This window comes from Aulonocara stuartgranti (genome assembly GCF_965226115.1).
Source record: "Aulonocara stuartgranti genome assembly, chromosome: 20".
Taxonomy (NCBI): Eukaryota; Metazoa; Chordata; class Actinopteri; order Cichliformes; family Cichlidae; genus Aulonocara; species Aulonocara stuartgranti.
In genome coordinates this window covers 20,329,720-20,473,898 of record NC_138956.1, presented here as the reverse complement: position 1 = coordinate 20,473,898, position 144,179 = coordinate 20,329,720, and the positions used below count along the sequence as shown (strand labels likewise).

At 39.5% G+C, this 144,179-nt stretch overlaps 6 protein-coding genes across 10 annotated transcripts; 1 reads left to right on the top strand and 5 right to left on the bottom strand.

Moving 5' to 3' along the window:
- Positions 1 to 5,482: 5,482 nt before the first annotated feature.
- Positions 5,483 to 10,026, bottom strand: xkr7a (XK related 7a). Its single transcript, XM_082518863.1, has 3 exons — positions 9,375 to 10,026; positions 7,050 to 7,249; positions 5,483 to 6,781 (listed from the first exon to the last, which is right to left on the bottom strand). Exons 1-3 carry the CDS (start codon positions 9,899 to 9,901, stop codon positions 5,820 to 5,822), a joined length of 1,689 nt encoding a protein of 562 aa, XP_082374989.1. The 5' UTR covers positions 9,902 to 10,026; the 3' UTR covers positions 5,483 to 5,819.
- Positions 10,027 to 13,654: 3,628 nt separating this feature from the next.
- rap1aa (RAP1A, member of RAS oncogene family a) lies at positions 13,655 to 32,630 on the bottom strand. Of its 2 annotated transcripts, none has more exons than XM_082518451.1 (9): positions 32,566 to 32,630; positions 29,556 to 29,685; positions 27,182 to 27,269; positions 24,799 to 24,867; positions 24,624 to 24,680; positions 24,400 to 24,540; positions 21,235 to 21,378; positions 17,241 to 17,359; positions 13,655 to 14,397 (listed from the first exon to the last, which is right to left on the bottom strand). In XM_082518451.1, the coding sequence occupies exons 3-8, from the start codon at positions 27,236 to 27,238 to the stop codon at positions 17,270 to 17,272; spliced, it is 558 nt and encodes a 185-aa protein (XP_082374577.1). In that variant the 5' UTR covers positions 27,239 to 27,269; positions 29,556 to 29,685; positions 32,566 to 32,630; the 3' UTR covers positions 13,655 to 14,397; positions 17,241 to 17,269. The 2 variants fall into 2 exon arrangements, with proteins under 2 accessions (XP_082374577.1, XP_082374578.1); XM_082518452.1 differs by lacking the exon at positions 32,566 to 32,630 and adding an exon at positions 32,520 to 32,542.
- Positions 32,631 to 44,574: 11,944 nt separating this feature from the next.
- On the bottom strand, positions 44,575 to 68,585 carry kdm5bb (lysine demethylase 5Bb). 2 transcript variants are annotated; one of them, XM_082518449.1, is made up of 28 exons: positions 68,192 to 68,585; positions 66,872 to 66,949; positions 66,414 to 66,536; positions 65,925 to 66,095; positions 63,787 to 63,843; positions 62,419 to 62,568; positions 62,208 to 62,301; positions 61,764 to 61,885; positions 61,159 to 61,317; positions 58,841 to 58,960; positions 58,594 to 58,752; positions 58,286 to 58,467; positions 57,999 to 58,161; positions 57,749 to 57,868; positions 56,307 to 56,501; positions 55,851 to 56,032; positions 55,621 to 55,745; positions 52,535 to 52,685; positions 52,309 to 52,423; positions 51,400 to 51,755; positions 50,420 to 50,558; positions 49,329 to 49,508; positions 48,673 to 48,834; positions 47,799 to 48,284; positions 47,204 to 47,288; positions 46,901 to 47,109; positions 46,565 to 46,819; positions 44,575 to 45,492 (listed from the first exon to the last, which is right to left on the bottom strand). In XM_082518449.1, the coding sequence occupies exons 1-28, from the start codon at positions 68,342 to 68,344 to the stop codon at positions 45,355 to 45,357; spliced, it is 4,629 nt and encodes a 1,542-aa protein (XP_082374575.1). In that variant the 5' UTR covers positions 68,345 to 68,585; the 3' UTR covers positions 44,575 to 45,354. The 2 variants fall into 2 exon arrangements, with proteins under 2 accessions (XP_082374575.1, XP_082374576.1); XM_082518450.1 differs by lacking the exon at positions 63,787 to 63,843.
- A 6,893-nt stretch (positions 68,586 to 75,478) lies between these two features.
- On the bottom strand, positions 75,479 to 88,815 carry tuba5 (tubulin alpha 5). Its single transcript, XM_082517452.1, has 5 exons — positions 88,596 to 88,815; positions 86,679 to 86,904; positions 84,610 to 84,758; positions 78,114 to 78,794; positions 75,479 to 75,921 (listed from the first exon to the last, which is right to left on the bottom strand). The coding sequence occupies exons 1-5, from the start codon at positions 88,596 to 88,598 to the stop codon at positions 75,631 to 75,633; spliced, it is 1,350 nt and encodes a 449-aa protein (XP_082373578.1). The 5' UTR covers positions 88,599 to 88,815; the 3' UTR covers positions 75,479 to 75,630.
- A 7,546-nt stretch (positions 88,816 to 96,361) lies between these two features.
- klhl12 (kelch-like family member 12) lies at positions 96,362 to 112,070 on the bottom strand. Of its 3 annotated transcripts, XM_082519401.1 has the most exons (13): positions 111,762 to 112,070; positions 111,555 to 111,667; positions 109,407 to 109,633; positions 109,077 to 109,230; positions 107,712 to 107,929; positions 105,166 to 105,315; positions 104,936 to 105,050; positions 104,744 to 104,850; positions 103,241 to 103,436; positions 102,961 to 103,119; positions 100,705 to 100,803; positions 99,256 to 99,442; positions 96,362 to 97,335 (listed from the first exon to the last, which is right to left on the bottom strand). In XM_082519401.1, the coding sequence occupies exons 2-13, from the start codon at positions 111,610 to 111,612 to the stop codon at positions 97,209 to 97,211; spliced, it is 1,797 nt and encodes a 598-aa protein (XP_082375527.1). In that variant the 5' UTR covers positions 111,613 to 111,667; positions 111,762 to 112,070; the 3' UTR covers positions 96,362 to 97,208. The 3 variants fall into 3 exon arrangements, with proteins under 3 accessions (XP_082375527.1, XP_082375529.1, XP_082375528.1); XM_082519403.1 differs by lacking the exon at positions 111,555 to 111,667 and having other exon boundaries at positions 111,762 to 112,069; XM_082519402.1 differs by lacking the exons at positions 111,555 to 111,667; positions 111,762 to 112,070 and adding an exon at positions 110,840 to 110,861.
- A 69-nt stretch (positions 112,071 to 112,139) lies between these two features.
- ptpn1 (protein tyrosine phosphatase non-receptor type 1) lies at positions 112,140 to 131,875 on the top strand. The gene is made up of 9 exons (XM_082519405.1): positions 112,140 to 112,611; positions 114,786 to 114,876; positions 119,118 to 119,218; positions 122,563 to 122,661; positions 122,776 to 122,913; positions 123,776 to 123,985; positions 125,255 to 125,416; positions 127,964 to 128,118; positions 129,404 to 131,875. Exons 1-9 carry the CDS (start codon positions 112,555 to 112,557, stop codon positions 129,663 to 129,665), a joined length of 1,275 nt encoding a protein of 424 aa, XP_082375531.1. The 5' UTR covers positions 112,140 to 112,554; the 3' UTR covers positions 129,666 to 131,875.
- Positions 131,876 to 144,179: the final 12,304 nt, after the last annotated feature.

Sequence of the window (144,179 nt, the reverse complement as noted above, 5' to 3'; positions counted from 1 at the left end):
ATGAATGATGACCCAAGTAACTGTAGCTGGGAGCTGTCTGCTAGGACTCACTTTTTAACTGGATATCTCCTTTGTGTTTGAATTATTTAACAAACATTATGACTTCCTGTGTGGGCCGGACCATCTAAGAAGTTTGTGTTTCACTTCTGTTGAATAAAATCCAAGTATTTCATTATTCTTTTACTTAATTATTGTGTCTGCATTAGAGCGTGACCCAATACAGGAATTTTAAAGACTGATACTGATACCAGTGCCGATATTTTCTGATTTAACATATCATATATCTGTCGATATTTTTCCATCTAGATTCACAAAAATAAACAGATTTTTCTAACACATGTTACGTGTAATTATTTATGAGTCCTTGCTAACCTAACCATTTTTTCATGCTTATCTAATTCAGGGTTGCAGGGGTGTCTATCCTAGCTGGATGACCCCTGGACAAGTTGACTGTCTGTTGCAGAGTTAATACAGAAAGACAATTCACCTAACCCCACTAACTGCAAGTTTTTTGGAGAAGGCTGGAGTACCCAGAGACAATGGGTGACATGGGGAAAACATGCAAAAGTCACAAAGAAAAGCCCCAGCCCGATAAGCCCCTTTTCCATTAGTACCTACTTGGATGGACTCGGCACAGATCGGTCATGTATCGCCACGGATCGCCACGACTCAACTCGGATCGACTGGTTTTTCATTACAATCCAGTACCACCTAGTGTGTGTGGTTGTCGTCATAGTAATGCTGCAGAGCATCCTGTGCCATAATTATTACGCGACATGAATGCTAGAACAAAGGTGGACGTTGATGCAAGAATATGCCTGCTGCTCGAGCTGTGGTTTTCGTTAGACTTGGGGGACCATGGCTTTGTTTTTTGTAGCCATTTCCCTTGTTCCCTCAAAAATGGCGGTTTTGATTTTTTTTGAGATCCTCTCAAGACTCATCGCTACTGACCAGCAAATCGGTGGTATGGAGTCTGATGATGTCACATTTTAGTACCTGCTCAGTATGCTTGGAACCCCAGCCAAGCAGGTACTAAACAGGCACCTGGTACCAGGTACTATGACTTAATTGAAAACTCCGAAAACTGTGGTGAACTGTGTCGAGTTGACCCAGGTACTAATAAAAAGGGGGCTATAGTGGAGACAAACCCCGTTGCTGTGGGGAAATTGTTCATTTTAACACTTCATTTAAAACTGGTAACCATGTAATAATTTTGTTTTATTGTCACAAGTCGTGGATTACTCAGTTACACTCTGCCCAGATCAGCTGTTTCTTGTGTTTGTGGTGTTCTAAACATATGGCACCAAGTTGCACAGTGCCCTCTGGTGGACAAACTATTGAACATTAAAGCTTGTAACATGGTTGAAGGGTGTTTCTGCCATTTCTTCTTTACTTTTTAAATTTTAATTTATGATAGATCAGATATCAGTTGATCTTGTCATCGCTTTAGCGCTCCTCCTCCTCATTTTGTTCACACCCCAGATAGCTTTCCTCAGGATGTCGTTGACAGCTGTAAAAAAAAATTCCTCGTCTTTGTATGGTTGCCTGTGATTTTACAGTTGTGACTCATTAGGAGAAATAAATGTTGAAGTGATATTTTCACACCATTGTTTGGCTTTTGAGAAAATTACAGCAGCACCTATTTAGCATTTGTGAACAAGTCAGTGGGAGCGTGAGACTGTAATTGTGAGATCAAAGACAGCTCGGCTGCTTGTTATCTCATTGTACTGCAGCAAGCACAGTTAATGGGACGGTTAGCACAATATTTGCATTTTGGTTCCACACTTATAGTCTCGTAGTGAGTGTTTCTCCGAGACAGAAACTGAAGTGTGAAAGCTTTTCCATCTCCTGAGTGGGAGCAATCAATAGGTCCTTTCCTTCCTTCACCATTTAAGGGAATTACACTGCAAGCAGCGTGCCAAAGAGGGGGCAGATTGTGTTGTGCTGATGTTTGGAGATGTGGGTAGTACTGACAACTTTAGTACTGATAATCCACTGATCCCCTGCAGAGATGGGATTAAGACTCAATCTAATCAGAACAATCTGTCGATCTGCCTCTGAAGTATCTATCTACAGCTGTGCTCAGAAGTTTGCATACACTTATCATGGGCATGAATTTTGTGGTAATTTGGGGCTTTTGCTGATTTCTTTAAAGTGATTTTTCTTCAGAGTGGAATGGTTGTACAGCTTACATCTATAAGGACTTAAAAAAACAAGAATTGGGTGCACAGGTTTTCTCTAATCCAAACAGGCTTAAAAGTAAACATACAGGTTCAATTTATGCACTCACCTCCACTAACATTTGATCAAATATCTCTTAGAAAGTTGCAAATCGATCAATACTTTTTGTAACCTGCTTCTGCCATAAGTCTGGCTGAATAATTGACCTTTTTTCTTAGTAGAGTTCATTCAAACTACCGTGACATTGATGCCCGTGACAAGTGTATGTAAACTTCTCACCACCAACTGTAAGACTGAAGTATTAAATCAATGTAAAAAAAAAAGAAAAAAAAAAGTCTTGAGTCTTGATAATATCAACCTCTATCAACATGCTGCAGGTTGAAACATGCACATGGATAGAATTTTATCTGTCATCATGTTTTGGTTGACTAAAATCAATGTTTGTTTGCCTACATCTAGCCTGTTGTTCCGACTCATTACAGTCATTCACCCTCTATCTATGCAAAAAGATAGTAACAGATAGTCAGGTAAACACACTGCTCTTTATTTTAGCAACAACAACATCATGAAATCATCTCCACCTTCTTGTTCCATCTTTTTTTTCTTGCTCTGAACAGCAACAGTCTGGCATGACCAGCTTAAGGCTTTTAGATTCTAGCTTTTGTGTTTGAGGTACAGCCCCACCCAACTCCTGCCACAACAAACTCATTTTATGGTACATTGTGTGGTTGTTATTGATGGATTGAGTTAGCACCATAATCAAAGCCTCTCTGGCTTTTTTTTTCTTTGACTGCAGCAGGCGTGGTAAAGGTGCTCTGTGGTCTTTTTTTTTTCTCTTTTGTTTCTGCCATCTGGGAAAAAACCAGCTTAAAGGACGGTGTTTACAACAAAACTGTCATAGACACAGCTTCAAATTATTTAAATGGACACGGCAGGACTCTCCCACATACACCCATACACATGCTGGTATGTGAGCGCGCACACACACACACACACACACACTAGCAAACACACACACACACACTAGCACACACACACACACACACACTAGCACACACACACACACACACACACACACTAGCACACACAAAAGTCAGAAAATCTCTCCTGTGTGACTATTCTATAGAAAAACAACCCTGATAAAAGAAAGGAAGGTAAAACTTTATTTTATAAGTCCATTAATTAAAAATAATTTCCTCAAAAGATTCATGTAAAATGACTTTAATTCAGTGTAATTTGTCACTAATTATAGTTAAAAATGGACTGTGCTGAACAGTCCATTTTTAACAATTATTTCAATTTGGGTGGTGCTACTTTCAGCAGCTCCCTAATTCACGGGGTCGTGACTCGTGACAGGAGGTAGTGCTGCATGTTTAATTTGGCAGATTTTATATGCTGGATGCCCCGCAACCACAAGGGTCCGAACTGGAAAGCTTTAATTTGTTAGGTGAATTTGTAAACTGCTATTACACTGGGGTAAATTGTAATAAAAAAGGGCTCACTCATATCTGATATCTGGGCCAAGAGTTCCAGTTACATGCACTGATCACTGTTTTACGCAGGTGACTTTAAAATAAAAGCTTCTAAAAAGCTAAATCCTCTTCAGGTGATAGTTGACTGCAAACCCAGTCCTTCTTTCGGTCTCCACATGCACAGTTTACAAGAATGCATCCAAAACCTTCAGGAGGTCAACAAAACGTGTAAAGCTGTTGGCAATTTGTCTACAAATACAAAAACACTGTTTACAATAATTAGCGTAGAATGAATGAATTATATATACTAAAAAAAACTGTAAACTGTAACGGGTGGACTGGAATTCACGTGGATGTAACTTTGAGCTTTACTCAAAAGAATAAAGTCCCTTTTTCAAATATCTGCCCCTTACAGACAAAAGAAGAACGACTCTGGATTTAAGTAATAAGTACAATATTTCCACAATTTACAAGGGTCCTGTGATTTTGCTTAGTTTTCTCCAAGCGCTCTCTTTCTTTCCTCTTTATATAAAAGTGAAGCTGAAGATTCTCAGCTGCCCACGAATGGCACCAAAAAGCTTTGTCATCACTTTCTGATTGTCGTCAGCAGAATTAATTCTTTGGGAGACTCTCGGCCAATAGGCTTTCACAACACAGCGCAAAAGGAGTCTGTTTTGTGAACAGAGACAACAGTCTGTTTGCCTCTGTTCACATCTCTGCTACTGTAGCAGTGATTTCCTCAAACCAGACTATGTACCATGCACCAAACATGGCCTTTCTCATTTTCAAGGAACACAATAAACAGCCCTAGGAGGAGCGCCAGCATCCAAATTTCCCAGATCCTAATAGGATTGTGCTCTAGAGTGATGTGTCAACACACACCCAATTAACAGGGGGTATGCCCCACACCCTATAAGACCCAAAAGATCTGCGAAGAGGAGTTAGACAAGTGATTTTAATGCTGTGCTTTAATATGTTCACTAAAATTTCTCTGGATGTTATTGATCTGCTTGTGCCAAACTACAAAACTAGTCCTAAAAAGCTTTTGAGGAAATTATTAGGAAATCACAGACTGGCAAAATAAAGGGCTACCAAAAGTACTACATGCCTGTACCATCAGTAATATCAAAGCTATTCTGTTAGGAGTCTGCAGCTATTTTTTAAAACACTGTTCAGACAACAAAATATGAATACAGTACAAATACAGACAGTGCTGTCCCTCTGCAACAACTTCTTCATTTTACAGTATTTTACATGTAAAGTATCATCTGTCCTGTTTTGTTTTTGTTGTGGAAGATGGATGCAGTATGAAAATACAGCTGTTGAGTCCTGTAAAATGCAGTGTTCAGTACATACACATTCTGGAGGAAGGTGCATCTTGTTATAATAGTGATGGCATGTCCCCAAAATAACAGATTGCTTGTAAACACGCACATAGCTTACCTTAAAAACAAAAAACAAATATAGTGTCACAGGAATGATGACAATCCCACTAACAGCATGAAAATGCTCAAAGCCTTGTCACAAATAATCACATTTTCAACTGTTTTTACATTCAACTCAAATGTTGCTTTTGATGTGCCCTTTGGATTAGAAACAGCATTTTCAGAGACTCCTTCAACATGAGTGAATAGCTATGGAAAATTGTGATTCGGGAGACCACTAACCGTGCTGCGTCTACATAAGATGGTGTTTAAAAATGCAGTGCGAGTCTACCTACTCACTCGGTGATGTTTGAGTTTTAGCTGCCATAAATAATCATGCATGTTGAAGGCTTGTCTCTGTTGTCGACCACCTGACGAGGATTTGCTGAAGCACCTTCACCGAGGAGGACTTTCTGCCTCTGACTGATAACAGGTCCTCTTCTCTGCCTGCCTGTGATCCTCTCTACCTTCCATATCTTTCTGTAACACATCCTGACCTGAGAAATGATACAGAAACCAAAATATGCACCGTCACCAGACAATATCGCAGAATCTTGCCCCATGTAGAAAGTAAACACGCAACACTCCATCCCCTGATGTGGCTGTTTGTGGCCAGAACAGAGAGCCGTTAAGTAAGTGTGGAGTTAAACCTGACCACTCAGTGAGAGTCATCCTCCTGCCATTTTTATTTAAGGCAGGATGTCCACACAGGAACAAGCTGAGTCACAGCACCATCGGCGCATTACACGGTGGTTTCGTACTCCATCACTTCTTTGGGAGTGCTCAGGCAGCGGTACTGAATCCTCGGTGTAACGGGGGCAGCACTCTCGAGCACCAGGATGGTTTTACGCAGCCGACGGTCGATGAAGTGAGCGTCCCAGGCGGGGTACTTCTTCCTGGGCAGGTCTATCCGGATGACGGGGCCCTCTGTCCTGGGTGTGAGATGAGGCACTGGGGTCTGAGCTCCCCGAGGTGGCCGCACCTTAAACACATCCCCATCTATCCCCGGCTCTCTGTCTGACCCTTTAGTTCTCTGAAGGGTCCTGGGAGGGCTGCTTACCAGGTCAGGAGGGAGGCTGGAGGCTGGCGAGGCCAGAGCCTCCACAGGCACCTCCTTCTCCACTATGTAACTCCACCCTGAAACTGCACCGTCAGGGTGCAGCAGGCAGTAATACACAAACATGAAGAAGGTGCCCAGAGCATAGCTGCTGGCCACCACGCACACCATCATGACAGCGTAAAAGTCTAAGGTACTCTGGCGCTCGCCAGTGCTGCGGTACAGGTACCAGAAGGTGGTGAGCGCCACATTCTCAACAAACACAGTGAGACTGTAGATGAGCATCCTGCAGCAGGTGCGCCCCTCTCTGACGCTGAACCAGCAGAAGATATAGACAATACCCACCATCATGTTATAGATGATTTCCTCCCATTTGGACATGCAGAAGTCCGTTTCGCCTTGAATGATCCAAAACGTCATGATGCACCAGTGGGCCACGATGAAGATGCCAAAGTAAAGCTGGAACACGGAGGCAAAGAGGGCAAACGCCAGTGTGCGAGCTCCGATGGTAAATAAGTGCCACAGAATCTGAACTATCACTGCATTGTAGGTCATGGGTAGCTTATCGTCTCGGGAGTCCCTCAGGACTTTCTGGTAGGAGGAGATCATCCAGGCGAGGGATATCAGTGAGGCAGAAGCTGAAAGCCCTGGGGAGAGAGCGGAGAAGAGGGAGGAAGAGAGACAGAGATTTGGCAAGAGGAGTAAGATGGGATAGAAATGGCTGTGAGTTAACTGTCTCACCATGTAGCACAGAAAGAAAATGCACTTCCCTCATCTCAGTGGGAGCCTGATTGAGGCGAGCTCAAGTGACTCATCGCTCACAGCGTGCGTACAGTGTGGGCTGCAGACTCATGACTGACTGATGTGATCATGTGCATGATGGCTGTGGTGATTGGTCGTTTTGGGGGCACTTACCCTGAAGGGGCAGCACTTGATTGGCCCGGATCATGATGGTGAGCTGCAGCACGAGCTGAGGGGCGCTCTTCAGAAAGGACTCCAGAAGACGAAGCATGCTGATATCAGCGCTCTCAAACATCATGCGCCAATAGTAGTGACGCCGCTCTGGGTCTCCGTGCCAGCGGCTCTGCACGCCCAAATACAAGGCGTGGACATACCTGAGTATCAGAGGCAGATATATTTCAGAAACTTTCAGCGGTGCATTAGTTTTTGTGAGATGGAAAAGGCAGATTAGGCTTTAATGCTGTGCTTCAAAAACTTTTGGACATCAAACACAGACTCTCAGAAGTCATAACTCATTATTCCAAACTCTGGGAGCCGTCAGTACTTCTTGCCAGAAAGCTGGTTACTTGCCCCACTGGGATTTAGATTAAACTGAAACTGAACTAAGCAGCTCTGTGGTTATAATTTTAGTACAGACATCAGAGGGGGGAATGTGTGAAGCTTGTCTCCAGTCTCTCTTCAAATAAAATAAGTCCAAGGAGTTCAGAAAAAGTAAAATACGAGGAGCTGCGGAGAGAAAACCTTCAAGGCTGAAGGTTAGAAGGGAGAAAAGAGCTCGCTGCAAATCCTTTGTTGAATTCTTGAGCTTTTGCTGACATGTAGTCCCACCTCCATTCGTTCTGCAGTGACCTTGTATAGGTACCAAACAGGATGCTGCAGAAAAGCACACATATTTCTGCACAAATGTGTTTGCACTATGCAAATATACAGAGTGTAAACGATTATCGCTACAGAGCATCTACATGTTGGAAAATCACCGGTGGTTGTCACGGAGGACTGATGCTATAATCGCCTCAGTAATTGCCTCGGGGAGAAGGGTCAGAGAAGCCCTATGTCAACAAGCCCACTGAACCACAGGGGAGATTGTGTAACCCTTTTTTTGTTCTGGTCCCTGCTACACAAAGCGTGCCTTGGGATGGAACAGACTGGGAAAATAGAGCATATGTGCAATAACGAGGGTCAAAGACTCAGCCACACAAGAGGACGCACACACACACACAAACAGTGTCATCGCACGCCCTGTGTGTGACACGAGCCCGTATCACATCTCAAGCGCACTGACATTCAATTCTGGTAGCCGGCCCAAATTGATCCCGGTTCACCTGACTAATTGTGTATCAGTGACGGCTCATTCCTGAGTTAACAGCTGAGGGTAAAACACACAGCGGTAATCCTCTTAATGTGCAGACACGCTGCTCTGAGAGCAGCAGCAGCAGAACGGCAATGAACGGGGCACGCACCACAGCTTTAATGGCATTACCGGTAATTCTGTGCCGCCACAATGTTTTAATGTGATCCAGGACACGCTCTCTCACACTAGTCTCCAGGAGGAAATAAGGAATCAATATATGTTATTACCCATAGGGCTGTCTAAAGAGGCAGGAAGAGCGAGAGCGAGAGAGGACAGAGATTATGCAGGCCTACGGATAAATCAAACAACTGATTTGCATCTTTCTTTCTACAACAGCCCGACATGTCTGCAAAACACAACTTGTCTTTGAATGTAATTTTGTCTAACCGTCCACCTACTACAGTTTGGATGAATGGCTCCTCCTGGCTGGCAGCAGTTCAAACCTGTCAAAGCCTATCAGGGCACTCCAAGCTTGAGCACCGACTCACCATCACTGCTTGAGTAGCTGACCTACAGACCTACTGCCATCTATTTGAGAACAATGCCAAAGTGTACACCGGTTTGTTTTTAGCGCCCAGTAATTAAACATGTTTGGGTATGAACATGGCTCGAAGGGAAAAAACTGTTGGGAGGTTTGAGAATATGGATTTTGCAAACATAAGAGCCAGAGCCTCAAGGTAGGAACCAAAAATACACCAAACAGTGATAGAGAGGCAAGTATCACTGTAAATGTGAAGCAACTCTCCTGACATTTATGACTATTATCCTTCTTCTTGAGCAGTCAGGCTCCTTCCTCCTACTGAACAGACAAGAGGATTTTTCTTCCTTCTTGTTTTCCTCCCATTTTACTTCATTTGAAGGGGATTGGTGTGGATGAGTTGGTGATTTTCAGACAGATGATTGACCTAGAAGCCAGCCAGGGGGTTGGGGGAGTGGAAGGGTGGAGTCTAAATCTGCCTTTCCATGCTCGTGAAAGACGTCAAACAATACAAAAAGATATTCTGGCATTTTGGGCGCAGTCCTCCCTGAATGATTAGGTTTCATAACTACAGGGAGTGATGCTGTGCTTTGAAAGACCCCCCCACACACACAGCCACAATGTGTAGTCCCCCCTTGGCTCAGATCACGCTTTGAGTGTTCTGACTTACCTCCAGACCTGTGCCAGCTGAAAGATGTGAATGAGAGCCTGGAAGAGCCAGACGAAGACTCTGCAGCATCCCCGGGCTCCTCCCCCGGTGCCCGGCCCTGGCAGCACCCCGGCCGCGGCAGAGCGGCCAGCGCCCCGCTCGCCGCTGTCCTTGGTGCTGATGTCGCGCTCCGACGCTGCCACCACGGCGGCCGCGGCAGTGCCGCTTTCCACGGTTTCCGAGAAATCGTAGGCGAACCATCGGAAGCTCAACACTTGCACGACCACGGACGGGACTATCACAAAGACCAGAGTCAGTACAAACTGCGGGTAGTACTTCCTTAGGTAGTAGTCCGCGGCCAGCCACAGGTCTGAGGCCCCGTCCGCGAAGAACACCAGAAGGGCGCACAGCGTCCAGCAGCAGTCCGAGAGGGTATAGCGCTGCTCGTCGGGACGGCGCTGGGGAGGCCGCGGGTCCGACCTGGAGGGGCACTCGGGTGGGATTGCGTTTCGGAGAGAGACGGGTGCACCGTCAGATTTCGCGGCCATATTTGTTGTAGGGAAGCGAGTAAGGGATGGGAAAATGATGGAAGGGGGGGAGGGGGGTCGCCCAGCCTGTCGGTCTGTAGACTATGAATGCGTGTGGGAGGGAGGGAGGGGAAAGGAGGCATGGAGGAGGGCCAGAGTAGGAGAGAGAGAGGGACAGGGGGGGGATCATTGCCGCTCCTCAATCATCGGAGATCATATAGGAAAATGAGATTTTAAGCGGTCTGAGCGGAGATTTCTCTCCATCAAAGGGAGCTGAGCTGTTCGGTTACAGCGGGTAGCCTACTTTGGGTTTGTCCGTCCACAAATCTAGGAATTTATTAAAAGACAGAAGTGGGAGAACTACAGAAATAGTTTACTCGACACAAAGTAAAAATAATAAAGCTGAAGAATAAATATTACAAATAAAAGTTTCACATTTTAAAACTGTAAAACTGTAATCTGTAACATTATAAATTACTAACACATCATAGTAGCTTAATGTTTCCTAACCAGGGTCCCCTAGAAGCTCAAAGAGGTCTCATAGCATTCACAAAAAGAATACAGAGTCTGCCTTAATTTTTTTAAACATTGCTTATATGTGTGTGTAAAGTGCATTAACTGTATACAAATGATGGTCCTGGGTCTAAGAAGCTAAGGGAGTGCAGAAGTGCCTTTAACCTGCATTCCTTTAAATGGCCAGCAGGGGGCTTCTGCTTCCAAAAACAGTCCAGTTAAATAGAAGTCTGTGAGTTTTCTGTTGAGTTTATGTTCTCAATCGCTGCTTTCAAGTCATATTTAATGCAAAGTGAGGTTTATTTTGCAAACTATGGTTATTTTTAGAGTCAAAAATGGTGATAAAGCAGAGAAGCTGGCAGAGTATCTTGTGCGGTGTCCCTGGGGTTCTTAGATCCACTCTCAACAGGTCTACTTTCAGAACACCTAAATGGTGAGGAGATAAACACTTCACTGAAGGCTACATTCACCCTTTTATAAACAGTCTGAACTAAAAATGAATGGCTCAAACTTACCCAGTGTAAATGGTGCGGGAAATAATTATTTGATCCCTTACTGAATTTGTACAGTAGTGGCCAAAGGTTTTGAGAATGACACAAATATTGGTTTTCAAAAAGTTTGCTGCTTGAGTGTTTTTATATCTTTGTGTCAGTTGTTTCTGCAATGTTTTGAAGTAGAATTACAAGCACTATATAAGTTTTAAAGGCTTTCATCGATATGTTTATGCAAAGAGTCAATATTTATAGTGTTGGCCCTTCTTTTCCAAGACCTCTGCAGTTTGCCCTGGCATGCTTTCAATCAACTTCTGAGCCAAATCCTGACCGATGGCAACCCATTCTTTCATAATCAATGCTTTGAGTTTGCCAGAATGTTTTGTTCCCCGAGCCACTTAATTATCACTTTGGTCTTATGGCACGGTGCTCCATTATGCTGGATAAGGCATTGTTCTTCACCAAACTGCTTTTGGATGGTTAGATGTTGCTGTTAGAGGATGTTTTGGTTCCATTCTTTATTCAGGGCTGTGTTCTTTGGCCAATTGTGAGTGAGCTAACTCCCTTGGACGAGAAGCAGCCCCACACATGAATGGTCTCTGGATGCTTTACTGTTGGCATGAGACAGGACTGATGGTGGTGCTCACCTTTTCCTCTCCAGATAATCCTTTTTCCAGATGCCCCAAACAATCAGAAAGGGGCTTCATCAGATAAAATGACTTTACGCCAGTCCTCAGCAGTCCACTTCCTGCACTTTTTGCAGAATATCAATCTGTCCTGACATTTTATTTGCGAGGAGTGGCTTCTTTGCGGCCCTTCTTGACACCAGGCCATCTTCCTAAAGTCTTTGTCTCACTGTGCATGCAGATGCACTCACACCTGCCTGCTACGTTTCCTGAGCAAGGTCGGCACTGGTGGCACTCACGCAGCCCAATCATCTTTAGGAGACCGTCCTGGTGCTTGTTGGACTTCAATTTCAACTGAACTTCAATTTCGGTGCAGTCTTAGTAGCAAAACCATCCTTGCCCGTGAAGCCTTTTTTATGCAATTCAATGATGGCTGTGTTTCTTTGCAGGTAACCAAGGTTAACAGGAAGAACAATGATTTCAAACATCAGCCTCCTTTCATCACCTCCAGTCTGGTATTCTAAACCAGTCAGCATGACATAATGATCTCCACCTGAGTTAACGACAAGATTATTGAAATGATCTCAGCCAGTTGTTTGGGGATTTAGTTCACTGTCAAGGCAAAGACGGACTTCGCAATTCATCTGATCACTCTTTATAACACTCTGGAGTATTTGCAAATTGCTATCATGAAATTGGAAGCAGCAAACTTTGTGAAAACAAATATTTGTGTCATTCTTAAAACTTTTGGCAACAACTGTAAGTTTGCTCGCATACCAAGAAATGAACAGTCTCTAATTTTTATGGAGAGAAACAGAAAATCAACCGAAACTCCAGAAAAACACATGACACAAAAGTTATAAATGAATTTGCATGTCATTGAGTGAAATAAGCATGTGATCCCCTACAGCCCAGCCACAATTCTGGCTCCCACAGGTTGGCTGTATGCCCACACAGATTAATATCAATCAATTACAGATATTCCTGATCTTATCTTTTTATGTGTATAAAGCACACCTGTCCACAGAATACATTTCTTCCATTTCAACCTCTCCACCACCTCCAAGGCCAAAGAGCAAGTCTGTAGACCTACACGGGGCTGAAGTGGACTACAAGACTATCAGCAAGAACCTTGGTAAGACAGTAAGAGTTGTTGGAGCAATTAGGAGCTTGTTTATGATCTGGAGGCAGTTGGGACCATAGTCACCAAGCACATCACTGGCAACTCTGTAATGGATTGAAATCTTGCAGTGCCCACACGGTCTCCCTGCACAAGAAACCATGTGTACAGTGTGTAAGTTTGCCATTGAACATGTAAACGATTCAGAGGCTTGACCTCTAGGATTTTCTCCTGGAGAACTGCTGCTCACTGGATATTGTTTTTCAGACCATCTCTTTAAACACTGGAGATGTTTGTGTGGGAAAGTACTGGATCAGCAGTTTTTGAAATACTCGGCCCAGCGCATCTGGCACCAACAACCATGCCGCATTCATTTAGACATGTGGATGTGCTCACGTCTACATGCCTAAGTGGATTGGGTTGCTGATTGGCTGATTAGATATTTGTTAACGAGCTGCTGCAAAGGGTACGTAAGAACTGGCCTGTGAATGCATCATGGTGGTCATGTACTGTTTTTGTTACTTAATTATTAAAGCCACCACCCCAAGGTGGAGCAGCTGAGTTCTGTCTGCTCATCTTAATCAGTCTCGATTCTGCTTTTTGCTGCCTTCAATTCATACCCTGTCTTTCTGTACGAGTTCCTCTTTCTCTGCAGCTTCCTCTCAGCTCAGACCTCCTCTGGTGACTCAGTCTGAGGCCGTCATTTCTGCTGACAGGAAACACTCAAGTTACTCTTTTAGCTCTCTGGGAGATATCGATCTTCACACTGCTCTATTCGTGACCCAGAAAATCAGAACTTAACGAAACGCACTGTCAACTCATGCTGCTGTGGATAAAACATATTTGTTCATATAATGTGACTTTGATCAAATCAATTATTTTAAAAAGCGATTTCATAATCAATTTTCCACAGCTCATTTGGGTCCAGAGGGCAGCAGTATACGCAGATGTGTCCAAACTTCACTCCCAATCTTTTTGTTAAACACCAAAAACATGCTAAAAGGACAAAAACCAAGACCAAAACTAATGAAAATGTACTAAAATTTAATCATTCATAAAAGCTGGAAAATCATCTGTGACAGGGTAACACAAGAAGCGATATTAGAGTTGGTTTAGTACAATATATTTTCAGCCTCAAGACACAAATCAGAACGCACCATTTCCCCCATCAGTCTATAAAATACTAATTTCCTTAGCTTTATTATGCAAAAATGGAAGTAGAATATATTATGGGAAATATGGAAGGCTTGCAGCTCTCGATATAAAACAAAGTCACTTAGGAAAGATGTTATTTCATCAATACACATCCTTGTAAGTAGGAGCGAGTAATTTATGGACAATGATGCATCTTCATTGACACTGTTAGTGCAGAAATGTACAAGAAGACCAACATTTCACATGGATACTTTTGCGAACGCATTGTCACAATGTGTCAAATATCTGATGTTACTTTTAATAAAACATTTTAGTTCCCATAGATGGATATAAATCCAAGGTCTCCTCTTTTATATTGATATTTCCAAAAAGAAAGACAACTTGGAGAAGAGGACAAAAACAAAACAGTTGTCATCAGGCTGACAGTAAAAAAAGAAGAGGTGGATATCTTTGCCATTAAAGAGCAGAAAGAAAGAGTTTCTTGAGAGTATGTGCCGTCTCCTGCCATTTTGCGAGTGGTGAAATTTCTCTGTCAGCCTTTTTCAAAATGCTTCGGAGAGGACTTGGAATGCTGGCACGATCCACTGGGAAACAGTTAATCATTACAAGTTTCTGAAAGCAAGAAAAAGAAAGAATAAAGTCAGAAGATTCAATGTAAACGATGTGGACAACTTGTTCCTGAAACATTTTAAAAAGTCAAGACTGTGTCTCGACACTGCAGGACATTTGCCCACCTTTAGTAGTCCCCTGTGGCTTTGAAAAACCTGTATGATTATCAAGATGGAAATGAACAACCAGGGTTATTTTTTAAGACTTGAATTCTTATAAGTTGTGAAGCTAGCCCAGCTACAAGGTGGGCTGCAAGCCTTTATTCCTTGTGCCAGTTTGAGACCTGGATAAATGGGGAGGGCTGCACTGATGTGAAATAAATACTGAATCAAATATGCAGATCAAAATAATTCCACACCAAATTGGTCAAGCCCTGGATGGAGGCTGATGACCCACTGTGGTGACTACTAACAGCTAGGAGGATTGTTACAAGGGATTCTTTTTCATTTTAAACTGTAAAAACATGCAGTTTATAAACTGAATGTTAATTTTGTCAACACATTATCCTCTTAATTCTGCTGAACCTCAACTGTGGCAGTTAACATGGATGTAAACACCTAAATATCTACTACATATAGACACACACACACGTACATACATATATATAAGTGTGTTTCCTTTGCTTTTCTAAAATATAAACTATAAAATGAAAACCATCAGCGAATCCACAAGGGCACAAGATGTTCACTTGCTTAATTTTTGGCTGTTGCAGGATAGACACCTCACATGGAGCCAACTGGATAGGCTGTTCAGTTTTTCCCCTTCTACCTTTTCAGAATCCAAAAACCGATGGGAAAATTAGGCAAGACTTTTCACCAAAGCGCTCTCACTGCTGCAGCTGTTCATGTTTCATTTGAACTGTAGCACGTTTCCTGTAGAAGGCCATCCCATTTGCACTCATGTCAGCAATTCAAACTTTGGGAGCATCAGTTCTTTGGTACTCTGCCCGTTTTTTGACACCTGACATTGGCTGAGTGTAGTGCTGTCTCCCCCCTCCTCTTTTGTACTTGTCATTTTACTTAATTCTCTAACTCCTTGTGTATTTAACTCATGAAATCACTTTCCTATAAAAGCATAATTCAGCTGTCCAATAGTCACTGGCACTTGGAGTCAGTCCGTATAAGGGATGTTCTTGTTGCAGTGAAAACTTTTACTTTTCAGCTGCTCTGAATCAGTGAAGTGAAGCAGCTATATTGAAACCATACAAAATATTGACTTTCTTCGGCTGAGGCGAGACGCTTTGAAACAACTCATAAATGTTCAGCCTCCACCTCTCTAGAAACCATCTGTCCTCTTGGTGAACCTTTGTTTCCAGTTTACAAAGAGATTTACTGTGGCACCAAAATGTCAGAGTGCTGCTTATCCCAGTTTATGTTTTTGTTGCAGCTTCCCAAAAATGTCACATGAAACATAAAAATGTCAACTTCGTTATGCTTCCTATTTGCTGCTTTGTAAGACAAAACAATCACAGTATAAACTGTTTTTCTGCATTCACAAAGATCCATCAGGCAGGGAGGATTATGACATCATTTCCCTAGTTCATGAGTTTGTGAGCCACACTTCAGAGACTGTCTTTTGGGATTTTAGCCCAGTGAGGAAGCTGGGAATTAACAGCATGTAGTGGCTAAAGCATGCCTTGATTTGACTCAGAGTGTCGCATGCTCAACTCACAAACATTTCCTGAACGGCAAGTACAAGTGTGGACAAGTCATAACTGCCTCAGAAGCAAATCATAGTAGTAGGGGAAAAGAAAGACTCAAACTTTTGAGTCACTATCTGAAACACTTCCAGTGTGATAAGGAGAAAATCTACAGTCCTATTGTGCAATAAACATCATTCCCAATGTGTCTGTGAGGCCTTAGCTGCCTGAGTTGCGCCAGCTTGAGCATGTGTGACGTATGTCTATGATAAGATGATTGCTGTCAGGAAACTAGGAGGTAAACAGCAATGGTGCTGCGAAAGATGCACAAAAACCTTAAAGAGGAAGAAAAACATTTGAAACGTTGAAGTGTTGCACCAAAAGGACAGTTTGGGTTCAGTTTGGGAGGAGTGCTTTTGGTGAATATCATCAGCACACTGTAGAAGCTGTTGCAAGATGGGAGAGAAAGTAGCAGAACTGGTGAGACTTCCAGGAGTCCAGTTTGCTCCCATTTCATTACAGTGGAAATGCCTTGTTTTGCTTGATGACCAGTGTTTGCAACACAGCAGGCATCATTTAAGAAGCTAGAGCAAAACAATGTCCACAGCATTGTTCTTTGACAATGACAATAAATAAATACTTGACTTGACAGCATCTCAATCAAACCTCAAATCTCCAGAGGCGGATTTTTTTATATCAAAGCAAGGAGACTGCAAACCAAAGATTTATATTGAAAAACAAACATCAGACAATAACACAGTGGTGTAATTAAGGAAAAAAACAGCTGGTAATTTCTGTGAATTTGTTGTAGGAACAAAAAGGCCAGAGAAGCTCCAACAGTGCTCTCTATAATTAGATTTCATTACAGTTGCGCTGCTGCAGCAGCAGGTGGAGCCACCACATTTGCCAAAATTCATATAAGCACACTGTAAACCCTCTTTGATCCAATTAAAATGGAGGATGGTGTAACAAAAGACATAAAAAGAGGACTTGAGAGGCCTCTGGTTAATTAAAGTCCACATGAAACATTCACTATTAAACCTACAGAGATCTTGTTATTTGCAACACACCAATCCTCCCCCTCAAAAAAAATCATCATAATAATTATTGCTGTAGGTTTCTAAATGTTCTGTGATAACCCAGAGCTCAGAACACAGCTGGAGCCTTGCAAATGTCTGGAATAAATTTTGTTTTTACACCCACTCACCTGGCCTGGAGCTATCGTGGGATGGCAATTTAGAGCAGTGTGCAACTTGACTTCTTTTTTGTCTTCTTCTTTTCCATCGGCGTTTTTCTGTTGATCTGTCGCACCAGATCATAGAAAATCTACAACAGAGAAGATTTGATGTGTTTCAGCACTTTGCTTCAGTATATTATGGGATGTACGGAGAGAGCTACAGCTCAGGAATGATGTTATCAGTACAAATTCCTGTTGACGCACAACACTAAAACGCATGAAATGGTAGACAGCAAACACAGTTTCTCTTGTTTCATTTGCTGGTCTAGCGGTCGAGCAGCTTCTGTCTTTAAAATGAAAATCATACAATTAGAAATCTATTTTTAAAAGATAACTAGAAACACAAAGTCACTAAGTTAATACTGAATGCTTTTAAGAATATCATAAGGTTGTGTGCATTTATGGGAAACTCTCAGGTGTGTTAGTATAAATCTGCAGCTGATCAACTAAAACTCAATATTTACATTTTTTAAGCCCAGTTTTACTCTATTGTTACAGCGAGGAGTGCAACTAGTCAACCAGACATTTAAACACAGATTCCCTCTCATGCTTCCAAAGAAATAAGTCTGGTAAACATATTATTCATGTTTTATTCATGTAGAACTGCAGGTAAGTGTTGGGTTTAGGATGTGAAGACACCACTTGCCACTACACCCACAGCAGATTTGAGCCCCCCACTGAGCTGACTGACACACTTAATGGCTGACTAAAGTAAGACGAGGATGACTATTACTCTGACTTGCTGAGTTTGTTGTGGGAAGTGAGAGAAGCAGCTGCAACAGCAGAAAACAGTCACGCAGACAGGTGCAGGTTATGCTGGTATTGCACTGGTGAGCAAAGGACTGAAGACTGGTGAACTGTCAATTTTAATTTCTGATTTGTTTTCCACTCTTCCTGCAGTTAGTTTGCTCCTTTAGTTAACTGTTTAAAGCTAGCTACTCCACTAACCTGTGCCTCATCTGTCAGGTGTGTGTACCCTTTTTGGCTGGCCTGGCTGAGTCACTGAGGTCTGGTGCTCCATTTTAACTTCTCTATAATTTGTCTCAGTATATCATTTATAATGCTGGTGTAGTCGAGTATATTCCCCCATTTGCATACTTAAATAAAATGAACTGTAAAGTCTTTCAGGATATTTTAATGTTGTGTTGTTAAGTTTTGGTAATAGTATTTACATTTATTGCAGTGTTTCCAAGACAGACTTTACTAGTGATGTCAAGAGTGGCCATCTGACTATGCAATCTGTCCCCACCAAGTTGCAACTGTTCAGCTGGCTCGCATATGTAATTATTTTATTGTAATACAGATATAAAACAGCTTGAAAAGCATGAAGATTTTTACCTTCAGTTGGTAAATGTCTGCTTATTTTTCCCGTTTAAGGACTAAACCTTCCTTGCTGCCTTTGCAGGTGAACAACAGAAATACTAGCCTGCTGAACCAACTATTCATATTTTATCAATGTTCAACATCGGGTAGCTTAAAATACCCCCTATCAATCTCCCTATTTATGATGGGAAGTTGTAAACGAGCAAAGCAGAAAGTAAAGATAGATGACAACCGTGTGAACCAGCACAGTTCTGCAGTGCTATGACTATGCCCGAGAAACCTGCATGTAATCGCTTGACTGGAGCGATGTATCACCACATTCTGTCGACGTTAACCTGTGAGGAAGGAAAGCTGCTGGTGATGGCAATGTTAATGTTTACCTACTCGGCAAGGCAATTTGAGCTGTGCACAACACTAGTCGACTAGTCACCGATTATTTTTGCGATTAGTCGACTAATCAGATCATGCATCCACTGGACGTAAAACCTACAGCTTATTGCACTAGCATGCATCTGCTCTTATATAACTATCATTAGCTTACAGCTTTAAGTGTTTAAGGTATGTGCTAACTAAAAATAAAGACAAGATGATAGTTTATTAAATTTTAATGAAATTTGCAGATTGTTTCAGTGAAGTTTAATAAACTCCTTGCTATCTAAAATATAACAGGACACCGGAGTATATTCTCCAGCATCTCACATTCTGATAATCAGTTGTCTGCCTGACATTTATTCAGCTGTGTAAAAACTATAACTTTAATCTCAGCCAAACCGATTTACTCAAGAACAAATAAAAAATTGAAAAAAGCCAAACAATTACATTTTTAAGTTATCTAAGTGACTCCTATATCATGTTTAACCTGAGTAGCGAAAGACAGCGGTGGGTTTGAAAACGATTTGCCGGGAGTCCGGTGTTCTCACGGCTCTAGCGAGCCTTGCCCCCGGCTAGCTATCGAGCTGGTGGGTAACAGACGTCTCCGAAAACATCGGAGCGCTTTTGAAAATATGTGGTGTCTTGATAAACTGAGCAGATATTTGAGGTTTACACAGCTACATTCTCGCCTGAAAATATGTTAAACGTTTATTTTGTGACCCAGAAAGAATAATAAGAGTAATTTTAAAACTAACTAGCTGCTGCCATTGTTGGAACCTGAGCAGGGCCGGGGAAATGAAGGGTGCATTTGTCGGAGTCTTCGAATTTGGACAGTCTTCGTCGTGTCGCTGTAACGTAATCGGCCTACAAATGCGGGCAGGAGGAGGATGTGGTTCCTGAATTTGGACACAGCTACGATACCGGACACTGCTTCTTCTTCTTCGGGGTTTAATGGCAGCTGGCATCCTTGTACATGCAGTGCTGCCATCTTCTGTTTCAGTCCGTTATTACACTCTTAAATCCTACTACTTATTCCTGCGCCTTTTGGGAACAACGCGTCGACTATTAAATTAGTTGTCGACAATTTTGACAGTCGACGTAATCGTGACAGCAACACAATGTCAAAGTGCCTTGAATTTCAAAGTCATATAAGATAAAATATGATTTAATGACTGAAGGCGGTCAACCAGTTTTGGACAGCTGTGGCTCAGGATACTAAATGCCAGATTTCCTCGTTCATCCACCTGACTGTGAGAGTGATAGATAAAAGGCATTTAATAGAAGTTTAATTTGTGACAGTTCATTCACTGTTAGCCAGCTAGCTCCAGTACTGTTTTTATTTTTTTAACTGTTTCTTAATGGCAGGGTGATGAGGGTGCTGCTGTCCTGAATCCCTCATCTAGTGGCTGGACATTCTTCAAATCCATATCTTGGAATCCAAACTGAAACTTGTCAGTTGTCATCCTTCTGCGCTGAAGATCTGCAAACTGCAAACTAAAGGGGTTGTTCTAAGCAGGAAGAAGAGAACAGGTGCTGCTACTCTAGACATAAAGAGGCATCCACACAGGAAGCAACTAGCAGCAACGTGGCAAACACTTAAAGAGCACTTAAAATCAGGGTGAAATAACCACTGAGTGATGACACTGAGTGAGCGGTCACGGAGCTCAACTTTATTAACTTAAAGGCACACAACTGATGCAACTACAAATTAGAGTGAAGGATACTTTTGACTGACAAATGAGAAGGCAAGACATACATCTGAGGGTTACCTAGGCAACCTGAGACTTGAATGTCCACAGTGACTGACTGTCAGCAACAAAGCGGTACGTAACAAGCAAATCACTTCCTGTGGACACTCCTTTATAGAATGTTGTAGGGAAAAGTTCAAGATGGTGGAGCTCAAGTCCAGGACGAGAAACTTACTGGGAAGGCAGCTGATTACTGCTCAGTTATTTATTGTCAGAAAGTTTATATGTTATTATTTATGAATTCATTCAGTGAACCACCTCCTGCCTCTATACTGTCATTTTGTACTTATCATTTATTTTGGCCATGATAATTATGTAGGGAATTTTTTTTTTTTTTACAGTATTATAATCTCATGGTGAATTTTAAGATATGACATTTCATAAACGTCAAAGGTCATCGCTACAGTCCTATCAGACAGTTGTGACATTTTGACATAATTGGCGTATGAAGGCATGCAGTCACTGGTGCAGAAGCATAATGAAGAGAGACCATACGTGCAGCGTGTGGTATTAGCACTTACCTCATTAACGTTGATCTTTGATTTAGCTGAAGTCTCTAAAAAGGCACAGTTGTTCCACTGACGGGCCAGGTTCTGACCCTGCTCCTTCCCGACCACACGCTCATCCTCCAGGTCACACTTGTTTCCCACCAGGATCATGGGAACCTGATGGATTAGTAGACATGCGACATGTTCAAAAAACAAAATAATGAGGAACTTTAGTTTTATTTTTTTGCAGATGTAAAATGACACAAAAGCAATGAAAGAAACAAATACATAAAAATGCCTTCTTCTTCATGTTTATCACAAGTTTCAGGAATCTGATCAGAGGGTGGATTTTAATTAAAACTATCCACATGATCATTATCATCATTATTAATTACAATGGTGGCTCCAAATGATTATGGAAAACAAGACAACAAATATAGGAATATATTAGAAATGCTCAAAAATGTTGACCAAATTCATGTTTGAAAGATTTCATCACAAGACTAAACAGTGGTTAGAAAGCTTATGTGCATACTGAGGAGCAGAAGGTTGCAGCAAAAAGAGACCTTAACCAAGACACACAGACCAGCTGAGCAACCTGCTATGAATAAATAAAGAGCGCACACACTCAGCATGCTCCATCTCTCTTGATTTAGAGAGAGGAGAAGGCAGCAGATCGCAACCAACAGCAGCTCTGACATTTCCACCCCGTCACAAAGTTCCTGCCTCCCTGCGCTCTGCCCTCTTCTCCCACGGTGCTGACTTTAATGAAGGAGAGGTGACAAGGGCAGATTACACAGTGAGACGCTGCCAGTTTTCCCTCTGCAGACTGAGGAGGAGCCTCAGAATTACAGCATTCAGATGTTTATTATACTCTGCCAACATATCATCTCTGGTCGGTGAAAACAGACATCAGGTGTTCCTTCCAAAAAAACCAACCAACCAAACTTTAAAAAAAAGAAAGAAAAAAAAAAGGATCTTTTACACTTGTTTCTATTTTTTGGTGAGACTTGTATTCATGTCCTAGATAGACACACATATGGATTTATTTTTGCTCTCTCTGCAGATGTGCACCAATGATGTCTGTAGAAAGGGCTGGTCAATGATCTATCCAGTGCTTGCTACTCATTTGTTTGTTCAAGACAGACATAATAAAGATTTATAATATAATAAATATAAATAAATAAACATGATAAAGTTGTTTAAAAAGGAGTCAGTCTGTAGGTCAAAGAAATGCACCAGCATTTTAAGCCAAATAAACTATTTCAAACCCCAAAGGATGCTACTGCTTGTTTTCAAAGCAGCATTTTTATGCGAATAATAGAAAAGGAATCAAGAGTAAATTTAGCTCCAATTACTTTTGTTAAAGCATTATGACATTTTGGGCTAACAGTAATATCTGCAACAGTCTGGCTCATGGTCAGTGGTTATATTTTTTGTTTACTCAGTATTTAACTTCCGTTTTCCACTTTAAAAAACTTGATAAATATATACATATATACATGTATATGACACAAACTTTAACTTCGTATCACTTTAGTGTTGAACATTTTACAGTATTCATTCATATCCCTAAATTTAATTACGCAATAGAATATTTCAAAGACATCTGAATGTGACATTTAGCTATCTATTGTGGGGGAGTTTAACAGAGCAAACACACTCCTGCAATAGTGCATGCTGTATCTGCAAAAGCTATAAGAGCTTCTTAATGTATGCCTAGTTACAACTCTTGCTGCTGTAGACTTCAGACACACTGCTGCCAGTGTGAGGAAAGAAAGAGAAAGTGAGGGCATTAATTACTGTAATTAGTGAACAGAGGTAAGTGGGCAGATATCAGGCGAGCAACTGACAGTAAAAAGTGTTAACATTTCATAGGCTGGATTTTTTTTATTAACCTGGCATCTTGTGCCGAAGGGTTGAAAACACCAGTGTATGATCATGTCACTTTTTACCACCATTTTAATGCTATACCAGTACAGAAGCTCAGAGATTCACATGTTATACAGAGGAAAATGTCGCAACAGTTTGGAAAAACAGGACTTTTCAGTTTTCACTTCTCCTTCTCCTACATCAGGACTGATGTGGAGGTACGGTCTGAGTGGCAATCCTTCAGGAGAATACTACAGCGGGCCTTAATGGTGGGCATTAATGGATGCAGCTATGCAATGATGTCAGCAGTGGCACATATACTGGGTCCCCACTACAGAGTGACAGCCATTCACACTTGCATATATAAATGCCAATTAACCATTAACAAGCACAAAAGAGGAAACCAGAGTATCCAAAGAGAGCTCACACGGGCACAGGGAGCAGTAAAAAACGTACGCTAAGCAAATTGATTGGACAGGTGTACTGATGGTGTTTCTACTAGCCAATTCAAATGTGTGAAACTCATTAACTCATTTCCAACACTGTGCTACTAGGCTGCACAGTGTTGGAGTGGTTAGTGCTGTCACTTCACAGTAAGAAAGTTCTTGGTTGAAATGAGGGTTAGAGTAAACAGCTGATAGTTGTGGTAACCGGTGCTGTTCTGCAGTACTGTGACATAAAAAGAGGTAAGTGGTTGCATGTCGGCTGTTTCTGAATAAACTGGAATATAACCAAACAACCAAAATACAGGTGTAATCACATTCTGCATCGGTATGTGGACGCCAGCATAGAAGAGAACGTAGCTCTGGCCGACCAAACTCTGCAAACCACAGTTTGTATATCTGCCATGTTATATGCAGCATAAAGCTAATCAACATTCAGCAACATTTGAAGCATGATTTGACTAATGAACTCCAAAAATTCATGCTCAATATTTGTTTGGACAGTATTTACGTTTATCAGTAATTATTTTTTTGCCTTGTCAGCTATAAGCAAGTTTGGCCAATTAATTGGTAGATCCCTTTCTTTTTCTGTTAATTAATCATTCGTGTCATTGCTGAAGTAGACATTAAAGGTTTGTTGCTTTTCTTGGCCTTCTATAAAAAAAAACTTATTGGAAAGAAGAGATGCTTGGGTTCTAGAAAGTTATGAACCCTTAAAGTTAAAAACCTTTTTGCTTGTGATGTATCAAATAATTAAAGAAAAAAATTAGGAGGTTTTGTTTTGCAATTTTCATTGAACAATGAGGACAAACATTTTTAATGGGGACCTCTTACATGAGAGTGCTTTATAATCAAAACAAGTGTGAAAGTGTGTTAAACTCACATCCTCTGTGTCCTTTACTCGCAGGATCTGCTCCCGGAGGTCCTGCAGGTCGTTAAATGTTGACTGCGCTGTAATGGAGTACACCAAAGCAAAGCCCTGGCCATTCTTCATGTACAGGTCCCTCATGGCCGTGAACTGTTCCTAAAGAACGATAACAGACGGCATCAGCAGCCGGTCCACAATTTCCTCGAAACACCCCTGCATCCTGCTCATGTTTGACTTACAGTTCCAGCTGTGTCCAGGATTTCAAGCATACATTGCTGCCCATCGACCTCGACTTGCTGTTAAAAAAAAAACAACAACAACAAAAAAAAGGTGCATTTTTACAAGACTTGTTTTATTTGAAAATGTTTACAAAGTCATGCGAAGCAACGAATGTGTGTGCAGGTTAGGTCATACCTTTCTGTAGGAGTCTTCTATTGTGGGGTCATACTTCTCCACAAAAATGCCTTGCACAAATTGGACTGTCTGTAATGAAGAAAAGAAAAGGGAAATAACACAGGACATCATTACCAATCCGAAACTACTACACTCCTCTTTTTTTCCTTCTTCTCACCCCCTCCCTTATTTTCTAGGTGTGTTGGGTGGAGTGTTGATGAATTCTTCTGCTCTTGTTTAAAGGAAGCTGGCCCAGAACAAGCCAGTCTTCAGCATTCCAAGATCCTTGCTTTAATTTGTCAGGGTTTACTTTATTTTTATTACTTTAGGGATGATGGTACAAGATCCTCCCCCTCTTTTAGCCAGTACTTCAGGCCTTTATTTCATTTCTTGTTTAAATAAAAGAACTTAGTCTAATAAATCTCAGGCGTGGCACTCTCTTTGTATGCTTAGCCACAGATGAGCCTTAATGTTTTATGGATGTGGCCATAACAAGCTTATTACAAAGACAATCTGACAAAAACATTTAATCCAACTTCAAGTCCTTAAATAATAAGACATAATTGTAGCTCACGTTTTTTATATTCTTAAAGTTTGAATTGATCTACAGTCCTATGTAGATATTTTCATTGAAAGCAGGATGCCAATTTGTTAAGAGGTGAGAGATTTTCTTGCACAGATGGACGTTTGATCGCTACCGAAAGCAGTTTTAGGGAGCACCAAACGTAAAATTAACACCCTGCTTTCAATTAATAACTCCTTTTATAACCATTTTCATAAAGGTATAACATACATTTTCAGGGTCTCTTGTGGCTTGAAATAAGCCTGTGTGAATGACACACCACTGGTCTGTTACCTTACTGAGATATCTTCGCATTTCCCTGTTATTTCTGGTCATCTGGCATGTCTGAGTAAATTAAATCCTGCTTTAAAATCTGTTTAAAAACTGTTTAAAGATTTCTGCTAAGTGATGTAACAGACCGACTGCTGTTCCCATGTCAGACTTTCAATCTAACAACAGATGTACAGTAAATCCTACCTTATAAAGCTCTTAATGTTCAGGGTTTTTTTCTGCTTTACAGGATTTTATCTCAGGATGATTTTGAGTTTTTACAGGTGACCGGTTGCGCTTAATCCTTGGACTCTACAAAAAAAGCTTTACAGGACTTCCAGTTCAAAGCAATTCTTATTTATATTTCCTCTGCCTCGGTGCGCAGAGCCTTGTCATTTTAGCTCCTCTGGCTTTACAGTTATTGGCTGCCCCTCGTAAGACGGAAAGTCAGAACAGCAGGTGGCTGAAACTTCTGTGCTTTCATTCTTACGGATTCAAGAGTGGGAGGAAAAAGAGCTTTTGGATCACAGGGATTACGTCTACGCACACACACCTCACTACTTGAAACTTTGGATATGCTTAAAGCGATCATCCGCTCCTGTAACAGTCTATGATAAAACACTGAGGAAAAAAACAGTAAGACCCGTTCAAGGAATTAGTTTCGCATTTAAGGATATATGCATGCTTGCTTTCTTTATAAGTTCTGTTGCTGGTGAATTTAAGGGGTAGTTAAATATGTAAAGTATCCTCATAATTATAAAATATGAAAAACACCTCTTGTTATTGAGATAAATAGCTCAACAGCTCTGTAAACCTCACTGAGAAAAGAAAACATTAATTTCAGCTATGTGGAAATAAAAACTTTACAACTGTGTGTGTTGTAATATTATATATACACACACACATTTTTTCTTTGTTTGTTTTAATTAACAGCAAAATCATAATTATTTAGCAGTACTAGAGTTTGAAAATATAGTGGATTTTTAAAGTCTGTAAAAGAAGAACGAATGCCCTTTAACCTTAATTATAACTCAGCTCTATGCTTTATAACTACTATACAACCCAACTATAATAAACTGTATAAATAAATATGAACCTTCCTCTGTCTAATGGGAAGTAATTTAGGACTTTAAGGGGCCCATTTTACACTTGTCGTTCTTGCCCTTGAACACCAAAAAGTGATGTCACTGCCACTGAATCGAGCCACGCTTTGGTGTCATTTTGGCTGTCTCTCAATTTTTCTAATCAAACATGGGTCCCGTGGCAAATGATGTGTACGATTGTACACTCCCAGAGTATTGCAGCAATTACTCGTGGAGCTGTGGCGACATCACTATTTGCACTCAACATGACCAATGTGACGAATATAATGGACCCATTACTCAGTGTCAAAAGTAAAGGAAAAGGATGTGCTGAAAGGGAAACTGAGCACATAATAAATATTTTAGCGATTATTGATTAATGGACGCTAAAACTGTGATTAAAATTAGGATTGGATTCATTTACAGTCTTGTATAAACTCATTAAAAAAATACCCTCGGCTTTCAAGCTTTAGTAGCAGCCATCGCTCACCAGTGCAGACTTTCCCACGCCTCCCGACCCCAGCACCACAAGCTTGTACTCGCGCATGGTGGGCAACTTCACTGGACAGCGCAAGAATCTGTGAAAATACAGAAGACAGATGCTAAATATCAGACAGACAATCAATGTGTTACTTTCACTGAACTGTGTGAGATTATTCTGAATAAGCAAAACATTTTCTGGCACTAGTTTTCTTTATGTTCTCATCTCCCCTGAAAGAAGCCTTTAAATAATTAAATGACAGCCAAACGGGTAAGGTTTTTAAAAGACTACAAGTAATAAGTAATGACCCTAACACTGGTGCTGGGAGCCAAACAACCTACTGTGGCAGAGCATTGGATCTAAACCAGAACCTGCTGTCATGAAAAGTGTCTGATGAAACAACAGATGCCAAAATGTGCTATCAGCAGTGCCTCTGCCTGACATACAAGCAAAAGAAGTCCTGACAACTGAGATTGACTGGAGTCTTCATTTTTAGTGTGCCTGGAGGGCAATAAGCTCTTAGGATAAGCACTGATGCATTTTGAATAGTGAATCTACTGACTAGACACTGATGTCAGTGTGAACACCCCCGTCAGTATCCACAACAATGAGAAGTCACTGTTGACCACAGAGGATTGAAACCTAATCATTCGTCTGCCAAAAAATTTTGCTCGACTTCCCACCCACTATCAAGAGACTTCATGATGATACGGGCGTCACCTCTTTACACAAAAAAAGAATTAGAAAAAAGTTTGAAAAAAGATGGGCTTACTCTCTCCAGGAATTCAAACCAGTATTTTTCCTGGAGGTAAAACTCAAGAAAGAACTACATCTGCAATACAAACATGTAAACTTTAATCTGAAGCACACTGTGAGGCAGATTCTGACAGTGACACTGCAGTCAGCAGGTAAGCCACAAATAACTTCATCTCATTATAATACAGAGGAGAAAGGCCACAGAGAATGACCCGTCATTAAACTCCATCAGCCTGACACATTTCTGTAAGCGTGACCTAGAAAATATTGGCAGAGGAGACAGGAGATGTCAAAGGAATGAAAATGTTTAGGATGAAGACAGGCATTTTAACTGAAATCTGCCCGTTATTCTCCAGAAACCCCTCACTGAATGTAAAGTGAGATTATACCAAGTTAAATTACTGCCTCTCATTTTATCATCACACTCGTCAATGCTGTGGGTTTTCATCTACTGCCTGTTTGATTATTTAAGAGGAAACTTCAGTAGATCTGACTAACTTCCTGTGTGCTTTCAGTGTTGACTGATTGAAGAATTTTCATTTTAACTTGAAAGTGCAGAAATAACAACCAGTAACAACAATGACAAAGTTTCAAAGTAGTATTAAAAAAGAGGCGTATTTTAAATGTTATTCTGAAATGCAAATGTAATGTTCATTTGATGTATAAATGTCAAAGAGGGGGTGATGCAGGCTAAAATCTCATTTGAGAGCCTCTTTGAATCTACTAATTATGCTAGGTCTGTGGGACCTTTGTCAAATGTTGAGCCAAACAATACAAAAACCACTCTGTCACACTCGAACAGCATTTGCAATTCTAATGACGACGTATGAAGCATCACCAGAAACCCACAGTGTGAGGCAGGCACACGAGGCCCTCTACAAAGCGCCATTGTAATGACCCTCATCTACTCGAGTACGCCAAACAGAAAACGGAGATCAGAGCGAGCATGACCACTGCACTGAAATCATTATTGTGGCGAGGGTAGGTGTGCACGTTGAGACGCCAGCGTGTGCCTGATGCATTGGTTGATGCATAAAAATGAAGGCTGCGGAAAATGAAACCGTGTTTAAAATGTAAATTTATGTAGGTGTCGCAAAACTTGCTTCAAAGCCTTGGTATCAGATAAGAAAACTAAGCCTTCCGGTGATTAGATATGAGCCTGGATTCAAACAGTGGCCCTATCGAGCATGCGAGCTGTGGCCACCTTCGCTAATCCCACTCATTAATTTTTGCTGGCTTTGGTAATGAGAGTACGTGCCTGTGAATGCTAGCAGCACTGACAACTAAATATTCAACTCCATTTACAAATGAACAAAGACCCTTAAAATCCATTTTTAAAAATGACACATTAGCCATTTCCAGGTCCAAAGGCAAACACACAGCGAGGCACTGAGAGTTAAAAAGGTCTAAATTATTCTTCAATAAAATGCTCAGTGTGGCTGTTTTCCCAGATGTTGTAAAAAAGGTTAGTGTCCAGGCATAAATGAAAGAGAATTTCCAAAACTGAGCAAGCAGAAGCTAACTACTTACAAGATGATATACCATGTTCAGACTTCAGTAGACACTAGAACATGGACATATTTTCATTCTGTGAATAAAACACAACAAACAAAACTGCTCAACTCACTGTGTACACGGCTGCTGAAGATTACAACTCCCTCTACATCTGGGGAGGAGGGGCTGGCAGATCCTCAGGTACAGGGATGTCAACAGGAAGGGTCCAAGGGTCGCTCAGGTGCCAGCAAGGCCACGCCAAACTGTTCAGACAGGAAAAAAGTTCTAAATTGAACAATTATCATCCAGCAGGAATGACAATTACAATTTGACATAACTGCACATCAACTTTGGGAGCAACTTTTGTTTTCTTTCAAACAAATTTTCTTGAATGCCAACTACAGATATAGAAGAAAACTAACCAAACGTTGTCAAAAATGACACTAATGGAAAGAGTGGTGCTGAATTATGGTTGTATTGCTTAGTGTTTCTTGCACTGAAAGAAATTCAGCTTGAGAACTGCCAGCACAGGCGTCAACTCGTAAAATGCTCTCGCGCAACCTTGTTGTAAAGTCCTATATAAGAGTTACTAACAGGCAGCTAGCTTGACTTTTAACAAATGCCGATACGCAATAATAACCTATTACACCAGCAAAGATACAACCCACCAATGTGAGGAATCTCCTCCCATTAAGCACTGAAGCAGCGCATCTGTTAAGTTTGTGCTGAGGGACAATGATTTCAGGCACTGACAATGAACAAGTTGCACTTTACAACTTGTTCTCCAATTTGTCTTTCTCTTATTTTTGTATATTTCTCCTGTTTGCTGTTTATTCCTGCTGTTATTCCTATTTACATTTTAATTTGACACAGTTAGTGTGGAGCACCCACAATTTCGTTGTACAAGTGCAATGACAATAAAGAGCTATTCTATTCTAGGTGACTGGCAATAGCTACCCACTCAAGGCAATTTTTATCCAGTTTCCTCATTGATGCATTATATAAATAATTTCATTACTCCGAGATTAACTAATTCAATCTGTCACAGTTTCTAAGTGTGGATGGGCGCAGCACAAGCTCACGCCTGGACTTCCACATGCTTTGAAGTTAATGTGCGCATATGGCTGCTATACTGATGGACCATAATCATCATCAAATGAGAGAAAAAAGGAGGAGGATACTTCCAACAGGTCTGGAGCCAATTACAGTTGGCTAAATCATTCAGCGTATATCATAGCTTGTATATCAACCTGCAAAGATTTGACATGTTGAAACCAAGAAGTTATGGAAACTCAAACAGGCCAAATTCTACCGGCCAGCTGTTCTGCTACTACAAAACAACTTTTTTGGGGCGGGACAGTCATAAGTCAAAATTTAACTCACTAAACTCAAACATCCGAGACGTTAATTCAAAATTTCAACTTAACTCTGTCAGTCAGGAAGCTCCCCCCCCTTTCCAGTGGTGGACACAAGTTTCAATAAGAAATGCACTCCTGGAGCGTTATTCCCTTTCATCTGTGCATTCTATGCCACACATTGTACATTATGGAGGGTAGATGGGCTCTTCTGTCACCTGGCAGCTAATCTATCAGTCATTATAAATGAAATGCTGCTTCATTTGTTTTACGCTGCAGAAACTTCAGCTAATAGAACTGAAAAATGATTGTTCCTATTAGAGCTCTTTAAAAATAACTAAAAAAATAAATAAATAAATCACAGGGAACATTAAATGAGTAGAAACCTTTCACTCAATTACGGTTAAAACAAACAAGCAAAAAAATAACTTACCGGTAAATATGATTTATTACAAACTCTTAACACCTGATAGGGAAAAAAGCCATTTCATTCCGAGCAAACATTACACCAGTCACACAAAAGAAGGTGATCAGAAGCACTGTAAAACTCTACTGTGGTGCGTTTGTGCAGTCACATGGAGAGCTTGATGGACGACTCTTTATGGCTATTTAAATAAGCTAAGCTCAGCTGTCATGTTACATAACAAACGCAAAGTTACTCACTGTTTACAGGACCTGTTGCTGATCAACAAACAGACAGTAAAATATGCTGTTCTGAACTATTTAATCACACAGAGTAATATTTTTTAGACCCCTGTTTCCAACCCTGAGAGATACTAGTATCATGTGTCAGAGCCAGAGGGAGGGGGGATTTCAACTTAAAAGCACAAAAAAATACTTAAGTTAACTTCCCTAAATAAATAAAACATGTTTTTGAAGAAGTCTTTAAAGTAAAACTTTATACATTAAAACAGAAGGCTTCCATTCGACAATTAAATGACAACTTGTTTTCGGGATAACTTTTGTAACGTAGTTAGTTTCGAAAGGAAGGGTGTGGCTTTTAGTTTCTCAGCGCAGCAGACCTTCCCTGTCAAGCGTATTAAAACAACCAGTCACAGAGAGAAGTATCACCAGTTAAACACGAAACAAATGTGAGCCGAATGCCAAGTCTGGGAGTCTAAGATGCCCCAAAAGTAGTCACACTTCGACAACTCAAATGTTAGCATTCTGCTAGCACATTCCGGTGAAAGCTAGCTAACGTCCTAGCCCGGAAAAGACATGGCGAAGCTGTGCGGGACAAACGCCGCGTTAAGTAATGTCGGTTCCGCGGAAGAAATTCCATCGAGTTCACGGTTTAATATTAGTTCCAGTTTGACAAACTCTATTTTAAGTTGCGCTACGGGTAAAAGAACTGTTTAGCAAACACCGGGGCTAATAAGTTAGCTAGACCGTTAGCACAAGAGTGAACTCTTAAAAATAGCTTTTTCTGTTTCATCTGATGCTAACGACTCTGGTTACGCACAAGTTAGCAAACAGACATGCCACTAAACATGTTAGGATAAATGTTTAAAAATATAATCGGATGTTAAAGGACTTGAACCGCAAACCACATTTGCACCGATAACTCATTAGTTACTTGTTAGCACCTCAATCTAAGTTAGCTTCGAAGCTAAGCTATTTTACCACCACTATTATTTAATTACGGCGGAACTAGAAGTAACTCTGGTGTCTCATCAGAGACAAACAAATGCTTAGAGACTAATGATCAAAACAATGAGGACACGGCCCTAACAATTACTCACTAAAATAGCAGTTTTACTTTGAGATAGAGCTGCAGAGGGCACTCACCGTGTTCCGCTATGTGTGCGCTAACTGAAGCTGTGGATGTACGGAAGGGGAGGGGGAGGGGGGGCAGAGAGACCGTCGTGTTTTGATTGGACCAGGATCAGCCAATCACTGCAATCCAGGTTACGGTTCAATTACAACCTCTTCACTTTGAAAACAAGCTCCAGTTACATACTAGAAGTGGGATAAAGCTTAAGGTAAATAACATTACACAATTTGGCATTTATCATATAATCTTGTGTACAGACTTAAACTCTTCTGCTTCGGACTCGATGAAAACAACACTTTAAGTTGTTTTCCTCTTCATTTAACTCTAACAAACTATTCATATTCCATATGGCTTCACTTATGGTTTAGATCACATTTGACCAGGGCCAATTAATTCTTACATTACATGTCTGCAACAAAATTTGAACTACAGATCAATTTTGAATATATAAAAGCTTATCTGACATTAATAAATGGACGATTAATTCTTTTTTAATGATTCACAGAGCAGGGAGAGTGTATTTTTATGGGTTTGACAAGAATCGTTTTTTAGAGAAAAACAAATCTCCCATTTTACCAAAGAAATGAAAACAAAGCACTTATAAAGATATTTTATTGAAAGTTGGCAAGAACCTTTGGCGCTAATGGGATTTATTATATAACCACGTATAAACACTAAAACTGGTAAACACCGTCCTCCCTTCTTTGTCATAAAACAATACTAATAACTACCCTTTATAATTATCAATATTAGTTAAACATTAATTAACACTTAATTACTGCTTATTGCAAATTTCTCTGTATACATTTAAAGCAGTGGTAGGAAACGAGTGTGTGGGACTTCAGGTGTCATTATAATCCCCACTTTTGAGCTCTGTTTTAGTCACACTTCAGAGTAAATGGATTTGTTTGCTTTTGCATTATGTCTTACATTGTGGGTCCTTGTGCTCGCAAGTGTAAAGGACTCACAGTTTACTTTTTTCGTCTTACTGATCATTCAAAGCACTTTTAACTACATCGCTTTATTCTATACACTTCGAGCATTTTATCTACCTCACATCCCTGACCAATTTAGAATTACCAGGTAACATAACGTATTGTGAAGTGGCTCTCATGTCTGTTCCAAGGCACCACCTCTTAAGGCACCCTCTGACCTCTGTACGACCCATGTTCTGTGTGTGCACCATATATGATCACTCCTATGCCTTTTTACTGTTACAATCTCCAATTTCCTGTTTTCTGTGTCTATTCAACACATTATGTTGTGATAAAAATATATACATCTCTACATATCATTTTTGTGTTTTTCATGGCTGGACCCTCAGGCTTACCAGGGTCCCTGCCCGGGATGCACTCTTAGTGCAATAACTGTAAATTTGCCACCTTGTCACCATGTACATTCATTCAGCTGCACTTTATACTCAGGCACTGTTGAATATATGCAGACTGTAATTAATTTACCATTTCATTTGCTTCCTACCTTCCCTGTACATTAAGAGCAATATGTCTGCTTTACTTATTTGACATAAATCTGTGCATTTTTCTTTTATTTCTGGCTAAAGGTTATGTTAGGTCACAGGAAATGCCTGTAATTGTAGAGTTAATCCTAAACAACGAAAGTGTTTTCACCATTTTGGCTCTGGCGGGGAAACCCCCTGATAATATAATATAAATAGCACTCACCGTGGCAGCTGTTCTGCTTTAAGTGCCTTCAATATATTTACACTATTATTAGCAGTAGTTTTACTTCTAATACATGATAATAACACTGCACTACATATTTACGTCCATTCAGCATAACTAACTTTATGCTCATGCTGCTGGGAAACTGTAACAGACATATGAAAACTATATTTACAGTAACCAATAAGGAAATACATTTAATATTAAAAGATGATTAATTTAACGTATGATGACATCTTTGTTTTTTAAGAGTCTCTGTATGTATAGAAATGGCTGATAAGCATTTCTCATGCTTTCTAGAGCATACAAATAAACAGCAGAGGATGAACATCCACCGTTCTCTCCTTAAAGCATCAGATTTTCACGGTTAAGGCTGCAGACAGTGGTCTCTTATCTGTTTATATTCGCAGATCTTGAGCAGCTCATAAGTTCTCAGAATATAGATTTGGCTCCCTGAAAGAGAAGAGAAAGCACAGCAGAGGGAAAGACTCCAGATTATAAAAAGTAGCACAGCTGCACTGAGGACGGATGTCTGGCAGGTGATTTTTGAAGTGACGTTTGAAGCTGAATCCAATAACGTGTTCTTTGATGTATATAATGCACAGTGATGTGATATAAAAAGCCATTCATGTTGCTGTGCTTCCTCATTTTGGAGTGCCAGATTTAAAGTGACAGGGACGGCATGTTTTCTGACAGCTATACAGTTTTTTTGTCAGATAAACGTTATTTAAAGTGTCACATTGGTTCTGTTCCGGTTTTTGTACTTTTGGCAGCCAATCACATGCTGTTATTTGCCTGTTGCCTGAGGGATTCGACTATATAAAGTGGCTGTGTATATAACATGTTTAATGTGACCTTTTAGTGCAGACTCTCTCCTCAGCTAATATACATGTACTTGCAGTATGAACAGGCATCAGATAAGGCAGTGCATATTTAACTTTCGATCACAGCCTCTGATATGATTTTATTTTCTCCAGGAGAGCTGAGCTGGCGCCCACCATGCCTTTCTGTTTGCTTACCTGAGAGGTTTGGGTGCAAACAGTGCAGCCATTTTAGCAGGGCTGAGGCCAAAGTCACCACAGACTGAAGTCTGGCCACCTAAGTGGCTAACCAGTGGTGCAGGTGAGGGTGAGGGGGCACAAAAAACTGCAGTTACATCCAGGAAGCACAAGTATTTTTTCTAGCTGAACTTTTTTTATTGGCTGTTGTTCCCATATATAAAAAATGCAGCATTTTCAACAATTCCATTTTTTATTGAAATTGGCTTTTATTAGATTTTTTTCCCAGTCAGACCTCATTAACTTGTATATGACTTCCTCATCGCAGCCTGCATAGACAAACAACCGAAAAACTGATTTTGGGTATACAGCTATAGAGTGCTGCAGGAATGAATCCAAAACCCCGGAAATGAGTTAGCACTTCTTCTACTTCTAGTTCCCTGTGGTAGGCCTGTGGTTTATACAGGCTTAAGACGTTTTCACATATTGTTCCACTGCAGCTATTCCTCAATTCAGACTGTTTAAAATGTGAAAATCTTCTGCAGCTCACACGGACCTTCAGTCACAGCTTCTGCTTTTGTGTGCTTTGGGTGCTCAGTTAGAGAAGAAAGCAATGTGTATGTATCTGTCCATTTACTACTGTCACAGATAGAAAATTAAATATTTCCTTAATGGTTTCACTGATTTATTTTAATCTTTTGATCATTTATTTGGTGAACTTGATACTCCATCAACAGCTTTAAGTCCTTTCTTAAGTTTAGCAATGACGATACATCTGAGTGAGACATTTTTAAACACCATTTCTTTGTTTCATTTGTTCTGTTTCTTTTTATAATGTAAAGATTTCATGAAAACAAACATATTTTATTTTGAAGCAAAGGTCTCATCACCAACTTGCAAACCACGGGTGTCAAATGTAAGATTTTCGAAGTTGTTTTTTTTTTATAGCTTTTTTTTTTAAAGCACCAAAGTATCTAAGTAATAGATAAACAAAGAAATGATGGTAAAGTTCCTCTTTTTTCACTATCTGCAATAGATTTGTTTTTTATTATATGAAGATATTTGAGGAATTCAATGGTTAAACTTCTTTATACTGACAGAAAGAGGAGTTTCACTGGTCTGACCCACTTAAGGTCAAAGTGAGTTGCATGTGGCTAACAATGTAAAATTAGTTTTACATCCCTGTTATAAACCTTTCAGTTCACTCTCCATTTGATTGACCCTAGTAGTGCATTCTATCCTGTCAGTTTATCCTATAAGATTTTAAAAGTTCAAAAGATGTGACTTTTAAATTGGTGTCACTCAAAACACCGAAGATCTAAGACAAACCCAACCTCAGGGAGTCAGAAGCCTGGATAAAGTGCAGGGTTGTGCCGGGAAGGGCGTGCAGGCTAAAATCTGTGACAATTTCCACATGCTGTGGGGACATCTCAGGGAAAAAAGAAGTAGCAAGAATTTCACTCAACTAAAAAAAACAAAAAACAGTAAATTATAGTAATTGGCCTCTTACGGTCCACCAGGGGGCTGTGGACCATACATTGGGAATCACTGCTCTGCAACATAAGCATGTAAAATACTCCAGCTGTGAATTCTGATGCTAGAGGGTGTTTATCAAAAAGTGGCTAGACCTCAGGAGCTGTCGGGGACCTTTAGTGCTGATGATGTTAAAGTCATTTCACCCCTGTGTATTTCATTTACAGCCTGACATTAGCATTTTGGTTCTTGCCATTGATTTACATTTCAATTTGGCGTCGGTTTGTGAAGATAACGTGTAAGCATCACAAACTCTTTGTTTTCTGCAATAATCCAGAAGTCTGTGGAAAAACCGGTTGCTTGTCGAGGAAATCAGGGTGATGTTAGCTTCCATGTTGGACTCCTGCAGGATCCACCCAGGAAAACAAAAATTAGAAACATCAGTTTTTCTGCCACCCTGGTGCTCACACCCTGGCCACACCTGCAAAATATTGTCTTGTCTTGCCACTTCATTTTAGAGCCTTATATCACTTAGGAAGTACCAACAGTTTGAATGTGTATTTTTAAACATTTCAAGCAGTTTATTAATGTATCTGCAGTATTTTTAGAATTTTAAGGGCTCCAAAAGTGATCTGAGTGACTGATCAGTTAGTCTAGACTCAAACAAACAGTTGGTATGACGAAGTTATTCGAGCAATCACGGTCCCCAGAGGATGGAGCCTATCTATTTTTCTGAGCCCTGCCCTCTCCTCTCTCAGCTTCCCAAACATTTCGGACTTCTCCCACTTGAGACAAAGAGACTGGATGTACAAAGAGATGAACAAATGAAAACAATTACCAAGACAAACCAGGAAGACAAAGGCACAAACACGGAGACAAGTTAGCGGGAGCTAGAACAATAATAAAAAAAAGCCAAACAATATCACAAAACTGAAGCTCATCAATAGAATAACCAAAAAAAATTAAAAGCTGGAACCAAAAATCTAATAAAATGATAAAACCTTGGTGGCACAGACACCTGATGTGTTTGTCAGTCTGTTTGTCCTTCACTCGAGAGGTTAGATGCTGCCTTTGTTTGTCACACACACGTAATTACTCTGGGTGTGTCGCATTATTGGGAGTACATATCTAGATATTTCCTTTGTTTGATCATCGACAGCTATATTTGGACATGTCCTTGGTCGCTCGATGTGTTTCTCCCTATATGACAAAGAACCACATGAAAAAGCCAGAAGACGCCCGGCTGGTCACGATCCAGGGCCCGAATGGATCAGATGAGTTGCTCTTACTGCATATCTTCCTCATTACGCTGGCTAAATATGGATTTCATGACAGGCTCATCATCGGATGACTTATGGCTGCAAATATCATTTGATGGGCTGAATGCCGAGAACAGCGTTTCCATGTTGCTCAAGCAGAATGTGCCTTTATTCAAACAAACAAATTAAGGAGTTATTACCACGCTCACAGTCATAAACTGGAGTCATGGAAGTTATAAAGGACAGGCCTAAAATTAGATTGTGACTAAAGTAAACAGAATTACCTTTAAACAACAGCCCCTGGGAGCACTGGCATATTGTCGTTTGAACTCATTAAACACAGACTTAACTGGGAATTACATGTATAATCAGCTTTGCTGCTTTGAGGTTGTACTTTTATGGACTTTGTTGATCACTGTACTCTGACTGATGCGGTGGCCCTGAGGTCCAAAACGACAGCAACAGTAAAAACGTTTCAATTTAAGGACAAGGTAGAGGCAACATTTCTTGTTTTTGGGTGGAGGCAACGTGGCGGCAGGTCAATTTCACTTCCTGCCTAGAAGGCGCAAGAGAGCAAGTATGTCACGAGTCTCCGCCTTCACTCTCTGAGGTGTCAAAAGAGAAGCGCAGGGGACTCCCTGATGCAGAAATATTATGCGGAGACTATAAATAAGCTGATGACTATCAGCTCATCTCTTATTAACACACAGAACAAATGCTTCTGTTTATTGCAGAGAAACGCGTTCTAGAGAAGATGAATAAACTTTTAGATAAATGAAGTATGAAAAAGTTGAAAGTTTAAATAAGTGTCAGGATTCAGGAGAAAGAAAGAGGCCTGTTACACAACAAAAAGCCAGTCTCTGATTGGCTCATTTAAAAAAAACACAAACATCTAAAACAGAAAGTGTGGGCCATACTGGAACATTTCTACATGTATTTATATAAAGAGAAATTCACTTTCTAATAAAGTTTGAAAGAGATTTATGATTAAATATTAAGAAAGCAGAAGTCTTAAAACAAAAGCACACTCTTGGGTTACATGTTATTCTTATTATATTTGACCTTATGTGCAGTTTATATGCTGTCGCTGACAGGAAAATGGGTAAAATGGAGTAATGGCCTTCAGCTGGCAAAAAGAAAGCTTTAAGAAAAAAAGTAGAAGTGGAACAGAAAACTCAAAAATGAACACAATGAAATCAGTGAAAACAAAAAGGAGGAAATGCTGAGTCGTGATCAGCATTTATGTGGCCCACATAAACTCTGACTTTCATTTCAAACTGTCTTTGGGAATATCTGATCCAAAGAAAACCGAATCCACTAAAGTTAAAGGGACCTTTATTGTCATTCAGGACGTACAACCCGGAGGCAGTCATTCTAGCTCATTGTGCAGTAAAGACAAAGGACAGACAATATGCAAATATTTAGCTAACATTAAAAAAGAAAAAGAATAAAAGTTATATAATAATCTAATCCGTAACCCTGAACTCCAGATTACTTACCTGTTCCTCTCTGCTTTGCAGAAAAACTGTCATTTCCCTGGTGGGAGAGAGAGAGAGGTCGAAGAGAGATTGGAGCTCATCGATAGACTTTTTTTTCTCCAAAGGACCTTGTAAATAGAGATTGGAGATTTGTGGCTTCATCCGCATTTTGTAAATAGTTAACTTCCAGGAGCACTGTAAATAAACTGACTGAATCTGAGTACCACGTTTTGAATCCAGTCTGCTTCATTGGTTATGAGAGATGCTTTGAAAAAGGCAAAGATATGACCACACACACACTTGACTCCAGAATGAGAGGTGGGGAGAAAAAAAAAAGAGTGCCTTCTTCATGTGGCCTCAGCTCAAAAACAGTGCATAGGGAGCTTCCTGGAACAGGTTTTCATGCCGAGCAGCTGCATCCAAGCCTTGCATGACTAAACGCAATGCAAAGCTCGCCGCTGCTGGACTATAGAGCTGTGGAGACATCTCTGCTTCTCTGTCTGTCAATCCAGTGGGCGAGTCTGGGTTTGGTGGTTGCCATGAGAACGGTACTTGTTCGACTCCATTGTCCCAAGTGTAAAGTTTGGTGGAGGGGGGGATTATGGTGTGAAAGGAACACCTCAACATGATATGACACCTTTGGGATGAATTTGAGAACACACTCCTAAACTTTGTCTGTGAAGGTTCTCAGTCATCCAGGTCATCGTTGTGGAAAGCCTTCACAGGAGATTTGAAGCTGTAATAGCTGCAAAGGGTGGGCCAACATCATATTAAACTCTATGGATTAAGAATGGGATGTTACTTTCACCTCCTGCATCCTTCAGCAGATTTCCAGATGACAACGAGGCACAAAGTAGAGAAATGAAAAGTGAAAAAGAATGAGACACAGGTGGGAACAATCAGAGAAACAGATGGTAGACACAGACAACGAGGCCAAAACACTGAAAGCAAAACACCAAATAACAGAAAGACATCGCAGAGAGAGGAAGGGAAAAAAAAGAATATAGAAACACGAGAATGGATATCAAAACAGGAACCGAAACTACAACATAAAAAAATAAATTAAAAAAAAATCCCAGGACGTGACAACGAGAGAAAGCTTCTAAGATCTGTGTACAACACAGTGTGAAAAAGGAAGTGAAAATGGTACATTCTAGACTTGTGTTAATTCTTGTGGCTTGTGGGATGTGCTTGGCAGACACTTCAGACTGTTGTGATAAGCAGGTTACAGTTTCCCACAACTGAGCAACAGCAAGAATAAGCTATTGGTACTTGCAGACAAGTATGTAGCTTAAATGTTACGCAGATTTCTAGACACAAAACAGTAAAGCCCAGTAAGTGATAATGTGAAAATTAGTCAAAAATGATCTCAGATCTGTGCAAATCTAAATCAACATTTCACTTTGAGCAACAAAAATAAAATCAAGCATATCAAAATAAAAAATAAATATAAGCCAAACATGTAGTTTATATCACAGCTTTATAACTTTTAACCCATTTGTTTCCGATCTACTTTAGTATCTAAAAATAGTTAAACAAAGGTAAAAACTATTGTGGGTGGTGCCAGAGGGTAGAAGAGTTACAGGAGACGTGCACAGGATCCAGGAAAAAGACTTTCCAAACAGGCAAGTAGAATAACACAGAAACTACAGATAAGTAGGCAAGGACTTCCTAAACAGATTCTAGGCAATGTGGTCTGATTGTCACCATATCGATGGGGACAGTCTCACAGAGAACTGTGGCACCACTTGTCCTTGATATACTCACAGCCTGAGTCTGTGGCAAACAGGTGTGTGAAGGATGACTCACATTGAAGAACTCCGCCCCAGGTTGGAGATTACACAAAGTGCCAGCCCAGCAACTCCGCCTCAGAAATAATTATTAGGGAAGGATAGAAAAGGGGAGAGAGAAAAGACAAACCAAACCAAACCAATCCTGCTGAACCACATCCATCCATCCATAGATCTGTCTGTCTATCTATCTTCCAACCAACCATTCATCAATATATCCAACCAAACCTCCAATCAACCAATCATCCAACCATCCATCCATTCACATTTCCCTTCCTGAGTAGAAGCTTAGAGGCTAGACTAGACACAACCTCACTAATAACCACCCTTTCTTTGCTCTACTAATGACATGTTTCTATCTTTCAGCTCAATTCTTCTGACAGTTTTGTTGCTTTGGATCCGCCTGATGATGCTTTTTGGATAAATTTGATCTTGGTCCCTCGGAGTGCTGTCTCATTAGAAACTTTCAGTCTGTTTTCCACTATCACAGTGCTGCTTAATAAGCATTGTCCTGCTGGAAGAAGGCTCAGCCAGATCTATAGCTGCTAAACAATGGCTGCAAGCTGATTCAACTGAACAAACCTCTGATGGGCAGATCAAATATCTGAATCCCACTTCACTGGAAGGATACAACTCAGGGAAACCTGACCCCTTAAACAAAGGAGCTAATGTAGTTAGCACTACTAATCTGCTTCAGTTTGACAGTTGGTCTATAAATAGTGCACATCCTTCAATATTCATTCCTTATTTTACATGTCAGGATGTTACTAAATAACTTCCTCAGACTTTATGGTTACTTCCTTTTTGTGCATTTTCAGATCTCTGAATCTCAATGTGTATTTTCTCTCCTCTTATCAATTTTTTAAAAAAAATCTTTGTTAACACTTTCATTTGTGTCTTTTTTTGCGTGTGCATTTTGTCGCATTATTATTTAGCCTCGTCATTTTTGTAAGACTACTTTGTTTCTCTTAGCTGGTTTTTGGCTCCCCCTTCAGGATAAACCAGTAAAGAGCTTAGGTCACTCTGCGAAAGACACTGATCAGGTGTACCTATTGTGTTTCCCTGTGGCTAAAGCTGCTGTCTTTGTCCCAGCTGCTTCCTGTTAATGAATTCAATTTATCTTCACATAAGGAGCTGCTTCTATCACCAAGCTTCTCCCCCTGCTGTGAGAGGAGGAAATGTCCCCCAAACACAAAGACTTCAGACAGGCGTCGATAGGAAATGCGTGCACAATTATAAAGCAGGGCTTAGGCACATTTCACGTATTTGTTAGTAAGTAGTCTGATAAAATACCTAAAAATAATCATGTCACTGTGCAGGTCCACATGTTTGCTTTGTGCTAGGTCTGGACAAGTATTTATCAGATTTAGAAAGATTACACATAATCTGAAGTATGGACTTTGGAGTATAAAAACAAGTATAAACAGATAGATACTTTTATCAAGGGAATTAATCAGGCTCAAGGACTCTGAAATGATCACATTCATGCCAGTAGTTGGAAAGCTGCTGCCACAATGGTGGCATCTTATAGGGTTTTATAAGTCCTTGCAGCTTTTTCAGCAGTACGTAATTCTGCAAAGATATTTATTTATGTGGAATCTTTAAATTTATTAATTATTGCTAATTTTAGCAAATGACAATAATAATAGATTTAGATATGCTGTTCCTGTATCAGACAATTGGCTGAATGGTAAACACATTCTGAATTTCATTCTGAGTTTAATGGCAGCATCACATTTCAAAAAAGTTAGAACATGGCCATGTTTACCACTGTGTGGCATCCAGTCTTCTTTTAACAACACTCTGTAAACATCTGGGAACTGAGCTGCTGGACTTTTAAGGGGAAAATAGTCTCAGTCTTGTCTGATAGAGGATTCTAGCAGCTCATTCTACTCTTATACTAAAAAAACAAGCTGTTGTAATAACTAAAATATGAAATATGCAAGGCCTTCCCTGAAAAAGATGTCATCTGGATGTATGTTGCTCTGAAACCTTTCCAGATGTGCAAGCTGCTAATTGCATGGGAACTAATGCACCTCCATACCATCAGAGATGCAGGCTTTTGAACTGAGCGCTGATATCAAGCTGGATGGTCCCTCTCCTCTTTAAGGACGTCAGATTTCAAGTTGTCTAACCCCAGAACAGATTTCCACGTTGCTCATTTTAAATGAGCTTTGGCCCAGAGAGAGTTTCTGGATCATATTCACATATGGCTCCTTCTTTGCATCATAGAGCTTTAACCTGCACTGGATGAACCATGTTCACAGACAATGACTTTTGGAAGTGTTCCTGAGCCCATCCAATAATTAAATAACAGAATCATGTCTGTTTTTAATGCAGGGCATGGCTTTTGTCCCTCGCAGACAGAGATTTCTTCGGATTCTCTGAATATTTTGATCATATTTTCATCTATAAATGATGAGCTATTCAAAGTCTTCACAGTTTTACATCGACCAACATTATCCTGAAATTGTTCCACAGTTTTTTTAATTTACATTTTACACAGTTATCCTGATGTTTCTGAAAGTGAGGGTGTAATTTAAAGATTAGCATCCTATTAAATTATTAAACACTGAAAATAACTGAAATTTTATTCTGCGTTACACAGAATGAAAAATTGGGTTCTCAAACTTGTTTTGACAGGCCCGACTTCAGAAGATAAAAATGTTGATCAATTATTGATAATTAAAAGGTTTCAAAATTGAATTTCTGTAAAAATAAAACATAAATATAAGCTCTGTAGATTCAGATTTTATGTTTTCCTCCTGGTTGTCCACACCCCACCATCTGTGTCACCTACCAGTGAGATCGCAGAACCACCGAATGTTATCATTACTGTCAGACAGAAAACTGAAGCAATCTCGCCTGTTTCCGCACTGCGATCATTCAGAACAATATTTTTTTTTTGGTAGAGGATTCAGACCCTTTGATAAACAATAAATACTAATAAATAAACAGTAAAAATACTCTAATTTACACTGTTTCTTAAGTAGTGTAACCACAATCCGGAAAATGATATTAAATTATTGACGTCAGCATCTGGTTAGACTCCGTGTTTACGGATCATTCAGGTCTTTATTGTCTGGCTTCAAAGATGAATATAACTGGGGATCATAAATGTTTATTGTAAAATTTGTTTCATGATGAAGCAATAAAAATCAGCATTATCAGGGTTTAATGATTATTACATTTTAAAAATCTGGTTTTTAGAATAGTTAGTCACTGTGATCTCTGATGGGTAAACTTGTATGACCACTGTCTGAACAGCGTATTTAAATCCTGTTTTGGAGGACAGGCAGTGTTTTTTTGTTTTTACTACATTGAAGTGAAAGGACAAGGCATATCCATAGAACAAAAGGGCTTTATTCCACAATATAAACTTGTAACATCTTCAGCTACTCCAGGTCCTTCCTGCTGTTTCCCGTGATGGGTTACAAGGTGAGGATCTGCCCAGCCAGCAGCCTCTTTTTCCTTTGGCGTGCCGCAGTGTTTCTCCGTAACCCAGACACGTAACCCAGTAGCTTTCTGTACATCACACCATCATCGCTAAAACACAACTCAGCCGAGATCAAAGCCATTTAAGTCGATTCAGACAAAAATTATTGCTCAGATAAATAAAACTATTCTACAAAACAAAAAATGGGAATAATTATATTAAGATGCATGTACTAAACACTGGATTTCAAAGAAAAAAAAAGTCATTTTTTGGGGGGTGAAAACCTCGACTTCTGTCCCCTTAGCTCTGGTTTAACATGCAAGAAAGTTTTAAAGAAGATAATATTAACCCTTGATTAATTCTCTTTACCGGGGGGAGGGGGGTTCATGGTGTAAGACTCCTTTGCGTCGATGTAACGGGATGCCATGCAGCAGACTTCACATCCTGTGTTTTTCTTTTTTTCATTTAGACAACCACAAACAATTCATAAGAAGGAGGAAATATATATAATATATATATGTAAAAATACAAAAAAATAACTAAACATTATAGTTCTGGACAACATGTCAAAGAGGAGATAGCACCGTTGTTACAAAAGGGTTAGACAGACGGGACGAGGGGGTGAAGAGGGGTACGGGGTCAGTGACCCTCCAGACTGAAGACACGCCTCCCTTCAGAATGACATCTTTACTTTCTTACGCGCCCGTCGTTCAGTGTACACGTGACGCAAATGTAGTCCTCCTTCTCGGCCATTTCTGCCGTAACGCCGACGCACACTTGGTGAAACCACTGATTGCAGCTGCCGTCACACTGGACCCAATTCACCTGCAGAAACACACAAGTCAGTCAACATCACAGCTAAACAACAGGTCTACACTTCCAAAAGCTATATGCTCCACAATGTTCACCAACACCACCTGTGTTTTCATGGAGAGCAGCAAAACAATTTACAAGCTCGACCAAACAAGGTACCACCTATGCCATCAATGGAAAAAATCTAATAAAGATTTAGAGTTAGTCTGCAGTCGGATATTCATTGAAAAATTCAGTTAATCCGGAGGAAAGTTTTAGTTTGCGTTTATCCTGAAAAAATTCCCCTCCGTCCTGTTTATGATAGACCTGTCATACATATTCAATCAAGGGATCAACAGGAGAATCTAACATATATTTAAAGTTAAATGTGTCCTCCAAGAGATGATGGCTATGTTCTACTTCATGATGTTGTTGTTATTTAGTTTGTTTGTCTTACAAAATTGGAAATCCTTCAAACTCAAAGTCACGGGAACAGCATAGCTGGAGGGGGAGGATAGTTTCCACCATCATTACACCACCTCCCTGTGTTTTTTAAAACTCATCCACCTGGAAACTGGAGTTTGAGGTTTGGCCAGTTTGACTGACAGATGTCCCGACACAGCTTTAGCTGATCAACCCTCCTCGGGCTCGACTCTGCTAATTTGAATGCCTGACTTGAATATCTCCGCTGTGGGGGGGTGCCTTTTTTTGTTGATCTGACTAATATTAATTCCTGCTGTGAGGTACAGACCCCCTCAGAAGTCTGTGACGTTGTTAAGGGGTCACTTTTGGCTCCAAAAATCTCACCCATAACCCGCCAACACATTTATGTGAAGGCTTTATGTTAATAAAATGAAATATTAAAATGTCATTCACCAGAAACCTACAGCACAGAGTTTTTGCACAGGTTTGTCTGGGAGCGCTGGTGTTTGCTGTTCACGATCAATTCTTTAGATAAAAATAAAGATTACAGCTCGTCTTGTTTTTGAAGCAGCAGTTTCCTGACCGGAGATGAGGTCCTCATATGGAAGACAGTAAAGTAACCTTAGCCTGTCCTCTGCAGACTAAATCCATTTATGTGGCTCCTGTCAGAGGTCTTTCTCACCTCATCTCCCTCTGGCAGCTGACACCTCTCTGCTGGACACACAGCCATTTCCTCATCAGAGTCGTCAGACTGGGAGAAGTTGGAGCGCGGGGAGGACGAGGTCGAGGTTTGCCTGCGCTGTGGATTCTTTTTATTCATCTTTTGTCTCTTGTGAGAGTGCTTTTTGTCCTTCGCTCTGCGCTCTCCATCTGAGCTGTCTCTCTCCAGATGCCGCTTCACCTTCTTTTCTGAGCTGCTTGCACCTTTGGCACCATCCTGAAAATAAAATCAGCACGATGAAACTGGCGCTGCAGTGTTCAGGATGTGAAATGGTTCCTTTATTGGTTTGGCTTGTACCTGGTTCAGTGGCAGATTTGTTCCCTGAGAGTTAAACTGCATGTGTTTCTCACAGTCTGTGGGCTCCTCCTGTGGTGGTGACATGCATGGGTTTGTTTGCTGGCTGCTGGCTCTGTCCAATAAGACAAGGTAGAGGCTCTGCACCTCTGGCAAAGACACCTGCAGAAGGAGCCCCTCCACCATCAGCTCTTCCAGGTCCCGACTCAAACCTGCAACATAAACACGCAAAATCTAAAATGTGACAATCTGAAACGACAGAAAAACTGCGAGTCATGTCTTCATGATGTGGCTCAGGACACTGACCGTGCAGCGGTATGCATCTCTGCTCGGTGTAGAAGACGGTCTGAGCATGGCTTGTCCTATTCCACTCTGGAGTCAAACAAGGAGCCTGTATCAAAACCATCAAACTCCGATGTTAACACACGCAGGTAGGTGATAATAAAAACAACTCTTTAAGCTTTAAAGAGGGCTGGAACTGAGCTCTACATATGAATCAGATTTGTGTCATTTCTGCAGCTTCTAAGACACCTATCATCTTTTTATTACATCTCACAGCACCCTTTAATGGTGCATTTCTCCTCCTTCATTATTTTATTTTATTTTTTTACACCTGCCAGATGATTTATACTAATATACTAATATATCTCCTTCTGTTAGCTCCTTCTGTTTTGTACGAAATGCTTGGAAAAGCTGTAAAAACCTGATCCTGAACCAAAATCTTAAAATGGTTTTGTAAGGGAACTGGTTTATTGTGTCATGTGGAGAAAATCTAACTCTCTGTTGCAGACGTACATTTTCATTTAGCAGAGTTGGGGAGAGAATTGTTCCCCATCATTACCAATTAACATTTGCAAAAAATTAACTGCTTAAAAAGTGGCACAAAGAGATGAGGAGTGACCTGAGTGTTGCTCTGAGGGTTGTCACTGCCTGAAACCCAGCGGGTGAGAGTGGGAGGAGTTCCTGGCCTCTCTTCGAGTTCTGGTAGGTTACATGCCTGTGAAACCTCCTGCGCTCGCTGCTGCCAGTTTACTGTCCTCTCCATCAGATAGTGCAGTGCATCACCCTCCGGAAGGCGCACCCCGATGTGCCGCAGTGATGCCAGCAGAGAGAGGACTTTGCTGAAGGGGGGCTTTTCTGACCGCTGGCACTGCGGACAAAGCCATGGCTGTGTTTTGCAGGGATCTGACGGGTCTCTGACGCACACGCTGTGGAAGGCATCCCTGCAGAGTTCGCACTGTAGCATCGCACCCATGGGCGCCCTCTGACAGAAACACACCCTCAGGTCCATGCAGTCTGCCGTGGGAAGGAGCTTTGACTCATTTGCTGCCCTGAGATTAGAGAAAGCCTCCATCTCCCTCACCCACAGCTCCTCAAGAGTTGCCATCTGTTGAATAAAACATACTCAGTATTTTTCCTGATGAATTTCAGCAGTCAGATCTCTACCGCAGTGATTAAGCAAATAATTACTGTGTTATCATAATATTACAGCGAATGTTTGAATAAAAGTTAGTTTTTTTCTTAAATTGACTGTTATCACCCTGTTCAGCATTGTGCCCCTTATCAAGTTTGACTGCTCAACACACATCCCAAGCACCCTTCTATATGCAGTTAAGCTTTTCCTGCAACAACCTGAAAAGACAAGACTTTCCTTCCGCTCAAAACTACTTCTCGTCATCAGGATCTGACCACCAAAACGTCAAAATCAGGTAACTCAGCAAACTTTATTCTTTTGAAGCACACGTGTCTCAGGGAATAGCTCTTTGAATACTTACTGCAGAGGTAGAATCCGTGGTCTCTGAAAGCGCTTTTTCCACATCGCTGAGCGTATTGAACCTCGAAGTTTTCTTTTTGTTACTTTTAGGTGATTCCTTTCCTTTCTTTGCCTTCCTCTTTGGAGAACCGACGTTTCCAACTTCACATCGGGGACAAAGAACCTGCAGAGAACAAAAGCCTTGTGAGTCTCCTGGACTAACAGGACCTAAAACTAACAACCTCTGCCTTTGACACAGGGATTTTATCTGCACCGAGCCTTAAAATAAAGGAAATTGTGCTCCTGTTTACACTTAACCCTGCATGTTATTATTGTGCCAGACACTACAACGAAGCCTGAATTTGATGGAAATAAATGATTTTCACGTAGAAGTTTGGCAATAGTTTTGGTGACTAACTGTTTTGTCTAATACAGTTTATTGGGTAAGATCCCATAAAAAACATCTTCAAATGTTTTCTTTGTTTCCAGAGAATCCAATACAGTATACATATACAGTATTCAAATTCATTAAACACAAGCTCAACTCTCTCCACACAAAGAGAAGTAGAAACAGGAAGGATCGGACAAGTCAAACATTTTCTGCCTGCCAGGTTTTAACCTCAGCAGATAATATTTCAAAATGTCCTAAAAATCCTTTTAAATCTAATTTAATTTTACCTCCAGCAAGGTGAGGCTTGAGTCTTTCTGAAGGAAAGTTGCTGCTGCTGATTCTTTCCATTCCTGCACTTGTGCCATGAGAGACTCCAGCCTGTCTAAAGGCTCCAGGTGGACTTGAATGGCTTGTCCTCGTAGCACCATGTCAGAGAGGGTGTCCACCATCGGGATGCAGCCGCTGACCTGAATCAAGAAGATTATTTTAGTGTAACACGCTTTTTTTGCCCCACTGATACCCTGAACCAGCTGACCAGTTATGTTGGCCTCGTTTACATTTTACTGGTCCTTAAAAAAACAACTAATAATTTTCATTAAGTTATATACTACTGAATAGCTTAATAGTTATAATAACACAAAGAATTAATTATTCTAAAAAAATATTCTGAAGAATAATTAAAAACTAAAGCCTTCAAATAAAGGAAGTTGTGCTCCTGTTTACACTCAACCCTGCATGTTATTATTGTGCCAGACACTGAAAGGCACGGCAAAACATACAATACGTAAGCCAGCACTTTTTTTCAGTATGCTATATAGTTGCTGTATAAAATAAATCAGCAGAGGATGGGATCAGGCAAAAAGATACAATACATGAGTCGTTTTGGACTCAGAGATTTCGATTGTAGTTACAGTAATTGTTGACTTTCTTTTCCCCCTGTTTTCACTGCACCGCCTCTTTCCTCTCACTGCGTGTGTGGGTCAGAGTGGAGAGGCTCCAGCCTCAAAATAACTACGACAGCGTCACCTTCACTGCTGCTGTGAAACACGGAGGCTGAATCTAAAAATAGTTTTTACTCACACACCCCTTCACACTTTTTACACCCCAGACGCCTCTATTTTTGGTCACAAATGTGAGTGACACAGTTTCACTGCCTTCCTGCTGTCTTTTATACGCCTCTAAGAACAGCCTCTTTGTTGCAGTAACCTCACGCACTTCCTTTAAACTGGCAATAAGTTACTAACAAGTTTTCATGACAGGAGAACTCTCAATCGTTATAAACACCATCACAATTGTTTTTAAGTCACACCCTATCAAAATAACATATAATAATATCATATTTCCTAATAGTCCAACCATTCTTAAAATTTCTGCTAACCTGAAACTCCTCAGCTTCTTGCAGCCACTCTTGGGCTTTTCTGATGGTGTCTTTCAGGAGAAGGCAGTTTGGGAGGTAGGCAGGGATGCTAGATGCCTTCTCAGCAGCAGCACTAAGGGTCTCTATGGAGTGTGGTGGTCTGGTGGGTAGAAAAACACAAATGACGCACCATAGGTTGTAAACATTGGCACAATATTTGCATCAGGTCCATGTTATCTATATTATCCATACCAAGAAATGCCATGACACTTCGTTCACAAGCTTTCTAAATATTTATTTTACCACAAACACTTTCAAAAATGTTCTGTACATACAGGTTTTATTGCATAAAATTGCATAAAACATAAAGCTTATGTTATTTTGAAAACCAAACTTATTTACATTAAATAATATTTTAATTGTCAAACATCTGAAATCTTTTTCAAACACTATCTCAAATTCTGTGAAAACCCCAAATTCAAAGCTGCAGTGGACTAAGCATGATGAGGAAACACAAAACTTTTTTTAAAAATACTGATATTTAAGTCCTGATTAGAGATTAGTTTGCCTGATAATGGTGAGAGTAAATGCGCATTCCTGACAGCCATGCCATTAAAAGCTTCTGAAAAGCACTAATGACAGTTAATACTGGACAGCACTGAGTACCAATGGAATGAGGGCAGAACTAAACATGATGCTCACTTTTTGTTGGTCTTGTTGAATATTCTAGCAGCAGCATTTTGCACTAGCTGTAATTAAAATGAAGCAAAATCAGGAGCACTGACGTAATATTACATTATTCAGTTACAATCAGTGCAAATACCTGGACACAGAGTTAAAGCTAAGAAGCAGAATAACATCTTAGAAATCATCTGGTTTTCTTTTGGATTAAACTCAGAGCATGACAAGCTACCATAATATGTCCTTGTTGCTGTTTTGGAAGCTCCTATCCTGTGGCTATGATGCAAACTTTATCATGGACTAATCGGTGCTGCCCTCACCTGGCTTTAAGAAGACTGCTCGCCTTGTCCTCCCAGTGCTCAGACATAGTGAGCTGCTCCTGAAGTCGTGCCATGGCTTTCTCCACTGACGGATGAGGTGCTAATCCGACTCCCTGGTCGATGAGCCTCCTCATGGTCTCCAGAGTCAGGGTAGCAGGCTGAGCGCTGGCCTGTTGCACCCCCTCCAGCCATCGTGCTTGCTCCAGCCTCACTCTCAGGCGCGGCAGCTCAGGCAGGTCCACGTCGAAGTCGAAGCTGACGTCCAAAAGGCTCTGGATCTCAGCAACACTGGGAAGTTCATCTGCCAGGACCTTCTCGCTGTGCTGCTGGAAGTCTTCAATGCGATTTAAGAGTTCCTGAAGATGGAAAATACAAGAAGTTGAAAAATGTCTTCAAATCAGATCAAGTAGTGCATTTTTATTTATTTAACAGGGAAAGTGCATGTTAGTGGACATTGACGTAAAAAATAAGACGTAAACGTGTAAGATTGTAAGAAAACCACTAATTTACATCTGTAGTCCTCAAGCAGGTCACATCAAACTATGCAATACAGAAAAGACATGTAACGCAAAACACATAAAAACACACAAATAAAAACAATACATCACATAAAGTTCAGAAAAAACTGATCACAGATCTAACGTGTTACGCAGAGGTCTACTTTATTGTCATTAATAAGCTATTCCAACATTTACCTCCCTTCACTGACACCACACTTTGTGGTTCACCTGTGAGGCATAAAACTGTCTCATTTAGCAGTGGCCTTAGTGCCAATCACACTGCCATATTTTTAAATACAAGCAACGCAGGACAGAAACTGCACAAATAACAAAAGCTGCACAATGTGACTTAAAATTAAAGAAATGAAATTTTACTTTGGTAAAAGCAAATTTCTTCTCCTCAGTTTACCTTCAACAGGGGCGCCTGAGGGAGACTGCAGGAGAGGTTATACAGCTGCCGCACAAATGAACTCAGCTCCTCCACAGTCAGCTGGCTCCGTGACTTCCCACTTCCACACCGATACCTGTGTCCATGAGTGAAGAAATCACCCTCATTAAGGCGCCATTACTATTCAACAAGAAGAATGTGTGAGAAGTAATGCATAAGCCTGGGTGACATCGCATATTAATGTTACCTGGTCTGCTTCTTGCCATTCAACAGCTGCTGTGCCACAGACGCGCACTTCTCAGCATCTTGTGTGACCAAACGAAGCCGACGCAGCAGGTCGTTGTCAGGGAACAGCTTGGAGTCTGACTCAGCAAGGAGGGTGCGAAAGACTGGCAGGCCTGAGGAGACAAGAGCAGCTTAATCATAGTCTAACACATTTGCAGCTTAAATAACCCAACATGTTGCTGAGCAACTGATGACTTACTGCAGCAACCTCTTTTTTATTGTTTTTGCTGAACATGGCACTGGCGCTGCAAAGAGTAATAAATACTTTTATCTTATAACTTACACCACTATTGACTTAACTGAGTCTTAGGTTAATTGCTTCCAGGAGCTCTTTGAGGAATTACTTTGCTGACAGTGACAATGGAGCGGAGTCATTGGTAGAAGGATTTTAGGATTTCATTTCTTTATTGACTTTATATAGAATCACTTAGTCCAACAGCTCATTATGATTATTGAGTGTGATTCTAATATCTTCTAATCTAATATCAAAAACAGGAACAAAACTCGGGGTACTTCTTTTTGTGTGTTATGTTATACTGGCCCGGGTCTGGACTGCGATGAGGCACTCACGATATAACAGTGATATGTGCTTTGTGTAGCATGAATGACTGGTTAAAAGGTTGGGGCAAGATAGAACAGGAACTCAGCAAAGAGGAAGAAAGGTGAACAAAAGCACCATGAAAGGCAAAAACAAAGGTGGCAGTGAAGCATTTTCATTGTTTTTAGCATATTGACTCACTTCATCATATACAAGTTCTTTGCCTGTTGTGACTTTTGTGTTCTCTGTCCCAAGGGTTTAACTAAAGGACTTATAGCAGCGCAAACAAGCTGCCCCAGAATGAAAGTAAATACCTCTAACACCTGATCCTAGGTCTGCAAACCACTGTATGCACAGGGGACGCCACTAAAGCTCACCTGGTTGAGCTGTAACACATGTCTTGTGTCTTTACTGTGTTGGGTTGTTTTCAGTGTGTCAGCCCCCCCTCACTGTCTTCCCACTACTGTGTACTCTATACTGGACCATCCAATAAAGGCCAAAAACATTCTGAATGCACAGACACTCACACAGGAAATGCTGACCTTGACTCTGAGCTCGAAACACATTATTTCTAATCGCAGTGCAGCTGCAGAGCAACTTAATATTAGAGCAATATATGCAGTGATGACTCCCCACTTGGCCAATAGAAAGGGGGCTGTCAATGTCCAACATCATTCATTCAAGATGTCTCGCCCAGTGTGTGTTTTAACAGTGTGTGCAAACACAGCTTTGTTAGTCAAAATGCAAACGCAGTGGCACACGTTTGTTTTGAGCTTTCTGAAACCAGAAGTGAGCATATTTGGATGAGCAACTGTACGACTGCAATGCACAAACTCAGATATCTTCCAATTGGTACTAAGTAACAGACTAATAAAGTAGTTGGATAAATTTCTATTTACCTGATTAAAATGCTTCAAAAGACACAAACGGCAGTTTTGTTCAGTGACTCCATTTAGCACAGGTGGACTCTAGCAGACTTCAGTTGGCTACAGCTGCCTGGTACACCTACTCAAAACTTCATCTACCAACAGTTTTTAATCACTGGAGAATCCCAAACAGACAATCCTAAACAATTTCCAAACAATTATTTTTTTAAAAAGCTGTAAACATTTATTTTAATTTTTAAGTCTTTTCATTGGTCCTTTTAATGTGGGAGTTTTGGGGGATTGGGGGCAGTTTTGGCTCTTATGCACTGGCTTCTTTTTTCAGCCCTGCAGGTTACCACTTTGATTTGCTACATGTTTCTCCTATTAAAGCGTCTTAATTAAGATAACGAGAAAAAGCCGTAGAGCTCTCATTTGCAAGTTTTGTAAACTATTTTTGCTCTGCTGTCTATAGCTCCCAAGAACAGTGTGACAGCCTCTTCAGTAAACGAAATTTAATTAAACTAGTGGCACTTTTAAAAATAAACGTCAAACAGTTAACACCATGCTGAGGAGTCTAAACAGGAGGTCGATTACACTTCCTACAGAGTGACACTTTTCCCAGTTTGAGCCTAAAATACATGGAGAGGAGGGATGCTGAGGCAGGCAGATGAAGAGGGGATCCTGCTGCTGTGCCATAATAAACAAGAACACCAAACTCACAGTACGCAGACTGCAGCTGGTGGTGGACGCGTCACACATGACAAACTGTGCAGTTTGTCAAGTGTACAACAGCTGTATTAATTTGATGAGTAGGAAATTTTACGATCTGAAACTGAGGTAGTTAATAAGGTTTGGATACATGTTTGAGTAAAATGAATGGATTTCTCACATCTACTCAGGAAAGCTGACAATCTTCTACTAACAAGGTTTTCATCAGTGCTCTACTTTCTGAGATAAAAGACGAGCAAAATTATATTACTGACTATTTACAGATTGGCAGGCAAAGCAATCCTTTTTAATACGAGTCTTAAACATACATCCATCAACTTTTTTACAATCTTTGCTGGCTTGTTTTCAGCTCAGCACCTGCCCTGTTTTGGTGTAGATGTGTATTTTTCTACTTTTGCAAAACATAGTAGCTACAGAATAAATGAAACCGTCTGCATTTACATGGGCTGTCCATAAACTTCACTTTAACTGTGCCATCGTCTCTTCCAGCAGGTATGAAATCTCCTTGCCAAATGATGACTTGTTTGCTAAACTGAACATAGTGCTTTTGTTTTGGGCTGTAATGATCCATAGCTGTGGCCAGATAACTGAAACGGTTGATGCTAGAATAACCACATTAAATGTGGAAATGGAAAAAGAAAAAGGAGGAGGATGGTAGAGGTGGCTAAAAAGATGATAGAAAGCGAGATTCAGATGCTATTATTACTGCTTACTCAGTCGAGTATAAGCTAATGTTTTAAAATGGAAAGTAGTGCAGTCTTTATTACAGCACCATGGAAGGAGGTTGTCTACTGCAACTTCAAAACATTGGTTTTAAATTTGAATATAGTTTCATTTTCTGAAATTAGGTGCAAGGAAACACTGGTTATTTTACTTAAACACGTGAAACCATCTGTTTGGTCCTTTGCTGCTTACCTTTCTTTTTTTCGAGTTTGGCCTCTAGAGTCTCTGTTACACGGGAGGCCCATTCATCATACAGCTCAGATCGCTGTTTCACAGAATTCATCATCAAAACCAGGTCGTCCAGTGTGTATCTGTAACTGTAGCAGCAAAGCAAAATGATAGATTTTTTTAATAAGATGCACAAATCAGAAGAACCACAGTTTTCTGTAGTTTAATACTAAAAAATAATCAGTGGGACTTACTTCACTGTGTAGTTGGTGACGGGGCAGGAGCAGAGGTTGTTGATGTGGTACAGACAGACCAATACTCCGGGGGTACAGGGACAGGTGATGGCAGACAGGTAGCAGGTAGTCTTGCACTTGAAACATTGCCGCTCGTCATCCTGGAGGTGATCGTACTTTGCCTCCTGGTGGTGCATCGCTCCCTGAAGGTGTGAGATACCAACAAATGCATTAGGTGATGCAGTGTGTGTTTAAACACAACACCTCTTTGCACTTTTTTTAAACATGTATGCTACTTTCACAGCTGGCCAATAAAGCTTAGTGGCACATTTTTACACATTTCTGCGAGGCCAAAACAAAAAAGCAATTTTAAACTAGTGATATGAAAAATAAACCTGTATTTATTTATTAAAAAATAGTCTACACACTATGCAACTCTGTCATTATGTCTACACGAGTTGTTGAAAGATGCTGTACCATTTTCTTCACTTTCTCTCTCAGCTCCTCCTCTTCTCGGATCATGGCGACCATGTCCTTGTGCACGGCTGAGGCCAGAACCACACTGAGTGTATCTGCTTTTGTGGCCATGTTGCACACCATCTCATCATGCGAAAACACGTTGTACCGATGCAGCATGCGGTAGTGGTCAACACACTGTCTGCCAAGAGGCATCTGGTAGAAGAGAAAGGAGCAAAAGAAAGTTATGTGTGTAATTGGTGATGGAGCAATAGCAGAAGAGAAATTAGTCAGCAGTAGTTTTGAGTAAGTGTGTAAAGAAGAACAAAAAAATGTCAGCCTAATGTAAATATTTTCAGCTTTTCTTACTCTCCTGTGATACTAAAATGAATTTATTTCAACTTGTGGCTACTTTACAAAAGAAAACTAATTTTAAAAAAGCAACATGATCTTTTTTGGGTGAACAGATATAATATAATTTACTTTTAATATAAACTGCCGCTCCACATTTCTCTCCAGTTCATAGTAACAGCCTTTGCATAACACTATGAAAATACTGGAGGTAATCTAAATACTGATGCATGACCCGATAAAGCAGCTTAAGCTTTATTTATAGTCCTGCACTGAATCCCAAAGAGCCTGTGGCATAGGCTGTTGTTGGTATTTGTGTCTGCTTTTCTCTGCCCTCAGCATGATTTTTTTTCCTACCTGCTTCATGGGAAAATTTCTCACAGAGACTTGAACTAAAGCTACTAAAAGTCTTCTCTGCACATTGCGCTGGTGTTCATGGACTCTACAGCCATCACTGGTGCTTCATTCTCTCTTGCGATTGTCTTTCTTTCTCCTGCATGCTATCATGCCACACAGCCTTCTAGATAGTTTACATATTCTCTAATTCTGTGAGAACTCACTTTACTGAGAGGAAATCCCACAATATGTGATCCTTCTGCACCTATTGCTAACAGGTGCCATTGAATACCATCATGAAGGATTCTACTGTGTTTGTTTGAATTTAGAAACACACCAGTGCTCCTAGTACCATTTTACAGTTTCACCATCGGTGTTTTAACCTGTTAAAGGGATGGGCAGCTTTCAGATTTCACACATTCAGTTAACATGACCTCTGTTTTTATAAGACTTAAAGCAGTTGTTATAACAGTGGTTAAAAATGTGTGTTGCTGTGATGCGTAAATACTTTTCTGGGAAGCTGCAGATCAGGTAAAGTGTAGATTTTATACAGAACTACAAATCAAGCTGTAAAGCAGTACTACTAAAATAAGCTGGCATTTTTTTTGTACTCAATCAATGAAAATCTTTCATACTAAAAATAAAAAAAATGACCTTGTTATTCATTCACATCTTCTACTTTCACATAAAATTATATTAGAAAAAGTGTTTTAAATACTTTTTCCAAACAAAAAAGAGATGCTGTTTAGAACAGCGAAAATAAAGGGATTAAATACCCAGTCCACTGTGCAGAAGTTGACCGCCTCAGCGAAGTTGAAGCCCTGATTGAAGCCACTGTGATAAGCTCTAGGAAATGTGATGACAAACTCACCAGCACACTGGTTTGTTCTGTAAATCTGAAGCAAAGTGGAGAGCAGAGAAAATCCTGTGAGAAATATTCAAGTTTTATCTGTATATCCACTTCATAACAGACACTGACTACATATACAGATGTAGACTACACAGGATGTGAAAAAGACTACGAACTGGGACTCCATAGTCCATCAGGGTGTTGGGGTTCATGATAGTGACCAGCTGGTGGAGCAGGTCAGGTTGAGACTCAAAAAGCTCTGGGGCCAGTTTCTTCATAACGTCCTCCAGCTGCTCGGCAGCAAAACCAGGAGCACCATACCAGGTTTTGGGTTCCCCCCTTGAAATGAATAAAATAGAAAAGACTTCACTCCTGCTGGCCAAAAGTGAGGTGCAAATAAAATGTATTTGATTTTAGGAGCTCAAGCAATAATAAACCTATACAAGAAACTTTTTTTGTATACCAGTGCAGGTAATTGATGGAGTAGCTCCAGTGATCCTCGATGTGCCAGCAGAAAGAGGAGAAGCACATGCCAACATAAAGCCACGGCAGCGTCATCCCACAGATGTCAGCTGTTACATGAGTCAGTACAGACGGGTTCATCATCGCCAGGTTGTTGAGGTTCCAGCCACATTTGAGGTATTTCTGCGTGGGGAACGGCATACCCAGGTCAATAGCAGGAATTACAGTGCAATGCTTGTACTTCTTAGTTTACAAAACATGATTCAACAGATGTATGCAAGGTTTTATATTGCTTATTTAGACATTTACCTCATCTGCTGGAGAAACCTTAAATTTTCCATTTGGAATAGGGAATCCACTCCCAAACTCCTTCGAGGCGATATCTGCTCCATACTCTACAGTAACGTCCTCATCAATGGCTCCAACCAAACGCCAAAACTCTTTCTCTACCAGCTCTGTGGGCACCATCTGTAACAAAGAAGTGAGAGGTAATTGAATTTAAAATACTCAGACTGACATAGAGCAGTATGTTTATGTTTGGACCATATCTACTTACATGAACTGGCATGTTGAAGTAATCAGATTTAAAGGCATCTGCCATTTGGCCAAATGCACGCAGGGAATAGTCTCTGTATGCCTGTTCAAACCCGAACGCCTCATGAGGCTTGTTGCATTCCTGTGGGCAAATTTAAAAAAGCCTTTCAAAGATATTGACACGGTTAGCTTTTGTGTGTGTGGTTTTTAATTTATACACAATTATTTATGGAATTATGATGCCAAAAACCTATTCTATAACTACATAATTAAAAACATATAGGTAAAAATCTGAGAATTCTGAAATTGAATCTGTGGGAGAATGAATGAACTTCCAGGAGGTAAAAAAACGATCTTGGAGAAAAAGTGAGCAAACCTTTTAAAGCATTTTTTTTTAAAGCAGTTCTCTTTCAAACCTCACTCGGTATCTCACTATTGAAAGTGGCCTCTGGCATGACCAATCAAGCAAGCTCCACTATTACCATGTCTGTCCAAAAACGACTAATTACGTCAACAACACAGGGTCCCCGAAACCCTTAGATCAATAGTGTTGGAGCCTGAACATAGAAGCCTGTCTCCTAGAGTCTGCAGTCTAGAGAGCCAAATTGGCAGCTTCAAAGACTCAGAACTTTCAGCAACAGTAGAGGAAAGTGAAAGCTGCAGATGAGCAATGGGGCACAGGTGGAAGCATCCCCACTTGGTTTCAGATTTGATATTTCACTCAGTGGTAAAGGGATTCAAGGGTGGCACTCAGGTTGCAGACTGTTATAATGCCAACACCTGAGGAGATCGATCTCCAACCTTCAGCACATACACATCTTAAAAGCCATTTCCAACTTGATTGGGTGTTTTATTATTTTAATTTTCCTCTTGCTCTGACATTTTGACAAACTTCACACTACACTTACAACTTACACCTGGAGAGATGATGCGACCATGAACAGTCTAGGCCAGATTTAAACAGCCATTAACTTCAAAGGCAACAAAACATTGGAGTAACTGCAATTTAGAGGTACTGTCACCTGTACGTTATCACTGAAACTCACTTACTATGTACACTGCTGCAGCTGTTATATATCTAAAACTCAAACTAAACACCATTTTATATCAGTGAAGCAGCAGGTTATATGAGTCAGCCCCCAGCAGAGCATCCTGCCTGAGGTCTCCTCTGAGTATCAGATGCTTAATGGTGTAAGCAGTGTTTCAAAATTAGATAACAAAGAATTAAAAATATTTTTTATATTTCTTTGGCACCCCTCTGGTGGCCTGTGGTAAAAGCCAGCCCTGCCTCCTAAAGGTGTGACGTTCACACATGATTTCTTTTTCTGATTTCCACCCAGAAGACTGTTCAGTTCCACTATATTTTGGCTCTGATTTGGCATTAAAAATACATGGGTGTATTTAGAAGGTCCATACTAAAGTAAAGAGTGGCAAAGAGAAGTGAAATCAAATTATTCTGAGCTTTGCAGGTAGCAAAAGTCTGCCAGACATTAGAGCTGGCTCCCGGAAGGAGAACCTTTAAAACCGACCCTGGGAATACACTGGCTGCACCGGAGTCGTGTTTTTTTTGCGATTTGGCTATGGGAGCTGTTTGAGCCCACTCACTCCTTACATTGCTTAAACTAAGAGAAGTTATACAACTTTTTTGAGCTGTTAATTCTGCTATACAAGCCAGTAAAAGCCCAAAACAAAATACAGATGTAGAACTACGCATTTTAGTTCCCTTTTAATGTTAGCGTTAAGCTATACAGACTTTGAGTAACAGTTTAAGATAACCATACCTAAGAAACTTTCAATTGTAGTTACAGTATTAGTGTAGTTTTGTAACACATTTTCATTAGTGATGAGAGATTCTTGTATTTAGTGCAGTTACACTTGTTGCAGAACAAGTGACACTGATCTTACTTCTTATTTGTTGTACTGTAACCCAACCCAGTACTGTTTTTCTAAGCCAAACAAACAGATAGCAAAAGTGAAAGTAAACTACAGGATCACAGTCTTTACGTCACTGATAACATACCTGCTTATATGTTCTTTTAAAAACAAACACTATAAAACCTGGCAACAGCTTAAAAAACAAATACATTTACAATAAACAAAAGTAAACAATAATGTTTATAGATGGACTACACAGTATTTATGCACTACTTAGAAGCTTTATAAACATCCATTCCACCTTATAGATGTTATAGATGGTTTACAAAGAATTATTAAGTAATAATTAATATTATTTAGTATTTTTTCAATATTTGCTAACAGTGAAAAACTATTTAGCTCATTTTTCTATGTATTAACGATAGTAATTATAAAGTGTTACCAGACTGTGCTGTTTAATCTCACCTGAGCCAGACACTTGGGGCACCTCCAGTCTCCTCTGGGAACGTCGTGCAGAGGAGGGATCAAACAGAAGGTGTGGTAGCTGTCGTCACAGCCATCACACAGCAACAGGCGGTCTTCATCTCCCCCACTGCCACACACCAGACAAACAACCAGATCCACCTGGGCAATAACAACAGGAGCAGTTTGTAGTGAGACGAAAATAAACAGATAGAAATGAAAAACATTTTTTACATAGACTGAAATCTACCAGAACTCAGTATATTTATTACAAAAATGAAGAATTTTAACATGCATGTTAAAAATATACTTTGAAATGCTGTCAGTTTTAAAGGATCAGTTATGGTGCATGATATTTTAAACCTCATTTTTTCTCTTCTTACATTACTTCTGCCTTCTTTTCTTGTGCTATTGTATCTTTTAGTTTATGTAATTACATTCAGCATTAAAATGTCACATTTTTTTTGTTATGTGTTATTTGTGCTCTTCAAAAAATGATACATATTTAATGGACAAAGGAAGCAACTTAGTCAAATGACAAAAACTTAGGGTGGATTTCTCATCATGTTGCATTAAACTAAACACACACTCTTTTGGTGTCTACTTACTGGACTTGGAGGAACTGGAGGCATGACTTTCTTATACCGTGACTTGGGAACTTTGTCAGCTTCAAATATTAGTTCCTTGGTTTCAACTGGTTCCTGTTTCACCAGAATTGGAATCTCTTTCTCTGCAAGGCCACAAGAAACGTTACTATGACCAAGAAGAGGATTATCCTTTACAGGAAATGTTTAAAAATACATGGACTCCATATTTGGTATTTTTAAGTTACTATAGAAATATTATTTTCTTGGCTAAAGGAGGATTTGTAACTACTGAATATATGTTTAATTACCATTCATTTCTGCTTATCGCTACTTAACACTCTTCTTACAACATTCATACATGTTTATTAATGCTTAATGATTCCAAACAAAGTGTGTTGAAGTGTTTGCATTAATGTTGTGAATATCAACAGAATAACTGTTTTCGCTCTGGGGTGTGGGTCTAACCTGGTTCTGTCTTGACAACAAAAGACCCCATCCTCCGCCTCAGGTTTGGCTTGCTATCACCGGGCTCACCTGGTTCAGTCTTCACACAGACAGCCTACAGACAAAGTGAGAACTGAAACGTCAAACTACGAGATTCTTCAAATAACTGTTGAATAGTGAAGCTTGTACTGATGGTTTCAGGGCAGTTTTAGTCAGGCTTTGTGGCTCCCACCTCACACTTCATGCGCTTGGCTCTGCGAGCACTTGGACAAGCATCAGGTATCTGGACAGGTGTCCTCTGAGCCTGGTCCTGCAGCTTCTGCTCCTTGATGTCTGTGCCCTCCTCTGCACTGTCGACCGGCTGGACAGGCTTCTGAACACACTGAAAGAGCCAGCGAGGGAGAACTATATCACAAAGGCTATTAGAAAGAACCTATGCGACTAACTGGAAATACCTGTATAATCAGATGCAGTAATCAGGAAGATATAAACTGACTGCCAGGTAGTACAGTACAGTTAACTACAACTAAAACTAAAAGTAAGAGTAGAAGAAATATTTTATTTAAATATTTAAATAAATAAACTGAAATTTAAAAAAGATTATAGACTAAAGGAAAAAATGGAAACTGCCTGAAACAAAATTAACTAAAAAAAAAAAAAAAAAAAATACATATAAGAATATAAAAAATATCATTTAGTCTTTCTCACTCTGATGAAGTTTGTTAACCACTGTCAGGCACTGGTGTAAAAGTTTAATAAGATAACTGGCGGAAAAAAGGTACATTTACTCTAGCATTTTTGTATTTTTTTTATTAATCTTTATCTTGTTTAATTTTTGTATTCTTTTCTTTCTCTTTTCAGAGAAAGTTTATATTCTTTATACTGATGTTTATATTGTTTGAAAATATTTTGTTTTCATTAGATTCAGTGTTAGTTTTGATCTGTAAATTATAATCACATGTGTGGTACTTCTCACGGACGTGATTCAAGAAGTTCAGAGTATGACAATACAAACACAATATTTCACATCATGTACACATTCTTAGACAAACACATGCAATAAGGACTTAATAGTGTATCTGGTATTCAGAGTTATTTTAGTTTTGGTATTATAGTTTTAAGAGTGGATTTTATTGTTAAAATATCCAGATGTGGTTTACTTTTTTTTAAAGTTTGGTATCATTTGGTATTTAAGAGTGTTTATGGTGAAACAGTCAAAGAAGAAATGTCCATGAGGAGGATGTGGTTAGTTTGTCACCTCAAACAGGGAGCAAAGAAACATGCCAAATTAAACAGAAGGATGTGTGTGAGTTGAGACAGTTTGTGTGTGAAGGTAAGGTATCTCAGACTCTCAGGAGTTTGACTTTTTAGTTTAACTAATTACCAACAGCAGGTTATTGTGTGGATAACACATTACAACTGCAGAAAGTAGATCAAGGTGAAGATACCGTTAACTGACACTAAGATTAACTGTTTTATGAAGAGATTTAAATGTTGTCTGTAAATATAGCCCCACAACTTTATGCTGCCCAGCCACAGATAAACATGCATTTTGTTAGATGTGAGGCTGAGTAGCTTCTTAAACGTGACACAAACGTACTTCTTGAAGTTCAGGATCAGCCTCCAAAAGCATCAGTTTGGAAGCTGGATCTGGTGCCTAAGGCAGGAGAGAGCTTTGGTGATTACAGAGTTTAAAGTGACCTGTGTAAGAGGTCACAAATGACCAATTAAATTATCTCTCTTGCAAAATCTCATGAAAAATTAGAGCCAAAATCAATAAAAGAGACACAAGATGATAAATTCAAACTCAATATATCAGTAAGAAAACAGAGCTAACTTAAAAATACTGCAAAAATCAGACAGCTCTTAAAAACACAAAACATACAACCCAACATGGAACAAACGATCCTAATAATGCATTTGTTTAATCTTGCTCCTTCCATATTACATTCAACTTGCATTCAACAACATTTAGCTTCAATGGAAACATTGAACTATAAATCATTTTCATTTGCAGAAGAAATGAGAAATACCAGTTCAGTGGTTATTTCCTGCTTTTATTGTCCTACTTACGCTAATGCAAACGTGTACCACGCCTAAGTTTGTTTTCCAAACAGCCACCTGCTGTGTCCTAAACCATGTTCAAACTTCACCAGTTTTATTGTGACTTTGAACGAAGGCATACATTTGTTGATTTTACTGACTGAGCTCCTTCCTGTATTATATTTAGGTTTTGATCCACTGAGCTTCTCACTTTTATTTTCTATTTTCTATTTAACTGTACTCCTTTTGTGTACAGCTAAATATTTACCTTCCTAAGCTATTTTTTTTGATATTGTCTTCATTATACTGAGCTTGGTTGTTTTCCATGTTTTGGTTGCAGGAACTGTAGTGTCCCAACTAAATGTACCTTATCTTTGTTGTTCTCTATTCAGGTGTCAGTCTGTCACTGCTTGGTGGAAGGAAACTGGTCCAAAAAGCTGTGGTTTGGGCATTAATTGGCATATGCAAGCAAGACCACAAACTGCCTATAATGGCTTCCTCACATTGGCGGGCTGTTAAACTTGATTTTAAGATTTTATTGTTTGTTTTTGAGCAACTCAGGTTTCAGTATTGTGGCCAAGAAAATTTTGTCAAACACACTAATGGAGCCAGGAATGAACCAATCTTCTGGTTTAGTACATGACGTGCTCTACCTCCTGAGCCACAGCCACCCAGGAAGTGCAGCTATGAACCGTTATGAACTGTGGGAATTATTTAGGAAAACTGAACCATTTCTGTGGTTTAGCTCTTAAATGTTAGCGGTGGAGTCAACGTGTTTCAAACTGGGCTGGATAATCCAATCAGCATTCTGTGGATAATCCCTAGGGCTAACACTCACACACACACATATATATATATATATATATATATATATATATATATATATATATAGAGAGAGAGAGAGAGAGAGAGAGAGAGAGAGAGAGAGAGAGAGAGAGAGAGAGAGAGAGAGTATACATTGGGTGAATGTGCAGTAGTAGCAGCAGCATATATACTATATATATATATATATATATATATATATATATATATATATATATATATATATATATAGTAATAAGACTACTATATTACTAAGAATGTTTTTAATCATAAAAAATGATTTAATCAGTATATTACAACACAGTACTCCATGCTACATGTGCGCCTTTCACTCCTACACTGCTGAGGCTGTTAGTCTCTCTAAACTCAGCTGGGTATCGATGCTGCAGTACTCCCAAAATTAATGAAACAAGAAGAAATTTTAAAAAAAAAAGAAGAAGAAGAAAACAACAAAAAGAGGATGGCAACCGTGACCCATCATCTTTATGGAAACTGCCAGATGATAATTGCTTTAGTCAACAAGATCAGAAAGAAACATTTGCTGTTAAAATGAAAGTTGAAAATGTATTCCACTAAACGACACGCAAGCTAATCTAAAGTCTCACTAAAGCTCCCGAATGTATGAAAAAGATCTGGCTGCTTTAATATCTGCTGCTTTAAAGCACTTACACTTTGTATTGGGATGGTTACTTTTTATTTTACAGTAAGGTACAGCACTGCATGTATACTTTGCATTAGCACAAGTCGAGCAATGAAAGTAGAAAACATCCCCTAAATGGGCATTTCTCATTATAGTTAGTGCACAGACCAGATGAGTCACACACTACTGGGAAAAAAGATATGTTGTCAGGCTGATGCATGGGTCTAACTCACCAGCAGGTTTTCTCCATTCTGAAACAGATTGTAGGGATAGAGGATTCGCTCGTAATGCCCTCGCAGGTGTGAGCCAACGGCTTTGCCAGGGGCAAAGCCCATGTGAAGCGCAATCTTGGTCCATCGCCTGTCCCGGCAGACGATGTCAAACCCGCCCTCCTCTGCTACCAGCTGAAGTGACACATAGTTTGTTATAAGAGTGGTTTAACTAGATTATTACACATAAATGGACAGTTCTTCCTGCATATAAAAAGGTTTTCATCTTCCACTAAAGGAAATTTCCAGGACTCTGATCTCTTAACAAGTACTTTTTAGTTTAATTTACTCAAATTTGAAATACATTTTTATTTATCAAATTGCCTCAAAAACAAGAGTCTTAACTAATCGTGTTTATGTGAGTAGTCACCCATCCAAAGGGTGTTTTTTCACTCAGCTAAAACCCCTGGGTATTTGATTTAAAAATGATGTGCAGTGCAAGCAAATATCAACCTTATTTAGCTTATATAAATCCAAAATCTTCCTCTCCACATGAGGAATCTTCAGGCTACATCCCTGCAAGTCCCAAAATTTCGCAATCTGGTCCAAGAAGTTGAGTTTGACTCTGGTTTGTGCCTGAGAAAAGAGACAAGCAATGAAAAGTCAGCTAAAGACCAAGAACACCAAGAAGATTACTGAGCAAAACCAGAAAAAATGAATATTAGGTGCTGTTCTGCTGTTTTTGTAAAACATAAATAATTGCACTTTCAGTTTTAAATCCAGTAATCCTTTATTTTGTAACATTATTCCAAAGCAGTAATAACATTACTGGTCTTTGTTTCATTGTAGCCTCAGTGGGTTTACTGGCTACGTGAATGAGTTAAAAATAGAACCAACATTTCAGAGTACTGATCCACAGAAAGATAAACGAGTCAAATGAGGGCTGGTATGATCTGACTAGCAAAACTCACCTCCAGTTCATTGAGCCTTTGGATCCGAGGAACAAAGTGAAGCTTGTCGATATCGCATGCAAATGGAGGCTGCCAACCCTAAACAGCAACAAAAATACAAGTGAAGGTCATTTAATTACGTAGTCTTCTTTGACTTTCATTTTTGCAATAGTATGCCATGTGACTGGGGCTACTGTTTTTTTTTTTTTAAAGATTTTCCCAGTTGTGTTTGGACCCAAATTAGCCAAACTTTTTTTTCTTTTTAAACACTGGTGGCTTATCTAAAGTGAAATTAGCCAGGTAAAGAGGCATACGACTACATATTTGCAGGCTAGGCAAGGCCTGCTGATAGCTGAGAGAACAACAATCAATAAGCTCTTCAATACCACACACAAACTGGGCTATACAATGAAAACACCCATTCAACACCCATGCTGGGCCCCTAAAGTTCTTGTTTCAACTCTGAAGCCAACATCCCCCCCTCACCACTGGCACACAAAATGGCCAGATGGAAGACTCACTCACCAGCACAGCTTACCACAAAGCCAACATGGAGGACAACACCCTACAACACAGGCATATACATGAAGAGTGGCTCACTCTTAACACACTCATATTCTTATAAAATGCACGCCAGGGTGTAGGTCGCCGTAATATGGCGGATTTAACAATAACTTTTCAGAAAGAAAACCCAGTTGAGTCTTTGGCCCACAATGGGGTTCAATATCTGACACTTGGAAATGAAGAGTTAATCCTGGACTTGGCCAGGCGGAATAAAAACACCCAAAAAAGTGACGGGGCGCTCACTGGAGGGCGATGACCACTTCAGGATGCTCTTGAGAAAATAATCCCTAATTAATACCAACTTTAGGTATGCGAGGAAACTCGGGGACAAGCTGAGTAAAAGCATTGTCCCTCATATGATCACATCATGATCATCCTCTTCTTCTACGGAGCCTAATGGCTTCCGCATAGCCACCTATGTCAAAGCTGTGTGTTGAATTATGACAGGTTGAGCTGTTAGCCTGCGCTAGCCTAGCCAAGCAAAAGTGACTCAATGACTGAGACCATCGACGCTTTGTTGACACACGGCGAATCACGACTTTAACCCACTCAAAACACCGACAAGTCTACGAGGCTGCTGTCGGTCAAAAGCAGCGCGGCTACGTTGTAAATAGTCACGAATGAGAGGCAGCTAGCAGTGGCAGCACAAAGAATGAAACAACCGTTTATCCGCCATGTTGAGCAGTCCCTTTAAATCCCCAGCTCTCCGTCTTTAACGATGAACTAATTCAGCATCCGAGTCTCCTTAACGCTTTTTTCACCTTTAATGACACTCACCGGGGGCGGCCGCACTTTACAAATGCCCGTTTTTTCAGCGATGGGACGGATCTTATTGATGAAGGCGTACGGGTCTCGAAATTCTTCCCAGCTGGGCTCGAAGACCGGGCACTCCGGAGGAGGCTTGAACTCGTCCGGCCGAGGCAGGCTCATCGTTTCGGACGACCCGGTGGTAGCTCGGACAGGACAGGTCACCGTTCGAAGAATGCTTTTTCAATTTAATTAATTAATTTTTATTTCCTGTCTATTCACCACTAGAGTGGGTGGCAGCCAGTCGACATCAACATGAGAGGAGGCAGCTTACACACACACTCAAATACACACATAACCTACACACTCTTCCACTTACACACACACACACACACATCCACTCACAGTGAGGAGAATGTTCCAAGGCAGTGAGCAGTGAGCACTTCCGCTCGAAAAACTAGACACCACGCAGCTCTTATCTATGCATGTGTAAATTCTCTGTTTCTGCGGTTAAATCGACGTATTAATCAGTAACTACTGAAGGAATACAGTTTACAGCGTGTCCTGTAATGTGATATCTTAAATTACGCAGGACTTTACAGACAGAAATCATAGTTTTATTTATTTTTTTTTTTCATATCCTCATGTTTTGTAACTGTACCCTGGAACAGGATATACTCCACTTTAACGTGGGGCTGATTCGAAATTAGGCCACCTGGAAATTTCGTTTTAATTCAGTTTTCACAACACAACACTCTCTTTTTTTAGCGTAAGACAAGACCCTACAATATCAGAAACACAACCCCAACAATCAAAGTATCCCCTAAGAGCAAGCACTTGGCAACTGTGGGGAGGAAGAACTCTCTTTTTAACAGAAAAAGATCCCCAGAAGACTGTCCTTAGCCAAGGGCAACATCTGCCATGACTGTTTGTGGTATGAGGGTAAAGAGAAGACAAAAAAGAGGATAACAGAGCATGCTGCAATAATTAAAAATAAAAAATAAAAAATCAATAAAGTTCACACCAATCCTACAATTCTTGCCACTCACAAACAACAGATAAGGACTCATGTTAAATTTCACATACATAAAGGTGCATATCAATGCAACAGCATCGGCAAATTCTTTAAGCTGCTGGCCCTGTCAACACTAACAGAAAACAGGGGGAAAAAACTATATATTACTTATAACACCATAAGAAAGGGATCATTGAGGATCACCTGATCTAGACCAAACTATAAGGTTCATCAGAAAGAAATGTTTTAAGATTATTCTTAAAAGTAGAAAGGCTGTCTTTCTCTTGAACCCAAAATTGGAGCTCTGTTGGACTAATCTGGTAATAATATTTCAGAATTTATATTTAATGTGAAGGATTTTAAATTAAATTCAAAATTTTACAAAAAGCCAGTGAAGAGAAGCTATACGGGAGAACTATGTAGATACGAAGTGTATGCCACCTTGTGAAAAAGATAATTAATTAAATAGTAACGACTATATAACTAGATGGGGATTCACAGTGTAGGTATATGAAAATGTTTAATTCATTTCTAGAAAAAGGAAGTAACTAACTTCAGTATTTTGTAAGTGTGATGTGTTTTAGGCTTACTTACTTACTTCACAGATGACGTGTTTGTACTGTGCTAAAAACCAGAGGTACTGTCTTATTAATTATTTAATTACTTGCAGATCAAATTACAATATAATCATCAAATAAAGTGACATACATGCATTCATAGAATGAGTAAAAACTAATGATTTAACTCATTTAAGGAGCTTGGAAAGAAGCCCAGTCACCTTCTTTCCAGTCTTCTTAGACCACCATGACCTCAATGACTGAGAACTACACAGACAATGATTCAACTCCTAACCATCAATAAAAACACGTTCCTTTGTCATTGTGGCATTTGAATATCTTTAATTCCTCTTTTGAATGTTTTCTCACTAATTATGTAAAAAGAAATTTCAGAAACAAATTTCAGAAAAATTTGCATTACCTTTTGCCTTTTAATTAAAACATGTTACACAATTTCAAATGCAAATTCAATCATTTTCATAGCTTATTCAGTATAATGAAAGTTTCTTGTCATGTAAAGCTTTAAGCTTGCCACATTTTGATATCTACACTTTTACCTTATAGCTACGAACACACATTTTACTCGCCTAATTCTACATAGTTTCGTTTTATTTATAAATACAGAACCAGGTTGAGGGAGGGGCAGCCAGTTTAACACAGGACAAAAGAAACTTTGGAGGACTGGACCCCGCCCACATGATGGCGTAATGGCCTACTGCCGGAATGGCCAACACGTGGCCCAGGGACCACAAACTGTTCACCAAAGGCACCAATTTGGCAGTGAAATCTATATTTAGGTAAATAAAGTGTTTTCTATTCCTTGTGCAATATCAGTATTATGCAGGTGAAAACAGATGAAGCAGGCTGTGTAAATCATAAAGGTGTAAAAACACTGTTGTAATCAAGAGTAGGGTTTTGTAAATAAATAACTCAGAAGACGTTTTGTTCCATGATGGGGTAAGATATTTGGCACTAAAACATGAAATAAATACATAATCTATCCCGGTCAGCCAAAAGTTAAGGTTAAAAGTATTTCTCAATACAGCTGAGACATCTCAGGCTGCACGTCATGTGCATTGTACATGGATTGGTCATTAAACAAGACAAATATATGTTTTAATTGGACTCCTTAATTCTGAAAAGCTTGTGTTTTTGCCACTGAGTCAAACCTCTCAGTGTTCACAAGAAATAACACCATCTGATTTCTGTGGATTTCTCCAAAGGCAGTTTAAGTATAAGCTTTTAAGGTCAATATTTCACAATTGTTTGCAACTAATATCTGTTTAAAATGGACATTATTATGTCATGGTCTTGTCTGACCCAACTTAATTTAAATGACTTTGGATGCCTCTAGCTGGCAGCCACCATGCATCTGCTCCACAGGCTCAAAATCCTAGCTAACGCCAAAAAGTGAAACGACTCTTTACTTTTACTACTTCAGCGTCAGCCTGTAACAGCTGGCAGCGAATTGCGGGTAATATCAAACGAATTTCATGCTTCCAATTATAATAAAAACACAATATAATGAAGTTGTGCGTTAAACGCCTTTCTTCTTTACTGAGTGACTTATGTTTATGCTTGCGCGGAGGGATACGTGCAGGTGACACTTTTAACGGCTGCCCGGACTCGTTGTTTAAATAGACACTGAGCGCAGTTTGGTTAGATGTATCTCATAAAACATCTGCTTCTTTCTTTCTTTCTTTCTTTCTTTTTGTTTTTGCCATGAATAGTAGTTATTATCAGTTAACTTCCACACAAAGTGGAGTAAACAGTTAAATAAATAAAGAAAATGCAATATATATTTTGTTTTACCAAACAATAGTAAAACTTGCCCCAGTTTTTCTGTGGATTTAGGCTGTCTCATAATCCCAAACTGACTCCATGATGTTGGGATCACTGCTCTGTGGGGACCAGTGCCATCTGTGGCTCTTTGTCTTTCAGTTTACTGATTATTCATCCTGGATCTGGCTGTGTGCATTGAAGTAATGGCAGCTTTAATTTTGCCCACCTCACTTACTGTACTGTTTGTCAGATAAGAATCTAAACATCCAAGAGTGCATTTGCACAGCACTGTGTGTACTAATCAGAGGCAGCTGCTGTAATAAACTGGCTAACAGCTGCTACCTTACACTTAACCCTAACACTTCCTAAGAAGATGAAACTGCTATTTTAATAGAGGAAACTGGTGGTTTTCATACTTTAGGCCAGGGGTGTCCAAACCTTTTGTCCAATAGTGCCATATTTATTCATGGGGATATCACCCAGGGGCCAATAATCTTTCTCAATCGTTTTTTTCTTTTTGAGGTGTAAACATGTTTTTTTTTTAAAAACAAACAAACAAAAAAAACAACCAGGCATTTTCATTAACACAAGAATAATGGTGACAAAATAAAACTACTTTTGATTCACATATGGACGGTAAAATAACACAAAGGTCAAGCTGTCTGAAATACATGAAACTTCAGTGAAGCTGCTGAATATCAGTGTCTCATGTTAATTGTAATCGATACGTACTTTTCTGTTGTTGTGTGAGTGTATAAAAGTGTTATACACCGATTGGTTGCATCTCATGGTGCTGACAACATGAGGTAAACAAAGAAATTGCACTTTATTAATTCTGTTTGTGGCGGGCCATAAATAATGCATTTGAGGTAGGCACTGGATTTTGGACATGTCTGCTCTAGGCATTTGAGTTTAACAACAAGTCAAAAAAGGGAGCTTGCAGGATATCGATTTCTGTGGATGTGATATAAGGCCAGTTTTAAGAAGAAATAAGATGAAACAAAGAGAAATAGTGATATTTTTACTGAGCACATCTGAAGGGAGATTAAAAAACAGTTTGCACATGGAAACAAAACAAGCAACAACACTGAGACCAGTGTACACAGGCTATAGTTGCCTGTTAACCCTATTTATGTGAAAATAGAGTATATTTGATTAACATAAAAACAAACACTTATTAACATGAACCAGGCCACCCGTAACCCACTTAGGGGGGTTAGATGTTAGATTAATGCTAAATTGAAACTGCATGTATGAAATTCACTTAAAATAACTTAAAACGTGCTCGTGAGGAATGGCTGAGCAGTAAATACAAAAGATGTAGTGGCATCTTTTTATTTCCCTTTTTCCTGATTAGTGCAGCGTGGTTATGTAAACCCAGCGTGGGGCAGGGATAGCTCAGGGGCAGGGATAGCTCAGTAGGTAAAGTGGTCGCCCCATGATCGGAAGGTCGGCGGTTCGAATCCACTTAACGGCTACCCTGAGGTACCCCTGAGCAAGGTACCGTCCCTACACACTGCTCCCCGGGCGCCTGCTTAGTGGGCTGCCCACTGCTTCACAGAGTGAATGGGTCAAATGCAGAGAAAAACAAGTAATTTCCCCATGGGGATCAATAAAGTATCCATTATTATTATTAAAGAAAATGTAAAGCTAATAAAAATCAAAATAACTGTAAATCTCAAACTTAAAAGGATCTGAAACAAAATAACTGAGGAAACACCTCTGCATCCGATTACATCCTATTTCAGTTGATTCCTTAGAAGTACAGCTGCTGTGGCCTACTTACCAACATCACCTGATACAGTGAATCTGGAGGGGAGCTGCAGGTCCAGCCTGCGCTCACGGTAACCCGTTCCAAACCAGAGAATGCCATTTAATTACTAAATTGGCTTACAGCAGTGTTTACATGATTGTTCAGAGATAATTATAATAAGCAAAGAGTGGAGAAACATATCTGAAGAGAAACCTCACAGAATATCTTTCCGTCCTCCGTAACAAACCTGACACATTTTCACAGGAACCAGACCAATAAAGACTCCAGATGAGGTCCAAAAGGACCCAGGACCTGTCAAAGCAGAGACTGGTTTGGGTCCAAAGCAAAGGAAATTCATTTTTAATTTGTAACAAAGCTAGGTTACAGTTACTGGGTGTGAAATGTGGAATTGCATTCATTTAAATGTCCACCAGGAGGTGATATCTTTGGCTGCAAAAAGCTTTCCAGTCCTATGGAAGTCTATGGGAAAATTGGGACAGGATCAGAAAGGAATACATCAGAGGGAAAGCTCAGGCCGAGCAGTTTGGAGACAAAGTTTGGGAAGCAAGGCTTGGACATGTGCAGAGGAGGGATAGTGGATTTATGAATATGAAGCTACCAGGCAGGAAAACCGTGGAGAAGATTCACAGATGTAGTGAAGGAGAACAAGAAGAGGTGTGACGGAGGATGATACTGTTGCAGATCAGTTTAGCAGCTGAAAGAAGAAGCTTCCCTGATACATCTGACTTTACTGTCTTGTCTTTGTTTTACTTCCTGTTCTGAAATCTTGTTTCTGCCCATAGAAACTTTAACTAAGAAATCAGATTATCCATTCTAGTGTTTAACACTGAAAATTGTCCAAGATTCGAGCACTTTCACAATTGAAAGCTGTTCCACCTCCCGCCTTTGTCATGACACTGTGAGAGTGTTTTAACAGAAATGTAGACAAGAATTTAGTCGTCAACACCTGTGGAGCAACTCATGGCATCACTGCATGGGCCACCTATGTATTTATTTTCAATGGGAATTATTATACAGTTTCTCCTGTTCTGTTATCCTGTTACAATGGTGAATGCCTGTATTAACACGGCTGAAGTTTGGAATAATGATGTCATTGTATAAATAACTGTATTCAAGCTTCACACTGCTGTAAACACTATTTTGTAAAAAAAAAAGTTTCTGTTTTTGGCTCTCCATGATATCCCTGAGAGGCAATAGTTCTAATATGGTCATGTAAGCACACATCTTCCCTTCAAAGCTGCTATTTAACAAGGATCCGCACATCAATTAAATTCAATTTTACTTATATAGCACCAAATTACAACAGATGCCCCAGAGCACTTAATGATGTAATGAAAACACAAGAAAGTAGTTGCTTTTAAGGGATACAGCAGGGAGCCAAAAAGTTTTAAATAAGGATTATTTTGGTCTGTGAACAATACAAAGCTATTCTAGCAGATAAAAATAAAAATATGTTGATAGAATTGAGCATAACACTCGGTGAAAACTCAAGCAAGACATACTGGAGATGAGGGTGACATGTCCTAGTGATCTTCAGTCATATTTTTGTATGCTGTATAGTTTCTGGAACACCACAACACCTTGTTGACCATTTTGCTGCATGTTGCTCTGCACGGTGTTTGACTGGCTGCTATTCGCAGTCAAACGACACATCTCAGGAGGACAAGCAGCCAAACGAGAGGAAGCTGTTATTTTTAGTGGGTGGTGAAGCGGTTAGCAAAGGTGCTTCAAAGCAAGAAGGTTCTGGGTTCAAACCTGGGGGACGGCTGAGTTTGGTTGCGTATGCATGTTCTATCTGTGCCTGCGTGGGTTTCCTCTCGGTACTCCTGCTTCCTCCAACAGTCTAAAGACTTGCACATCAGGTGAATTGGTGATTTTAAATTTGAGTGTGGTTGTCCTGTGTGTAATACAATTCCCACCTAAAGGCAGCTAGGATAAGTCCCAGCATACATAGAAGAAAATGAGTGAAATAGTAACCTGCTATTTGATTAATAGGCTCTTCTTATTAGTCATAGGTAACGTTTGACACCAGTGGCTTGCGTGAAGTGTAGATGCAGACAGGAAATATGAGCAGGAGGGGGGTGGAAAGGCTTGCATCAAAGACCCCTTGGCCTGATTTGTAAGGGGGTCACATGTGGTTATCTGGCACCATCTTAGACCACCGAGTCTCTGACAAGTTTCACACAGAATATGCAAAGACAAAATTTATTCAGAGCACAATTCAAATACAACTTAGCTCACATAAAAATGGCATTACAAGAAAGGCACTGAGAAATGCATCGCTTTGGTTATTTAGGATTAAATAACAGCTTTGCTGTCACAGATTTAGGCCTTACAAATTTCAGTATTCTTCGTCGTTTTCAGAGTCGGGGTTCATTCGGCCCAACTCCTCGTAATCTTTCTCCAAACAAGCCAGGTCCTCTCTGGCCTCTGCAAACTCTCCCTCCTCCATGCCCTCACCCACGTACCAGTGGACGAATGCACGCTTGGCGTACATCAGGTCAAATTTGTGGTCAAGACGAGACCAGGCTTCTGCAATAGCAGTGGTGTTGCTCAGCATGCATACAGCCCTCTGGACCTTGGCCAGGTCTCCACCAGGAACTGCAGTTGGAGGCTGGTAATTAATGCCGACCTGTAAAGACAAAGTTAAAAGTCAGAAACATGACGTATTTTAAACACAACCCAGCAACTACTAAATATGTTTTCCCTGACCGACTGGCAAATGGCTGCAGGAAGTTGCAGTTATGATTGATTTCAGCAGTCAGCCATTTTTGGCATGAAAGATACCGACTTGTCTGCAAACAGTCACCAACTAATCATCAAACGGTAGTGAAAACTGAAAAAGTGAGATGCAAACCAGAAATGGAGAATGTTCACCTGTAATGTAAAAAGACGTGTTTTACTTGCTACACATGTTCTCTAGTGATGCCTGATTTCATGGGGTCAGTGACTGATTTCTTGGCCTGTGTGACTACTGATTACATCTGACATCATTAGCCATTTCTAGGTTTAAATGCTCCTTCGCAGACACTGAGGAACCACTTAGGGTTAAAACAGTCAAAATTCTCTACCCTGTTCTTTCGGGTGTTAAAGATTAACATCCAGGCAGCCATGGAAAGTGGATTTATGAGGCTTAGTCGAATAGTTTACACATTTGCCTAACAGTTAAATTCTGGGAGGAGACACAAATCCTGTTAGTTGAAGGGAACCAAACATAAAAATCTGCCAGATTATGGCACTTGCTATGGTGAATAAGGCAGTAGTGGGAAGTAGCTCTGAGGAGTTTGCAGAGGTGGTAGGTACCATAGTACAAATACTTCTTTACTGTGCTTAAGTACAATTTTCAGTTTTCTGTTTTTTACTTGAGTATTTATTTTTCACACAACTTTGTACTTTTTCTCCGTACATTTTAAGACCAATAACTGTACTTTCCACTCTTTACATTTTCAAAACAGGCTTCTCATTTTTGGTTTAAGACATTTGAGGGGAGTTATTATTTCACATCTAGCCTTTAAACATCAGACCTGTTTGAGCAGTAACAGTAAAAATGAAAGGCAATCCTAATGGTCTATCAATCACTGGGGGTTATTGCATACAAAAAGATGAAAGGTACATAACTTATAGCGCCATAGCCATTTTAAGCAGCTGTACCTAACTTCATTTATAGGTAAGAACTGTTCAGTGGTATTTGATAAACTGGAAAGCTAAAGCTTACATGCAAGTCCTCATTGGATAACTTCACATCATGTACATAGTGGATCTACACACGATGTGAAGTTATGTGTTTTTTTCATGTGGAACGCCCTGCAAAACCAACTAAGGTAGACTAACTATGTTAAAGGTTGCATTAAAACACTCAGCAATTTAATGCAGAATAAACAGGTTTGCTTGCCTCACTGTAATGAACTCACAGTAAACCAGTGTGTTGGACTGGTGTATAATGACTGTGGTGTTCATGAACTTTGCTAATGGAGCATCTTTCATGAACAGAGTTAGGAAACATTAAGTATAGTAGAGATGAATTTGGATTTAACCTGATGATGCTTAGATTCATTCACTGAATTGCACATTAATATCAACTGTTTACCATCTAGTACAAATACAGCATAAAAAGTATACTGTCTGTATACTAGACAGCATACTGTTTATCCTGTCTAGTATACAGACAATATAAACAGTATACTGTCAAGGCAGTATGTCATGATAGCCTGTGAAACATCCGCTTACATCTTGTTGAATTCAGCTGTGTAAATCCACAAAGAGCAGTAAACCTCAGAGTAGCAGAGCAGGTCAGCTGATCACAGCTTGTACATATAGACAACCTATTGGAGCTCACAATAGAAATCATTATGAGTTGTGTTTCTTTTCGTCATGCTAATCCACAGGATGGAATGGAAGGAAGAAGACACTGAAAACCTCAGTCAAGAGCACCTCTGAGGTGATCCATCCACAATGCTACGTTAGTTGTTAACATGTTGCTGTGCAGTTTGGATTACTCTGTATGAAAAAGCTCTAAAACTAAGGTTAATGTCCACATGGCCATCTTAGCTTTTTCTGATGACTTTATGTGTTCAATTACTGATTTCTGGTCACATTAAATAAAATATGATGTCCATTTTGTAAATTATGGACATCATTGAGGTCAGAATTGAGGACTCTTCAGGGTATGTTCACTGGCCGGTCAATTTCTAATTAAGATCAACCCCTTGCTCGCCATTTCCTGTTTTCAAACACCAAGATGTTAATGTGACATTGTTCAGCTTGAGGTTTCAAAACAGAACTTCATACCATCCATCTTTTGTAATGTCTCTGATGGCTACTAACCTTGAAGCCAGTGGGGCACCAATCAACAAACTGAATGGAGCGCCGGGTCTTGATATTTGCAATGGCAGCGTTCACATCCTTTGGGATGACATCGCCTCGGTACAGCATGCAGCACGCCATGTACTTGCCGTTACGAGGATCACACTTGACCATCTGGTTGGTCGGTTCAAAGCAAGCACTGGTAATTTCAGACACGGTCAGCTGCTCGTGGTACGCCTTCTCAGCAGAGATGATTGGTGAGTAAGTAACCAGAGGGAAGTGAATACGAGGAAATGGGACCAGGTTGGTCTGGAACTCCATCAGATCCACATTGAGGGCGCCATCAAAACGAAGGGAGGCTGTGATTGAGGAGACAATCTGACCAATCAGTCTGTTGAGGTTGATGTAACCAGGACTCTCAATGTCTATATTACGATGACAGATGTCGTAGATGGCCTCATTATCAACCATGAAGGCACAGTCGGAGTGCTCCAGGGTGGTGTGGGTGGTCAGGATGGCATTGTAGGGCTCCACCACTGCCGTGGACACTTTAGGAGCTGGGTAGATGGCAAACTCCAACTTGGATTTCTTGCCGTAATCGAGCGAAAGACGCTCCATTAGCAAAGAGGTGAAGCCAGAGCCGGTACCACCTCCAAAGCTGTGAAAGACGAGGAAACCCTGCAGGCCGGTGCACTGGTCGGTCTGACGAGACACAAGAGTTTTCAGTATTAAAGCAGCTAAAGCCAAATTTCATACAGTTTATCAAACAGGTAAGTAACCTTATTGATAGGGTGTTTCTTTCTGAAATTGTAGAGCCTTTTACTTTACATAAAGTATCTTGAGGTGACTGTATAAATAAAACTAAATTGAATTTTCATCATTTCTTTTTCACAACTGGTTCCATTTTTCCATTTCTTACAGGTTTCAGTTGTACCAAACCACGTGTGTATCAGTCTTGAGGACACCACAAGCCACTTTGCAGCATCTGCAGTTTTGATTATAGCAGCACAAGCAGAAGAAACAGCAGCCACGGCCTCCTGATGGAAATCACTATCAACCACCAAAACCAACTGCTTCCTACACGCACATGCCAGTTTCTGTTGAAGTTAAAATAAATTTTTAGCTTCTAGCTATCATTTGGAAACAGTTGCTATTGTGGGAGTTTATCTCCCTTAACAGACCAATCAGCATGCATTAGCTGATTTTATACGGGGCCAAACAGCTTCACTATAAGAAAAACTTGTGGTAACTAAACAACTTTAAAAAACTTTAAAGAAAAACAACTTTTTTTTTAAAAATTTAATGTGTTTATTGCCTAGAAGAAGGTATAAATGGTTCTTTAGTCATTTGCTCCTCTTCTTTCAGGGCTATTTCATGAGTGCCTGTAGACAGTTTCTGTACAATGGGATTAAAAGGCGGAGGAGAAAGTTCCCCCAAATCTCCTCTAGTTGTAGTTCATGTGGGAAAAGTTCTAGGGGTATTGATCCAAGATGGCGCCGGTGCGTGTGGCTTGCCGTCTATCACTGCCAGTGTTATGTTTGTTTGTTTTGATTTTATTGACTATTGTAATAAATGCCAACTCTCTCTTGGTGTATGATCGCCTAACCCTACTGGATCTCCGACCTTCTGTCAAAGGCTGGGCAAAGTGGAACCAAGCTGAACATAAAACTTTGCCCCCGCTAATATCGGAGATCCCGGCTCACCTGTGCCGTGTTCCAGATCCACCACTCCGGCAAAAGTGCCGTCGCCGGGGTCGAAGGGCTGGCTTCCTGGTGAAGCTGAAAGCTTCTTTAAGGTATTCTCTTAAGCCCTTGTCCAGAAAACAAGGAGTGGTGCCAAACTTCTGTTTCTCTCGGCGATCGTTGGAACCTGTCTGTGCCTGGCTGGTACCTGTCATCGGCCTAGATGGGATGTCCCGAAAACCCTGCTCTCCTCGCCCCCGCCGACGTGGTGTGAATCTGCGGAACCTGCGGCCTCTGTGTCGGGCTTCTAGGACGGCTAGCGACGGGGATCCGCTGCTTACCGCCAGGATTGGCCTGGTAAATGCTAGGTCCCTAGCGAACAAAACGTTTATCCTGAAGGATTTTTTCACATCCCGAGGACTGGATTTTCTTTGTGTGTGCGAGACGTGGCTGAGCGCCGGTGAGTGCAGCATCTTCTCGGATCTTCTACCCGGCGATTGCTGCTATTTTAATTCCCCACGTATGTTGGGCCGAGGAGGAGGAATAGCTACGATCTTTAAAAGTCATTTTAAATGTAAGCAGCTATCAACCCCGTCATTCACCAGCTTTGAACTGTCTGTGTTTGAGCTGGGCTGCTCTCACACAGTGTTGTGTGCGGTGGTTTACCGGCCTCCAAAATACAATAAGGACTTTGTGAGTGACTTTGCTGACTTCTTGGCTGAATTCATGCCAAAATATGATCGTGTTCTTATTGCTGGGGATTTTAATATTCACGTGTGTTGTCCTGACATGCCCATGGCGAAGGGCTTTTTAAACCTTATTGATTCGTTTAATCTGGTGCAATGTGTGACAGGTCCCACACATGAACGTGGACACACGCTTGATCTTGTTTTATCTCATGGTTTTTCTGTTTTTAACATAGAGATTTGTGATGCTGTGTTTTCTGACCACAGTCCTGTGATGTTTGAAGTTCCTCTTGCCTGTGCCTCAGTTAAAACTCGCGCTGCTGCTCAGCGCTGTCGTGTTTTTAACTCCTCCACTGCTGAACACTTTTCAACAGTCTTTGACCAGATCTGTAAGATCCCGGATTTTTTATGCAGCCAGACTGAGGAACTGAGCTCATGGTTTTATTCTACCTGTCGGACTGCTTTGGACACTGTGGCTCCATTAAAATCCAGACTGCCTAAAACTAAATCTGAGCCCTGGCTGAACGACTTGACCCGAGCTGTCAGACGCGACTGCCGTCGAGCTGAGCGCAAGTGGAAAAAGGACAAACTACAAGTGTCATTCCAGATGCTGAAGGACTGTTGGCGTCGATATCAAAGAACTGTAAAAGATGCCAAAAGAAAACACTTATCTGACATTATTTTGTCAAACTGCCACAACCCACGTGTTTTATTTAATACTATTAACTCTGTTCTTAATGCACCATATACTGACTGTATTGAGCCCTCATCAGAAGCCTGTGAAAATTTTTTTACACTTTTTTATCGAGAAGGTCTCCTCCACAAGGGCTCAAATCTCTCCTCATGCTCACGACCTCTCAGTCTCTGTTTCCTGCTCTGCTGTCTTTGACAGGTTTGAGCCTGTGACTCTATCCTTTTTAAAGGAGACTGTTGGTCATCTTAAGCCTGCAGGGTCTCCAAATGATGCTGTCCCTCCTCGACTTTTAAAAGAGGTGTTACCTACAGTTGGTCCTTTGGTGCTTGAGCTGGTAAACCATAGTCTGATGTCAGGTGTTGTCCCTAAAGATTTTAAACATGCAGTAGTCAAACCCCTGATTAAAAAACCTGCTCTTGATCCTATGGTTCTTGCAAATTACAGGCCTATCTCCAAACTACCTTTTCTTTCCAAAATTCTTGAAAAGGTAGTTTACAGCCAAATAATGGCCTTCCTGGAAAAGCAAAATGTTTTAGAGGTTTTCCAATCTGGTTTTAAACCCTTTCATAGCACTGAATCAGCCCTTTTAAAAGTTTTTAATGACATATTTTTAGCGACTGATGCTGGGGACTGTGTTGTTCTTGTGCTTTTAGATTTGACAGCTGCGTTTGATACCGTGGATCATGCCATTTTATTCTCTCGTTTGGAGCACTGGGTGGGCATTAGGGGCACAGCACTGGAGTGGTTCAGGTCCTACTTGACGGGGCGAACTTTTTGTGTCAGCCTTGGTGACTATGCGTCGTCCTCCGCTCCCCTCTTGTGTGGTGTCCCACAGGGCTCAGTTCTAGGCCCCCTCCTCTTCTCTTTATATCTGCTTCCTCTTGGTTCTGTACTGAGAAAGCACAGCATTGCTTTCCACTTTTATGCTGATGACTGTCAGATCTATGTCCCTCTAAAGAAAAAAGGCAGATACCTTACACAGCCATTACTTCAGTGTCTCGATGACATTAAGGCTTGGATGTCTGTTAACTTTTTAAAATTCAATGATAAAAAGACAGAGGTGATGGTTTTTGGCAGCCCCACTGAGACCCCCAATGTGTATGTAGATTCCCTGGCACAGTATGTTAAGCCAACTGTCACAAACCTGAGGGTCAAAGTGGACTGTGATCTAAAGTTTGATAATCAAATTAAGGCCGTGGTAAAATCTAGCTTCTTTCACCTCAGGCAGCTGGCAAAAATAAAGCCAATTCTTTCACGGCAGCACTTTGAGACAGTGATCCACGCCTTTGTTAGCACTCGGCTGGATTACTGTAATGCACTTTATATAGGGGTCAGTGCATTATATATTAGTCATCTACAGAGGGTGCAAAATGCCGCAGCTCGTCTTTTAACTGGCACTCGAAAGTTTGAGCACATTTCCCCTGTTTTAGCTTCACTTCACTGGCTGCCCATTTCTTTTAAGATTCATTTTAAAATTCTTTTATTTACTTTTAAAGCTCTCCATGGCCTAGCTCCATCTTATCTCTCTGAGCTGCTACAGCCTTATACACCCACCCGCTCTCTCAGGTCAGCTGATCCTGAAGATACCCAGGACTGGGCGTAAACTTAGAGGAGATCGTGCTTTTGCTGTAGCAGCTCCCAAACGGTGGAACGAGCTTCCTTTAGAGATTAGACAGGCCACTTCTTTATCTGTTTTTAAGTCACTCTTGAAAACCCACCTCTTTACCTTGGCCTTTGACACCACGTGAGATGTTGGTTTTTTATTTTTATTTTAGTTTTTAGGTGATTCGATGCTGTTTTATCTTGTTTTTGCTTTAACATAGGGCTGTTTTAATTTTATGTCTTATGTGTTTTATTTATTTAATTTGCTGTTTTTTGTTATTCTATTGTTTTAACTTATTTTCTGTACAGCACTTTGTTCCTGTGCTGGGTATTTTAAAGTGCTTTATAAATAAAATTGGATTGGATTGGAAAAGTAGCTCAGATACTGTTAATGAGCACTGAAGCAAGCCACCAGTCTGGTTATCTTGCAATATTTTCTTTTATTGCATTTCACTTTGATGCCTGAGTTTTTAAATTTCTTGGAATCTGCCAGTGTTAAGTCTTGATGCATGCTCAATCATCCAGGTAAGTAAATCTCCAAAAGTTGACTCTGTTCATCTGGACGTAGCGTTTTGTGGGAGAAACGTTTCATCACTCATCCAAGTGACTTCTTCAGTCTCAGCTGACTGCAGATTTCCCCAATCTTATAAACAGTACATTTGCATAATGACTGAAACCAGCCCATTGAAGGAACAAAGGGCTGGGAGGTCAGTTCCTTAATCTTAACTATGCAAATTCTCATGACCACTGATCAAAGCCCACTGATCAATGGCCTCTCCAGGATGTTCTGGACAGGGAGTCAAGGAGGCCATTTATGTGAAAAGGGAAAGACCATCTCTGAATCGAGGAGGGGGCCTAAGGGTACATCTTTCGCCATCTTACAATGCTGTGATTGCAGCCATTCACCAAATCTCTGTGAATGGTACTGATGGCCATTGATCAGTGGGCTTTGATCAGTGAGCTTTGGTCAGTTGTCTGTCGTTGGCTGCTTTCAGGTAGAAAGTGTACCAACCTGAAAATGATTAATAATAAACAAGTCTAAAATAAAATATTAACTGACTTTTTTTCATATTATGCTCATTTGCCTTATTCCTGTAACTTAATTTAGCATCACTCACATATCCGTCTGTTCAATATGTATCAAAACCCACCAACCTGTTAGCTTGCTATAGCCTAAAGGCTGAAAGTTTTATTACTGTAGTAAAACCAGTTCTTCTAAATTCTGCTAATTATTATTTTATACCGGTGCAAACAGGTTTTATGGGGTTGTGCCAAAGTTGGTGCAGCAGTTTCTTAAACACAAGCTACAACAAGCTATGCTGTGAGGTTAAGATGAGCAGGGAGGCGGGCCTGGGGTAACTGACGCCAGTAGCATTGGTATACTAGAGTTACCATCTCCTCATCTGATTCAAACCTAGAAAGGAAGCAGGATATTCCTTTAAGTGTCACGTCAATTATGATGCTTCTCCTTATTCCATGTCATGTATTTGCTCTAACAATAGGAATACAGCTGCTGTTTGACAGGAGTCACCTTAAAGCGAGAAGAGCTTAAATGGTTTGTTTCTGAAAAGGCAACAGCACAAGATGAACAAGGGTTATTTTAAACTGTGAGTCTAGTAACACAGATAAACTATATAAAAAACCAACAACCAAAAAATCCAAAACGTTTTAAACTACAGTCACTAAACCTCAAAAAAAAAATAAAAATGAATAACTAGAGAGAAAAAAAGAAAACTTAAATAAAAGGTCCAAATAATAAAAAGGGTTTAATAATAAAACTATTATAAGAGCACCATTACCCCTACTGATAAAGAAAATAGCAGAGCTTCTCTTTCATCTCTTTCATTACTAACCATTTTACGGATGCGCTCCATGACTCCATCAATGATTTCTTTCCCGACAGTGTAATGACCTCGAGCGTAGTTGTTGGCTGCATCTTCTTTTCCAGAGATCAGCTGCTCAGGGTGGAAGAGCTCCCTGTACTTTCCGACCCTCACTTCATCTGAAAGGAAAGATCTCATTCAGACCCGACTCATCTCCCCTTTAGGTCATGATCCTGGTTCTTAGCCCCTGAATTTTGAAGGGGTTCTTTTCTTTTACTTTGAATTGTTATTTAGCACTGTGTTTGGTCCATAGATTTATTATTAGATTTGAGTTTCACATTTTTGCTCAAGTGTGTTGATTAGCATTCTTTGGGTGTAGTCCCTTGTTTCCTAGCGTGCTGGTGTCTTATCTCAGTGTTCACCTGGTTTACTCTCCCCACTTCATTATCCTTGATTAAGTTCACCTGTTCCTTGTTACCGAGCTGTTTCTTCTCCCCTCATTAGCCCTCAGTGTATAAAAGCATGTGTATAAATAACCCCGCCTTTTGGTTCAAACTACACAATCCTGCATTCCTCAAAGTTTTCTTTTCATTGTTTTGTTTGTATTTTGTTTTTTCTTATTTTGGTTGTGAACTGCTTTTTAGGGGTTTTTATCTTAATAAACAACTCACTCTTTTTTTTGTCTGGCGTTTGCTTGCACACTCCTCACCTTTTAACACATCAATATGGTAATCCCATCATTTTACTATATTTTACCAGTCAAGATCTAATCTAATGCAGTGAGGATGCAGGTGATAAAATGTAGACTTTACTCAAACGTGATACAGCGTGGAGCCATGAAGTTGACAAAATGTAGCAAGAGATAACCTGACAGGTCAAAAATATCAAATTATATTTTAACTTCACATATGAAGGTGCTTGCTTAAACTTTTAATCACATAAATAAATAAATAAATCTATAATATTTTACCAATCTGAAATAGGGAATACAGGACATTTCAGTTATTTATTATATTATAAAGTTGTCAAGTATGTTTCTGATTTGTGTAATCCACAAACTATATGTAAAAAATGGATATGGCTACTATAGTGTTTTTTTTTTTTTTTTTTTTTTAATGCTTCAACATTGGGATTTAGTCCATTATACTGGGTTTGTGGAGTCTGGGGTTCATTGCTGTAGGGAGCCAAGGCTGGTTAGCAAGTTGAAATTATAAACTTTGCGTTCAGCACACAAACAAAAAGATCTGGAATTAGCATTGAGTAGACAAAATACTAGAATTTCATCAATCAAAACTGAAGCACAAACTTCTTCGACAGAGCATGTCACATTATTTTCCAGATAATTCTATCAAACTGCTCCAGCAATCACCAACAACACAAATACAACAAAGAGGTCCTGTTCAGTGGCTCAACAGATGAGTTGAGGCCTAGCAGGCAGGCATATCCACCACTGTACTGACTGCAGGAAGGGAGAAACTATCCCTACAGGCAAAATCTGTTCTTTATTCCTTTTCTTTTTTGGTTGTAAAATGCGCTTTTAAATGATATAAAGTTCTCTGTGGATTGACTCACCTCAAGTGGCCATTAGAGGAGCTGCAGCTTTTGACACTTGTGTTCATTTTTCAGCCCCAGAGGCTGCTGCTTGGGCTGGCTGTAGTGAAGGTCTGCTCCTTAACTATGTTACTTTTCATTATTTATCGACAGGTCATGTGGTTTTTTTGCAGAACCTTAGAGAAACTAAATTTGTGAAAGAAATATTTAATTTTAAGACCGTTCAGTGAAGGCTTAGTAAGCAGTTATATCAAATGAAACAATAAAAGTCTGGAAAAAGGTTGAGACATAATGGAAGAAAATGTTCTTTCCCTGCTCAAATCCACTGAATATTACCTTCCACATCCAGCTGTTTACATAATATCCATTCAATAAAAGGTGAAGGACTCACGACTGCACTTGTTGCCTGGATACCAGTCTTAACTGCCCATGGCTCATGTGGATTGAAATGCGTAACACTTGATACTTATGACCACAGATAATTGGACCCCAAATGATAATTAAAAAAATAAGGAGGGTAAAAAAAGCACATAATCAAAGCTGCTCACCAACCACAGTGGGCTCCAGGTCCACGTATATCGCTCGTGGAACGTGACGCCCAGAGCTCCCAGTGTTGAAGAAAGTGTTGAAAGGATCTTCTCGAGAGTTTGCTTCAGCTGGAGAGTCCAGGAAGACGCCATCAGGCCCAACACCATGCTCCAGGCAGAAGAGCTCCCAGCAGGCATTTCCCATCTGGACACCTGCTTGGCCCACATGGATAGAGATGCACTCCCTCTGCACAGAAGATCAAGTTGGAAGCTTATCATAGACACAAAGTATAAATCAGCACAGTCACCAACTGGAAACATCATTCAGATTCACAAAAAAGGATCTTTAGAAGACAAGTTAACTATAAAACTGTACTTTTTTTGCCATGCTGGATGCATATTTGAAGTCAGACTCATTTCAGATAAAGGTGCTCAGCACAGTAGCAGACAATGAAAGTTTTCTTTTTTCTTTTTTTTTTTCTTTTTTTTACCAGAGAAACTTAATTAGGGTGTTTTTCTGCATAGAGGAATTTCTGGCAACACCCAAAGAGATTTTGTTCAGAGCCAAAGGAAAATTACTGGAAACTTTTTTAAAAACATTTTTGCTTAAATTTTACTCGAGTGGAATAAAAGGTTTATAAAATAATAAATGTATTGATGACAAAGCCCAAAATACCAAGAAAATGCATTCAAATCTCTCACATAGGTAAAAACAGACTTGTTTCCTTTACTGTTGTGAAACCACAGATTTAAACTGGGAGCCAAACAGAAAAGGTCCTCAGTATTTAAATTTAATTATCACTGAATTAAAAAAGAAAAGAAAAGAAAAAAGTTTTACTTTGGAGAAAAATGCTTTAATCACATTTGATGTGATTTTTGTTTGTTTATTTTTCTTTATTTTGGAGGATTTATAAAAATGCAGGCAGAATGTTCAAGTGTCCATAAATCAAAATATGACAATGATTATTTGATGAGTTGCTTAAACTTGATTCTTCAAAATATAAAGAAATGCTAAAAGAAGTCGAGTTACTCTAATTCAGACACATAAACTGAAGATGTAAAATCCTAACTTAAGCTAAAAAGAAACACCTGTAAGAAAAGAAAAACATTAATGAAGAGATACTATGTAAGTATATAAAAATAAATGAAATTGCTCAATTTTAAATTATGCTGAAAGTAAAATATGTAAAATAATCCACTTATTTAAAAATCAAATAATATTTAAAGTAATTAGATTTCATAATTTGGCTTAGGATTTTACTTTCGCACTGCAGTTAAGAGCTCAGAGCACAAACATCTCCTAATACACTCTCTTTTGTGCTGTGTCTGTGCCCTTTGTCTGTCTATTGTTAGGTGTAAACAATACTGAAAAACAGGCCACACTCATTTCAACACTTCACTGGTGCATCTTCCAAAATCTTCCAGTCGTGTTTCAGCATGTTGAAAATTTCAGCTCGTTTTACCCAGAGGCAGAACATCCCCTTAGATGGTTTTTCACTGTTGAGTGACAGTTTTTAAGTTATAGGGAGACAATAGAGAACATGAATGCTAAAACATGCGCAGCAAATCTTAAATATGAACCAATAAATAGGCTACAAACTGCAGATTAAACCACCTAATAGGAAGAACAAAAGAAAACTGGAAGATCATGAGCAAAATTATGACACATCCAGGTCCAAGCACTCAATGTAGGTTTGAATTAAAAAGGGAAAAAAGGTCCCTTTTTTCGAGAAACATTAAAAATATACCAAAGTGTATTTACTTGCACTTTCTTCAGGGTATAGGCCCTTAAAATATGATTAAAGAATAATGTGAGCAACAGAACTAATTTATTCAGTGCAGACTGCGTGTGCAGAGCGGAGGTCATTGAGGAAAAAGTGATTTTTATGTATTAAAAACCAAACATTAAAGTTTCTAGATTTCCAGAGATTCCCTTACCATGTTGCTTCAGACGATTTTAAAAGCAACTTCTGTTGTGGAGTATCTGAAGTTTAGCGTCTGTCAGTGAGGCTCTGGACAGACACAGACTGCGTAATTCCTCTGCCTCGTCCCGGGACGAGTAACGTGTCTCCACCAGCACAGCTCGGTTCTGTCCCGCGTGCTGCTCGCCGCTCTTTATACATGTAGACGCCTCTCAGTTGGGTCTGTCTGAAGGTGCTGATTCAGGGCTTTGGGAGGAGGGAGAAGACTGATGTACGGAGGGAGGGATGAAAGCTTTCCTCCCCCATTAAGCCAGTTCTGCCTCAAAATGTTGTTTTAGACACTTTTCTGGCTTGTTGTTACTTGTATGCATTAGAAGAAACGGCATTAGGACAGAAAATCAGACACACTTGTCATCTTTGACAAGTTTGTTCACATTTTCCCTCTTGGTAGAGCAAAACCTGACTACAAACAACTCTCCGTTTTATAAAGTTATACAATTTTCTTTTGTTTTCAGCTCTTTGGCTCCTTTGTTTAGCAGAATGAAAAAAAGGAATAGACATTAAAGTGTACTTTCAAATTCTACTGAAGGAAAACAGTGATCAAAAATATAATGCATGCATAATAATGCATGTGTTGGCTACATTATAAAACTGTTGGGTTGTTACATTTTCTGGAGTCAAGGAGCAGCTATTTAACCCCTTTAAAGGGTCAGATGATAAATATGAGTAGTCTAAAGATTGGTTTAGAGAAAAGAACATACAGGTCTGTCAATCATTTCCCCCTTTTGACCTGAAAACAAACATTTAAAACAATTTAAGAGGGAAAAATCTTTTTGGTTATACTGCTGAATTTAACCTGGTAAACCTTCAGTAAGTAGTAGCCACCTGCTGATAAACAAATACACTTGGTTTACTGACCATCAGCAGGTGCGAGTACCACCATAAAAGCAGAAGGCTGGCGGTTTACTGGTCGGGAGCATTCAGGTGTGGGTTAACACAATGTCAAAGAAGAGAGACACAAGCAATGATCTGAAAAAAAGAAACTGTTGCTACACATCAATCTGGAAAGTTTTCAAGGTCATTTCTGAACAGTTTGAAGTGAATCAGATTATTCATAACTGGAAAATGAGACAGTTGCCAGAGTGGACATCCCAGGAAGTTTAACTGTAACTGTAACAAACATGGCTTGTTTAGAAGGATTGTGAAGAGAAATGCAGAAGTTTAGCAAAATTCTTGTTTAAAAAAAACAGCTTGGTGACCTGTGTGTATTTTCAGTGATTTGAACAAAGCTTTCAGACTTTTCAACCATTAATATCTATGCACGCTTACAGATTTACACACACTGTTTGGGATACGCAAACAAAATCTCTGCACAGATCGAAATACACACATGTTGTTTAAGATACACAAGCATACGGTTTCGCTACAATAATGGCCTGAAAAAGGCTGTTCGTCTAAAAGGAACATGGCAGCACAGCTTGCAAAGGTATTTTCGAGCAAAACAAGTCTTCTGGAAAAACGTCCTCTGGACATATGAGACGAAAGTGGAGATGTTTGGCCATAATGCACAATGACACATTTGGCAAAAACCCAACACAGCATATCAGCACAAACATCTCGTACCAACTGTCAGCACAAAAGTGGAGGGGTGACGATTTCAGGCTTGTTGTGCAGCCACGGGACACCTTGAAATCACTGAGTTGAGCATTAACTCTTCTGTATACCAAAGTAGTCAAGAATAAAATTCGAGGCTATCTGTCCACATAGTTAAAAGTTGTATTGAAATTGTTTGCAACAAGACAATCATCCCAAGCACATGAGCAAAACTACAACAGAATATCTTAAAAAAGGAAAAGAAACCTCAAAGCAAACTTCAAACTGAAATGCTGTGGTGGGACCATAAGAGAGCCGTGCATAAACAAATACCTGCAAACCTCAATGAACTGAAACAATTTTGTAAAGAAGGGTGGGACAAAATTCCTCCACAACGATGTGAAAGACTGATAAGGTCATACAGAAAACAATTACTTTAAGTTATTCCTGCTAAAGGTGGTTCTACTAGCTTCTGAGTCATGGAGTGTACTTTTCTAAGAATTGCACAGAACCCTGTGAAAAATGTATTTTTCACATAATCGTACATGAGTCAATTCAATATGGAGGAGTTAAAGAATGCTAAATTTTGCCTCTGAAAACATGAGAATCCCAAGAAACATAATTTTTCTGCACTGTCTGTGACATAAAATATTTAGTATTTTGCATACATGAAGAACCTTAAGAATATCAGCATGTATTGCAAAAATATTAAACTTGAAAACATATTTGATTTATTACTCAGGTTTGCATTTACATACATTTTCTGTTGAAGATCTCTACAAGAGAGTATCTTTCTCGCATTTGTGCCATGAAATCTAATATTTCTCTTTTATTAAAAAACCTGTTGGAATGATCCTGTGTCATCATTTGCTGGTTTTGAAAGGCAGTCTTTCACCAGTATCCGATTGCTCTGTTTAGCATTCATCAAATCAAAGCTTCAGATATCTGTCAGATAGCATTTCCTTTCTGGAATAAAGGTACTTAGTGGTGGGAAAAGCACCCATTGTTAGAGATATTACCAGAATTACATTTGGTGAATGCGAGTCTGAAACTCCCCCAAAGGGAGACTGTCTTAATTAGTTTTAGTTCTTAATTGTCTTAATTATTAGCTTGACATTTCCACTTTGTAACTTTTTAACTCCACAATTTTTCTTTTTTAATGTATTATTTGACATTTGTAGTTAAAATGATCAATAATTAACAGTAAAATGCTGTTATTGTGTTCATGCTAGGCTAGGCTTATTTATTTATTTATTACCAGACTTTTACTTGCACACATAGTTGCAGTGTATAACAAAAAGTCACACATTATATTCTAGAGCAATAACTACTGTATAATATCAAAGCCTGGGTGAACAGGGGTGCCGAAGGAGCTGCAGCAGCCCCTGGCTGATTGTAGAGGACCTGCAAGTCCCCAGATACAGCTGGGTCGTGTTTAATTGAATTGTGTCAGTTATTTATTTTTAATTTGTAATTCAGTCCCACCATGGACATTAGTCTATTATTAATCATTAGTCAGTGATGCAATGCTGTCACAGGCCAGAAGGCCAGTATTTGGGAATGGACTCAAAAGCAGTTTGAAGTAGGCCCACACTGTAGGTGGTGTTGGGACCTGTCCATTAAAGAACGGATTATGGTCTTACTGGAGGAAGTGAGGAGACCAGTATCAACGTCCAAAGCTATGTGGGACCAGGGTTTGTGAGATGTGGCTAGGGGTTGGTGCAAACCTGAGGGTTAAAGGGAGTTATTCTTCCTGCATGCACAGATGGAACATGCTGCTACATAATCTTTAACATACTTTTCTAGAGTGAGAAAGGAAGGCACGAGATGAAGCTTACCTTGGGGCCCGCATTTGGGGGCTCCAGAATTGGAGGAGTCAACTATAAACTGTTTCTTCATGTTGAGGTTAACCAGGGCAGATGCAGAGGTGAACAGCTGCTTTAATTTTTTGAAGGCTGACTTGGCTTCTGGGGACCAAACTAAAGGAGTCTTGGTGGAGGTGAGTGAGTGTTGCGGATACCTGTAGTTCCGCATTAAGAATCGTTAAAAGTTGTCAAACCCAAGGAATCGTTGCAGGTGTTTCCAAAACGTGGGAGTGGGCCATTTGCTCACTCCCTGGATCTTTACTGGATACGTCTTCACCTGCCCCCCTACGAAAATGTAGCCGAGAAAAGTGACAGAGGGAGAGTGGTATTTGAATTTCTCCGACTTGACATCGATTTTCCAAGAGGTGTTGCAGGACACTCCAGACATGAACCTGGTGCTCCTCTAGAGATTTGGAAAAAAATCTGAATTTCATCTAAATACACAAAAACAAAGATGTTCAAACAGCACATCATTCACTAGTACCTGAAACACTGTGGGCACATTGGTGAGACCAAATGGCATGATTAAATACTCAAAGTGTCCCATGGGTTATTCTGTTTCTGTAATCATGGGTAACCAGGGATCAGAGGGGTGCCTGGAGAGGCAAGTAAGTGGAAGGTTTAACTGTTTGGACAATTTAATGTCAATTGTGTTTTGTTCTGCTCCAGTTGATAAGCACGTGAAGAGAATGAGTAAATTGGTTAAAAACTGAATGAAACTGCAAGTAACAAACAGGGTTTAGAATTTTTCAAGGAGTTGCCCAACCGTATCTCTGAAACTACCAGAATCTTTTGGTCGAATAGGACAGGTTGCAAGGATATGACCTGAAGACTGTACGTGGCCCACCATGTAAGATGAGTTTGAATTCCTTAACATAAACAATATGGACTAATGTATTGGGCTACACTTCCTCATCTTTGAGTTCAGGTGTTTTCACTCCCATTGCCGCAGATACATATAGCCATGCAGTCTGTCACTGGAAATCTTTTTATTAGAAAGAATGGGACCCTCTAAAGCAGCAGTCCCCAACCTTTTTTGTGCCACGGACCGGTTTATGTCAGACAATATTTTCATGGACCGGCCTTTAAGGTGTCGCGGATAAATACAACAAAATAAAACCCGGACCGGCACCAAAAAAAAGAAGATTTATTCATAACACACAGGAAAAGACCCAGGGAAACCAGGTTAACGATAAAAACTATTAAAAAAATAACGCAAAAAATATGATAAAACCATGAAAACCATAAATTTCTTATAAATTCTTATAAAATGAGTGACTGAGGACAGAAACTCATCAGGAAACTTACCAGTAATATGATCACAGAGGTCAAATCTGAGGATCATCTTCCCATGAACTACATGACCCCACACGTGCAGACAGAAACACACACACACACACACACACACACACACACACACACACACACACACACACACACACACACACACACACACACACACACACACACACACGTGTGTCCCTGAAAGCATTCTATTCTATTTTGTATAGTATGTTATTCTATTTTATCTTATCCTATTCTATTGTGTTTTTCTTAATTTTTATTGCTCTGAACTTTTACTTCCTGCTGTGACCAAAAACTAATAAAGGTTTATCTTATCATATCTGAAGAACCAGAACCACAGGTAGCCTGGTGGCTTCTCAGACCCAAACGTTACAGCCGTCATTTTTACTTTCTGTGATCTTGAACGCAGAGAGCTGTTTTCCTCAGCGTATCATCAAATTATGTTATATTTTCAAGTTTTAAAAGTTTGACCCTTACCATTAGCAACTCCCACTGTCATTTGATCCACAGCCAAACATCCACAAAATCTAATTAATAATAATAAAACAGTGGTTTTCTATCCTGTCTTTAAAAAAAAAAAAGTAGAACATTTTAAGTGCCACATATTAAAATACTGCCTTTTATCCTTTTATGCTCTTCTTCTGGTTTTATATTTTTATTCTGGACTCCAGTAGAGTAACTGTGAATGATTCACAGTTCAAAGGAATGCTTATTTATCTTATACCAGTAGCTGGCACTCACCTCTAAATGTGAAATTTGAGGTGCATTTAATGTTGACATAATCCAAATATTTCAACATTTTAAAGGGTCTCTGCCAGAGAAGCTTGAAATGTGAACATGAATAAAAATTATCATATTACTTATAATTTCTTAAGGACCCTCTTCAAACTTCACAACAATATACTACACCTTGGGGGGCATGAGTACCTAGGTTGGCTAAGCATTTGGCCTTGACCTACATTGTTAGTGCCCAAGGACAAGGTTGACCTTGAAAAACAATTCCAAGAGACCATATCGAATAATATATCATATGAAAAGGCATGGAGAGAGCTGTACAACACATTTTAGTACAATGCCCTATAATGTCACAATGATGCCATAAAGTTTTACAAAATCTTAAATCTTAATCTTATATCTTAAAAATATAATGTTTTATAGCTTATAAAGGCCAAAGATTTCAGCCAATTCTGTTCAAATCATATGGGCAAAGATAATACAATACACCATTAAGCATCACATATTTAGTATGTAATGCTTCAAGGTCATAGGTCAAAGGTCAGACATCAGCATGTTGCAATAAAAACATCAACGTTTTAGTATAGACCTTGCTCTTCGGAGGGGGGAGGTGCTGGTCTCTGAGCGCTCTTGTTGGTTATATGATGTTCCCTCGCAGTTGCATAAGCTCATCAGTCCTTCAGCCAGATAAGCTAAAAATTGCCTCCTACCTCTTTTTCCAAATCATTTTTCCAAAACTTGGTCAGGGAAAGGTGTTAAGGAGATTTTATAAGGAGTTGGAAAAGCGTGCTGTGCAGTGATTTCAGTTACACTAGGTGTCTTAATGAAATGAAGGCAGAGATCGTTGACATAGGTTCACTGTGCTGTTCCACACAAGACATAACAGAGAACCATAGGTGAAAAACATCACCTAACTAGAAAAGTAACTTCTTTTTTAAAGACAGATGAATAAAGAGCCTGAAAGTGAAATGAAATGTTTGTCACATTGAGATTTTTTGCTCATCCTGTCCGCACATTATTTTCTCTTCCTGCTAGAGAGATGATCCAGTTGTTATTAAAGCTTTCTGTGACTTAAGTTGGAATAATCAATGATTGCAAAGGCAACAATAGAGCAAAAACAGAACTAGTGCAAATAGAATTTTATTCAACTTTCATGATCATTTAAATATTCCACATTCATTTTTTAAATATATATTTTATGTTCTTTGTGTAAGGCAAAAATTTAAGACATTGAGTCATAATATGATAATTTCACAGCTCACCTGTGGCTTTAAGGGGTTTGAAAGTTTAAAATATGTCTGAAGTGAAATGGAAAAAGCATTCCTAATTAATATTTATGTGATCTGTGCCACCTGTCAGTTGATAGGTTTTAAATCTGGGGTGGCTGTAGCTCAGGAGGTAAAGCAAGTCACCTACTAACCGGAAGGTTGGTGGTTTGATCCTAGGCTGCTCCAGTCTGCATGTCAAATATCCTTGGGAAGGTACTAACCCCAGGTTGCTTTCCGATGCATTTATTGGAGTGTGACTGTGTGTATGAATGTTAGTTAGACAGCACTAAAAACTGTCTAAAAATCACTAAAAAGTGATTGGGTGAATGAACGAGTTTTGTGAAGCACTTTGAGTAGAAAAGCGCTATATATAAGAACCAGTGCATTTACCAAATCTGTTTCTATGCCCGTGAATCTCTGTTAAGCTTTACATGTGATAGTGGGGTATAAAAAAAATCACTGATTTTTTTGAACAATGACAGATGGTGCACTTTTATGAGCTGTGGAACAGCATTATCGCTTTTCCTTTTATAAAGAACGGTCCAATGTATCCTCTTCTAAAGGTAATGAAGGAAGCAAATACTCTTCTCAGTATTTAGAACAGCGGGCCCCAACCCCCGGGCCACGGACGGTTGGGGTACTGGTACCGGTCCGTGAGTTGTTTGGTACCGGACTGCAAGAGTTGAGGCTCGGGTGTGATATTCATGGTTTTCAGGGTTTTTATCATTATTTTTTTAACGTTTTTATCGTTAACCTGGTTTCCTTGGGTCTTTTCCCATGTGTTATGAATAATTTTTTTTTTGGTACCAGTGCTGGTTTTATTTTGTTGTATTTATCCGCAACACCTTAAATGTCGGTCCGTGAAAATATTGTCGGACATAAACCGGTCCGTGGCGCAAAAAAGGTTGGGGACCGCTGATTTAGAAGATTTCAATGTGGCTCGCATTAAGTCATGAACCTTCCTCAGCAAATTGTCTTCCCTGTCAACAGGGGGTTCAGATGTATCACAGATAATCTTAACTGGTTCTCAATGTGTTTATTTACTTCCCAGGCAACAGTGATGTTAGGAGTGTATCATACATTTACATCCAAATCTATACTCTGAGGAAAGAAAAATAAATCACAAGCACCTCATACTTGAATTTTCAAAGTTGCCAAATCGAGGAACAAATGAATCAAGAACCAATGGGTACAAATCAGTCATTTTCTAAAACAAAAACATCTCTAAATATATCTTCTGAGAGAGAGAGAGAATATGTATGAAACATATTAAAGTTATTTTAATTAAAAAGCACTGTTTACGGGTAGGGGTTGAATTACTGACTCATTAACGACGTTGCAAATGCCAAATGAGTTCACCCGATAACAAGCTAATGTAGGGCAACGATCATCAAAGTCAAATGGGAGGCAACATGGATGCTCACCGCTTGATGTAGGCCAATGTCATAAGGCATATAGCAGCAACTGGAGCCTGAATCTGCTCCATTGTATTTTGTTTTCTCATCATGAGTAGAAATATATTGCACTTTGAAGACAAAATGAAAAAATAATCTCACAGGTAACGACAGACACAAGTACCACAGAAGAGAGTCATGCATGTCCTGATGGGCTCCTTGGAGGCCTCTTTTGAGGTAAGTCTACCACGGTGAAGCTGAATCTCTGTAGCACGGTCCGAGTCGCGGAGGGTTAACCGTCCTTTGGAGGAGGCGGCCCAAACTGCTGCGCTTCATAATCTTTTGAGGGTATCTATTTGAATACTGGTGAACAGACATCTCCCTTTGCGGCTGTGTTTTAGAGGCATTTAAGCGCAGTTTAGCAGCCTGCCCTCCCGCTTGCTTTTCCTCTTGTGGTTCTTGGCAAACGTCACTTTTCTCGTAGAACACAAACGCCCGCGTCACACCGCTGGGTCGCCATCGAGGTAACAACTTCCCAAGAGTCGATAACTGGGTCGTAACATTCGATACTGCTGAGGAGAGAGTTCCCGTCATATCTGGAGAAATGGAGAGGAACTGAGAGTTTGAAACACAGCAGGAAACAGAGCTGAGTGAAGCCACTGAACAAGATCACATTACTACTGTCTGACAAGCTTGCTGCAGAATGCTGTACCGATTCTAAGTTAAATCAGACAATTCACCTTCAACCCTGAAACACGTTGTGTCTACAGCTGTCTGCGTACATTAGTACCATGAAGAACAAATATGAAAACACAGTAGTAACTGCTGCTCAAATATCACTAATGTACAGTTAAAGTCAAAAGATTGCATGCACTCATTGTGCGCATGAATGTTGTGGTAATTTGGGACTTTTAATGATTTTGGTTATTGGTTCTTTATCAGGGTGGCATTTTTGTATAGCATACATCTTTAATGACTATAATAACAAGATTTGGGTGCACAAGTGTTTTTTAATTTCTCTAGTCAGGGTCCTTACAGGGCTAAAAGTATACATGGAGGCTCAAATATATGTTGTATGATGTTAGGGTTTGGGCTCATTGTCCTGTTAGAGCCCCCAGTTGTTTCCAAGTTGCTCTGAATTTAAACCACTTACAGATGCCTTTGCTTTGTCACTTTGGGGAATTCTGAAAATGAAATGCACTGAATGTTTAAGAAGAAGATTTTAATTACACTGAAATGCTAGAAGGGAAGAAAAAAAGGAAAAGGCAAAACACAACAAAGACAAAGCAGGGACTGCTTTGGTAAAAAGTTTTTTATCTTGAGAAAATACAATCAAGGAAACAATGTTTATAAGTATCAGATGAGCGAGTTTGAAGGTTAATTAGATGTCAAGAAACTACTGTTAATATACTATGAAACACGACTGTGCATTGCAGAAAAAAATGAACAAATGAAAAAATAAACAAATCTGTGTGCTTTGCCCGTAGCTTCCAGTGTTTGCATCTCCACTGCAGTCTCTGAAATTAATGACCAGGCTGAACCCGCTAATGTGACCTCAACCTCAGTTTGTATTAGTTCACATTTTTGCTCAGCTTTACCGTTTTCTTTTCAGTTCAGTTTACTTTCACAACGTTTCCAGAGTCGACGTGCTTGTTTTAAGTTGAGCTTTTACGGTTTGAATATGTTTAGTTTAAGTGTCAGTTTAGTTTTTCTGTTCTGGGACTATTCGTCATGAGCATGACTCAAGAAGGTCAGAACCTGTATTACAATACGAACACATGGCTCACAACCATGTGGGCACTCCAGTTTGAGTAAACATAATGTCCTCCTAATGTTTGTTGTGCTTACATTTTTGAACAAATATACTAAAACTAAAGCATGTTTTAATTGTAATTATTTTTCTAAGGATGTGGTATTGTTTCAGTAACTATAATAAACTGGGGTCTGACCCAAGATAAATGGAATATGGTGGGATTACATTATGCATTCATGTTAAAAAAACATTTCCTTTATGCAATCATTAAAATTCTCATGTCTGTGTGCAGACTTGCTGAAAATACATATGTGATCTATTCTTTACTATTAATGTGCGCACTGTATGCAAGGAGCTATGGGACATTCTTTCTGTACACCAGCTGCTCTATGCCGAGTAAAATCAGGAACAAAACCCATAATCTCTGTAAAAATACATTCTGAGGCTCAGTCGAAGCCTGAGTGCTCAAAAGTTGTTTTTTTAGTGCTACATTCTCTACTTGTGTTTCTCCACACAGCGTGAAGGGATTCCTCGTGTTATCACTGGGACAAAAAGCAGTCAGTAGACTTGACAGACCATTTCTTCAGAAAGCATTTATACTATGAGAATAACGATAATGTATTGAAACTGGTTTCACTTCATAGTCTACATGGAAAGAAGGCACAATAACCCAAAAGCCTACCAATATTCATATCATATGTGAGCGCTGTATTAAGTAAAACCCCTTTAGGACTATTGCCACAGCAATGGAACTCTTTCTTACCCGGCGATGGCGTAGAGTCGCCCTCGGAGAACGGTGGCTCCTACATAACACCGAGGAGTCGTCATACTGGCTACAGTGGTCCAGTAGTCTGTTCTGATGTTGTAGACTTCGACGGAGTCAAGGTGTGAAACGCCATCAAACCCTCCCACTACATAAATGTGGTCATTGAGCAAAGCCACACCGGCCCCTGGAAACAGCAGGAAGGCGTCAACAGACAGCAGCACAGCTCGCAGGAATTTGGATCGGATATCAGTGTGACCATAGCTCAAAAAGTTGTACTGAGTATCTGTGACAGTGGCCCATTTTATGTATGATGTTCTGTGTTTACTACACCATGCATCAGCAGCAGTGTGAATGGGAGAGCTAACAAAGCATCAAGGAAACAGCAAAAGGTCAGCTGTCTGGAGGAGATGCGTGCTTCCCACTCCAACAGCTTCTTGTTATATGCCTGAACTTCCATCCATCCATCCATCCATTCGCTTCCGCTTGTCCTTTTCAGGGTCGCGGGGGGCGCTGGAGCCTATCCCAGCTGTCATTGGGCGAGAGGCAGGGTACACCCTGGACAGGTCGCCAGTCTGTCGCAGGGCTAACACATAGGGACAGACAACCGTTCACACTCACATTCACTCGCACATTCACACCTAGTGGCAATTTGGATTATCCAATTAACCTATCCCCACAAGTTGCATGTCTTTGGACGGTGGGAGGAAGCCGGAGTACCCGGAGAGAACCCACGCAAACACGGGGAGAACATGCAAACTCCACACAGAAAGACCCCGGCCTGATGGTGGAATTGAACTCAGGACCTTCTTGCTGTGCGGCAACAGTGCTAACCACCGTGCCACCGTGCTGCCTGAACTTGCAACTTCAAATTTTTGCCGTTTTTTTTTTTGTAGTCAGCAGCACACTGTGGTCAAGTCTGTTAACATGACTGAAACACAAAAAAACCTTTCAAAACCAGCATCTCTTGCTCAATCACTTTCACTGTCTTTAAGTTTAGATTAACATTTGATTGGAAGCTTTTAGAAATATTAAATAAATAATTTTACAAATGAGGAAAATAACATGGTCCCTGTTTATGTTTTATTTTTAAATAAATACCAATCCATGGGCATGTGCAGAGAAAGGATAATAGATACACATGACAAAGGATGTTGAATATGGAGCTGCCAAGCAAGAGGAAAAAAAGCCCACAGAGGGGGTTAATGGGTGTAGTGAAGGAGGACATGCAGAGGGTTGGTGTGACAGAGGAGGATGCTAGGAATAGGTGAGATGGAGGAAGATGATCTACTGTGGGAACCCAAAACAAGGGAGCAGCTGAAATTAGGAGACAATAACTTGCAGTGGATTGGTACTCGATGTCAGCAGAAAGTCAAAACCAAGCCATCGGTAATGTATCCAAACTGGAAAAAAGATTGATTGGCGCATCCCTGATGTTTTATTACCTACCTGACCGTTTGGTGGCCATGGGTGTGACACTAGTCCAGTGGCCTGTGTGTGGGTCATACCGCTCCACCGAATTCAGGATGTTTAGCCCATCATAGCCACCTGTCAAGAAATGGATGGTCAGAAAACTAATCATGATGAGCTTGTTTATGCTGCTGTTCAACAGAGTTCTAACTAAAGACTGTGATGTCTCCTACTGGCTTGTAAATTCTTTATTGTGAAGACTCAAGCTGAGCGTTTTGACACTCGCCATCTTAACTTTTTAAAACACTCATTTTGTACCAACTTGACAGGCCCACTTAAAAGCGCCTTCTGCTATGTCATCCTAACAAACATTATGCTTTGCATGCACATGCAAACATAAAGACTGACTGAGGGCACACATCAGGAAAGCTGAGGTCTGTTTTTCCATTCACTACGGTAAAATCTAATTTCTTTCTAAAGGGAATCAGGGACAGGTTTCACTTTTCAGACCCAGAAGCTACGTGCACCTTGTATATGACGTAAAAAATCTTTTTGGTTTATTTTATGAGCTAAAGCAGAGATTACCTTTGAGGTCAGAAGGAGAATATAAGCCGTTTTCTAAAGAAATCTTAACCAAAACGCTAACGTTATGGCTATGCCTACTTTCCCTAATTTCTAAAAAGTTATGAACCACATGATTAACCGAAAAACCAGCCAGAAAAAAAGACGCATTAACATAGTTTTTCTGACACGAAACAAAGACGAAATGATAACTCAGTTTTTATATTTGCCTGCACTGGAAAACATGGAGTTCTCATTGCATTGTGGGTTGCTTGCAGCCTTAATGTGTCTGTCAGAGTTAGTCAGCTATCAAAGTAATTTATCCTGTAGGAGTTTTTGAGAGGAGTCCAATGACTGAGTACAAACTGCCTCCTGACATCTTCTGAGGGAAACCAACTTTGGATAAACTCTTTAGGTGAACAGCCAAGAATTACTACTGTCATAAACGACAAGGAGCTCTAAAAGACATGCCTGTGAAATGGTTATTGCTGGAGAAAATGAAGACAGCTTCCACGAAACTGATGGTAGAGTGTTTCAGAACAACTGACTATGTTAAAATGGTTTTACTTCATGCTTTCATTGTTATAAATAAAAGGAAAGGAGGGTGAGAATTAGTCTTATAATCACATACTGTATGTATAAAATGGTAGTTGCTTCATGATTTGCTTCAAATGTCTACTGCTCAAGTGATCTCTGACCCCAGCCTACCCTTTCTTGATGAGTTTATGGTCTCAATTGCTAGTTTCAAGTCTTAAAGAATACAACGTGTGTTCGTTTCTTAGAATACCATCTTCGCTAGAGTCAAAAAGATCGATGAAATGTAGGTGTTATGACTTTAGCTGAGACCAAGAGGAGAGACAAACCTCTGGGAGGGTTGCGTCAGGAAGGGCATCTGATGTGAAAACCTAAATCAAATATGCAGAGCTACACACTGGTGACCTGTAGCTTCAGCGCAAATCAACACCCAGCATTTCCAACTTTGCTGTTCCACCTATACAGGCTTGCTAAATTTTCCAGTCAATGAAAATAAAAATCAGAACAAAGTAAATGGATGAAAAAGAAGAATTAACTGTACAAAACCAACAACAAAAACTCCATCCTCAGTCACACAGCACTAGCCATAATAGTTTGACGTGTGCATTTTCAGTCATAGTGACTACTTTTTTGTACTCAGTCATCACAACATGGAAAACTTCTGCTTAAGGGGTAATCTGAGCATAGGGTGCCCCTTGCATTTTGCAAATTTGAAAATGAAACGCACTGATTGTTTAAGAAGATTTTAAAGAAAAAAAAAAGGGAAAAGGCAAAACACAACAAATATAAACCAGGAACTGCTTTGTGAAAGGTTCCCTACTTCACATAATGATAAAATACAATCAAGAAAACCATGTTTTAAGTATCAGATATGAGAGTTTGAAGGCTCATTAGATGTCAGAAACACATGACTGTGCATTGGAGCAAAAGCTGAACAAATGAAAAACAAATCTGTGTTTTGCCTGTAGCCCCCAGTGTTTGCACCCTAATGCAGTCACTGAAATCAATGACCACGCTGATTTTCGTGATGATTTTCATAAATCATTACGATATGAAAACATCCAGATGTTGACGGATGAAACAGTCAAGGGTTATAGGTCTATGTCTACCTTTTATATACAGTCTATGCTGGTTTTCAGGTTAATATTTGGGCCCATGTGATAATCAAATTTTGATGACTGTGTATTTTTGCCTCCATACCTAGACAGTATATAAGCCCGCTGGCCACCACCAAACCAGCTCCTTCTCTAGCTGTCTGCATATCACCCAGCATGCTCCACTGGTCGATGTTTGGATCATATCGCTCCATGCTGGTATGACGCCGACTGCCATCGAAGCCACCAGCAACATAGATCATATCTGTCAAGAGCCAATAACAACACAGCTCTCTCATTAAACATGAAAAATGGAGATGGACAAAGAAAATCACAGGCGATTTCAGAGAAGGGACTAAGCTCACTGAGCATAGAATGTCTCTGACCTCCAAGTGTTGTAGCTCCAGCAAGGCCTCGCCGAACATTCATGGTTGCGACGGTGTACCAAACACCGTCCTCATCCGCTGTGTAGTCCAGGCACTCCACGGAACTGAGCCGCGACCGGCCGTCATAGCCCCCGATCACATAGACTCGATCGTGCAAAGAAACGGTGGCCACGTAACGCCTTTTCCGTGCAATATTCTGTTTAAGACACAAGTGTCAAACTCATTTGAGTTCATGGGCCACATACAGTCTAATTTAATCTACAGTGGGCATTGCATTATAACTAAAAAGAAATCAACTCTGCAGACATGAACCAGAGGCAGAGCAAAAGACACGTGAACTGAAATCTATTAGAATTCTTTTCAAAGCAAAGATGATAGTAGAAATCTATCTTCCAGGGAAAAAGCTTTTCAAAATCCCATGTTTGGGGAAAGACAGGAAACTCTTTAAGCCGAGCTGCTTTTCACTATACTTGTTATCACTATAATTAAAGTAAATTTAGATAATTCTTCACAATAACTGCAAAAAAGAGGTGTTCAAACTTGCTTTTAGAACAACTTTTGCCATTTTGAGATATAAGAAAGCTGAAAGCAGAAGCCTGAGTAAAAGACAACCCTTAACACCCTACACCCTCACAAATTTACCAGCCATTAGAAAATACTGTATTCTGTAGAAGTCATTTTAATTTTAAAGGTTATTTTTTATTCTTTATTAAGTTATCGATTTACAAAACAGGTGCTGAAAAGCATGAGATGTCTTAATAAACATCTATTTCAAATTCAAATTCAAATTTTATTTGTCACGTACACAGTCATACACAGTACGATATGTAGTGAAATGCTTGGACAACTGCTCATGACCTAAAGAAAACAAAAAGGAAAAGGCTATGAATAAGATAGGAAATAAATATGAAAAATTAAAAAGGGTAAATTTAACTAGGACGGAATAAAATATAAATTAAGGTTAAAAATGAAATAACTGTACAACACAAATTAGAATGAAGGGTAAATTTAACTGGGAAAGAATAAGATAAAATATATAAATTAAAGTTGAAAATAAAATAACTGTACAACAAAATACACAATACACAGTATAGAACTATATAAGAATGTATGAAGAAATATAAATAAATATATACACAATAACAGCAGCTGTACAAGTATTAACTGGAAATGAAGAATATAATGTCCAGTGTTGTGCAATCCACATTTTGTCTTGTGCAGTGCAAATATGCTTAAAGTGATTTAAGTGATACAATATTTCACTTTACAGATCAAAGCTGTACAGTTTTCGTTTCTGAAGAGGATTTCATGTGTTCATGATTCAAACAACTTCACATTTAATTTTCTGTCCATTTCTTGTGTAATGTGGGCATCATGAAAAACCTTGCATTTCATTGACAAATTGGAAGCAATTTATGAGTTCAATAACACGTTCACACTTTGCACTGCATGTTTGACACCCCTGGTTCAACAGCCAAATACATGCATCAAATTAATACTTACAGGCAGAAAGGTCCACTCTTGAGTTTTGGGATCATATTTTTCAACTATGTCTATTGGTGACTGCTGGCTGCCAAACCCACCGATAACCAGCAGGACTTCTTTGGCACCTTAAAAGAAAGTAACGTATTTTACAAAGCTTCTGTCTACAAGACAAGTATTTAGCTAAAGTGCAGTTGAAAACTGGATTCCTACCTAATCTGGCTTGTGTGCGTGGGCCTTGCATCTCACTCCTCAGCTCCGGTCTTAAGTGGAATTTCTTGGCTTCATCAACAAGGTCTCGACATGGCAGGCTACACCGAATGAGAGGCTAAGACGAGTAAAAACTTGCTTAATTACGGTGTGATAAAACTTGACAGAAAAATCTTTCATAGGAGGCTTGGCATGTGATTACACAACAACCCACAAAGCGTCGCCTGGCTCACCTCAGTATCAATGACATCTGTAATGTAGCGGGGGGTCAGCAGCGGCATCCGAACAAACTCCAGCATGTCTGGCAGGTAGGGCTCCCGCTCTTTGCGGTTGTGTTTGACCCAATTTAACACGGCCTCAAATACAGGCTCCTCCGAGTCCACCTGCATACCAACAACATATACAGTAATAACACCTGATAGTAAATCTACACAACACTGAAGGATTTGCTAACAGCTGCAATTGAACTATTGCACAAGACTGATTTTTGATGCAAGCTTTTTTTCAATAAATATAATTACTTGTGGCAAGACTAGTGGCAACAATTCAAGAGACTTCTGCAACTGCAAAGACAAAATGTACAAAGGTGAAACAGCGCAGTCTGCTAAAATAAACTTCAAATCCTCAAAGATGACAGAAAACTTTAACTGAAGGCAAATTATGCGTGACTACGATTTACATGTATGGTCTGGTTTTATTTTAAAAACAACAAATATGACAGGAAAGACAATTTGACAGAACTTGTGATCTATAAATCATCATGTGATAATAACTATGTTTTCACAAAGCGGGGTATGTGGTTGGGAAACAGGAATTTCCTGAGCACAAAGCCAAACTTAAATCAGATTCACTTCTCTGCAATTTCATTGTCAGGTCAATCCACAACACTGACTGGAACTTGGGTGGTTGGGTTGTTGGGGGGGGAGGTCACAGACTGATTCTGTAGCAGGTTTATACTTGCTTTTCATTTTTGGCGCTTAGATTGTTGACAGATATTATAGAAGCTGTGAAAGTCAAGCTCAATTTACATTAAATCAACTATTTGTTTCAGGGATCTTAGACTGAAATTTAACTATTTCAGTAGTACTGCAGACTAAAGTTATCACACTTAACTGAAATAAAACTTTGTGAACTTGCAAAATGAACTAAAAACAAAATAAAAATAAAGTGGAAATGTCCTCATTTTAGTTTATTTTAGTAAAATCTATATAAACTGTCTGATGAGGCTTTAGTGCATTTGTAGATATACAATGTCTATGTAACTGTGACGCAACAGCCTTCACAAAAAGTCATGTTTGAACTGCAATTGACTATGTGCACGTTAGCATATGCTACTTCCGGTGCGGAAACTCCTGTGGGGAGCTTTGTTTCCGGTGTCCTATTCACACCCTGTTTACGGTCCAAAACAAGTTAAGCAAATGAATTAATCAAGCGGCGATTTACATTTCTATAGATGTCTTGGGCATTTACCCAATATATCTGTAAATGATATTCATCGACTTGTCGATATTTTTTCCCCTGCGCCTCAGAGCAAAAGAGAAAAGGGATTCAAATGTTATATTTCTCAGCTGTCCCTCGTTTATCGCGGGTGTTATGTTCTAAAAATAACCAGCGATAGGTGAAATCAAGTAGCCAATTTTATTTTTTGACGGTGCAAAACGTTTGGTGGATATTGTGGACATCCAGTACTGCACTTCAGAGTCACACTGCTAGCGATCGATGCAGCGATTCTGTACTGTACAGGAGAGACGGCATGGAGGAGATCGTCTGCAGCGATCAGGACGCAGGACACAATGTGACGTAAAAAAAACGTGCAAACTTGCACTAAAAAAAATCTGTGAAACAGCGAGGTGAAAGGTGAACCGCGTTATTAGCGAGGGACCACTGTAATTTTGAAGGTAAGTCACAACATACCCTTCGTAAATACTAATGTATAGAAACCCTTACCAGCAATCATTCATTTTTTGTGTGGCTTTTTTCACGGTTTGTTAACGGTTTGTTTGTGTACTTGACTAGCTGACATCAACATAACGGGGAAACATCTGGTTTGACTATTCTTCACCTGTAGTTTGAATGCTGAACATTTGCCTGTTTAAATCATAAGACCAGTCACTATACAGAGATGTGCTTCTGAATGTGGACGATGTGTCTTCTGCTGCAGTAATGCAGTTCTGCTTGTGTTGAGTGATGTAAACAACTGATCGATCTAAACTCTTTAAACGTCAAAATTGATCATTAGATTTTTTATGACACAACAGTGGTGAGTGTTCCCACCTTCTGCTCTTTGTAACTTAACGCGATCTTTCCGTTTTCGAGTTTTGGACATGATTTTGGAGTATATCTTCGCAGTAGCGATTGACCGCAAAGTAAAGCTACCGGAAATGTACAACCATACATCCAGTCTCAAACCAGGAAGTTAGCATTTTCTCGTGCACAGGGTCAATGCCTGTTTGGATTTCCCTAAATCTTCCCCCTGATAAATATCCTCCATATAACTCATACTAACCAAGGAAACTAAAATTAAATATTTTCAAACTACAGAAACTAAAATGAAACTAATAAAGCCACTCTGGAAAGTAACTGAAAGGGAACTGAATTAAAAACAAATACAAAACTATATCGCTAACTCTCATGCAGACAAAAACGTTACCAGGCAACTTTCAGGTGCTTGGAGTTACAAATTTTACATCATCCAGCAACAAAACACAAAGCAGCATTCACAGCACATTTAAAAAGATCTTTAAAGAGAAGCAAGCTTCCCTGCATGCAGTTTTCCTACCTGAATTTCGTCACATTTTATTAGCTTTTCCACTTCTGTCTGGCTCAGCAGCATGAACTCCTCATGCTGAACCACCTCGGAGAAATGCTTCTGGGAGAAGAGCTCAGCGGCCTGCATCAGGTCAAGGCAGTTGTGCGTCTCTGCAAAGTCTCGAATGCCCAGACAGTTGGAAGGATCGAGTTGGCTCTCCAAAAAATCACAACACGCTCTTTTCACCCCTAGGGAAGAGGGAGATAGGTTTGTACACACATGCACCATTTGTAGCCTTAACCCTTTCAAAAACCAGCATGTAATTCTCTCTTAATTTGGAAACGCAGAAAGCATTTTAATGGAATAGTACCACTGTTTAATAAACATTTCACTATCACACCAACCAAATTAGAAAGTAGAATTTTAAATTGATGATTAAGCCTAAAAAGAATTATTACATCACATTTTCTGCGGTTCCCAGCAGACTATAATAATTCTGGATGATATGATTAATATTACAAACAGACTCATGCACTCTACAAAAATATATTTTTGCAACATTCGCTGTCATTTTTTTTGTTTTACCCCATATAATCTTATATAAAATAAGATTATATGGGGTCCACTAAGATGAGCTGGATGAGGCGGCCAGGGAGCGGGAGGTCTGGGCTCTCCTGCCCACTCATCCTGGCAGAAGATGGATGGATGCATGGATTTTTCCAGGTGCCATACAAGGTATGAATACTGAATACAACACTGGATGACTGATAGATTACACTGCCGTAACTGGGGTTCAAATTAAGCCCTTACGTTGTTGCATGAATGGACTGGGGAATTAAAGATGATCCATTTAAATCTGTAACTGGATGAATTTCCCAGTTACTAACGTTTGCGAAAGTGACTTATTTCAACAAGCCTGCTTACTAAAACTCCAAAATCCAACATTACAACAACCCAGTTTATTCTACTGGGTAGACACATAAACTGACCTAAATCATGCTAAAACTAATACATTACTGCCTGCAAGAGGAAACAATTCAAACCTTGTAATACCTGGTAAAATTTATTTTTGAGGACACTGAATAAGACATTTCAAGATCTGGGGTTACAGTCATGAGAAAAGATGGCTTAAGCAAACTCTTTAATCATTATGTTTATATTCTTTAATCATAACACTGCACTTTAATCAACATGAACACTGTAAATATGCCACATTTACCCATACACACTAATTCGTATCAGCAGACTGTGGTAAACAGACATAATTATATTATGTTATATTAACATGTTAAACAAAGTTATAAAAGCTCAAAACACAGAAGCTTCTGAAGACAATGTCAAAACCAGAGACAATTATTAGAAACTTTTTAAATCAAGGTACAGCTCTGAACTTACCTTTGAGCTGTAGCAAACACGCTGCAGGGAGCAGCTCTTGTACGTTCTCCACCGTGACAAGCACAGTCTCTGTGTAGACAAAGTCCAACAAGATCTCCATAGTGGATGCCGTGAGCCCCTGAATGTCGACAAAAGATTTTCCCTTTTCTGCAAGCTACAGAGCCACAAGAACACATTTATTTGAAGGATTACTTTTGAGAATCATCCTGCATTTTAGGCAAATGTAACACCACCTTAAGACACCCAGAAAGGCCAACAAAGAAAAAAAAAACAGCATAAAAGAGTGCATCAGGAATGTAACTGGGACATCTATTTTTCAAACATTATTACCTCGCTAGTGAACATGGCACAAAAATAGTCACTGCAGGCAGCCAAGACAATCCGGTGAGCTGGAAAATCAGTGTTCTCCACCCTCAGAGTGATGTCGCAGAGTGTGTTGCTCTTGCGAAGTGAGTTCATTGCATTGAGGATAGATTTGGCATGGGAATTGGTCATGATGTCTTTGGGAGCCATGCTGCTTTGAGAATCCCTTACGGATCTCAAACTACTAAATGAATCTGGAAAAAAGACAGTCTATTTTGAAAACACCCTTTGGGAAGAAAGGTATTCCACAGTAAGCATAAAAGCACGCCACAAGGACACATTTTTATATATTGTACAAGCAAGTCATGCAGCTAGTCAGTGTGTGTGTCTGTCAGTAATTTGTCAGTTGGGTTGAACTGCTGGCTATTCACAAGATAAGTTTGTGACACTTTGTGGGAAATGATAACAGATTCACTATTTTACACCCTTTTTACAACATTTTATAAAAAACAAACAAACAAAAAACCCCAACTGCTAATGAAAATGTACATGAAAAAAAAACCATTTTATATTAACTTTTACATTACATAATACTTACTTAATATATATATACTTTGTATTGTGTATTATTTCTACAATGTTTGTTCTTGACAAGGACAAGAAATAGCATAATTTATTCTGCTTATAGGACAGCAATGGAGAGAAAATACTGACTATCATAGAAGCACTATAGTATTTATAGTGCTGCATTTGCCTGACTTCTGGATTTATTTCTTGCAAACAATTACTTGATTTATTAAGGGGGGGGGGCTATCCAATTCTACCTGGCCCTGTGTAAAAACGGAATTGTTACCCTTTTTAAATCATGAATTAACTCCAATTAACCACATTTTTTGGAAATCTGAGTTCAATTTCACTTGCCACACTTTGGTCTGATTACTGCCACACCTACTGAATCAAGAAATTACAAGAGTAACCTGCCTGACAAAGTAAAGTAGGCCAAAAGGCCTCAAAAACCATCATATTATGACATGATCAAAACAGTCACTAACGTCCATTTCTAAGGCTTTGGGACTCCAGTGAACCACGGTGAGAGCCACTAACCACAAAGGAAGAAAACTTGGAACAGTGGTGAACATTCACCAGAGTGGAGTAATTTTGGTAGGCTGGCCAAAAGCCCATCCATGACTGATCCAGGAGGTCTTAGGCATGTCTCACATTTGCCAAAGAACATCTAAATAAACCCCAGAACTTTTGAAATAAATAAATAAATAAATAAACACTCTAAAAATACACTAAAGTTGAACCTTTGGAAGGTTTGTGTCCTGTTACATCTGATGTAAGACTAACACAGCATTTCACAAAAAGAACATCATGCCAACAATGAAAAACGGTGGTGGTAGTGTGATGGTCTAGGGCTTCTTGCTGTAATTCATAGAACAATGAATTCTGCTCTCTACCAGAAAATCCTGAAGAACAATGTGAAGTCATCAGTTTGTCCCATGGAGCTCAAGCATAATTAACATGAGTTACGCAGCAGGATCTGAAACACATAAACAAGTCTGCCTCTTAACGGCTCAAAAAAATAAGATTTTGGACCAGCCTACTAAAATTTTGGACTGAAACCAGATTAAGATGCTTTGGCATGATCTTAAACTGGTCGCTCATACTTGACAACCTTCTTATGTGGTTGTATTAAAATCATTCTGCAAAGAAGAGTGGGACAGATTTTCTCCACATGTGAAAGACTCATTCCCAGTTATCACAAAGACTTCATTGCGGTTCATCCTTCCAAGGGTGGTGTAACAAGTTATCAAGGTTGTAGAGGGCAATTACTTTTGTCCACACAGGGCCGGCTAGGTTTGGATATCTTTACGCCATGAATAAATTAAATCATCATTTAAAACTGTCCTTTGTATTACCTCAGATTATATTTGCCTCATTTTAAAAGTTCTTTGAAGATTTCAAAAGTGAAAAAAATAACTCAGAAAGGGGGCAAATACTTTTCTCATCACTCTACTTCTTGTAGAAAGGCTTAAATGATCAGTTATTTCTATGAATAAAAAAAACCATATTTAATAACGCTAGTCAAATAAGAGCAATGTGTGTTTTTTTCTTTCCAGACTTTACATTTTTGGAATATTTTTCCACTACAGTCTTGCAAATACAACTTACCGTTAAAAGATCGGAATACTTTTTCCACCACTGGGAGGCAATAACTATAGCTACACATTAGCTAGCAGCAGCCAACGACAGCTGACGGCTAACGCCAACGCTAACAATAACAACTACGAAAACACAGCAATATAAAGTGAGCTGACGGCCAGAAGAAGACAACACATGGAGCGACACACACACACACAAAACAACTTGTAATAATACCTGTCGCAGCAGTAAAAACGTCTAGCTAAGTTGCTCAGCTAGCTAACGTTAGTAGCACCAAAGTCTCCCTGTCCCAGTTCTTTGCTCCCAGTCGTACTGCCTTTAGCAAGGCCCCTCAACTACAGCTACTCCATGACGACCTCTGCCGGGTCACTCTATGCACCGTGAGGACACATATATCGGAACGGCATCATATTAAATCCCGATGGGATTTTTATCCAGCTATAATATCCCGTTGACTAAACTGCAGCAGGTCACAGTAGCAGCAGCAGAGTAGCGACTCCACAGATTGGACGTAAACAGACCATTACGTGAGTGTACGTGCGCGTTCCCCGAGAAGACCGCCCAGACGCGTTTCGCTCCAGAAACAAGATGCCTTCCGCGCATGCCCGCTGGTCGGTCTCAACTGCCGCTGTAGGAATAGTAAAATAGCCGTCTCAAGCAAACAAAGTGTGAAATCCGGATTTGACGGGGGCTTATAAACCCAAAGTGACACACAGAGAAACGCAGGAGGAATTTTATTTCTTAAAAAAATATATTCTGCTCTCTTTTTTTTGGTCACCCAAGGACGGCAGCTACAGCAGGAGGAGGAGTTAGCGGCGTGTTTCCGCTAAGAGCAGGCCGAGACGGTAATCTATGCCGCCGCACTGAGAATTACAAAACAGCGGCAGACCAGTTGCCAGCTACTGCGCGAAATAGTTTGACTGAAATTTGTTTAATCTTCGGGGACTTTTGGCTGTTCGTATCGGGAGGCTAAACAACGAGAGAGTGAGTGGCAGCTGGACTGTCAGCGATGGAAGCTGAATTTCGGGAAATCGATGAAAACGGCAGCTGGAACGCCATTTATCAGGTAAGAGCTCTTGGCAAATTAAGGTGGAAATAATCAGACCGTAGCTGAAGCTGGTTAGGTCAATGTGTAGCTTACGTACAGTGAGGTGGTAGCTATAGTTTCTCTGGCTATATGAGTGTGTTGGTGTTTAGTTCAGTGCCTGTTCTTCCTGCTCGGAGTTATCCGATGATTGATACGTCTGCTCGGGTATAAAGGCAGCAGCTCAACGCTGACTGACGTCATACTTTTTTGGACGTACTAACTTATTTTTAATGATTTATTCTCAGTTTCGTCCACTATTTCCATTCCGCTGTTAATCGGAGGCTTAAATATAGTTATTATAAATGTTTATAATACATTACATAGGGGTATAACACCTGAAACCGAGTGAAATCACGATACAAACCTCCAAAATATCGTATCGCGGTTTTATCGCTCCCATACCATGATACACATGAGATGTAAAATGCCATAGGTAACAATTCAAATGGAAATGCATCACAATAATGGTAGAAACTTTCTTTTCTGTAAAAACTTTCTAAAGAAGCCACGTTCTAAAGAAGTTTTAGCCTTTCATAAAATAAAATTTAGTAATTTTTGTTGAATGGGGTTTGATTTACTCAAATTTAAATGCATTGTTAAGGGTTTTCAGTGGGGTTAATTTAGAAAAAATACATTACTGACAGAACAAATAACAAAAAAAAACAAAAAAAACCCCAACTGAAACCTGCTTTGAGCCAGGAATCCCCCTCTCCCAATATACTATGACATAAAGGATTCATTAGTCTGTTATATGTAACATACAGCTTCTATTTTAATTCTTTAAGACCATATCCTAAAACTTAAAATTAGAAGTACCCCTTTGGAATTTTTTTGTGAACTAGCAAAAGTACTGTTCAAAACATTTACCAACACATTAAATATTTTCTGTACATTGCCTGTACATTGTCTGCCAAACATGTTGAAGGCATTCACTTCCTCATTTATGATATGAAGTGTACTGTTTTTTTTTCTTTCTTTCTGCGTATAAGAAAATTTGACCTGCTACTCGAACTTCATGTAATCACCCCAAAGGCTCGTTTTGAGCCAGGAAATGCTCTTAATGGAGCTTAATTGTTATTCATAATCCAGTCGTGATCAAACAATCAGACCTGTTGTGGACTTTGGTTTTCTCCCTCGTGTCTTGTTATTCATCCCTGCTGAAGAAAATTGAATAAACTGAAACAGTGGAACGTGAGGTTATGGACTATGATTGGTCAGTGAGTCAAATCTCAATCATCTCTCTATTATTTACAAACATTATGCAGTGGCTGAAGTTAAAACCGTGTTGTTGTTGTTTTTTCACATGGAATCTTCTTTAACTGTTACATAATTCAAATAAAATAGAAAAAAAAAATCCAGTAGGCAGGGCTTTGGATTATAAAGCCAGACCAGGTGATGGTCCCTACAAGCCCATAGCTTCCATAACGGGATGTTTGTGGGTCCAGATGGGCGAAAGGCTGTAATAGCCTTCTTGGGAAACCGTTAACGCAGCCTAAGGTGATCCACAGAGAGCTGAAGCTGACAGCAAACTGTTCAGCATTGCCAAAAGCAGATAGGGTGACAGGCCCTAAGTGATCTAAAGTTGGAAACGGCTGCAGTCAACCATTAAAAATCCTTCCACAGGTTCCCCTACCTATGCCTTGAAACTTTTTCTCTCACTCTTTAGCTCTCTTGCAGTTATACTGCCTGCAGCTGAACTAAACAGCGTGTTTAAACATTTTAGGAAGAGGTGAAAGCAGAAGAGGTGGGCTTGGAACATATATATCATAAAACAATAAAAACAATGAAAATGAATGTTGTTTCTTGTTTTCATAATAGTTGGAAATGAGAATTGACATTTAAATTAAAATTTCATTAGCCACCCTAAGAAAGGGTAGTCTAAATACAAGCTTTTGACAGTGTTCGTATTGAGGCAAATATAATCCTGATTATTATTGAAATAGCTAGAGGAAATTGTAAAAGGGTCATCAGCGAATGTCATCATTATTTGTTTGTTTGTCTTAAAGAATACAGCAGTCACACTCAGAGCTTTTTAATGTGGAGTGGATGTTTCTTTTGTTTTTTTTTAACAAAACAAAACAGAAAAAAAAAACCCTGCGAAAACACCAAAACTCTGCTTTAATGCTTGTTTTCCTCCTTTTATTCTGTTACAGGAGATTCGGCAGCAGTCGAGTGAATTCCCTTGTAAGGTTGCCAAATCACCTGAAAACAAGACTCGGAATCGATACAGAGACGTTAGCCCGTGTAAGTTTGTCTTTGCTTGCCTCAGTGTGCTGGACTGCAGAGTCTGAAATACTTAAATATTCCCACAACTCTCAAGGTGTTGTAGCCACTAAAATTACATTTAGGACCTCATTATATACTCATATACTGGTTTCATTTATCTAGGGCAGATATTTGAAAATGTTTTCATGTAATTAACTAGGGTTTTCAGTGATTTTAAGCATCACGGTTATGCCAGGTATTTATACCAAACCTGCTGTAAAAGGGATACATTACCTAAAACTTCACCTGCCTCTTAAAGCTAGCACCATGCAGACAGAGGTTGGTCACAGGGATACAGTATTTGGGTAACTGCAGTAGAAACGTTGTCTAAATGCCCCTGAAAGTAGCAGATTTGTTTGTGTCCTGCCTGCCAGCTCTGGTTGCTCAGTTATCAAACCACATGTGCTTCAGGATATCTCTGAATCTTGCTCTGCCTCTGTGAACTGTGGTTCATTGCAAAACATTAAAGTGAGTAAGTAGAAGTGGAAAATTACAATAAAATCAAACACTGTTATGTTTTAAAAAACAACATGCTCACATTTTCACACAGCTTTCTACTATCTTTGCCACACCAAAGGGGTTATTCGTGTAAGAAACTATGAAAAGTTGTGGACTGGCAAATGTCATGTCATGGTAGGAACCTTTTTCTGATTCAAAATATCACAAAGGCACATATAAATATACAGCTGGGGTGATAATGCAACCTCATTTGAATACTTGAAGGTTAAGTGAATGCCACTGTGGGTCTCTTTGCTTGGTACTCTACCCGCAGTGTTGAAGGGTCTATAATCTCCTATTTATGTTTAAACATCTGTGGTGAAGTCACAGCATTATGCAGCATTATATAAATACCTAAGCTGGCTGGAGTTTCAGTAGGTACAAGAACTGTAATATCAGTTTGAAGTTAAGTGAAGGTAGTGTTGCGCAATAGAAACAGCCTTGCATCACTCTGACTGGCGTAGTGTTTCCAGCTAATTTATTACTGAGTGTCTCAAAAACAGCTACACAGGGTAAGATCAGGGAAAGGGGAAATTAAGTTGTTTTTTTTTCCCAGCAATGCTTTTAGTATCATTTTTTTTTTAAGTGTTGAAATAAATGGTGAAATAAAAAGCAAACACAGAAACAAAAAAGAGAGGAAATAGAGGAAATGCTTATCTTATTAATATTAGAGCAGGGCGATATGGCCAAAAATATTTATCACGATATATATTTGAAAATTTGCAATAACGATATAACCGACGATATAATTGATGCGAGACAAAATACAACTCCACAACATTACTAGTGCAAAAAGACAACCTTCCATTTATTTTCACATAAACAAGAAGCTGGTTTTTATGTACATTAAAGCTTTATAAAAATTTAACAGTGCAAATGCAAATTCCTTGCTGAAAGTTTAACCAAAAGGCATTTCCAGTAGAAATGGGCTGACATATCCTGAGCATAACCATGTATAATATCCACTGAAGTTAAAAAGAGGTGCTTTGCAACATTAAACTGCAGTGTGCAGTATGCATTTTTCGGACCATAAGGTGCACGGGATTATAAGGCACATTAAGCGAAACAAAGCAGTCAGATAAATCAAACTTTATTAAACTCATTCTTCTTGCTTCCTCCACTTCTGTACCATTGATTCATTAATGTTGAATTCTCTGGCAGCTGCTCTATTCCCATGTTGTTGCAGTATATTAATGACTAACCTCGCATTGTGGATGGATTATCTCAGTTGTTCTCCTGACTGAAGTTTGGTCCGTTTACAGCATCCTGCCATGCGATTGCATTTGTCTCTAACCATGAAGAACCTTCACGTTAACTTTTATAAGTGGAAAAGTGTTAGTGTTCGTCCTCCAGCTTCACTGTTTATGTTATGCTAACATAGCTGTGTCGCTAGCGATCACGTAGCACATCATTATATACCAGCTAGCCCAACTTCAGTAACCCTACAAACATCACTGCTGTTTAGTTTCCTGTCTTCATTTATGTTGGAAGTGATAGCAGAGCTGTACGTTTGATTTTTTTCAGAAATCTCTCAGTTAGAACATGCAATATCATGCTTAGGTAACTAGCGAAACTAGCGAGCTAACTTCCGCTAGCTTCCTGCTAACTTCTAACTCCGTTAAATGTAATAACTTTTGTTTTCATGGATGCCTGGAAGTTAAACTTTATAGTTACACCTGGTAAAGCAGCAATGCTGATCGTTTTATTAAAGATGAAAGAATTTAGACAGTTTTTAACTCTAAGTGATGCTGCAGTGTTGTTTGACCTGAAGTATACGGAGTTTAGGACCCAGATTACTCCCAGATTTAAGAGCATCTTAGTCCGACAAATATGACAATAACAACGGCCGCTTGCATGTTCTGCAAAAAAATGTGCTTTGTTGTGTATCTGACGGACAAACACCAAACCAGTTCCACATCACGGAAGTTGCACCATTTTTACAAACCAATTCTGGTTCATCTGTTTCACTCAACAATTGGCCATGTGCGTATGAAAACAAAGGCACCGCGCATGCGCGTTTTACTCCCATTCTATCGCGATATTTCATTTTCCTATCGTTGCCTAACATTATACCGGTATTACCGTGAACGGTATAATATGGCCCAGCCCTAATTAATATATGGTTATCCATAATCACACAGCTCCTATTTGTTTGTATTTTACATAAAAAGTGAGTGTATATACTGATGCACAATTCATTCATAAATATTAACAGAAATTTTTTTTTTTTCTGAATTGAGGATATAGCTTAAAAATCTTAAAGGAGCCACTGTTTTTTGTGAGCTTGATTTCATTAGCAGTGTTGCCCTCATTGGGACTTACTGGTGTCTTTGACCAAAATTTTGGTACTGTTACAAGCTGTGTGCTGGATATTGTGCTGTTACTTCAGGATATAAATCTGTGTATCTAAAATATATTCTTACTGGCAGTTTGGTGACCATACACAATGTTAAAGGTGCATGTGGATAAAAGCTGAATTTTGAAGCTTTAAAGTTAGAGTTTTGCCACCATCATAATGCTATGATGATTTTTGGGGAGCCAGAGTTGACCTTATATGGATGAAAGGGTGAAGGGCTGAGGTTACAGGTACAGTTTTTTTTTTTTGTTTTTTTTGTTTTTTTTTTTAGCAGAATCAATGAACTGTTAATTAATACAGTAGCAGTAAACACTCACCAAAAAGGAGCACAAACTTTGTGACTAGTTTGTATCACACATTAGTTATTAGTCAAATGATCTCCATTTAAAAAAGCTCAGTGACTGCAGTTAGTGGAGGCGTACATCAGCTACATGTAAATACACTTGTCAATCAATGCAATGACTAAGCTAACTCAATAACTCACTTATCTAAGTGAATGAGTTTCCTCTTTTTTTTTTTCTACACCAAGTTGTAAATATATATTTTAATGCTGTAAATTTGGGTGTTTTAACAGGGGAGTCTTGTGGGAATTATTTGCTTTTAGAGTCAACCTCAGGTGGTCTCTAGAGGATCTGCAGTTTTTGCCACTTCTTTGTTTTCAGCTCTGGAAGTTTCCCTCTTGCTGCTGACTCAAAGAACACAAAGATACCAATTTTTTTCCAATATGTATTTTTTTGATCATCAATGTCTTTGTTTGTTTGTTTTGTTTTCTTGCTTGTTTGTTTTCATTTTCTATAACAGTTTGGCATTTAAAATGGGTCTAGTGCACTTCCTCTCGTGATTATCTTCTCACAGGTCACGCTGACCTCTTCTCAAAATCTTTTTACTGCTGGAGACTTTGCAACAACTGAAAGCCTCATGTCAGCTTCAGCAGATAGTCAGGTTGCGATGAACTTTCTACAAACATCCTGAACTAACAGCTGAACACCAGAGTTTCCTCTTTTTCACACTCAATAAGCCATGCAAAATTTTTTTTCTCAGACCAAGTTGCAAATAGTTACCGTAAATACCAACAAGGGTTTTCTTATTCCCCTTTACCAGATATGAAAATGAGGAACCTGAAAGTTTTTTATACTGCTAACCTTTTACCTAAAAGGTTATTTCACTGGAAATCGTAAATAGCTAATCTCACAATAGTAAACATCTTTAGTTTGTATGAAGATGCTTGTTAAGTGTTCCCTACAGCTGTTTTGGTTTGAGAACTGCATTTTTAGTCCCTGGTGGGTTGTGGCATTTAAAAAAAAAAAAAAAAAAAAAATTCATATGCATATTTTCATATTTCTTTTTTTGTTTTTTCTCTTCTCAGTTGATCACAGCAGAATACGTCTGCAGTTAGGTACAAATGACTACATTAATGCCAGCCTAATAACAGTAGAAGAGGCACGGAGGAACTATATCCTTACTCAGGTAAGTGTAGAAAAGATTCAGCACTGAAAATTCATTATTTCCTCTAATTCAGAGAGACAATGACAGAAAAATCCAAACTTTTAAGTCAGTATTTTCTGATTGTATAAGATAATATAGTTTCCTGGTTGGCCTAATGACCATAATATCTTGTATTTTATAGTTACGCCTTATTTTAGGTCCTTGTCTGCAGCATTTTTAAAATGAATATGAGTTATTAGTTTGTTAGGCACACAGAGCTAAAGACGAGGCCACTCTAATGCAATAACTCAGCATGAAGTCCTCCCTTTATGAAGGTCATAATTCTTAGTTTCTGCTGACACCGTTTTCTTGAGGTTTTTATTTGGCTTTTATGATAAATTTAGAATCCTTTTGTTTGTTGTGCTTTTAAACGATGAAGGGGTTTCTTTTCATTCCACCCTCATTCTAACCTCAGTCGAGGTTTATCATGTTTTATCACTTTTAAGTCATCCTCAGCATCAATGAGTTGACCTTCTGGTTAGAGTGACACTGGGAAAACACTTTGACATTAGGGTTCGTTATACTTGCTGAGATGAAGTCACAATTGCAGGCACAAGTGCTGCTTTGGTCTTCATTCAACTTGTCCTGTGCCTCAGGTTTTTGTTTTTTATCCTGCTGCTGTTGGGTTCAGCCAAGTGGACATGAATATACCATTGTGTTGTTCTGCTGTTTATGTGGCTCCAAGTCAAAGAGGCAGCAATGTCAGCAGACGCTCTTCTGGGCAAAAACTGAGGTATTGCCAACCAAGGGATACAATCTTTAAAAGGTGTCCTGGGTTTGCTGGGGCTTCTTCACCCTGGAGGACCTTCCTGAAACAACTCACCTATGAGGTGCCAGGAGAACTCCTGGTCAGTTGCCTGAGGAGCCTACCCTGAGCCCCTCCTGCATAGCCACTCTCTTTATACTGTCTCTGAGGCTGAGCCCAGACATCCTTTAGAGCTTTGACTTTCTGCCTTTTTGATCTACTACCCACAGGTCGTAACCATAGAGAGAGAAACAAAGCTCATTGAAGATTGATTTAAAAAAAAAACCCCACATAAAGTTAAATCAGTTGCCAAAAGCATTTAAAATGTCTTTATTCCTTCTCGCACTGAGAAAGCAAAACTTTTAAAGCACTTTGTGAAGCAAATATTGTCAGTTATTTACTAACAATACCAATATATTAAGCTGGTAAATGCTCCACATTTCATAGTGCACACATTGGAAATGGGCAAATGTAAAGACCCAAAGTGTCCAAGTCAAAGCACAGGGCAAAGCTTGGGGATGATCCCTGCTGGTACTAATGCCGGACAGACAATGAACTGGTGACAAGGCAGAAGGAACTGAGCAGGAACTGGGACTGAACTGATCTGCAGCTGGCATCTTTGAGCTGATAATGGAGGGTAGCTTCGGTGGCTTTGGGTCAAAGCTGATTTGGCAACATTCAAAGAAGTGTATTAGACAGGAGTGATCATGTTTCCTCTCCCAGCCATGCAATTACAACAAAACTGTATTACAAGACAGTTTGTTTGCAATACACAGAGCTTATACAATGTTATGTATTTACAAACAGCACTCAAAATTGCGTCTATATTTCCAGGCTATTTTTAGGAGTTTATAATGTAGATTAGGGCTGAACGATTATGGAAAATAATCTAATTGCGATTTTTTGCCCCAATATTGCGATTGCGATGCGATATGCGATTATTTTTTAAGGTCTTTGTCTTCTGTATTATTAAACAAAGACAAGCAATACATCATATAGTATGGCCAATACTATATTACATTAATTTTAAACTGTTCTTTCCTGGAAGACAGACCTCTGTTATGATGACATGAGGTGATGCATGAATTGATGACTGACATTTTTATTTAACTTCTTCAATCACAACAGTATATTTGAACATACACAATAGTTTATTTTTAGCTTACAAACATCTGAGCATAAAGTGCTGGCAAGGAACCCTGGTGTAAACATTAAAATGAAAGTCAGTACAATGTGCAGATTGCAGAAATATACATAAAAAAAATCAGTGGCTTTACCACACTCAGTTTTTCGACATCTGTGAACTACTAGACAGTCATTCAATTAAAAAATAATATTAAATAAATAAAACTAATAAATAAAAAATACACACATCTTACTGATCTCTGCAGTCAGTAACATTACACATAAAGTGCAAACTTAATAGCAATTGTATAAACACACACACAAACACGCCTTTAAAGTTTAAAGGCGTGAAATTGGACGGTCTAGCCTTCTGATTAGCGTCACCGCTGTCTCGGTGGAGTTTAATAAACTCGGCCGTCTGCTTCTTGCTATCTAAAATATAACCAGACACTGGTGTAAATTCTCGACTGTCTCATACTTCTGTTTAATAAGTTTTCTGTTTGACGTTTAGTCAGCTGTGTGAAAACCAAGGAGGAACCCACCCGGGGGATTAATAAAGTTTTATTTTATCTAATCTAATAACTTTAATCTCAGCCAAACCGATTTACTCACGAACAAACAAAACACTGAAAAAAGCCCAACAATAACATTTTTAGGTTGTCTAAGTGACTTATATATTACGTTTAACCCGAGCAGCGAAACTCCGCGGTGATCTGAAAATGATGTGCCGGGAGTTGTGCCGTTCTCGGCCGCATCAGTAACCCTCGAGCTCCCGGCTAGCTGTCGAGCTGGTGGGTAGCAGACGCCTCTGAAAACGTCGAAGCACTTTTGCAAATATGGGATATCTTGATAAACCGAGCAGATATTTGATGTTTACACAACTACTTTCTCGCCTGAAAATATGTTAAAAGTTTATTTTGTGACCCAGAAAGATTAGTATGAGTAATTTTAAAACTTAGTAGCGGCCGCCATTGCTGGAAACTGGAGTTTGGCTGGGCCGCGCTATGAATTCTGGGATATGGTAGTAATTTGGACAGCCTTCGGCACGTCGCTGTGACGTAATCGGTCTACAAATGCGGCCTCAGGAGGATGCAGCCCATGAATTTGGACATGTCCAGAGTATAATCGCAGCCTTTGCGGTTAGAAAATTGCACTTGATCATGTCGCGATATTATTGCAAATGCGATATATCGTTCAGCCCTAATGTAGATTAGATCAGTTTTTGATCCAAAGAAGTTACGCAAAGGATAAACATACTGCAGTCTCCCTCTGTAGGAAATTTCAGGGCAAGAGTGTTTATGCTGAAGACCAAATGTCTTAAAAATAAATGAATAAATAATAATAATCAGATGCCTTGGAAAGCTCTTTAAATAGATACTGTTTTATTGTGTTCTGTTACACTAAAAATATTATTTCCTGCCTTTTATATAACAAATGTGCTGTACTTCCTTTTTAGGGACCCCTACCAAGTACATGTGGCCATTTCTGGGAAATGGTGTGGGAGCAGAGGACCCGTGGTGTAGTGATGCTGAACCGGGTCATAGAGAAAGGCTCTGTAAGCAGCTGTTTGAGTCCTCACAATGTTTTAGTATCGTCATACCTTGTTTACCTTTGAACCTCACTGCTGTCCGTTACCCAGCGTGTAATGTGTACCTTCATGTCATTTTAGATTAAGTGTGCCCAGTACTGGCCAGAGAGAGAGGAGAGAGATGCCATCTTCGAAGACACCAATTTCAAGCTCACCCTCGTCTCTGAAGACATCAAATCTTATTACACCGTCCGTCAGCTGGAGTTGGAAAATCTGTGTGTAAGTTGTCTTCCTGCTGAGTTTGGTTGTAAAACTGTAGGGTTGGGTAAAAACACACCAGTGTAAAGAAAAGGGATGAAGTGAAAATGAGAAAACTTTAAAAAAGTGAAAACTTTGTAAACATAGATTTTAATTTAAAGGAACAATTTTCATACTCAAGATCATTAGTGGAAAAAAAAAGAAAGAAGAAGAAGTCAAGCCTGACGGTGAAGTGGAAATGAAGAATCAGGCCAGAGTTAACAAAAAAACGGCAAATTCACAGGGCTTGTCTTTACATACCCCCTGTAGTGGATTTGATCACTAGATTTACTGTACTAGTTTTTTTTTTGTTGTTGTTGTTGTTTTTAGGCAATTGTAGGCGCTATAAATATTTGAAACTGTGAGAAATGGTCTACTTTCTAATGAGCTGCTTTTGCTTTTGCTTCTAGTCCTCTGTTGTTGTTGTTGTTTTTCTCTGTGAGGGTCTTTTACTGTGTAGCCTCTGTTTTTATTTTTCCTCCACTGGTTACTGTTCTGTGTAAGACTCAAGAACTGACAGCAACAAATGACATACACTTCCTTTTTGGCTCTCCAGCGAGTCTCTATTTCACACTTGGTGAAACAGCACTTCATCTTTGATGCTGGCTTAATTGTCACATCTACTAACGTGTGGTGCCAACATGCTAATGATTAAAAGGAGTGTCTGTTTATTCACAGATTTAAAAAAAAAAAAAAACATGAACGTCATGCTTGTGATAATTTATAAAAGAGGAATTTGCACCACATGGTATTCTACCCTACATCCAGGTTTAGTTTGGAATCAGCACTTTGTTTTGAGTTTTTCATTTCTCCTACATGTTTTCTCTCCAATCTTTCTCTGCAGACTCAAGAGACTCGTGAGATTCTGCATTTTCACTACACGACCTGGCCCGACTTTGGGGTGCCGGAGTCTCCTGCATCTTTCCTCAACTTCCTGTTCAAGGTGCGAGAGTCGGGCTGTCTGAATTCAGACCAGGGACCAGTGGTGGTGCACTGCAGTGCTGGAATTGGGCGCTCTGGGACCTTTTGCCTCGTGGACACCTGCCTCTTGTTGGTGTGTACAAACTCTGTTCTTAGGAAGTTATGATAATAACAAATTTAATCTCCTAGGAGACTGACATTTGCACAGGAAATTAACGCAACCTTTTCTTGAGAAGCTGTAGTGCTAGAACAACACTTGATTTTCAGATGAAATGTGCTAAGATAATGGGAATCCATTAGAACAGATTAGTTTTCTAAGCTGTCTTGTTGGAACACCTGGTTAGAAATTGGACATATGGTTAGGTTGTGTTTAAAAAAAAAACTATTTAAAGTTGTTAGTTTGCCCAATTACTTTTTTAGATTCTAAAAATGGGAAACTGTATCAAAATGTCTAATTCCTAAAAAGTCAATTTAATAAGAGTATTGCATTAATGTTGAATTAAAGCTGAAAGTTTGAACTTCAGTAATATATTGACTGAAATCCACTGTTGTGCAGAAAAAAAAAGTGTCATTGTCCAAATTCGTGCAGACCTTACTGCAGACCTCACTTTTAGAACCACATCAGCAGCCCAGTTTAATTTTTTTTTTTAATCATTTAAGAAGTTTTATAAAGGTTAGAAGCTTTTTATTCCAGGGAGATGCTGAAAAAACCATCCACGCGTTTATTTCTACCTGGCTGGTTGTACTGAAACTCTGCTCAGAGGAATCTTTGAAAAGAAAGGAAAAAAAAAATGAATGCAGCTGTATTTAAAAAAACAAAAATAAATAAATAAAATATAGAACACCTGCACTGAGGTCGTTACATTGGCTTTTAGTTGGTTGAAGAGGTGATTTCTTTTTCTTTTTTTCTTCTTTTTTTTTTTTCAAAGGCCACCCTCAGGTTAAGTATTTCAAGCTGCTAGAACAGCCTGCTGAATCTTATTAGGTGTGCTCCAGTATTAGTATTTATAAACATATTTTCAAAATTCCTGTGTTTACCTGCCTTTCAGTCTAGGTCCTGATCTTGAAATTAGGAGCATTTTGCTTCTATTTATAGTTTTTCTATTGTTTTCAAGTGATTAGTCTTTTAATTTTACAGTTTTTTGTTATTTTAAAGAAGTATATTTTGTTGGTGATAGCTGCTCTTATTTATTCGTGTGCCTAAATCTATTGGCTTAAGTTGTCTTTACAGTTTAGTGGCTGAAACCTCTGGTAGCTCACTCATTGTTCTCAAGTACAAGCACATACAGTTTTGTTTATTTATTTATTTTCTTGCTAGTGTGACAGAAGTCAGTACGCTCTTGCACACCTTACAGAGGACGTCAGAAACGTCTGTATTGAATGTTTTTGCTGCTGTGTGTAGATGTCCCTACGTAAAGACCCGTCTTCAGTTCGTATTCGCGATGTGCTGCTGGAGATGCGACGCTATCGAACGGGCTTGATTCAGACTGCAGATCAGCTTCGGTTCTCCTACCTGGCTATAATTGAAGGTGCCAAGTACATCAAGGGAGATACTTCCGTGCAGGCAAGTCCCTCCTCTCGTTTCTGCTCTGTCCTCTTAATGCACAAATTTTACTTGGTTTGTCTGTTTTTCATTAAATGCTATACCAATATCCACCTTTTATATTTTTATGTTTGGAGGGCTATGAGAGTAACTTTACCTGCTTCAGAATTTAAGTTATTGTTTTATTGTTGTTGTTGTTTTTTAATGTTATACTGGACCTTAGTCCAAAGCTTCAGTTTATCTGCTCTCTGAAACAAACTGTTTTAGTTTCTTGCTCCCCTTAATCCATCTTTCATTTGATTAGCTGTCACTGGTAAAGCGTATCGCGGTGGAGCTATCCAGTCTTTAAGTCTGACGTCATTAGCCGTGCCAGAGCCCAAACTCTGCTGCAGGTCCCTAAGTCCAGCGATCACTGAGAGTTAAAAACTGTCTAAATCCGTTCATCTTTATTAAAATGATCAGCGTTGTTGCTCTACCAGGTGTAACGATTAAGTTTAACTTCCAGGCATCCATGAAAACTGAATTTATGAAATTTAATGGAGTTCTAAGTTATCAGGAAGTTAGCTCGCTAGTTTGCATCTAAATATAATATACCATGTTCTGACTGAGAGATTTATGAAACAATTGAAGACAGGAAAGTAAACAGCAGTGACGTTTGTAGGGTTACTGAAGTTTGGCTTGATGGTTTGATGTGCTATGTGATCACTAGCGACACAGCTATGTTAGCATAATATAAACAGTGAAGCTGGAGGATGAACGCTAACTTTTTTCCACTCAAAAGTTAACGTGAGGGTTCCCGAAGGTCCGGGACAAATGCAATCACATGGCAGGATGCTGTAAACGGACTGAACTTCAGTCGGGAGAACAACTGAGATAATCCATCACACAATACGATCACTGACTGTTTTTAGGGGCTTGTTGAGATTAAATAAAACAAGATACAAAGCATTAGAATATGTAAAAAACACAAAAGCCTTATTAAACGCACAGTAGTTTGGGGCTGGAAGCAGGATTCATCACGTCATCACTTAAAGACCGGATTCCCACTGAGATAACCATACAAGTATATCCCCTCATTATACCAGTGTGTACGCTCACTGACAACATCTTTAGGTACATCTGTTCACCCACTTCTTAACAAAAATATCTAATCAGCCGATCAAATGGCAGCAATTTGATGCATTTAGGCATGTAGACATGGCCGAGGCGACCTGCTGAGGTTTAAGCTGAGAATCAGAATGTGCAGAAAGGTGGTTTTAAATTACTTTGAATGTTGTTCGTCTAAATATTTCAGAAACTTTTGATCCACTGGGATTTTTCCACACAATCATCTGTGGTTGCTGTCATCTCCGTATGGAGAAATAATTCCAGAAAGTTGTCAAATCTATGCCATGAAGAATCAAGGCATTTCTGAAGGCACAAGAGGTCCTTCCTAGCAAGGTGTTTCTAACAAAGTGGATAGAGTGAGAAAATGGATTATAGGTCATCTTTAACATCATAAAGCAAATGTCTTGATGCATGCTCAATCATCCAGGTAAGTAAATCCCAAAAGGTTGATTCTGTCAATCGCTACAACACAGAGCAAACACCATCCCCACAGACAGAGCGGCCAGAGAAGCAGAAGAACATCACTTCAGGAAGGCTCTGAGTAAATGTGGTTATCCCAGCTGGACATTTGTCAAAGGTGCAAAGGCGCCTAAAGAAAGCTCCAGCTGATCCAGGAGAGAAGGACAACTGCTGCCTAAGCAAAAACCCTTAGTGATCCCTTATGTGTCAGGAGTATCGGAACAGTTGAGACGCATTTTTTTTCTAAACACTGCGTCTCCATGGCTTCAACTCCAAAACACACTGCGCCAAAAATCGGCCCAGCCCAAGGATCGGGTCCCCCGACACAAACGGAGTAATGTAGTGTACACTGTTAAGTGCCAGGAGGATTGCCATGATTTATACATAGGGGAATCCAACTAACCTCTGGCAAAGTGGATGGCACAACACAGAAGAGCTACCTCGTCAGGCCAGGACTCTGCAGTCTATTTCCACCTACAGGCCAGTGGACACTCTTTCAATGATCAGGATGTACACATCCTGGTCTGGGAGGAGCGCGGAGTCAAGGAGGCCATTTAAATAAGACGTCCAGATGAACAGAATCAACCCTTTGACATAAAGCACATAAACATCCTAAGAGTGAATGTTAGAAATCACTACTTGGTCGTGTGTGTGTGTGGGTGGTTCATTTGACTTGGAGTTCAAAGCCTGTGTCTGTTTTTTATAAACGGGTTTTGTTTTGTCAGTTATGAGAAACCATAAAAATAAATGCACTGAGTTTAATGTTCTCATTTAACTGGTAATAAGAAACATAATAATAATAATAATTAAGAAGCATACTGTGATTAGACTGATATAATATAATAAATATAAAGGAACATGCACAATATAATGAAGGTAAACTGGAGTCTCTGTTGATGAAAGGTCCCCTCTAAAAAAATAAACAAAACCAAAACATGCTGCAATATCTATCGATTTGAAATCTATTATTTTAGCTATTTTTATTTTTTTCCCCCCTTCAAGGAGTCATGGAGAGCGCAGTCCAACGAGGAAGATGATCCTCCCGAGTTCACCCCTCCTCCTCCTCTTCCTCCTCCCAGAGACCCTCAGAATGGCAAAGCAGAGCCGTCCTTTTTCCCTGAAGAGATCATCCGAGCAACAGAGACCTACAGTCTGGGGTAATCATCCAGATCACGTTTTGTTTGAGTTTATCTAATATTGTTAGGAAAACAGGATCGTGTGTCAGTGTTGATTCTAAAGCTCATAGCTCCGTGGAGCAGAAAGGCCAGGAAACATAATTAAATAGAGTGCAGTTTGAAATATGAGGTGTTGAATTCCTAAAATTAAATACACGGCTTTTAAGTATTTAACAGACACTACAGAAAGCTCTCTGTTGATTCGTGATCGGCTTGCTCCATCCGAGGGAAGCATTTCACCAGTGGGTGTGTTAAGATGCCACAGGTGTGTGCTGATGCTTACAAGGCCTACAGCCTACGTACAACCTTGCAGATTGTTGTCTAGCTGTAGCTGTTTACTCTCAGCAGGGGGCAGTGTCACAAACAACTGCTCTGTGGACTACTCTCTAACAAAGGGTTTTAAAACCAATGAAAATTGTCCAGTGCAGCCTCCGTTTGTGCTTTTCATGCCACCCTTTTATCACTTGTTTTATTTGGCCCTTCTCGCTCTATGATGTTAACTCTTCCTGTTCAGGCCTACTTATCAATCAATAAGCATGCGACCTATGCACACCATCATCCCTGTACACCTACTTTTTTTTTTTTTTTTGGTTGTTGTTGTTTTTACACAAGCACATCTGTGTAGGTTGCATACCCAAAATCCTTCACACTGCATTTCCAACTGTGCAAAAACTCTGTATCATGAATCAAGATTAGTCTTGATACTTGATATCTTGGTTAAATAAATTTTACCCAGGCTCAGTGCACCATCTTGTGGCACATGTGGTATTACAGAAAGGTACAGCGTGGCCCTTTTTCACGTAGAGTTAAAAATGATATCTTTTCAATACAATACTTTGTGAATACAAGGTCACAGTGATTATTTCTTCACATTCTGTTGTGAATTTGTAACTTTGAAAAGGTTTCGTAAACATTTTAAATACATAAATTTAGAATAAGTACCACTAATCAAAAGGATGTTTTGCTCACAGTGATTCTTTGTACATATGCTGACCTCATTACTCGAAATTTCATTCATATTTGAAAAGAATGAAATCCTTATGCCCCACGTAACTGATTGGACTTTATGAGGTCAAAAAAAGGTAAAGTTAGTACGTTGTTGTGTTTTTGTTTGTTTGTTGTTTTTGTGTTTGTTCTTTTCTCTCAAAAACTAATCTTCCAATTTCAGCTAGCAAGGAAGTCCATGTTTCTGTGGAAAAAAAAAAGAAGTAAAAAAAAAAAAAAAAGAATTATTTTCTCATCTGAACCTTCGTTGTTTCTCATTCAGCTCCTCAGAAAAAGTTCGAAAAAGGATGCCAGCTGCTGACTCCCAGCCTGCTGCTGACCTCCAGCACGCTCGTGACTGTGTTGCTCAGTCCGACGGCCATTTGGAGATCCACGATGATACCTCCTTTCCGAACAAATCTGAGCAGCAGCCAAAGGAAAACTCTCCCATGCCGGGGACTTGGTCCCCACTACTAACCAAAGTGTGCCTGTGCACAGCGCTGGCTCTCAGTGCTTTCGCCTGCTATCGAGCCTATTTCCACTGATGCCCTTCTTCCCCGTCTCTCCACTGACGTTGCAAAGTGGACAAGGCTGACCAATCAGCCCGCTTTGACTCTGCTAGGGGGTGGATTGTTTGGTCTTCAGCAGATTCACTTCCACTGGTTTTAATTTTATAAATGCCGTGCGAGTGGTTGGCTGGCTGCCGACCTTATGACCTACCCAAACTTTCTTTCTGTGTGTCATCTTGGATGCTCAGGGCCTCAGTTTTTCAGGTGTCACATCCCAAATAATGTGTGCTGGCTTAAACGCAGACTCAGAGGGCTCTGCTGGTCTGTGAATCAGGATGAATGACCTATCAGCCCATTTTTTGTCATGAGTCTCTTCTCTTATTTACCAAACGACACGTGAATGTGTTCTTCCATGTTATTAGTAAATCATGAGCCCGTTAGGATTTTGCTTTCTTTTCTTTCTTCTTTTGGTTAAACAAACAGATCAGAAATCATAGAACCAGATTTATGACCAGCCTGTCTGAAAATATGCCAGTGTGGGAGAAACCTTATTTGTTTTGTTTGTTTGTTCCTTTGCTGTTGGTCAACATGGATCCCAAGAGTAAAATGAAATCCAGAGCATGTTGGGGTGGGCCTTGAATTGTTATGTGACTCCACTAATAGCCTGCAGGTTGAGTACATACAATATATGTGTTTGTGTGTATATGTACATTTGTGTGAGTGGTAGTTTTTAAATTCTACCCGGTGAAAAATATTAATATAACATTTACAGGACATCAAATGTGAGATGTAGACCGGGTTCTCTCCTGGTATGTGACTCTTTTTTTTTTTTCTCTCTCTCCGTGGTAGCCCAAAAGTGACACAGGAGGAGGGGAAAAAACAACAACAACAAAAAAACAAGGTAGAGTGACGTGTCTCACTCTGTATTTGTAACGTCTGAGTGATTTCAACAGCTTGAGAACTTTTAGAAGGTTATAAACATTGGGCTTTAGTTCTAGTATCGCTCACAGTGGATAAAATGCGTAACATAACCGAAACAGAGTTGATTCACATTGTAAAATAAGTGAATGTGTGTTCAGTTGGTGGAGTGCCAGCTTAAAGACCGGAGATGCAAAGTAGCCAACGTCCATCTCTTTTCTCCAGCAATACAAATACTCAGCAATGTGTCGCCCTTTACTAACTCTCGAGTTTGAACGGGGAACCAGGGACTTTGAACAAACCAAAAATCAAACACCAGCACAGGGATGAAAATAATACACTGTAGTGATGATCCATTGTATCTTGTCGTGGCCCTGAGCTGGCGATATTGTTTTGTATGATTATTATTTCTTTTAGCATGCTGCATTTGTGAATCAAAAGGTTTATCCTAAGAAGAGATTAGTTAAGCTGCTAGCGTTCGTTTACCTTTGGGACTCGATAGCTGTACCTTTCTTTAGAATGTATAATTCTGTATTAGATACAGCATACAACAGAAGTGAGTATACCCCTGCGAACTTTTTTTAATGTTAAATTTGTTATTATTACTTTACTATTAGTTTGAATGCCGTTAGAGTTGTTACGTTACAAAACAAAAGACGCTTCATAGTAGAAACTCTGTGCAAAAGAAGTAAGCACACCTTTGACACATACCCGACACAGTCGCATCCGAATGCTTGGTTTTTGGGCTCTGGTGCGTATGTGGGGGAAAGGACATTAGCTGTGTTGTGATTTCTGCTACATTTCTGTGTGAAATGATCACTTGGAGAGAAATCAACAGGTGGTCTGTTCTCTTGTGTCGCTGCTCGTGAAGTGAAAGTTGGGCCGAGTCTAGAAAGGGTAAGGTGACCGTGACGAGCAAGGAAGATTCCAGTGGATGTTTATCCGATTGAACATTAAACGACCTTTAACCTGACAGTTCTCTATTTGCTGCTCAGTCACATTTTAATTGGTTACCGTTGCACTGAGTTTTTCATTTGCGGTGCTTTAACTATAGCTGGTTTTGTCTCTTTCACATGAGCTGACATTTAGGTGATATTAAAGAGTGGTGTACTCATTTCTTTTTATACTGTACATATATTTTAAATCAGGTTTCAGTGTGCTGAGTTGGGTTTTTTTTCTGCTTTAGCGAGGGATTAAATCTCAGCACCTGTGCAGCCGTTGCACCAGGTTTTCCCGTTTTTTCTATTCTTATGCTGAGCTCAAAAACATGTATTTTTTTATTTACATTTGTTATTTTCCTTTTTAAATAAAAGAGAAAAAAAAGCACAGTTGCTGTTGATTTGTCCTGATTCACACCTAATCTTGTTTTCAGTCCTGAAATGTCTCATTGTATTTATATTTTGGACAAATAATCGCTGTGAGCTGAGAACTATGAGTCCTCTGAGGTTTCCTGCTTGTTGGATTGCTGTTGGGGATGGGGATGATTTCAGAATCACTGGAAAAAATGAAAATATGCACTCACTGACCACTTCACTAGCTGTACCTGTTCAACTGCTCGTTAACAGCAACTCAACGGGTTTAGGCAAATGGGTATGGCCAAGGCCACTTGCTGAAATTCAGACTGAGCATGAAAGTGGAGAAGAGAGCTGATTTAAGTGACTGGTGCCATACGCTGCTCAGAGTATTTCAGAACCTGCGGCTCTGCTGGGATTTCCCCCACATAACCATCTTTTGGGTTTACAGAGAATGCTCTGAAAACGAGAAACTGCCCAGTGTGTGTCAGCTCTGAGTGAAAATGAAGATAAAACTTTGCATGGATTCATTAGATAAATTACAGCTATTGCACAATTTAAAAGAAAAAAAAAAGATTTTGGCGGGGTTAGTTGGGAGGGACTCGCTAATTTTTCATACGATGACCCTATTTAAAAGGTTCTGCATAACAGAGGAGACTAAGAAAAATTTCATAGCTTTATTAACTCTCAAAGAGCCCGTCATGTTTTTCAGACGTAATTTAATCCTCCAGAAAAGAAAAGATTTTACTGACTTAAAGTGGGGGTATTTTTGTAGTAATATTGTACTTCTTTTACTGGTTCTGTTTGTTTCTTATACGGTTCAATTTATCTATGACAGAAATTCAAAAATATTCAGATAATAAAGTAACAAACTGTGCAGTTTTACTGTAAAAATAAAACCATTACATTTTTGCTCCTCAGTAGTTGTTATGCAAACTTTATGCGAACTTATTTTGAGCAGCCACGTATCGTGCAGTCATAAAATTTAGTGGAAGGAAGAATCAGATAACAGACAATGCATAAAATGGGGCAGTTTTGCTTTTCCAGTTATGATACACCCCCTGATGTTTCTACTTAAATATGCTTGTAGAAAAATGGTTCTGGCTTTAGAGCGTGACACTTGGAGGGAGTGTACAATTGATTTGGTTCTGGTTTTAAGAGCTTAAATATGTTTTACATGTGGATATCTCCTGTACTTAAGACATTATATGTCAAAATAAAAAGCAAAAAGGTTGTGTACTTTCAAGGGGAAATCTTGCGTGGTTTTATTTAATATTTAACTTTTCTCAGATCTGAGTTTTTATGCCATGAGCCGTGCAGTACTGACCAGCCTCTGCTTGTCTTCACCAGTAGGTGGCTCTGTGGGACTGTGATCCTCACCTGTTTTCGATGTGAAGCGTGGCCGTGTTTGTTACGGCCCACTCTTTCCTGTTGTCTGTATGATATCGGTGTTTGCTCATCAATTATGTTTGTATTTACAGCGGTGGAGAGCCTGGAGTAAACCAGTTTGCAGACACTGCCTTCAGACTTCACAGTGACTGTGAGGAAGGACGTCACATTAATTTTCTTTTTGTCTTCAAACTTTTCCTCATCTTTTACAAACTGGTTTTAATGAAAATGTTCCCTATCTTTAAAGTTTAATTTTCATTATTTAATCTGAGAGATCCCCACAGATAAAACCACAATGCTGTACAGTTTGTGATTAGCAAACTTTGCGGTTGATAAATAACGAGATTTTGCTCCTGCTAGTGTAAAAGCTTTAACAACAATAACCATCAAACTTTAAAGTTAGGTTAAACATGTCCAGAGATGCATGCGTTTCTTGAGTAAACTTCACCACAGGGGTGTAGCGCAGATGATTTGGCAACAGTCTTGGCTAGAACTTCCTGTTTGGGAAGTTAAGACACAGGCACTGTGCTGTACTTGGTGTACAAGAATGCATTTTAAACAGTGAGTGAGTAATAGCACTCCCAACCACCGCTCTGCTGACGTCAAGGCAAAGAACACGCACCACTAGGAAAACTACAATCAAGGTGTGACCGGAAGTCCTAAAACCACAAATGTTTCAACTGAAACTACAATCTTTCTAATCTGACTGCGCTGCTGTGACTCATGCACTGTTTGTGGTGAAAATGAATTGTTATTTTATTATTAGACATGTGTTAAATGTCACTTTGATTGTGTTTCCTATCTATATATGTCATCTCGGCCTACATTTTCTGATGTTTTTACTTTAGTGAGAAACTTAAAGAAAAAAATGGAGGAAGACAGACGGGCTTAAATAAATGTCAGAGGTGCACTGTGTTATCTCTCTGCTTCCTTACTCAGCCTAATTTTCACAATGCTGACTCCACATTCACAGCTGACCAAAAAAAGATATCAGCCCTGCCCGGCTAACTCTTTCAGCATATGTCCTCAGTTTAGTTATTAACCTGGAACTTCCCAATAGCTGGCCAGCTGTGAGGGTGGGTGGGGCAATGGCTGACTGGAAGTCTCTCTTGTAGCCTGCAGTTCATTTTCACAGGGAGCCGAGCAGGGATCAGGAAATTCCTGAATAAGAGGAGAGTCAGATCTTTCCAAGAGTGACTCTGCAGAAGTCTGAGTCACCACACTCGGCAGCGCTGTACAATGGGAGTTCAATACCACAACGTGTGAGTACACTGTCATCAGGTGTATCATGTCTATTCATGCCCTTATTATTTCAAAACTCCAAAAACCCAGGAGAGTGAATAAGACAAAGCTTTCAGTGTTAACTTGTCTTGAAAGGTAACTTGGCTCAAATTTCCACAACATTTAAGATGCAAATAGTCACGATCCCTTTTTGGGCTTTAAAAACAAGTTTTTGTTTTTTTTTTTTAAAAAAGAAAAATCACAGTTAAAGCACAGGTGTCAAATTCAGTTTCTCTGAAGAGGCCACACCAGGAAATGAAAAGCATAGCAAGGGCCATACATATAGAGTTTAATGACTGATAATTTATGCTTCATATAGCCTTCTCATGTACACTTTGGACCACATAAAGGCCTCAATCAGCCCACATAAAAGTCTTTTAGACTTTATAAAGTTGTGTGTTTAAACTATAAGAAGGCTACCACACAACCAGCCCACAGCAACCTGTTTCACAAACCTGACAGACAGCTACCTGCCCTATGGGTCACTTAAAAATACACCTTCATGTCAAAGCAAAGTAGCGGATCTTTCATTCTGTTCCCGTTCATATGCCCGCAAGTCTCACCGAGCCCGTTTTACAGGACTCAACATGATAGCACAGTCGTTCACCAGAACGTCTCGACTTTCCATCTGCGATACACAGTTTAGGCATGGAACCAGCTGGATGTAGGAATAGAACTTCCCACTCTGAGATTTAGCTGGAAGAATAATTTTTTTTGCTGTAAATGCCTTTTTTTTTTTCATTTAAACATCAAAATTCTTCTTCTTTCAACTGGTTCCTTAATGACACAATTTTCTCTTAAAACAGAAACTGCCTCATGGCTAATGCCTAAACTGGCCTCTTTTCACATGACCTACTCAGTCTCATACCTCAGCTGCCTTTTGGTTGGACTGTGTGTTACCTTGTTAGCTGTCAGGTGCTATGAAGGTGCGGCTCTTTGTTTAATTTGGTGTGCACACCACAGCTATAAGCGGGCCAGATTAAAATTTGCAAAGGGCCAGATTTGGCTTGTGGGTCTTGAGTTTAACCCTTTTGCATTTAAAACAGAAGCTCTCAAGTTTTTTTGTTTTTTTTTCTGGTACGCCCCTCTTCAGGAGCCAAAAATGTTCACACTTGACCAATTTTCACACTTTACTTATTAAGTTTTACTTAAATTGTGAGTTAACTTTTGCTTGTTTAATATCCTTTACCTCACTTTAGCTTTATTGTATATGTTTCCCCTGGTGGTCTGCACTCCACTGTTTGAGAAACACTCTACCAATAATAGAAAATATGTTCATTTACTTTCTTGTGAAAGGCAGCAAACAGAAAGCTAGAGGGGTTGGCTGAACCACAGAAGACTAGAAACAGTTTATCTCTGTCCAAAGGTAATAAAATCAACCTTCCAGCACCTCTAAAGCTCACTGATAAACATATCTCTTCTAACTGTAAAAACTATACTGTGCCAGGAGTTAGACTGAAAATATTGACAGCTTTATGAAGAGTTTGATTTTTGTTAATTAGTAACCTTTAGAGGCAAAAGATTTTCGTTACCAGTCGGCAGAGCCAGACACGTTGGCTCCGTCTTTCTTTAGTCTTTCTAAACTGCAATGCAGTTGGTTTTTTTTGGTTTTTGTTTTTTGTTTTAAAAAGGCTGGAAATATATTAGAAACATAAAACCCAGAAGAAAATTCTTCATCCGCTCACCTCCTCCCCGAGCCTGGTTCTGCTAAAGGTTTCTTCCTGTTCAAAGGGAGTTTTTACTTCCAATTAAGGGGTTGTTCATAGGGGTCATATGATTGGTGAGGTTTTCTGTTTTCTTTGTGTTATTGTAGGGTCTTTACCTTACAATATAAATTGCCTGTTGTTGTGATTTGGCGTTATAGAAATAAATTTGAATTGAATTGAACTGAATCAAAAAAAAAATTGCACATCATTTAAACACAGTGATTAGTTTGAAGAATTTATGCTCGTTTTATTTATCTTCCTCCTCCAGCTCTTCAAGGGAAAACACTGATGTAACCTCTCCTGCATGTCTTGGGTCTGCTGCGGGTCCTCCTCCTGGTTGGACACACCTGTAAAACCTCACCTGGGAGGCGTCCAGACAGCATCCTTTTCAGATGGCTGAGCCACCTCAACCGGCTCCTTTTGATATTAAATGATTAAAAACAAAAAGCGAAAATCTGGTTGAACAACTCACACCTCAGTTTACTGGCAACAAATCTCTTTTCCACTGATACAGTGCCAGCGGTGATGCCAAATCTAAATCAATATTGTCTGAACATGATTCTCAGGCCCTTCAGTGCGACTGTAGTAAAGCCAGGAAAAAGTCTACTGGAAATCACTGCCCTAAAGGCTCAGGAAGACTCTCAACAACAAGTGTTACTGAACGCTGTCCATTCAAAAAATTCAAAACAAAGCATATATAAACAACATCTAGAAACATTACAGCCTTCTTTGGGTCATGAATGTATGAAGCGTACTGATCAGTCTAACACTGGTTTCTGAGATGCGTTCCAGGCAAAACCTGTTCACATATTCTTTTCCTTATTCCTTTCTGACACCTTTGACCTTTCTTGACGGTGTCCTCCTACATGCACATTTAGATGACTGCCTCTTCTGCGCGCTTGGAAGCAAAACCAAAATACAAAAAGTGCCAGTGAGAGAAGTACCACTCTGCTAGTAATAAGGATTTATCTGTCACTCAGACAAATCAGAGTCATCTAATGGATCACTCCTATACATCCTGCTATGACTTTGGTCTAATCCTCACCCTAATGAAGACTTGGACTCTTAGTGCTAAACTAAGAAAGAGGGTACGGAATAACAAACAGAATCACCCAAGTTACGGTTTACAAAGCTGTTGCTCTCTGCAATTTGCTTGGCGTACATGGACACTGTATGCCAAACAACATGAGAAACGTCTAAATATCCTCTGCTGAAGATGCTTAAGGAGTATTTTTAACATGAAGTGGTGAGACAAACTACCAAATGTTGAAATATTTGCCACCAAGCCTGCATGCTATCTTATCTCAACACCCAAACTTGCGCCATAAAAGTAAAAGTAGTAGTAAGAGTCGAGAAATGTCACCAACTGTAAACATAGGGCACATTTGAAATAAAACAAAAAGACCCCACAAACTGCTGAGTAGCTGAAACGTCTTTCCAAACGTTACGTCTTTCCATTCTTCATTGATATATTTCTTTCAGAACTACAGCAGCTGATCTCTTTCATTCTTCAACGCCTACAGGCTGTTAAAATAAGAGGTGATGCAACACTGTGGTAAACATGTGTCTGTCCCGGCTATTTTGAAACCTGTTGTTGGCATCAAATTCAAAGAGAGCATTAAAATAAGAGAGGCTAATTTCTAATCGAAAGGCAAATGTTTTCCATTTCAGGGTTTCACATGTTGTCTTCTTATTGCTTTGCCTAAACACACCCTTAAAATGGTTTGATTTCTGTTTTTATCTCCATTTTACACAAAGTCTAAACTTTTTTTTAAATAGGTAATTAGTAATGAGCTGCTGGTGCTTCGTATTTAACATATCCTTTAGTGCAGGGGTGTCAAACCTAAGACCCGGGGGCCAAAATCAGCCCTGCAAACGCCCTAATCGGCCCATGGGGCAAATGTGAAAATGTGAAAAAGGATATAAGACTCTTGCCGATTGATTTTTTTCATTTATTACAGCAGCGTCTCTTTATCATGTAGAAAATCTGAGACGCACTGTTGAAATTGCTCTTCTTTAACTTATATTAGGTTATCTCAGGAGTTTAATGCACAAAGTCAAACTTCTTTAGATGTAAAATGAGTTCGATATCCCTGCTTCAAGGGGGGAAAAGGACAAGGATTTATGACCTCGGACTGTAAGCTTTGTGTAACTGGGGCCTTTTATCACAAAACAGTTACCACTTCCACCCCAGAGATACTTCCCCTCTAGTTCCCCTAGTAGCTATTTAAACAAAAACCACATGAGAAGATCAAACAGGTATGCAACAAATAAAAGGATGTAATGTTTTAAGGCAGCAAAGACGTGAGAAAAAAGACTGGATATAGCAGAACTTTGCATCTCATCTCATCATCTGATGAGTCCTTGAGGTTAACTTGTGACCTCTTGAAGTCACCCTGACGCTGAGGTTGGAAAAACCCTTGGATTACACCCCTGCTGCTCCCCCCCAAGCAGCTGCACAGCTTACACGCAAACATGTCAAATTGTGTTTTTATGTGTTAGTCGCAGGGGGTAATTTTTCTGCAAACCAAGCAGCAATGTTGTTTTTAAGTTAAATGGAAAAGCTCTGTTTTGCTGCTTCTCTGACAGAGGCTGATGCCTTTGGTTGTTTCTGTTGAGACATTCAGCCGTGAGCAGTTCCTGTTCCTGTTCCTGCCCCCCCCCCGGTTGCTGTTGCTGGGACCAACCGACACTCTCACTGATGCGACATATACTAATCAACTATCATAGGGTAAAAACATGCATGTAGGTCATAGCGTAAATAAGAGGTTCGAGCCGGTGCTTCCCCGCTTATAAGCTCCACATCCTTCCTCTTGCTGAACGCAGCAAGGAGCGAGGACTTTGACGTCGACACATGGTCGACATATAAACAAAGCTGGCTGACCTGCCTCACCACAGATGTCATCACTGTGTTCCTTTGGGTTTGTTGTTGATATTGTCTTCGTAGAAACGGTGGAAAGGAACAAAAGAAAAAAGAAAAAAAGAAGTGTTGCGTGTGGTGTTGTGTACCGCTGAGTCTGTGCTACCAAAAGCTGTTGTTACAAATGAGGTGAAAGGTAAGGGTACGTGAACGTGAGGATGGCCACATAGTTGTGTGGGTGAGTGAAATGTTTTCATGGCTGCCACCCACGTCAACACACCCTGTTTCCTCTTGAGTAATCATGTCAGTCAAAGCCTACACACCACTACTACTATGATAATTCAAGCTGCTGTCTGTGATTTGATTATTTATCAGCCGAGAGTTTTTGCTGTACAGTGTTTCATCATTATATTATTCTCCCTCGGCCTCAGAGGTATATGACCTCCCAACGGCTTCAACTACCTGTTTAAACTGGTTTAAGCTGGGCTTTTGTAATCCAGATGGCGCCATATTTTTGCGCTGTGCCATACTGCAAATTTTGGTATCAATCTATTAATCTATTACCAAGTAAATGCAAGCCCAGTATTGCTAATGCCAATGCCGATACTGATAGTTTTAACTTACAAAGGCCGCTTATATGGGGGAGAGCAGTGTCCCATGATTTGTGAGATGAATCATCGATTTGTACTTTTTACAATAATGAGTTAATACAACAAAACACACCTTTCAGCATTGTGTATATTTTGAAAGTGGGGCAGCTTTTCTTGTTTATATGTGATTTAAGCTATGAATAAAATAGACGTGACCATCATTAAAAAAAAAGGCTCAGACTTTATTGAAACTATTTGAGGTTTTTTCTTTACATGTTTTTTAACACAATTCAGTGGGCTAGAATTCAGAGGCCCAGTATCGATACGATACCAAAACCCACATTGGTATCAGTACTATCATACACCTCTAGATGGAAGTGGAATTTCTTAAATACACCGAGTACATCAGAGGACAAATTTTCACTTCCACAATATTCAACATTTTCAAGGAGTGGTCGTCAGAATAAAACAGGATGTTTGCTTTGTGTGCATGGCGATTCATTTGTCTGGTAATCTAGGAAAGTTTTGGTGGGCAGCTTTGAGGAACAGTGCATTAGACTGAACTTTCAATATTGATATAAACTTCATTACCTTAAAGATCAGTGGGATGTTGTGTTTCCTTTCCTTTCCTTTTTTTTATTCCTACTTCAGTGAAGTGCATGCAGTCATACCTAGAGTCAGTTTCTCTGAGTGATGAAGTCTTGACTGTTTAAACGAGCTCAGATGCACATTTCTGTTTCTTTATTTCTTGACTATTTTCTTTCTTGACTATTGATTGGCTAGCAGTTCCTAAAGTGGCTGTAAGGCTGCCTCCTACTTAGTGGTTACAAATAACTAACTAAATAAACAAACAGTTGAAATTTACCTAACTTGTTTAACTTGCTTTTTTATTTATGCAGTCATTGGACATCTATTGGCTTATTTTATTGTGACATGCAATAAACACAATCTAATATTTTACATAAACATGCTAATAATAATTGGTGACTGCTTCTTGGTAAAAAAATGTACATGCAGTTTGTTTGTTTTTTAAATTTTACTGGGATGCTTTTGCATTGTGGCCTTTTTACTTTAAAAGTAAACTGTGCAAATGAATTATCACATTACCACAAATTTCAAGAAGACTCAGAAATCTATTGCATTTTAATATTTTGTAAGACTGCATATAAAGATGAAAATGTGCTTTTTGAAGTAAGTAAACTTTGTGACTTTCTAAACACTTTAAAAATTATTTTCAAGTGGATTTTCCCTAATATCTTTACCGCTGAAAATGAAAGTCTTTTCAGGTTTCATGTGAATAAAGATGTATTATTTAGTTCTCTAATCATCCCTGTTTTTGTACTGTACATTTTGAATGCTCTCCATTTTCACACATTGAGAGTTTATTAGGATAAACTCTTCTTGATCACAAACGTTGCTCGAATAATTAAGCCAGCATTCGTTTTGCAAGGATGGCCTGCTCTTATGCAAGATCTGGGCAGGGAGGCTTGCTGCGTAGTGACCGCAAGTCACTTCTGCACGTCAGTCTTGAATTTTCACAGTCATCCACAGCAAAAAAAATTGCAGAAGTGAACTAAGATGTTGAAATCTTGGTTCACTTCAAGACAGATCATGTACTGGTCCGTTTACCGTATCTCAGGCGGTTTGGCTTCCCGTTACAACTCATGGTCCGGATATCCGGTGTGCCTTTCACTTAGGAGGAGGAACTGTAATTAAAAATTGAAAATAAAAAGGCAAAATCAGTGTTAAAATCACCCTTACATATTTGTTTTCATTGTTGCTAAAAAATGGCAAGGGTTTGGCTACTTTTGGTTCAGTTCTGATAGTTGTTTGCCTTTAGTGTTAACTTACAGGGTCTATGTTTTTAGTGCAAAACTTCAAAACACTTAATCTATCTTCCAGATCATTTTTCTATATATACCCACTCTGAACACTTAGACAGGGTTTAAATACGCATTTTTTACAATATCGACAGGTCTTAGATGTGTTCTTGCTCAGTCCTCTCCATCACTGAGTTAGTTTGTTATATATATATATATATATAAGAAGGTAATACATAAGAATACAAAGTGCAGTGCATGGGTGAATGTGGCTCATAGTTTAAACCTCTTATACTGGTCAATAAAACAGAAAAGCTCTATATAAATGTCCTGTTTTTTTTCCATTTCCAATCTCAGAAGCTTTCGAGTCTCAGCATTTGTCACTCGTGTCAAAAGTGTCGTGTGGCATTGTCCTTCAGTAATAACTTCAGTTCCTCAATTTTGTGGACACTTTGTAAAATCAATCCTTTTTTTAAGGAAATGTGTTGCGATAGTAGTATAGCTTAATGGATACATGTTTTTTAGGATTAAGTTAGACTAAAACTAGAAGGATTGCCCAAGGTACAGATATTTCGGCAGGAGCGATTTCTCAGTATTTAAGAGTCCCACATTACTCAAATGTTGCTCAATGAACCAACTGCAAGTCAAAGAAAGTTCTCCAAACTGGGTGTTACCTGAATCTTGATTTAGTTGTACTTATGGTTGGCCGCATTGTGAAATGAAGCAACACTTTGAAACATGGGAACAACTTCTTGCAAATTTAAAGTACAGGTCTCATAATACAGAAGAAATATGGTGGGGTTTTTAATGTAAAAGTATTTTCTGTTTAATTACTAGATAGTAAACTTTAGAAAGTGTATGAAGAGCAAGAAAGTAAAATTTTATCCAGCTTCATTTGAAGGACACACCTGGAAATGAGATTCATATCAAGGGCCCAAAAGAGCACGTATTTTACACAGCTAATCAATAATGTGTGTCTCATACAGCCCTTTCATATACAGTTTGGTCCATATAGTGCCCTCAACATTGAGCCAGGAAAAGTAAAAGCTCTTTGATCTTTTGCCATAACTCTGACTGATGCCTACCCGATCTGTGACTCACTGCTTGCTGCTGTGTGGATTAAAACAGCAAAACAATAGCAGAAAAGATGTTTCTAAAACAAAAATTCTCTCTTCACACTCAGTACAGATAAAAGATACTCATTCTCCCTCTTTCTCCTTGAACTTTTCTTTCTGTTGCAGTCTTTGTTAACTTGCAGGCACAGTGGAAGTATAACTGTTTGTTTAGTTTCATGCGTACAGGCCACAGCTTCGACTAGGTGGTCCAAATTTTAAAGAAAGCCAGATTTGTTCCATGGGCATATTGTCACATGTACTTTAGGGTCACCGGGTTCAAGATACTCAGCAAAGGTGCGTCTGTTTTAAGGTAATTAAATTAAAAAAAAAACACACACAAAAGATGTGCAAACAGAAAACAAAAATGGCCCCACTATAGTACCTTGAGATACTTCAGTGCTCATATATAGGTTAGCTATATTTTTGTACCATAAAGCTTCAATACTAAAACTAATGTTATAGAGCCACACGTGCATTATCCTGCTGCCATAAATCAATAGCTGGAAATATTGGTTAACAAATGATGATCTGCTTGAATTATTTTGTTGCTAAAAACTATAGTATCCAGATGTTTTAGGGAATTATTGAGCCTTTCACGTTAAAAAAGCAAACAAAGATGAAACTACAGTTTTCAAGGTGTTGTTTAAAAGAACCCAACAAGCTTCAGCCTGATTTCTACTCATAGTCAGAAACATATCAAGCATATCATTGTTATGTGTTGTTTTGTGTTTTGTAACTCAATGACAAAGCTGATTATGATGGATACTAATATGAAGCAACATCTGCAGGCAGCAACAACAATACTAGACTTAAAAAACATCCTTCTATCCACTTACTTATCCAGCTTGGGCGGCTGGCTCTTATGAAACTGCTGACATAGGACGAAAGGCAGGGAATATGCTGAACAAGTTACCAGTCTGTGAGATAATATGACAGAATTAAAACTATTAATCTAATAATACGATTAATATTTTTGGTCTGCTCAGTTCTGACGGTAGAAAAGTGAAAAATTAGCACAAATACTTTAACTCTTCCACAGAGAGTCGACTAGTTTTCTAGTTAAATGTTTTCACATTAAATCTGCTGCAAGATCAGTGACTCAATGTGTATTGCAGCTTTTTACTCAGTCATGCACTAAAAGGACTTTCTGTAACAAGTCTCATTCACACAGACACACAGAGATTTTATCTTTGCTTCAACACTTTCTAATTCACACGAACTATGATGGTTGCATCGGAGGCAACTTCGAGTTCAGCGTCTTGTCCAAGGACGCTTTAGTGTGTGGACTACTGGAGGAGTCAGGGATCGATCTACCAATCCAGTCCTGAGCCACAGTCACCTCCTTATATAGCTGAACACATATCATGTCATAAAATACCTCGTTTGTAAAGGTATTTCATTCAGCAAACACTGCATCACAATCATAATCAGTAGTTTTTGAAATGTTGTTTGTTTGTTTTTGCTCCATTATAATGTATTAAATTCACTCTGACAACCTTCTGTGTGATATAAAACATGTAGTGTGCTCTTGCTGCAGTCAGCTGAGATTTTAAAAACAAATGAGAAAAAGGGATAAATT

Bases quoted from the DNA above. Each gene is read 5' to 3' on its own strand.
- klhl12 (XM_082519401.1), bottom strand. From the start codon at position 111,612: ATGTGTAGCTATAGTTATTGCCTCCCAGTGGTGGAAAAAGTATTCCGA. The intron at 103,437-104,743 runs GTAAGTATTAAT...TGTCTTAAACAG, and splicing joins AAGAGTGGACCTTTCTGCCT to AATATTGCACGGAAAAGGCG. The intron at 97,336-99,255 runs GTAAGAAAGAGT...CCATTTCTCCAG, and splicing joins CGACTCTACGCCATCGCCGG to ATATGACGGGAACTCTCTCC.
- kdm5bb (XM_082518449.1), bottom strand. From the start codon at position 68,344: ATGAGCCTGCCTCGGCCGGACGAGTTCAAGCCTCCTCCGGAGTGCCCG. The intron at 62,569-63,786 runs GTACGTTTGTGT...TGGCTCTTTCAG, and splicing joins CTGATCCTGAACTTCAAGAA to TGTGTTCAGAAGCCTGTCCA. The intron at 61,886-62,207 runs GTTAGACCCACA...GTGGCCTTGCAG, and splicing joins TGTTGTCAAGACAGAACCAG to AGAAAGAGATTCCAATTCTG.
- ptpn1 (XM_082519405.1), top strand. From the start codon at position 112,555: ATGGAAGCTGAATTTCGGGAAATCGATGAAAACGGCAGCTGGAACGCC. The intron at 122,662-122,775 runs GTAAGCAGCTGT...ATGTCATTTTAG, and splicing joins GGGTCATAGAGAAAGGCTCT to ATTAAGTGTGCCCAGTACTG. The intron at 125,417-127,963 runs GCAAGTCCCTCC...CCCCCCTTCAAG, and splicing joins AGGGAGATACTTCCGTGCAG to GAGTCATGGAGAGCGCAGTC.
- xkr7a (XM_082518863.1), bottom strand. From the start codon at position 9,901: ATGGCCGCGAAATCTGACGGTGCACCCGTCTCTCTCCGAAACGCAATC. The intron at 7,250-9,374 runs GTAAGTCAGAAC...TCTGATACTCAG, and splicing joins CAGCTGGCACAGGTCTGGAG to GTATGTCCACGCCTTGTATT. The intron at 6,782-7,049 runs GTAAGTGCCCCC...CTCTCTCCCCAG, and splicing joins TCAAGTGCTGCCCCTTCAGG to GGCTTTCAGCTTCTGCCTCA.
- tuba5 (XM_082517452.1), bottom strand. The intron at 84,759-86,678 runs GTGAGCAGCTTT...CTTTCCTTTCAG, and splicing joins CCTGGAGCCCACTGTGGTTG to ATGAAGTGAGGGTCGGAAAG. The intron at 75,922-78,113 runs GTTAGTAGCCAT...TTGTCTTTACAG, and splicing joins GGTGCCCCACTGGCTTCAAG to GTCGGCATTAATTACCAGCC.
- rap1aa (XM_082518451.1), bottom strand. From the start codon at position 27,238: ATGCGCGAGTACAAGCTTGTGGTGCTGGGGTCGGGAGGCGTGGGAAAG. The intron at 24,681-24,798 runs GTATGACCTAAC...TTTTTTTAACAG, and splicing joins TAGAAGACTCCTACAGAAAG to CAAGTCGAGGTCGATGGGCA. The intron at 17,360-21,234 runs GTAAGTGCTAAT...TCTCTGTTGTAG, and splicing joins CAAAGATCAACGTTAATGAG to ATTTTCTATGATCTGGTGCG.